Source organism: Colius striatus, chromosome 15, assembly GCF_028858725.1.
Source record: "Colius striatus isolate bColStr4 chromosome 15, bColStr4.1.hap1, whole genome shotgun sequence".
Taxonomy (NCBI): Eukaryota; Metazoa; Chordata; class Aves; order Coliiformes; family Coliidae; genus Colius; species Colius striatus.
The window spans coordinates 18,967,484-19,111,662 of NC_084773.1; the positions used below are offsets into that span (position 1 = coordinate 18,967,484).

The window sequence follows — 144,179 nt, forward strand, 5'->3', positions numbered from 1 at the left end:
AGCAGAAGGGCTGAACTCATGCCTCTGTGCCAGGGACCAGGACTATTAGCCTGATTCCCTCCTGGAGACAATGTGTATGTGTGATTTACAGAGGTCTTGCACAGGTGTTTGTGTGGTTGTTTACCAGGTCAGCTGCCAGTGACAGTGTTAACACATGGATGTAAAGGCAAAAAGGAACCACTGTGACCACCACTTTGCTCGAAGCCTCCTCAGGACTCTCCTGCAAACACGAAGTAAAACTTGTCTGAGCTTTGTTCTGCCTCTCCTTGTTTAGAAGGGCTGATCAATCAGCCAAAGTCTAATGAAGTTGGGATGTTTCAGGCCCTCAGCACTGGACACTGTGGTTGCTTGAAGGCAGGTAATTAATGGTGCTTTATTTTTCACATTTCCAAGGCAACACCAAGCCCCAAGATGCTGTTTTCCAGCACAGCAGCAGAAGCTTTTGGCTGCTGCAGAAGAGTTCCCCTCAGTCTCGCACGATGCTGCTGTAAAGGTACCAGAGCCATATTTGCTGTCATTAGAGTCGATTTACATCCTATATCCAACAAGTAATGCCAATCAAATGCGGCTGATGAAATGATCTGCTCTCGCTGCTGAAGAACTCAATTCAATCAGCCGAGAGCTCTGCTGTTCAAACAGATAATTAGTGTTGTGACAAGTGTAACTTTAAATGTCTCAGTTTGGTGGCAATGTTAGGAAGTGTGACAAAAATGAAATTATTTGCCTGCTGTAGCCATGGCCCTCCTTGGATTGCTAATGAGAGATGTTTCTTGTTAAACACTTGTCCTTTTTGATAGACTCCTTTACGGGGCCTCAGCTGGGAAAGCGATTTGCTATTTGTATCATAAGGGTGTGGAGGAGAGGGCTTTGCCTTATTTCCCCTGACTTGCTGCTTTTTATTTCGTTAGCTGATGTAACAGGTCACTGCTTGTGTTCCAGTGTAAAACACAATGATGCCCTACAATGAACTCCCCAGGGACAGCAGTCCTGGCAAAGGCCTGTCCTGCCTCTCGATATTCCTTCTGATTTGAGCTGCAGGGGGAGAGGTTTTAGATGCTCAAATCTCAGGGGGCAGTTTGCAGCACCTTGCCTGGAGGTGACCAAAAAAAAAATCAATCTGCTCTTCTATTTAGGGCTGCAGAGCTGTGAGTTCAGAGTGGCTAAAAATAAATGGCTAAGTGCTGTCTGAAGAGGCTGCCTCGGTGTGCTGCAGCTGCAGGGGTGTGGGGAGACCACAAGCCCCAGGGCCCAGAGCAGGAGCATGCTGCCTGCCTCACCAGGCTGCCACAGCTGCCATGCATGGAGGCATTGCTGTGTTTGTGTGTTTATCCATGGACAGAGGGTTTGGGAGCTGCTTTTAGCTCCCACCTTTGACCAAGGGCATGCAAACCCCCACCTTGTGCTGCCACAGGGTTCCACTCCTGTCCCCTTGGCTGGCAGTGTAGGGAGGGAAGTGACTCTGTGTCCCTTCTGCTCTTGCAGTTGGGTCACTGTGCATCCCCAGGAGTGGGGGATTTGGGAGGCTGGAGGCAGCCAGAGTCACTCCCGTTGCTCTTTCCCAAAGGCCCATGCTGGGATGTCCCCCTGTGATAGGCGTTGCTGACTTCAAGTTATCATGAGCTGAATTAACCAACATCTTGCAGTTGCATCCTTTCCACTGGCTCCTAAGGGGACACTTTGGATTCTTCCTTTTTCAGCATTTGCCAATGCCTTGATGTTATCCCACCCAAAGGGAATTAATCATCGAGATGCAATGAAGAGCACAGTGCAGAGAGCAGGCATGGTCCAGACCTCACAGGACTAATTATGCTCCTAAAAAGGTAAGAAAATACTCTTAGGTACTTTGGGAAGAAAGTGTCTCACACAGGGTTACTGACATGTCTCCTATAGTTGGGCATTTGAAAAAAAACAATGAGAGACTTTCAAAGCTACTTCTTGACCTCAGAAAGTTCAACAAGGAGCTCAAGAAAAATGTAATACCAAATCAGTTCATCAAGTTTTCTTGACTCTTAGAGATGGAATAAAACCAAAGAAATGGTGCACATGAAAGTCTGGTAAAATTCTAATGCTCAAACACTCTCATGCACAAACTGAAATGTCTCAAAACAGAGTTCGAAAGCAAAGCAAACGAAGAGCATGGTAGGAATGACAAGAAGTGCCATCACAGACTCTGCAGCGTGGCAGCTGAAGCTGATGAAGAGGACCAATGAAATGAAAGGTGAGTGTCTGTTTATCAAACATCAGACTGTTGAGGAGGGGAATTCTTTGATGCACCTATGAGAGGCAGGACAGAGGAGTGGTGGTACACAGGCACTGTCAGCAGGAGGAAAACACTCAAAATTGTTGACAAGGGAGAGGTGTTTTAGACTGCTGTGTTTGTGGGCAGTGTACTTCTGCACAGACACCCACATGTGCTCTGAGGATATACCCTAGAGATAGCCATATTCCTCTGGCAAAGATGTGACAGCTTCTACACTGGCTACAGAGGGCTGGAGGGGGGTGCAGAGCAGATCCCTGTGCTGGAGCGATGGGAGGATGGGCCTGCTGCTCTGTCGGAGGGCCAGGGGGGGAGTCTGTCTGCTTCTCCTCTCCCTGCAGCTACTCTGCTGTGGTAGGGATCATCCCACTGATGCTGACAAGGTGTCAGCATCCCTGGCTAGCCTTGGAAAAGGCTTCTAAGACAAAGGCGAGGCATTAGTAGCCCTTGTGAGAAACAGCTTCCCCGTGCACAGGGTGCAGGCAGCCCCTGCTTGCTGAAATCGGTGTTCAGCTTGGAAAAAGACAACTGTCTGTCAGCCTTTCTGACAGGTTGTACATCCTGCTTCCTGGGGAGAGCCGAGCTGCACACACCAGGGAGGCACCTGGGAGCTGGGAGAAGCCTTCACAGAAAAGCTCTTTCCTAGGGGAAGGTAAAGCTGAGCGCCAGATGCAGTTCAGTGATGTACCATCTCCCCCCATCATGTTGTAGCTTGCACTCCTGTATCAGATGTAAAGAAAAGCAGTGGTATTTTATCCAGCAGGCTTGATAAAACCACAGTATCGTGCATTCAGTTATATCTCTGCTAAACAGGCCCTTTCTTGGTGCTTTTCAAGGAGTCCAAAGCATTAGCATAAAACAATCGGCGGGGTTGTTTCTCCTAAGAGAGCAAGTGCCTGTTTACAAAGTCATTTTATTTTCACAATATTCCATTGTTATTTATTTCAGACAGAAAGCTGTCAGACTAATGCACTCCCTCATGCAGGACAGCTTGCTTTATTGCCTGTTATTAAGACATAACATATATAACCTGACAGGCACTGCCCACGTCTGCATTCCACCAGTGAAAGGCAAATTAAGTAGAAAATGGAGCTCTCCAGTATTTCTTAGGGCTAAAGTGATATTAGTTTTTTAACTCATTTTGTATTCATAGAGGATCCTGGAAACATATCCTACACAGTAAACTGTCCAAAGAAAAAGGTCTTAAACCAGCTACCTCAGAGAAATTCAGACTTTAGAAGCACGGGAGGAGCCAAGTCCCCTGGATAAGCAGTTCTCAGGAAATGCCCACGTTGGGCAGGTGGCACAAGAAACCCCTCAGAAAGCACATATTGGGGAAACAACTGTGCAGGGTGAGAAAGGTTAAACCCACACCTAAAATAACCCATCAAACAGCCCTGACCCTCCAACTCCCCAACCTCAGCACTCTGTCACTGCCAGTACTGGCTTCCAGCATCTGCAAGAGACAGATGCGGTTGCAAAGGGATTTTTTTTAAGGTGTATCAGATTCCTTTTCCTTTGGTGAATGTATCCAGGACTCTGGTGTCCTCTCTCCTTTTCACAACCCCAGTGAAGGTTTGTGTTCACTAACAGTTTCCTTGGAAGGGGTTGGTCAAAGGCAGGTTGGACAGGGCTCTGTCTGAGCACCCTGGTCTAGTGGCAGGGGATTGGAAACAGATGGTCCTTGAGGTTCCTTCCAACACAAACCATTCTGTGGTTCGCTATGGTGAGGAAAAAGGCTTGGCTCCTCACTCCAGGGGTCGGCCTTCCCTGTGCCCTGCTGCTCCTAGCTTTGGGCTTCACTCTCTGGTAGCCTTCAGCATTACTGAGCAGCTTAGAGGAAGACAGTTACCTTGTTGACTTGAGGTATTGAAAGGAACACAGTTTAGTGTTTTCCTGAAAGCTATGGCTCAAGCCTCCTGTTCTTTCTTACTGCATTTCAAATCATAGGAATTGCCAAGTGATAATGTTGTGGTTTGTAATGGCTGGTTTTGGTGCCCCCACAGCTCCAGTCCCACAACTGTTATGCACAGTTTTCATTAGCATTGATTTATTTTCTTCCTTTTCTCCCCAGGTCTGGACTGCTCATCTTGGTCAATCCCAGAAGCTGCTCTGGAACAAGAGACAGGCTGGATCAGCAGCCTCTCACCTGACTCCCCTCCTGGCTCTTCATCTTATCCTCCAATTGCCCCATGACAGCTGCTTTTTTTTTTCCAGCTCTCCATGGAGAGCTCTCAAGCCAGTTTTGTTACTACAACTAAGCAAATAGTTCAAAGGAAGAGGAAGGCAGGTGCCCACCTACAAGCAGCTGGAAGGGAAAGCCCGATTTCCTCCAGCAGAATGCCGTCAGTCTCGCCTCTCGTGTGTGTGTGCAGCTGTGGGCATGCTGGGGCCTCTGTCAACCCTCACTGCAGGATCTGGATCAGCTCCCCGTTTGGTAAGTGGAAACCATCCTTTACAAGCTTAAAACTGATCCTTCTGGTTTGATTGTGTTCCTGATGAGAAGGTTTTAGTCCAAGAAAGTCTCAGGCTTTGTGTGAAGCTGCAGGATGCAGGGAATGGGCAATGTGCAGGGCAAGCAGGTCCTGCCCTTCACTGCTGGAGAGTGACATACTGAAGAAGTCAGTATAAAGAATGAACTTTTCTTCAATATAATTACATTTTTTTTTACCATAAAATTACAGAGGAGAGCAAATAGCCTCATTGGACAGATGGGAAAGGAAGCTAGAGAAGGGGAGGTGGCTTCTTGTCCACCATGAGAGAGCTCAGTAGCTCGAGCACAGCATTGGGTCTCTGGCCCTGCCCCTGGTGTGTCCAACCCCTTGGGGCAAGATTGGGGATGTATTTCAGCCCTTATTCTTCCTCCCTCTCCTGCCCTGCAGGCTGGGATTTTTAGTCTTTGCTGCTGCAAGGGAAACCACCCCTGGCAAGAAGTGCCAGTCAGCAGAAATACCATGAAGATGCAGTAAACGTAACTTTTAGATCCAGTAAACCCCCACGTGTGCAAATCTGTGGTAGGAACAAGCAATAACACTTTGAAATGCTCCAGTATCCCTCAATGTAATAAATATTTTATTAGATTAATAGAAAAGAATGCATACAGATAACCATAGGATACACACACAACTGGAAGTGTAAGGATAAATTTCAAACTTTTCAATATGAAACAAGGTCCTTGGTACATATCTCATGGAGATAGAGAACTAGAAATTAAACAATACAGTGTTACTGCATGAAAATGGCCACACAGGAACGTGGACTAGAGTTTTGTGAAACAAGAATAGAAAGGGGTCACCCTTTGTTGCATGAAACATAACTACATACTCACTAGTAACCCCTGCTTGTCCATCTCCCACCCACCCCCCGTTTGCAAGTACCTGAAAACATCACTGGTTAGCCACATGGAGAAGCAACTAGCCATTTATAGCTATGTATGTACAGTATATACACATCTTGCTCACCTCGACAGTTAGCACACATTTTCATCTGGATCTGATACTAATAAGGTCGTTTCCTAGTTGAATACATATCAAGGGTGTTTTTTTCCCTACAGTGCTACTGTAATTTCGTTAATCCTGGTTCCCTCCTTTTATAGTTCTGTGTGTTGTGATGATGATAATTTGAGCTATAAGAAAAACCTCCAAAGTCTTTAAAAGGTTATGCTTCATGTCACATCACCACTCCATCTACTGTGCATGGCAGCAGCTCTAAGAAGTGTCTAAAAGGCCATTTTGACTAAATTCACAACCATGGAAGTCGAATGTACCAGGCTTAATGAATCTTTAACATATTGCTATGAAACAAAGCCTTGATTTCTGTGTAACAGCAAGCCTGAAGTGTCTTTGTGTCATTTGTTACTACAACCTGGGGTATTGCCATGAACTTATCAGAATCATATGGCAGTGATGGGATGCACTGGGTGCCAGAGCAGGTGAATCGGTTAAAGAGCAGCAGGAAGGAGAGCTGTAACACTGACTGAAGGATGAGTGTACAGTGCAGTGTGGTAGAGTGAGCAAGAGAATTTAGGGCTGCATATCTGGAAGCACCACATCAGGATGTGAGGGTGGGAGTTAGTCTCTTTTTGTAAGGCCGTGGCGCAACAACAATGCTCGCACCTGAGCACTCGTGTGTGTCTGTTAGTGAAACACACTGACAGGAGTTCAGAGAAGGGCAATAAAAACAGTCCTGAAGGTGGGAGAGTTTGGTTATGGTTAAAGAACCTGGGTAAGTAACAGAAGGTGGAGGATATAAAGAAATTCACTTCAGAATCTGCAGCTGGAGAGAAAGGCTGGGTGTTTGTGAAGGTGCATCAGCAGTAACCTAGAACCTGCTTTGAAACGTGGCTGTGGAATGATTTCTAAGAGTAGTAGTGGAAACCCTGACTCTTGGACACCCCAAGGTGCAAAGCTACCATCCAGATTGGGACTTTGTCTTCAGCTTTGTTTTCTTGCCAGGTTTAGAGTAACTTCTATAAAGGGTAGTAAGAAACTGATCCAAAGATACCGAATTGTGAGTGTGTCCTAAGAACGGCCCCTTGGGAAGCCACATGTCTGGCTTCACCTTTTGGATGACAAATGATGTCACTGTAACAACGCAGAACACACCCCAAAACAATTCAGTGTCACTGCAAAAAGAGAGTTTCTCACTGAGCTAAGGTCCTCCTGGTCACTCTGCTCACAGTGCCATTGCTCTCCCTCTTCTCTTGCTTTGTATCTGAAGGATGTAACATGTAAACTCCTTTGGTTCAAGTATTAAGGCATTTCAGATTCCTTTTGAAAGGATTTACTAAACTTTACATGATATTTTTACTTCAACCTACAGTGAAATATAAAGAATTTAAAAACATGTCAGGGTAGAAGAAAAACATGCATTAACCACTGCAGTTGTTGTTAGAAAAGCACTCTTCTGTAGTAACCCATTCTTCTTGTTTTCCCCAGCAAACGAAAATGGATCATCACAACACTGAGTTCAGAGTCAAGGCAAATATTGTTGGTAAGAAGCTGGACACACTGAAGATATTCCAGACTGATGCACCAGAACCTCTTGCATCCATGCCTGTGACAAATGAAAAAGGGCAGGATTAAATGAAGGCATCATCATCCACCGTGCTGAGGTATTTCTCTTCCTAGATGCTAAGCAAAAATTACTGTAAGTTGTTGTTTCTGACAAGCAAAGAAAATGTACAGAAATGCAGTAAATATCTTAGAGCTCCAGAAACACCTTGCAGAGGGCTGAAACTGTACAGGTGGTCGCTACTGTCAGGAGAGTGAGAACCAAAGGAAAAGTTGAAAAAGCTAACGTTGGTACTACCAATTTACAGGGTAATTTACCAGCTCAAGAGATTCGAGTTTGTCATGCATAAAGGCATGAAGGCTGTTAATCACTTTTCTTTTTATTACCTTATTACCCTATGATGTACAAGCATTAATTATCTTTCTTCTCCCTATCAATAAGGGCTCAGCTCCTGCACAGCTGTGACTGAGGCTGGGCGTGGACTGCACAGTTAGGAATAAAACAGGAAGGCAGAGATGGGTGGCACGAAGGAGGGTCTGGTGTCAGCTCAGGCCCCTACACAAGCACAGGAGAGGAATCCCAGTTTCACTTACTGGCCAGCCTGGGAATGAGGATCTGCTCGCTGCTGGTGCCGTCGCCGCCGTCGCTGGTGGCCCTGACCTCGATGAGATAATCCTCGTGCAGCCGCAGCTCCAGTTCTGCGCTCGTCCTGGCCGTGGTCAGCACGTTCACCGTGCTCTGACTGCTGGTCCTGTACAAAACCTGCAGTGCAGGCAGAGCTGTTGTGGGTCAGTCCTTCCCTGAGGACCTGCCCTACAGCTTCGGGGTTCCTTAGAAACAAGGTTTTAGGCTTTAAAAAGACAGTAGGAGAGAGGAGATCTGATTTTGGTTAGTATTAGAGGGCACCAAGACATTTAAAGGAAGAAGGTAGCTCAGATTTAGCTCTTTTATTCCAGCTTTAATCTAAAATGGCACAGTGTATAACACTAACAAATGAATAATATATCCTGTTGAGTGTCTTAATGCATTGGTTCTATCAATTCTCCCACCATTTCCAATCTGTCATCATCTAGATCAGCTTCTTATTGCCAACATGTAGTTTGGGAAGGAGAGAACTAACTCAACATTCCAGACCATGCAGGAAGATGTCCTGCAAGCGCTGAGTGGTTATTCTGTCATGAACCAGAACTGCATGGGGTGTCCTGTGTTTTACAGAACAGGAGCTGCATCAGCGTCACAGCCCACTGCTGCGCAGAGCCAGGCAAAAATCAGCAGTCACAGCTCCTCCAAAATAATGGCAATAGGGGTGAAGCAGAAAAATCCTGAAGCAAAGGCAGTGTCCTGGCACACGGGCTGCTGCCCTGGAGACGCTGCCCTGCTGCCAACATGCTCTGAGGGACGGCGACCGCCCACGGCTGCTCGGGCATCTGCCGTGGCGTCGGTTGGCTCCTCTCTTCCTGGCAAGCCAGCTTTTATTAACCACACTGCCCTTGCCTTCTGGATAAAACCAGCTCACTAAGAGCTTGACTTAAGTACAATCAACCAGCTTCATCAAAATTCAGCTTATCCTTGTGTAACCTGAAATTGGTGTGAGAGACGTTGTGCAGTTTGAAACTCTACAGGGTAGGCTTTTAGGTCAGCTGCTGTCTCCAATTCGGTGGCTTATCCAAGCTATAAACATGAATTTCTTGCCAGTACAACTCAGAACACAGGACAGTCAGACCCTCAGCCTGAATCTTTTATGTAGGGATATATATCATGTGGGATCCAGTCATAGGCAGCTCATCAGGAACATCCTCAGCTATTCTTTTAACTGCTTTCACACTGCTGTGATGATCAGATTTAGAGCAGATGTGTAACTTCTTATCAAGACAATGAGCATGTCCCATGGGAGGTAAGAAGCAAAATGGACCTGGCCAGCAATGGAAACTAAACCCCATTGGCTAAATCTTGGAATATTTAGTTTCTTTCAAAATGTTCTACATTTGGGTAAGTGTTGTACATTTCTAGGAAGTGTTCTACAAGCTCTAACACCCAAGTGTTATGTGCGTGGGTAAGTGGGATGCCAAGAGCTGTCAGCAATGCCTGCAGCTCCTGCTTTTGTGTGCGTGAGGAAGCACTTACTGTCCCACTGATGGTAAAAGGACCACAGCTCTGAGACACTGCTAGAAGAGGATTTAAAATCTCTAAAAAGGAGACTTCTGAAATGGTGTAGATGTGCAGTGTGCACCCTCAGAAACTAAAAGAAAAAGCAAGCTGTGGGTTGCTTTCAGAGACCGTTCTGGTCTGTTTCCACTTACCTTGTACCCAGTCACCTCAGACTCGTTCTCCATAGCTCTTACTTCTTCCCAGCTGAGGATGACTCTGGAGTCGGTGACGTTCCACACAACATTTCCAGGTGGTTGACTGGGTGCTTTAAATAAAGAATGAGAGCATAACTTTAATTGGCATCAGTGATTTGTTCTACAGTAGGAAATAATGGCTCAGGTAATGGACTGTCATCACATGTCAGGGGCAGAAGCAGCTCGAATGCTGCCTCATCGTTTGTATACTTTATGGTTCAGAGTAAGTGGGGGAAGCAGAAGGGAGGCAGAGTAGAACAGCATGTAAATGTTCTTCCTCAAGTTGTATTAACTCTTGATGGTCCTTCATTAAATACAGCCAGACAGAAGCCTAGTTCTTAGCACATAGGTGATCAATTAGAACAAACTCTAATGAAACCAATGATGGTAACAGGCAGTTTCTGGTCTTAGTCTATTGCTAAGAATAAGCAAATGCAACAGATTCCTGGTTAGACAAATTGATTCTTGGTGAATATTCAAATCTCCAACCCATGTTGATTTGCCTCAACATGTTTGTAATGTACAGATATTTGACAGATGTATCTTTGTTGTTGTTTTAACTCAAGGAGTGACTCTGAAAGGTATTCTGCACCACTGCTGGAGCTGCAGCTGGAACGAGGGTGGGCTTTGGCCAAGTCTATCTGTTGGGGTTTTTTTTTTGTTCATTAACAATCTGCAGCTGCTGTTTGCAATAGGAGTAGTGTGCTTTTGCCTGGGCACTTTCATACAGATGGAGACTGCCAAGCTTTCAGGGAAGGCAAAGGTAAGCACAAACCTCTTAAGATGCCCGAAGTTGGTTTCCCAGAAAATGGGTCATGCAGTGACACAATCAATGATTAAAATCTGCTCTAAATGTGTCAAGGAAAACAATTTACTGTTGCTGTCACCTAGTGGAGGCAACTGCTGCTTAGGTGGACCACACTATGCCTTGATGTTGCAGGGTCTAATATTAAACACCAACAGTGGTTTTAAACACTCCTATGCACGTGCTTGTGGGGTTTCTGTCTCTTTTTATTCTCCCTCTTTGATTTTTAAACTCATTCCCACAGGTAGCTCCCTCCCTTCTTTCCATGAGAAGTCAGATCAAAACCCATCTGATTCTACTTCTTAGACACAAAAATGCAAGAAGGAGACTTTAAAGGACTATTCTGAAGTCAAACAACCACTCACAGGTAATTTTGGTTTTGTTATTTGCCTTGTTCTCTATACTAAATTGGATTTAACCTGATGCACTAATAGCCACAGTTTGCAAATGTAAGAGGAAGTTTTTACTCCTGAAAATGATTACAGCATAGCTGAAGAGTTTTCATAAGGAGATACTGGAGCTGAATTTCAAAACAAGTCACCCTTTTAAATCCACAGCAACATATTAATATGACATCTCAAAAAAAGAGTAACTATATCTAAAAACTGCAAGCCTTTGTGTGTCACTTGACTTATGCAATTGATCCAGAAGGCTCCAGTTAGCCTCAGATGCCAAAACAGTAATAGTCAGTGTTCAGAACTCCAGAGCTGCAGTAACAGGGCAGATGCTGAACCATCACATCACATACCCCCATGCACAGTAACACTTATTTATTTTGGGCTACAAACAGGAATATTTCAAGTAGAAAAGCAAAGATACTTTAATGGCCCAAGAGTGAATTTTCAATCTTGAACTATACAGGCAAATCCCAGAATCTTAAGGGTTGGAAGGGACCTTGAGAGATCATCCAGTCCAACCCCAATGCACTTTGTCTTCCTTGACTCAGCTAATAGTTACTAAGAAGCATCTTGTAGTCATGTGGGTGAATGTAAATGCAATGTGCACAGCAGCCCTTCCCAGGGAAAAACACATCAATCATAAATATTCAAGTTAAGGTAGAAATTGGGATTGATGGCAAAAAAACCCCCACACATTTGAAAGAAAAATAAGTTTCTACTGCAGCACAGAGACAGAGAATTATTTGTCTTAGTCAATTCAACTACTCATTAGCAAAATCCTTCAGATTGACATGATACTGTACTGCAATGTCTTTGCTCCCCTTAGTCACCAGCAAGATCCATGCACAGACTGCTACTCATTTTTCTTCTCAAGCACTCCAGACAGCAGCAATCTCAACTAAGGGCCCGGTCCAGATCCTGTGCAACTCTGCAGGATCAGGAGCTTGTCCAGTTCTCCTTCACACATCCCAAGTCACTAAAGAAGGCCTGAAACATCCCTGAGCTGACTGGGCTGGCACAGCTGGTAGCGAGCAGCCAGTAGCCACGCAAGCCATTCGTTACAGAAAATGAGTCAGCGTGTGTCAGGTACCGGCTACGGGCAGCAGGTTACATCCCATCAGCCACTTCATGCTATAACCCTGCATGGAATATATTTAAACTCTAGTCAATCTGTCCATCTGAGCTGGTTTAGTCCTCAGTGACAATGACACTCGTTTCTGCTTACCCTGATCTCTGATAAACTAACTTATTTCATAACATTCACGCAGCATCTGCTTGCGGTGGAAGGATGTTAATGAATGTTCCAAGGCACCTGACCCTTCAGCCAGCTTTAATTGCACCTTCTTGTGAGTCTGACAGAAATCCTTCCAGACTGATGACCCTGATTCTGTCGTTATTACAATGCAAGTGCACACTAAAAATATTTCCATTGGCAGAAAAATTAGCGCAGCCTTTGACAATCTGTTCTCCAGCTTAATTTCTCCTTTTAATAGTAAAGTGGCCTCTTGTGCAATTTGTTCAAGGGGAAACAATGGATGTGAAGGATTGTTTTGCATGAATTGTACGAGGATCACTGCATTTCAAAAGCCATGCCCTAGAGAACTTATAAATATGTTATAAAACCGTGAAAAATTCAACAAGTCTGGGGCTTTTTCTCTTCCAAGTAACATAATCTTTTCTTTTAAAATTCTTCCAGTCACTAGAAGAATAATAAAGGTTCTGGGCAAAAATTATGCATCTTACTTCAGCTCCATTGGCACAGCTGAGTTTTACTTACTCATCCTGCTAAAGCAGAGAAAACACAAGCTCTGTGCCTGGTGTAATTGTGTAACTCCTGGAGCCTGTGTGCAAACGTCGGTCACTTACACATGCTGTGCTTCTCGGTAACACGCCTCTTCTTCATTCCCCTGCCAGTGCTAACACACCATTCCATCTCTCCCCACTTTAAATTCAAGATACTTACGTGTCTTTTTTGTGGTAGCATTTACTGTGGCACTGAAGGGACCTGCTCCAGCGCTGTTATAAGCACGGACAGCTGTGTAGTATGCTAAGTTGCTCTTCAAACCTGTTATTCTTATTGATGTCTCATTCCCTGCAGCTTTCACTCTGTTTGAAGATTCCTCTTTTCCACCATTATTCCAGTACCTAACCTGGGAGACACAAAACAAAGGCAATTTCAAATCTTGCACAGAATGGACCGTTCCCCCACACCATGGCATGTGACTCCTTTAGGTCCCTTTTCCTTCTCTTCAGCTGAAAAAGCCAAAATATATTGAAGTTTCAAAACTGTGGTGACTACTATCTAAAAAGAAAATAATCTTCTCCATCTGCTTTTCATGCTGGCTGCTCTTTGTAGTGTGACTGGAGGAAAAAGGAAACTGAAATATTAGATCTTGCTCGACTTAAAACAAATACAAGAGGGAAAGCAGTGCTTCATTTGAAGGTAAACACTTTCCAAACTCAGAAAACTGCACCTTAGGAAACAGCTTCTTTGGAAATAAATGGAGTTCTGAAAAAAATATGTCCGTTTGGAAACCCCCTTGGACACATGCCCATCAGCTGGGGAAGCCAAACACATTCCTTCTGTGTTTTCAAAGACACTTAGAAGAAAATATCCTTCCTCTGGGTGCAGGAAGAAAGCAAGGCACGTGGTAAGCTTTTGTCAGGTCATGCTGCTGTCCTGCAGCCTGTGTGACTTTTCTGGCTTGTGGCCCTTTTACCCTTGGGTGTAGTTTTAAAGGAGCTCACCTCGTAACCCAGTAACCTTCCACTGCTCATCTTCCAGGGAATGGCTGTCCAGGAGACCTCGATGGCAGAGGAGGACAGGCTGGTGGCAGACACGCTGGAGGGGGCCACGCTGGGCTCTGCATTCGGAAAGCAACACGTGAGAGATGACAGCAGCTCTGTTGACTGCAAACACACACCCATCTGCAAAGTCACCTCCCTTCCATTAACTGCTGCCATACTCCCTGATGAAACATCTCCCATTAACTATCTGGAGGTACCCCAATCGATCCGGAGGTGCCTCAGCCATGTACCTTCTTCAGCCGAAAAGACCGTGGTCACTGAACTGAATGGCCCTTCCCCTTTGTTGTTGTAGACACCAACTTTGACTTCATAGGGCGAGAAGGGCAAAATGCTTTCATTCCTGAAGACATATCTTGGCGTGTCAGGAGAGGTGACCACAGTCTGTATCCATGTTGTGGTGCCAAAGGGGCGGAAAGCAACGACATAGCCAAATCCTTCTCCGTTTTGCAGCTCTTCAGGGATGGGCTGTGAGAAAAGCAACAGGTGACAGAAGTCTGGAATGTCATACACAGCCACTGGGCACGTTTCCCAGGGAGAAAACACAGGCAGACTAACATACATGATTGTAACCAAGTTCTGGTACTGCACTTAGGAACATCTCATCAGCAAATTAACTCTGGTACAGCACAGCACAACATACCCCTTTGAACCTATTGTAAGGTTTGCATTTCATGAAGACAACAACTTTGTGGTGTATCCCTTGTTTCCATTAAGTGTACTGTTTTAAGCCAGTAAATGCATTTTTTTTTCCATTTCATAATCCATACTTCATAAACAATTAATAAAGTGCTTGGGCAACTTGTCTATAATCTGATCCTCCCATATGAGTCCAGTGCCTCATATGAGCAGATAACGACACCAAGCAGTCAATGTTAGTGACAGAATGTTAACATTTGTCAGCTCATTAAAAAGGGGACACATAAGCTGGAGCAGTACCTGATTGTATTGGCTAGCACATGCATCCAGAGTTAATGGCAGAAAGCAGGAACTGCAAATTTGCTCTGAAAAGCATAATTTAACTCTTTTGCTGAACCTTTGAGTAATGCCCCTTCCACTTCCCCCACCCTCCTGCCCCCTGTTTAGCATTAACATTTGAGAACAGAAGCAATCTCAGACAGACAGACTGCATTTCCCACTGGTTGCCATCTAGCACAGTCAGCACATGAAAGCAAAGGGGGAAGGCAAACGTGCATAGCTCACATGACAGAATGTTACCCAGCACATATACATCCTAGATGAGAAGCTGCTGCAGTCAGGGAAATTCATCTTTTAAGAAGAGTTTGAATGAAAACAATCATTCTCTGAAGAAAACTGCTTGCCAGAAAACTTACATCCCATGTTATGACCAGTTCAGACCTGCTGCCTCCTCCCCCACTGACTTCAGATGGGGGAATTTCGGGAACTGTGGAAAGGAAATGTACAGCTGTCTACACCAAGCAGAGACAAGAGACATCACAGACCATCAGCCAACACAGCTGTGTCACACAAACCAAGGTCAATGCCCCTGAGGCACAGAGGGCAGTCCTGAACAGCCCCTCCCTTGCCCTGTCCTGCTGCCTTCCAGCGCTGAGGCAAGGCTGAACACCTCCTGAGTGCCTGCAGAACCTCACCAGCTCCAGGCTGAACCTGCTAACCCCAGTGAACTTCTAGTTATTTGCAGACATGCTTTGTTTTTTTACTGGGCCATTGCCCCAGTACACCTGCAGAGATTAACCCTCTGTCCAAGTAAACTCCTGGGGCTGTAATCATGTGCATTGCATGCAAAGGGACACTGAGCCAACCTTAGAGATGAAAAACCCCCATCAAAAGAACCTCTTTCCGTCCATTAATACCCTCAGGCTCTGCAACACTGCCTGAACCACTAAATACAGTTTAAAAGTATTCAGCTGTTCTCCTCCTGTGATATTCAGTAATGTGACACACACTGTCCCACAGCAAAGCAGGAAAACCACCACCAAACAACCCAGTTCCAGGCTTTGATATTCAACAGCAATTCCAAGCTGAGGACAGGAATGCTCCTTTTGTGTTAATAGTCAAGATTCTTGAATTAAAAACAAGTAGAAGAACCCACTAACCTGCCTCTTCAGTTCTTACTTTTTCTGAGGGTAAACTAGGTTCTCCACCTCCTATTTTGTTACTGGCCACTACACGAAATTCATATTCAACCCAGGGATTTAAATCCACTACTGTGGTTGTGAGTGTTTTTCCATCAATCACATCTGGAACTATGAAAAACAAAAAAGGAAACTTAAGAACATGGGTGTCCCTGGTCAAAAGCATTCCAACAGAGACTGGAACGGGAATTGTGTTTTACCTGTTGTGACTCGCTGCCAGCCAACTGAAAAGGGTGTCCTTGCTTGTATGGTGTAAGTGGTTACTGGGCTGTGATTATCTGTGCCTTCTTGCCAGGAGATCTGAGCAGTGGTATCAGTTATTTCATCCACTTTCACATGTTCGGGAGGCCCAGGTGAGCCTAGAGTCAGATTGAAAAATAGGCAGTGTTTTGTAAAGCTGGTACCCTGGAAATCACTAACAGAGCAGCATGGATTCCCCTTTTAGCAGCACTGTGGGAGGAAGAAAACAGTTCAGCTTGGAATAACACCACTTACAATTATCGGTTTACGTTTACTACAACTAGCTCTGCTAATCCAAGTCTGAAATACTCTGACCTGCACCACAGATGGCAAGAGTGTGGTCTTTCTCAAGAACCTTTGTTCAGCATGATCCCTCTGTCTTTCCAATGTCCTCTAACTTTAGTCCTCAATGCCCTCTTCTAATCCACTAATACATCTCAGTTTATCTACAGCTGTTTTACCATGCCATACACTGGAGTAGTTTTTCAACACATCATCTGATCAGCACCCTGAGCAGCAATTGAGGCAGGCAAGCTTTCTGCTGCCCTCGGGGAAATCCTGATTCTGGGCATCCTGGCAAAAATGCTGGGGTTTGTCTCACCTGCAATAGCAAAGGGGCTTGACGTTACTTTACATCAACAGTTAGAAAATATCTGACATATTTTAAAATATATTGTGGAGGTGCTGATCACATAATGTGCTTTTCTAGATCATAGAGTCACAGAATGGTAGGGTTGGAAGGGACCTTTAGAGATTATCTAGTCCAACACCCCTGCTAAAGCAGGTTCCACCTAGGTCAGGTCACACAGGAATGCATCCAGTTGGGTTTTTAAGACCTCCAGAGGAGGAGCTGGGCAGCCTGGGCCAGGGGAATAGCTTTTTCTTATGTTTAAATGGAACATTTTGTGTTCCAGCTTCTTTCCATTACCCCTTGTTCTGTCACTAGATACAACAGCAAAAAGTGCTGCCCCAGCCTCTTGACATTTAGATATTTGTAACTATTAATGAGATCCCCCCTGTCACCTCTTCTCCAGACTAAACAGTCCCAGGTCCTGCAGCCTTTCCTCATAAGGAAGATGCTACAGTCCCCTGATCATCTTGGTGTCCCTGCACCGGCCTCTCTCCAGCACTTCCCTGTCCCTCTTGAACTGGGGAGCCCAGAACTGGACACAGGATTTCAATGAGGCCTCACCAGGGCAGAGTAGAGGGGGAGCAGAACCTCCTTCGACCTGCTGCCCACACTCTTCTTGATGCATCCCAAAATGCCATTGGCCTTATCGGCCACTTTTCTCTTGCAATAAATGCATCTGTATCATCAGCAAAGAAAGCTCCAGTTCTGGCTTAACTGTCAGCATTCCAGCTCTGAGTGAAAAGCACTAAGCCTGTGTTAAGTGCTTCAAACTCCAGTGTGTCCCTAGGACACAGCCTCTCCTAGGCTCAGGCAGCAGTTGCCCATTTCACAGGAAGGATTCTGGAGTCACCAACCCCAAGTGAGCAACTCACGCCTTGCTCACAGCTACCAGTAGCGAGTTCCCTCCCATCAGTGACTAAGGACTATCAGTGAGAAAAGATGTGAAAGTCAATATCCTCCAGTTCTTAATTTCTCTGGGAAAAATGAGGTTTCATCCAAAAACTGAGCTACAATTCCTCCTAAGTGCAAGGCAGAATGACATCATCCAGGTCACAGCCATTCATCACGGAATTCGAGTCATAAATTGCTTTTGTAATCTGCAACATCAGTTGTTTGTGTCATCTACAATAGCAAGAAGTTAGAAAATATGATTCATGGTAATTGAAACTGCAATTACCTCGTACGATGAGGTCGGCTGCAGACGCCACACTATCCACTTCTGTCTTCACCATGCAGACGTATTTGCCGCTGTGTTTCAGCTGGATGTTTCTGATCATTAAATCTCCTGATGCACTCTGTCCAAATACAACAAAGTTCTTATTAACGTTAATGTACTACCTTGTAACTTCATATGAAGATTGTATTTGCAAATGGAAAAGAAATCAACCAAAAACATTGAAAGATGACGGGAAGGCACTGCCACACTGTCACTGTGTTCCCAAGAAGCACGAGGTCATGTCCCTCTCCTGTGGCAGAGGTGAGTGACAACACAGTCAGCTCACACTGGGAACACGCTCCCTGGCTGCTCTTGGGGACCAGAAAGAAAGGCAAGGCCCTGGGACCAAAGAGCTGGCTCAAAGCCTGAAGAGAAGGAGGTGGTTTCTACGGTCACGACCCCTTTGGACTTGTAGACACAGTTTCTAAATCTAGTGATCACAGATTTTTAAGAGTTTAAATGTGTAAATGACAAAGCTGAATTGGCTCCATTCTACAGGTTGCTGTGAGCACACCTGCATTTCAAGGTTGTACATTTCAGGCTGGATTCCCCATTTGACAAGTCCAAGCTCTACTCTTTGTTCCCCCTGCTTGGCTGGCAGTGGATATTTAGGACACGGCCAGTGACAGTGATACATCCTCTACTTATTGTAGCAAACTAAACTTAAAACATCTCAACAAAGGGGACTGTCAGAGTAATTTTACTTGAGATAAACACCACCAAGATATTAATACTGCATTGGAAGTATTTGTGGGTATTTTGGGAAAGCATCCTGGAAGGATGAAAGGGGAAACAGAGAAGCTGTAGCAGCAAAAGTTACAATGCAGACGGCACTCTGCAGTCCATCAGCAGCATCCCCATGCCTGCCCTGACAGCCTGAGTCTCTGTCAGTGTGGACAAGTCCAGGTGACAGAGAGATGCCCCTTCCTTTGTCCATGCTACACACAATACAAATGAAGAGTAGTCCATGTAGGAACAGCTCCCAGAACTGCTTTTGCTTCTCCTGCCTGTGTAACCATCTGAGCCACGGCTGGGCTCGATGAGCAGGTGACACCCCCAACAGTTCAGAGGCAATCTGTTCAAAAGTTTGGAATCTGCCTGGTTTGCCATACTCTTTGTATAAATCATCTGTCTTACAACAACAAAAAAGAGCAGTAAGACAGTGTCACATCCTATATTTTTCTAACCATCTGGAAGACCAGGTGGTGGTCCCATAACGTTCCCACTAACTACTCCATGTCAGAGACCTCAGGCGGGTGTGACAGGGACTTCCCAGACTCCACTACACAGAAATCTGTCCATTGAGAAATTATTTTCCTCTTGCCATGCTTATGATTAAGAAAGCTGAAGCTATTTTCACACAGATATTTTCATTTACCAAACACACACTGCAGCTACTGAAAGGCTTCGAACCTCTTAATGCTGATTTACTTGCCACAACCCAAACCTATCTCCACTGACCTTTGTGAGCCACAAAGCCCATAAAATATTTCTGTGGATATCTTGGTAATCTAGGAAGCATTCTACTGAGGAGCTTCAATCACTCTTTACACAAATAAGTTCCAAAAAAATCCCCTAATTCTGTCTCTGATGACACATTTCCAAGTAAAATGTCCTAGATCAGAGTTCTGAGTTAGCCAATAGTCACACTGCATTTTCTCATTGAGAGTTTTTTGTGAAACATTACTTTTTTTTGATGGGTTTTTTTCCCTCAGAGGAAGAAAAAAAAGGCACCTAAATCAAGGCTTTGATTTGGAACTCTGCCTGTGTCTGTTTGAGGGAAAAGGTGGCATTTTCAGGAAGAAAAAACACTGCATTTTCCAATCAGCCTGTGAAGCCTTAATTAAGCCAGTAAAACTGTGAGGTTCAGGTTTTGCTGTGTTTGTAACCTTTCCTTTCTAGTATTACTGTTTGTATATACAACCAGAGTACAGCTGGGGGGAAATACTGCTAACTAAATAAAGCCCATGCAGCAGCAGTGGAAGGTAACGGGCTATGAAACGGGAGCGTCCCCGTTACAACGTGACAGATGGTCAGCTTGGAATCCTCCAAACATCCCTGCAAAAATGTATGAGAGAGATGAACATCTCGTGGCTCCTACAAGGGAATCTCATCATCTCCACATGCACTTACAGTTAATCAATTGCAAACTGCAGAACAGTCTGTGTGTTTGGTGCCTACTGATTGAATCTTTCCAGGTTTTACAGGCAAAAAGGAAAAAGTGAGGTGCTGCAATGCCACAGTTTCACAGGCAGTGATGTGTAAGCCACAGCTATTCCTCTAGAGTACATCTGGCATGTATATGTGAAAGGAAACTTTATGAGGGCTTGCACTGGCCAGTTTCAGCTGCTTGCTTAGTTACCACATGGCCACAGGTCTCATTGTAAAAAAGACCTTTTGCTGTAATTGATTTAATTCATTTGGTACATCCTTCATCTGTCTTGATGCTTTGGTGTTCATGTATTGATGTTGAATTCTAATACCACTAATGGCACCACACCCCCTGCCCCCAGCACAGCCTCTGTGTAGGAAATACTTAATGATATATGGCTTCTTCTAGGGATGCTCAGGGCAGAATGGTGAGGGACACACGGGGATGTGAGTGCAGAAAAAGGAAGGAAGGATGGGACCTGATGTAAGTGGAGCTGCTTCTGCAGGGGAGTTGGACTGGATGGTTTCTAAAGGTCCCTTCCAAACCCTACCATTCTATGATTCTGTGTTCTTGTTCAGCTTCAGGCTGAAGCTCACAATGTCTCCACCAAGATCCTGAATCTGTCACTGCTGTGTTTCATGAGGCCAGATGCAGAAACAGAGGTAGGAATGTACAATACTTCAGGTCTACAATACCAGGCATCTGAACAGTGAGTAGCAAGCTAACTCAGTGGGTTATTTTCCTCCATCACACAGGAAAGCTCTGCAGGCCCAAGAGAAGAAACATCCTATTCTTACCATGCTGAAAACAAGAAAAGAAAGTAAGCCCATCTGTGCTGCATAAGGCAAAGGAAGAGAAAGTGTTTGCAACTTACCCCTCCAACCTTCTCGAAATGAGAAGCATCCTTCTTGAAATCGGTGAGCGTTCCATTGAAGTACCAGGTGAAGCTGATGTCCAGTATGGGATCGTGCTGAACCTGGCAGGGCAGGACAACGCTTTCTCCAACAGTGACATCCATGTTGGAAGGTGCCAAAGTAATCCTTGTTGGTTCTGTGGAGAGCAGAAGTATCAGTTATCGGCCTCCTGCACCGCTGAGCTTTGCTTGCTGCTAATGTTCTACCACGTTCTTCAAATCTGATTAATGACAGTCACTTCAAGTGCTGCAGCTGAGCTGTGAGTGCTGCTGCCAGCCCCTCTTGTTGGAGCTTTGTATCCTTGCACACTTACCAGCGGGAGCTACTCAACATTGAAAGGGTGAATTTTAACCTGCTGGGTACAGGCCAAAACACTTCACAGAGTTAATGCACCACAAGCCCCAGCAACGACAAGGCCATTCAAGAGTGCGTGTGGCTCTGCAACAGCACTCGTGTGTTGGAGCACGAAGCTGTAAGAGCAGCCACTCAGAAGATCAAGAGATGGGAGAAGGAGCTAATAAAACCTGGAAACTAGAGCAAACCCACACAGCATAGAATGCATTGGAGATTTGGGTCCATATGTCACACAGAACATAAATAGTGTCATGAAGAACAACTGCTTATCATTCCAGAATCACATGGATGGAGAAACATTTCAAGTACTGCAAATGCTGTAAAAATATAATGTAAATCTAGAAACCTTTTGTATCTAAAAGGACACATATGAATCATTCAGGAGCACAGACTCCAAATGGGAAGTTGTTAACTCACTGCACAAAATAACTGTGTTTGGATCTATGAGACACATTGGGTGTGTCATGCAATAGGTTATTACATCTGAGAAAATCTTTCAGATACTCCAATCTCTAAACCAGAATGGTACAAGAAAATCAGACCACTTCATAGACCACTGGTCCTTTTAATCCACTTAGGCACCAGCTAGCAATGGATGACTGAAAAGAAGGGTTAAGAACCCTTTTAACAACAATTATGCATATGATTTGCTTCTGAAAGACTTTATATTTTAGTGCCACGAAGTCCCTGAATGCTCCTGCAGCTGGAGTTTCCACCACATCCTTGCCTCTAAGCAAAGAGTATTTAGTTCCTTAGGGCTAAGTAGATTTTGGATGGGCACGTAAAATTACCTCAAATGTGTTTTTGATTGCCATTGTCTTAACAAATTAAAAAAACCTCCCAAAATTAAAACCATAACTGCACTATTTAGGTAAGTGAGAGAAAAGAGGAAAGGGTTCAGAACTCCCTCACACCTGAGGAACATCTCTGTCCAACAAAGTTCCTCAGTCTTTTTCCTCCCTAGTAATATACATACACTTTATCTTTACATATTGGTAAGTATGTCACTTCTCACACTCTTTACTTTCTTCCAAGTTACTTTTTCCATAAGCAAACTGAGGCTGAGTCACTCCACAGCCCCCACAGGCTCCCATCAGCTCACCCACCTGTAACGATTAAGTTCGTTGAGCCACTGGCTGTTCCAAACTGGTTTGTTGCCAGGCACGTGTAGCTTCCAGCATCAGCTTTGGTCACATTGGCTATTCTCAGCCCTCCATCCTTTAATAATGTGATTCTACAAAATTAGGAAGAGATTGTAAAAGCTGCAGCCCTTGTTAGCAGACAAAATGCCCTCACACTGACACCGCTACCACAGCTCTGCCAGACGGCATCAACGACCAACCCGATGCTGACAGGTTTGTGGCCATACACCGACATTAGACAACAAACCTGAACTCATCCAACCATTCTGGACACCAGTAGAACCAATGTTTAGGGTATGTATGTGTTCATATCTATATGTGTGTGTGTGTGTGTGACAGGAAAATCTTGTTATCTCCCTCTCTTTGAGCCGCACCAATTGAAACTAGAATGATTTTCTGGTGTATGATGTGTGCACCTCGTGCAGTCTTGCATGGTACCTTTGAGACAACTGCAGATCATTGTTATGGTGATGACAAGGGGATTTTTCATAAACAATCTCTATTTTGCACTTTTCAGTCTCCACAGATAAAAGCTAACACTGACTGCACCCAAGGCAGCAGCTCATTTGCACAAGTGACTCTCCAGGGTAGGACTCAGCCCATGTCTATAAATGCAATGCCTCGGTTTATCACCTCCCCTGAGCAGGACTGATGTGCAGACATGGCAGGGGTTGGCTCTGCAGAAAGGCTTGAAGGAAAGAACATTCCTTCATCTCACACACACAAATGAATTAAGTTGGTAAATAAGGGCAGCAGAATGCAACTCTGGAGCTTGATCGGTTCAGTGGTCCTGTCCTTCACCTCCAATCACAGACTGTGGCAGTGGGAGTCTGTCATGGCTCTGTGGTTATACTGCTCCTCTCCCCTAACAGCAAGTTCACCTAATCCTCAAGGCTAGGTAGAGACTGCATTGTAGATGCGTGAAAGCAGGAGCCTGGACTGCTACAGATGCACGGATACAGCTCTGTCCAATGAAAAGTACTCTAGAAATAAGCACCACTTTTGGTTTTCTTCATTATTCCCAACTGCATTTTACCTTTTCTCAAATAAAGCTGTTGCAACACTCAGTGCTGCAGCCAAAGACATTTCCCTTGGGCAAAGGTGATACACTAATGAAATGAACAGATACAAATTGCAAGTGATAACAAGTAACCTTGTTAGAATGACAGACAAAATCATCTCATGTGGGGGAGAAAAGAGTTATAAACAGACAGTTTAATCATTACATCTGAAGGTAACCACCTTTCAGTCTTCCAAAGCGTGCTGAGGTCCCTAAGCCAACGTTTGGGGCATATTCATACTTGTGTTTGTAAGCTGAGGCTTATTAAACTTGCTTTTAGAAAAGTCTAAGTACTATTTGGCTGCACTTTATATTACACCAACCATTTATAATTAATTAAACCTTACAACATGGTTTATAGGAATTTTCAATGTGTCAAAGCCGTGATTAATACATTTTATAGGTGTAATTAGAATGACATCAATGAAAGGTGTTAAAATATATTGATTGTGGTTGCAAGCAAGCTATGGGGCTTTCTAGCTCCCTATATATCCTGCAAGGGTTTGTACTCCATCACCTACACTTTGAAGCAGTTTCCAGTAGGGAAAAAAAAAGCCAAAGCCAAATAAAAACCCAACAGTGACAAAGCCTGAGATCAAACACAGGAAAAAACAGAATTAGGGTATAAACCACAAAATGTCTATTGTTTAATTAAAATGAATCACATTTAGAGTGCTCTGAGCTATGTGCAAGTCTACCTTGCCTAAAATCATTCAAAACCAAGATATAACTAAGAATCAAGGCTTTTTCTTCCTGAATTAAAACAAACCACAACCACCAACAAATCAAGTCTAGACAAAAATACTGCCAAAATAAAATCCTTACTGCTAAACTAAAGAGAGAAGCGTTTTACTTTATCAATTAGGGAGCAGTAAATGCAGCACAGTCTATGAAACTAAACCCAGAAACAGCCCTACCCCTTCTGCTGAAACATTAGACAAACTGAAGCTTTTAGTGTACCTAAAATTATTAGATATTCACACTCTGTGATAAACCAAACGTGGTGTGGGCTGGCCTGCTGCCAGGCAGTGAGCTGGATCGCTAACACAGACAAATAACACGTCCTCAGCTGTTCACTGTATCTACAGGAGTTTTTCCAATACTTTTTGCTGAAGGCCAGCAATTTTCAAAGCTGATTACATTCTCAACAACCTGCACGCTTTTGATGCACTGGCAAATGGGAGGAACTTTTAGTCATGTGAAAGAGAAATAACTGGTGGGACGGTGCTTTGGCACATACCTGTTTGCACAAGAAGGCATGGAACTGGGGTCTGTCTGGTCATCAGATCAAAACATCACTGACAAAATCATCATCTCTTGCTAACTCTTGAGCAAAACTGTGGGAAATTGTTCTTAGAAAAGATTCTTCTTTTCAATTTTTCAAAGGGATGACATAAAAAAGCTCAACTAAACAAACCTACAGCAGCGAAATGTCTCAGCCCATGCCCATGGCTTTTTGACTGAGGTCAGCAGAACAGGGGTGGGGATTAACCAACCTCAGGGTGCCCGACTTGAAAGGCCCATGTTGGTAAACAAGAATCTTTCCGTCTACCCAAACTAAGTGCATGTTTTTAGCATTACTGATCTCCTGGACAGCTGGGGGACTTCAGTGGGGTGGCAGTCTCCCATCAATTCTGCCCAGTCTGTCAAGTTTAATACAGAACATTATCCTTTGTTATCTTAGTCAGACTTGCCCGTGGAGAAATCCAGCTGTGAAATTAGCACATGGACTTCTCATGCTGGTAAACTGTTACAGACTGCACCACATTTTCATATACTGAAGTAAACATGTAGGACTAGAGGGAACGCAGTGCTCCAGGACACCAAGATCCATCAGCTTCAGTATCTGTAGGTAAGAGTATTCAAGTTGTTCTGCATTCCCTGTCCCCACACCTACATGCTTACAGAACTGAGACAGGATCATCTAGACGTTTACACAGTATTGCCTTACTCACCAAAAGCCTCTTCAATTAAATTGATGGTGCAGTGCATCTGCACACACAACTAAGGGCCAGAACGCGCCTCGGGGTCCTAAACCACAAGGTTGATGTCACTGATGAACCTGTATGTGACTGTGTATGAATGTAAATTTGTCCATTCTCCTGTGCCAATGCTTTATTATTAGAACTGGCTTAATCAGAGTTAACTAATCACTGCCTTTTTGTCAGATTAGTCAGCAGAAAAGCCAACTCTTTTAGTTCCTTATTGATATGATGATAAACACAAACATATCGCCTTCCAGTTCGTAACACTTCAGTACAAAGTGGGAAAGTGGCTCAAAACTGCCTTTTTATATAGCAAACTTCAACTAAATTAAACCAGATTAATTAACAAGAAAGTCAGCCACAAAAAAAAAGGTCCCATTGAAGTACTGGTAAGTCAGTGCATTGCTTTGCACATCACAGTGCTTCAAACTGCAACGCCACATTACATAGAAAACTTCATTGAAACCATAGAGAAGATCAACCCAGGAACTGATAGTGCCAAGACTCATGCAACACCCTAGCAGCAATTATTTCCTCTCGTTCCTTTCCCCCTTCCATCACTTCACAGCTAAAGATGCTGAAACTGGAGATTTGAGAATTACCCTGGAATGCCTTTTGGTGAAGTTAAAAGTTTGCAGCATCTTTTTGACTTTTTATAGTCTCAGTTAAACGCAGAAACACCCAGAAATAAGGTGGATTTGTTGACACGTAAAACACCACTCCACACGATCTCAAAATCCCTTGTATTTGTGTTTCCAGTCAGGTTATTTGAGCTAGGAGCACTGGACCCATTACAGCCAACATGCAGCAACCCTCTAATACTATTTACCAATTAAAAATCATATACATACATAGAAAGAAAGCATTAAAGGGCTTGTAGAAGGTGCAGAACATATAAGGTGCAGCATATTTTGGCATGTCTTCTGTTTTTGCTGAGTTTAACTAGTATCGAGGGTACTCAACCTTGGTTAAACATCTAATCCTGTTTTGGAGAATGAAAGAAAAATAAAAGCACATCCACGTGGAGGTTCTCAGGACAGCTTTTCAACACGGAAGGAGGCATGTGGAGCTCCAGCCCCTGCTCTCTGCCTGGAGACACTGGGAGCTACGGCCTTCTACCAGTAGGAGCTGCTCCAGATCAGTTTGGAATAAACAAAATGTAGTTGTGAGTTAACAACTTGAGAGAAAATTTTTGAATGCCTTGTAATATGGGATGGTTGGCAAGGAACAGCCTGAGTAAGCACAAGCTGCTTCCACGGGGCGAAAAATTACCTGTCCCAGGTGATCAGATCCCCTCAATATCTGATCTGGCAGTCACTGGTCATGAGAGAATTCTTGCTAATTCTTCATTCTTATGTTCATCACCTCACCTCAAATCATTAATTTCAAAGGTCTAAAACTGTGTTCTTGTAGGAACTATGTCTTTCTCCAATACCCAGTTAACTTAATTTGTGTTTTCTGCCTTTCCTTCTGCACATTCTGCAGGGCCCGCTGTGCTTTCACTTGTCTGTGCTGCTCTGCTCTTTGTGTCTAGCTCTCTTTATTCAAGATATTCTAAAAAAAACCACCCAAACCCACATATTTTTCAAAACTAACAAGAAGCAAGATTGTGTTCTTCAATGTTGAGTGATTTCTCAGTCCAAAGCTCACGAATCCATTTTGAATTACATTTTCTCCCCTCCACAAGACATATATTCAAGCTCATTTAATTAAAATTTACCGAGTCATTATCCAATCTTCTACATACTGAAAACGCAGCACCATTTAAAAATAAATTAGGAACACAGCAACAGTGCCCTCAGAATGAAAATCTTTCAGGCTTTACTACAGTAACGTGGTCAGTATCTCCAGCAAAACCTAAGTCCTACTCTGATAAAATACTACTAATAAATTGGAATAACAGAGTATTTGTGCTTCATTTGTATTATTCAACTGTGAGTTTCCTTAAAACATACGAATTCTACCTGTGCTACAGCATCTTATGTGACATTTTTCCTTTTGCTGCTGACATAAAGGACTGGTTCCACCCTCCTGTTAAGCCAGGTTTGGTCTCTAAGCCTTCCTTGAAAGTCTTCTCCGTTCAGGTACAGCTCAGGCGCATGGTGTATCCATACCACAGTGCTGGAGGAATGTGCCACCATGTGCTCAGAGAGCATTACAGGTGTATTTTAAGGGGCTGGACTAGATGATCTCTAAAGGTCCCTTCCAAACCCTATCGTTCTACCATTTTATTCTATTCATTTTCATATACATTTACATGAAAAACAAAACATCACACTGCCCCATTCCCTAATAATGCTGAGTAACTCCCTTATGCCACAAGCAAACCCACCAAAACCAACAAGAAGATGGTTTTAACTACTCAAGGGCAAGTGAATTTGGGAAACTGCATGAGTTCATCCCCACGGCATGTAGTGCAAGAGCTTTGCCTTGCAGGAACTGATTCATGGAGACGAAAGAACTTGCTGCACTCCTTGGAAACCGATTCCACATCTTCCACGTTACAACTTCAACTGTAAGGGAGTGGAACATCACTCTCCACTCACACTCAAGCCCTGTGTCTCTCCTAATGAGCACTGTCAGCTTCATCCTGCCATAGACCCCAGCTCGTTCTGCCTCTCCTACCTCAGCTGGGTGAAGTGGACACAGACCCCTGTGGCAGCATTACCCCTTTTGGGAAGTCACTCCTCCCTTTTTCTGCAATTAAAAAGACCCCCCCCCCCCCCCCAACAGACTTCTCCCTTAGGAATGCAGTTACTGGTTGAAAAATGTTCTGCTAATTGGAAACACTTTCTGGAATTGCAAGAATTGTAGAACTGCAAGAAATTCATGAATTGCCATTATTCAGAGCAGACAGTAATGAACTCCAGTGCTTTCTGCAAAGAACCACACTTCTGCTTTTCTCTGAAGGCAAGTGTACTTCATTTAGATTAATTCAGGATTATTGGCTGGTTCTTATGTTTCCTCTGCAAGCCATTTACACTGTGCCATCAAATATATAGTAGGAGACTCTTTGGGCTGTATTTTGGAAATACCTGCTGTCTGCAGAACTAAAAGTCAGAGTTTATGTTCCTAAATCTATGCAGGCAGCATCACGTGTGCTCAGTGCGTTTGCAGAAACTAAACTTGACCTTCTTTAGCCAGCTACCGTCACCACCAATGAGACTGGTGGGAGTATTGCTTTCAAGGGCAATTAAAAGCAACTGTGAAGACCAGACCTGATGTCCAGACAGACAGAAAGCTCAGGAGGCAAGAAACCAGTCATGACTGAAACACTCTTATCCAGGATGTGTGTGGAGCTTTGCAAGGCTCAGGCATGCCTTACCTGAGCTCTGACTTACCACGAACTGAACCTACACAGGTTGGTTGCAGGCTGATGACAGGCATCTCCAACAAGAGACAGGTTCTGGGAAGGACACTGTTCTCCCCACCTCCCTTTTTAAGGAAATGGTAAAGGGACAAACCCCAGGAATATTCCTAATTGGAGAAATCAAGTGCTATGAAAATGATGATCAGAGGTTTCACACAGGAAGAACAACTAAGTACTGTTATTTTGAGTGACATTTTGCTTGCCTGATTACAGGCACACAGCCAGCTCCCGAGTCTGTGGCACCATGTCAAGCTCTGCCATGACAGATACCCAGTCTTCTGCCAAATTGCCACATTTGACAACACTTAACATTTGAACACATGAAAACTATTGTGGGTCTCTGTGAAGAGAGCCAGAGCTGCATAGTTCAAGGTGACAGCAAGTGACCAAACCTTTTGGGTACAAGGACAGAGCTCTAGCCTATAATGGAGAGAATAATGGTCTCAACTGCAGCCTCTAAAGTTTTGACTTATCTGGTAGCATCTTCTGTGCTTATAAATTTCAAATCAAAACTCATGGTGTGGCATTTTACAGGAACAGGACTAGAAGAGAGTCACTATGTTGAGAAACAGCTTCTCAATGATAAGCTAAGCCTAACACAAAACCCGAGAGAAGCAGGGGTACATTCATAAAATCACAACATGCTGCCACAGCAATCCCCTCTCAAAATCCAAGTGTTCAGTTTCTTCAGTCTCATGTCTGGACATTTGGAGACCTCAGTGTCCCTGAATTGTGCTGCTAAGTACTGAGTGACACCAGCGTGTTGCAAGAGGAATGCTCACAGTCGTCCTGTCCTCCCAGGTAAATCCTCTGCCTTCCTGCAGCTGTTGCTGTGACTATGATCCATATCCAACTCAGATACTCCAGCAACAGGCTGCAGAAAGGCTGAACTCAGGGCAGACCCAGCTCCCAAAGAATTCTGCTCCTCTGAGTTGTTACAGATGGTACTGAGTGCTGAAGTGCTGCAGGTACCGTCCTAAGTACCAAACTGCTCAGTTTCATGTTAAGTCACATATGTAGCTATCTTAATCATACCTTTCATTCAAAGGTTTTTATTCCTGTCTCACTTCACTACTTGAAACCCCAGTCTGTGGAAATACAGCAATGTAAACCAGAAAGCTTGAAAAGACAGTAATGCCCAATGTTAGAGAGATGCAAAGCAAAGGGTTGCTCCAGAGCGCAGAGACAACACTTCTGCAGAGTTTGACTATACAATTTAATCAGTAGACTTGTGCAATTTTAGTTTATGACTAATTCAATAATGCTTTGATAGTTATTGCTGTAAAAAACCCATTTACACGTTGTTGGAAGTCAATAGCTGAGGATGTAGGTGAATCACACACCATCCACGGAGAAATACCAGCACCAAAACACATTCACCACCACATAAACACTAAAGAAATGGCAACATGCATATTGTTGGTGGGTAAAGTTCAGGGTTGCTTGAAAAGAACCTGAAAGTGTATTTTCATTTTCCTCTCCTGTTTTCATTGGAACAGCACGCACACAAAATTAAGCATATGTATGAACAAGCACGTTCCCAACGAGCACACATCTCATTTTCTTTCATACACCTCTTAGATCTTCCTGGAGTCACACAATCTCAATCTTTTCAATGGCTGAACTCAAGAGAGCTCCATTAGTCACACTTGGAAATATTTTCATCACCCCTCCATCAATTTAGCACCACTGCATATTTCTGTCAGATGACCAGCACTTGAGACAGTATCCAAGGGAATTAATTTTTGTAACAGCAAAAGCAAATGTTAGAAGCTATTTTCTGTCTGTCCCCCCCTGTTCCTTAGCCAGCAGGGTGTATGGAGCAGAGGCTTTCACCCACCTCAGCACAGTGATGCTTCTATCGCTTTCCTAAGTGTTCCCAGTTAATTTACAACACTTGCATACATACAGGTGGTTTTACTGGTTGCTTCCCAAAGCATATTACACATTTGCCAATATTGATTTTCATCTGTCACCATTCAGCTCGAGTGTTTGGGGCTGTGAGGTCCACCCTGCAATCACCAGGAACACCTTGCAGAGCTCTTTCTATACTGCATGTCTGGGAATGTCACCTACAATTTTGAGTCGTCTTTGCAACAAATTTTTCCCCATATAAACAAGCACAGTACCAGAACAGAAGTGAAAATATTAGCATGGTGAGAGTGCTATTCCAGACCTACTAATTAGTAACTTTTGCCAAATGGATTTTATTTATTGTGTTTTAATCTCCCTTTTTTATCCTCTCTCAGCCACATTCTCACCACAGCTGTAACAAGCCTCATCTGCCTCCTTGCCAGCATTTTCAGAGTAATTTGTTAAAGGCTTTAAACACTGCTTTATAAGCTTTGTACTTCCAGTTTTCTATCAGTACCTGGTTCTCTCTAAATCAGGCCAAACTCAACATTAAACTGAAAATGAAATCTGCCCCTCGACCTTAAAGACAGCAATATGTGTGTGCTCTCAGATACAGTAACAATTAAAACCACACAACTAAAACCCAACCAACCAGCTTCCCAGCTAGACAGCCTCAGAGAGACTTCACAACTGCTTGGACCTGCAGCTGACACTATTGCATAAAAAGCCACAAACAACCTTTTTGTAAGATTAAAACAAATAAACCAATGTAACTCGATACCTTTCATTCTCACGTAGCTGCTCACCTCCCTTCTTCCAGGAGCATTTAGCCTTAGGGGAAGCTTTGGGTTTGCATTCAAAATCAACTGTGCTGCCTATTTGAACCTGGATCAGTTTCTTCATTGGATTCTTGGAAAAATCTGGAGCAGAAGCTAAAATAGAAGGGATAGTAACAATGAAATAAGGCACCTTTAATTATATTAATGATACTACTGTTTAGCACTTACATGACACTTCTCAGCTTCCAAACATAATTAAAAACGTTAAGTAGTTAACTCAACCAGAACTTCTACTGGGTAATTATGCTTTTCTCCTCCTTAGGCTGGTACAGAAGTGAAGGCCTAAGCTGTGCAGAATGAAGCATGCACAGAAGATCACACTGATTTATCTGAGCTGGTGCTCACAGAACCCAATGAGCTCTGTGCACATGTCTAACTTTGCACTTTGTCAAAGTCCAGCGAGGGCACTTGACACCAACAGTCTTGTTAAAATCTAAGGAACTGGTTGGCTTCTAGCTTTGTGTGAGAATGCAGGTCATAACAGGTACGTTAGATGACACAAAATCACTCAAGCAGATCATTCTGAGTGGGTATAGCTTGCATTAACCAACGGGTAAGAAAAGGCACATGGCTTCTACCTATACTAACACTGAACTTTGAAAGGCAGCAGTTTAGGAGACCAAGGCTGAGAGAGCAGTATGCCAATTGACTCTAACCTCCACAACAGAAAGGAAACAACTCACATCCCCAAAACACACTGCTCTTCCAGGCTGAGCTCTGAAATCAGCCTGTGCCGAGGTAGAAATCGCACAAGCCCATGAGTGCATCAGACGGTCACAAGTTCTGTGTCTCCATCCAACAAATGCTTGTCTCCACTGTAACTCAGCACAAGCCCTTTGAACGACTGAATGACAATCCCTTGTCCCCTCCATCAAGAAAGGCTGCAGCCAAGAGCAGCCTATTGCTTTTCGAAGTCCCATCCCCGCTGGGAGCACTGGGGCCGTGGCACAGGGCAGTGCAGCTGACTGATGCACAGAGCCAGCGCTACCTCCCACCACAGGAGCGGCTTGAGTCTTTGGGCCCAAGTCCAAGCCTCAATCTCTGCTCTTCCCCTCATGAATAATTTATGTATGCTCTGTTTTAAAGCAATGAATGACTGGACTGCAAACTGTCTGGAAGCAGATGAGTCGGCTCCTTGCCACTGCAGATAAAGAAGATATTAGTTGGACAAAACTGTTTATTTCAATGACAGCACCTGTGTGAGTCAAACTGGAGAACATGACCAGGTGGGATATGAGTCAGGTGGAGGGTGTGTGAGGTTTGTGTTTCAGTGAAAAAGGAAAATCTTACCTACAACCCTGAGCTCTGCACTCGAATAGATGACACCATGCTTATTTTCAGCTATGCATTGGTATCTGCCCGAATCTGTCAGATTTAGATTTGATATTGTAAGTGCACCATTCTCAATTTGGATCCTTCCCTGAATATTAAGAAAAACATCTTTATTGATGACATATTTCCTGTGAAAAATTTAAAATAAGCAAGAAAGATAAATAGGACAGTATAAATACAATCAATGGGGCAAATATAACAGACTGCTTCTAAACTGAATGACGTGACTGCATCACGGTATGGCAACAGTGATCAAACGTAGATATTTGGCAACACAGTGTATAAAATCGATTCTTCAGACTTGCTGAGTTTCACAGAGGCTTTGCAATCTCAAATACCCTCATATTTCTCCAGAAACACGGACAAAATCATACCAAGCTTCACATGACAGATCAGAGTATCCAAACTATACAGATGGCACTGGCATTTTGTACTATTTAGAGATTTCACACATGCCATTAGCTAATGAGCTCTCTGTAATACTATGCAGAAAAAAATCCAACAGTATTAAACAGAAGATGCTTATTTAAGTGCCTTACAGCTGACAAAGCTACTGGAGTACAGGGATCTTCTCACTTTGCTTGTTTTTGGAAACCTATAGGAATTACCATAAGAGGTGACTAATCTGAGGACAGAGCGGCAGAAACCCTTGAGAAAAGGAACCAGTGACAAACACAAGAGGAAAGGAGCATCTCCTTTGGGGAAAATCAGAGAAACTGTAATGGATAAACTTACTATTTGCTCAAAACCATTCTTCTGATTTTCCTTTGATCTGGACATGGTTTACCAGGCTGAATGAATGGTATTCACTCTGCCTGCTCCCAAGGGCACGTACTTACAGCTGGCCTCATTGCAGAGGGACTGTGGCTGTCTAAGGGCAGTCAGGACAGCCCAGCTCAGCTCCTTCCTTGACAGATCCCCTCCCAATTTACTGCAAGGTTCTCAGCCAGTTAGATAAAAGACAAAACCAACCCAAAGAGAAACAAGCCTGAGCCTCCATATGTTGATCCTCTAGCATCCCAAGCTGCTTCCTTCAACAGGTTAGTTTATGGGGAAGGGGAGCTAACTGAACAACCCCAGTAGATTTGTGTGGAGGAAACCCAGCATGAAGAAGGATTATTGCAGTCAAGAAGCTGAAGCCAACAGATCACTACATGCAGGAACTCCTCTTCTGACATCTCCTCAGCACCTGTTTTCAAAGGCAGTCCAATAGTTTACAGTCCTTAACTACTTCCAGAGCGAGTCACGCTTATGCCCTGACCCCATGGCAAAAGGCTGGACACCAATATTCACAAGTGGAGAAATGGGAAGGCTGAATGAGAGAAGATATTTTTGTACTTACTGAGGTAAAAAAGTACATTGCCTCGGTGACTTCGTGTGACATGGTAACAATGCTCTTAAATCACCGAGATGAGATTTTCTACTCCCTCATTTAACCTGTCCACAAAACACTACCATTCCTTTTAGTGAGCATATCACTGTAACACTCCAAATGGTAAGAAATGTTTTTCAGTGCTTAGGTCATTTTTCATAGCCCTCCAGTGAATTCACTTGAGCAGTCGCTCCAACTGCGAGTGCCAACATTGAGTGTGATGCATTGGCCAAGGGCAAAATGCCTTCCTGTGATGAGCTACTGCCCATGGTTTAATTTGCTGATAACCCAAACTGGGCAGCTTTCTCAATGAAGCAGTGGGATTTAAAATAAATCTGGGTATTGGATGCTTTTCTGCATTTCTAATCTGAGAGACCAGGTATCTCACCTTCTAAGCACAACCTCTTTTCCCTGTCACCAAATTACTTTTCATCAATTAACTTTAACAATTACATTGAAGCTAATACCTATCTTACATTGCTGTTGATACTTCATTCTTTGCATCAAGGAATGATTATTGTGTCAATTTTTAGGATTTTTCTCTTTTTTTTTTGTTTTAGGAAGTTTGAAAGGTTTCTTATTACTTCTAAAGAAACAGCAACTCTAACAAAACCTTTTAAATTCTCTCTCATTTATGGTTCTGAATGTGTAGCTTCAATTAAACTTCCTTCTCCAGTCTTTCCATACATCTTTCTACAGTCCTATCAGTGATTTAAAGTCTGCTTTTAGCCAGGATATTTTTGTACAAAATAATTTGTCTTTATGTTTCTGGTATTGCAACTTTTGAAGTTCCCATCTGGATGCTCTTGACAAGTGTATGAAAAGCAGGGTCAGGTATTTCTCTTGACTAATGGCATGGACTTTTGCAAATGCTTATATGAAATATTGTGAATTTTACACAGCATCAAGTTTTGAAACAGAATATCACCTCTATTGATAGTTGGTCTCCATTCTTCAGCCACCTATAGGAGGGTTTGGGCTTCCCACTGGCTCTGCAATCCCAGTATAAGCTGTCCTCTACAGCAACTTCAGTATCTTTTATCGTCTGGATCCAGTGAGGTTTTGCTGCAAATGAAAATACACATCAGTGAGAAAGACCTTAAAAAGTTACTGTTCCACAGGAGAATCACAGGGTTAATCTGCATGGCACTCAGTTTTCTGTGTGTACTGGGTTTGTACCACAAGAGATTCTCCCTGGTTTTGCTTCCAGTGACCTAATGAAAGAAATGGTTCACTTTTCCTTTTGTACATTTTTATTACAAGCAGTAAACCAAAAGAAAATTGAGAACTACAGATCACTGTGAAGCCAATATTAAACCCACTAATGATTAAACACCACAATGTTGAATGGGAGGTAAATGTAAGATAAAGAAATTAGTGCTGATACTGGAATTAAATAATTGATGCAGCTAAATCATCAAATTAAAACTGAAGAGAATCCTTTAAGTCCTAAAAAAAATTTAATGATATGTCAGCCTTAGTTCTAAATGCCATTTAAATTGTTTTCTAATGCTAGTCAGTACTCAACCGGATGAATACATGGATATATGAGACTGTTTTTGAAAGCATTAGTCTAGGCACAGCATTTGGATGATGCAAACCAGAATATGGCCTGAAGAAAGTCTGGGAAAATCACTGATTTTTGAACAAGGTTTGGATGCATTAACACCATACATCTTTCAGAATTACCTAACATACAATTCAAAGATAAGAGTTTAAAACATCTGATACAAAGGGTAAAACAGAAGAAAAAGCTCACTGGGCAAATAAACATCACTGCTTGAAAGACAACAGTTTATTCCTTTAGTGCTGTTTCCCCCAGCAGCACAATGCTGATTTATAGCTAATTCACGTGAATTTTCTTTGAATGTAATCAATTTACTAGGAAAGTTTATAATGTCAATATATGCTATTTCTCCAAGAGACAATAAATTCTGGACATTACACATGGAGAAAACAGATGACAAGTATGATGGAACTTGGTTGCAAATACATAGCTAAGGGCAAAAGGATTTTCTAGAGTCAATTTACCTTAAAGATTTTCCCAAAATTGGTTAATTAGGAAAATCTCCTCATGCTCTCATACCAAAACAAGTGTATGTGTGTGTGTGTGTGTGTGTGTGTGGGAAGTCCCTGGTGACAGGGAAAAACATTAATCGATGAGTTTTAGAAGTCAGAAGGTCTGATTAATTCCTGCTGAACTTCTTACTCCAATGGAGTTACATCAGCCATGAATTCAGACCTGGGAAGTGGCTATGGCCACAGGACAGTCTGCAGCACAGCTGGGAGACAAACCTGTTCCCCTGTCCCAGGCCAGCAGACAAACATTGGAATGAGGGTTGGTATTAATTTAATTTAAAAAGTAATTGTTTCCTAGCATACATATTGTTTTCTCCCTCATGTATGCTGCAGTGCAGCAACGAGACCTCAACCTGATCATGTACAGCACCATGCTTTTGTAATAACAAGCATTCATACTGTATATGATTTATGGATACATATTTAGGATTAACTTCACACAGAACTTCCTGAAAGATATTCATTGAGATATTAACTTAGGAGCTTTTGGAATTCAACCAGTATCTGCTGTCAGTGAAATCCTCTGTTGCTTGTTTTCCACATCCCTCACATCCCATGGGGATTAATGCCTTTCACTGCTCTGGGAGATGATGATTTTTTTATACTGTTTATCAAGCTCTGCTCTAAAAGACAGAACAACATGATCTTTGTCATACAAATGTATTATCTTACTGACAATGATTATGGTTAAATTGTTAAAGTTAACATTACAACACTGGCGTTCAAGGAAGAGCCATTCCTTTAACTCACACTGTCCTTTGGTGTGTTTGCCCCACTTGTCAGGGGGATGAAAGCTCAGGACTCGTGTTAGCATGCTTCCTGCACTTTGCATACCTGAATATTTATGCAACAAGCAAGAGTGTTTGAATTATTGATGGATCCATACACGTGCAATATTTCACATCTGCTGCCTACCTCCACTTGAAAGTAGGTTAAATGCAGCATATCTTCCAGTCCAAGGTCCTGGATTCAATTCCATCAGTAAGAAAATCATTGTCTCCACCACAAATTTTCCCTTTAGGACAGTCTCCATAGGAAGGTTTCCCAAATTGATATTGTAAACTGAGTCTTTTTGGAAAGTTTGGGAACAAGACAACCACTCAAACCAGAAACAAACAGAAGAGAGCTTCCTGAGCCACAGTGTGAGAAATCCCTATGGTGCTTATTCATTTGCAAGAGAGTGTTGATGTACATCTTAGTGATTTTTCTTGATGAAGGAATTCAGCAGAAAGAAAAACACTCTTTTCAATCCACCTTGTCTCAAAATCTTTTAAAGGGCTGAATTCTATGCTGAAGAATTAGAAACTCTTTGAGAAAGAGCAATTCAGCTAACCAGCTTGGAATTGAAAAGGTAACTCAACAGGGGCAATTCTGGCTGAGATATACTCTCCTGAATCTTGGCCAAGGTAAAGATCATCCATGTTGCAACAGCTGAGAAAAGTGCAGACAGAAGGTCATCTATCTATCTACCCTTTGAAAATATAAGTATGACTTTCCAAGACCAGCCCTTCCCTCAGCTCTGCCTGACTGTACCTAAATGATTCTCAATATACAGCTTTGTTCCTCCTGAGGTCTAGTCACTGTTAGGCAAATGTTACCTGCTTAGAACATCTGGTTCCTGAAGAAAGATCAATGACTCGGTAACAAAGCCTCATTCTCTCATGGAGCTACTGCATTGGCTTGGTGTGTATCTTAGATCTCCCTGAGAAGACACCATTCCTGCCTCAAGCAAGGAACACGCAAGGAGGCCACATATTTTCATTGAGATTAAAAAAAGATGATGTCCTACAAGGTGAGAGGCTGGAAGTTAATTCTAACAGAGTTTGTAGCACACAGAGACTGTACCAGGACTGGGTATTGTGTGATAATATTCAGAATTCTTAGGAACTTGCTGTGCAATCTTCATGAAAGATTCATAGAAAGTTCCCTTAGGACAAAATAATTGTAGGTAACTGATTTTCTGAAGAAGGTTAGCCGTCAGCCTCATGGTCAGTCACTTGGAAAAGAACCAGCTTGTATTTTGCTTCAGTTGCTTTTACCTAAAATGCTCCTTGCAATACTCATCATCCCACAGGCAAGAAGTGATACAAACGTGTATCTTCCTAAAATTTATCCCAGACAAGATGACAAGACTCTGTCATGGTTTTTTTTGGTGGCTATGACTGCCCTTTTCTTCCAGCTAATTAGGCCAGGCAGGTCTTTCTGAAGAAAACCGCAAGGCATCCCTGTAGGCCATAAGGCAAGAAAGAACCTTGTTCTTTTTAGACTTTTAAGAAATCCTTTGCCATGACAGTTCTGGGGGTTGATGTGAATAAAAACCAACTGCAATACATGACTGCAGTGAAGCACTTGGAAGCAATGGCTGAAGAAGTGGACAGACTTCAGAAGCTGTGCTAAGATCTGATGTGTAAATCACTTGTGGGGTACCCTGCATGATGCATGTCAACACGTATTTTTATATGTGATTTCTGTCAGAGTAGGAGACTCCAATAAAAATCTCCTTTAAATTCTTTAAGCCATAACAATGGCAGGAAGGAAAGGCAGAGCTTCAGGCTCACGACGTTTTCTAGGCACTGAGCTCTCCCAGAGAGTACTGAGATCTGCTGTACCTCTGCTTGGAGGCAGAAGACTATGGGAAGCTTTTCCAGAGCAGCCCCTAATCAGGGCTCACACTTAAGATGCAGCCTGCTTATACACATATCTTTACTTTGAAACTTACAGTATGAAAGCTGGGCTGGAAATCTCTTTTGCAAATACCTTTGGACAGCTCAGCAGTTGGGCAATAAATCAGAGTCAAAAGGAACTTTACATAGTTCAAGAGAAAGCAGTTGTGAAGCATACTGGGGAAAAAGAAAAACCCACCACAAAATGTAACCTTCATTTTTCTAGGGAGACTCCAATGTTATGAAAGGACCCAGAATAACTGGTTTAGGGTATCTGTTTTAATTATTGACTTCAACTATGGGCTGAGAGTTGTATTTAAAACCCACAACAAAGTAAAAAAAGACCCATTTTATTTTCATGAAGAGAATTACATATATGCACAGAATTGCCAAACCAAACATATTTTTTGAGTATTCTTGATAAAATGACTACAGCCATGATAAAAGCTGAGCCTACGTTCAAGCACTTTGTGGCTTCAAGACTATAATTCATTACTGGAAGAAGAGACAGGAGAGCACAGAAAACATAAGGGGTTTGGTATTTTTTTTTAACTAAACAATTTATGCACTGAAAACCTCAATTTTCAGATTTCAGATTTTATAGTTTCACCTAATAAAACAAATCTGAAGAAGAGTGTTTTGCTTCATAGCAGAGCAATGAAATGTTTCAAGCTTTTGTTTAGGACTAGCTTTATGTTCCACTTACAAAGAACCTTTAAAAGCTATAAAGAAAAGAAAACCTGTTTTTCAGTCAAATGCAAAAAACGTTGTCCCTTTTTCTTTCCCCTTCTCCCCTGAAGACTTCCTTTTCACATTATTTCATTATGACAGCTTGGAAAATGTTAACCCCAATTCATCTTTTTTTAAGTCAGAAGTGTGCTTTCTTTTGCTGAGGAGAGGAAAATCAATATTGTCTCTGTTGAAATAATAAGGCATTTCTCCATTTGTAATGCTTTTCTTTTCCTATGTATGATTAGCAGCCTCATCTTACCCTTCCACGAACAGTGTTCTTAACAGCAGCCAACATCCACCAACATTACCACACAGATCTCAGAGTCCTGAGTATACTGCATTAGTTTCCCCCATATCCTCATTTGCATTGAGGACAACTTCCTTAAATATTGACATTCTCTTGGAGGACTGAGTGGCATATGGTTAGAATTCTTTACCAGACAGATTTCTGAGCTTTGCTATCAGGCACAGTGGCAAGCCATCGGGAGATATTATCTTCAATTACAGAACATAATTAATCTACAAACAGAATTAAAAGGCCTCCAAATTATCAAAAAGCGTTCAAATGAACCTATCCTGAATACAGACTTGTTGGTATTCCATCTGCAACAAGAAAGCAAGTAACAAAATAAGAAAGATTACTTCAATCTACTTAATTCTGCAGAATGGGTTTCATTAAGCAGAACAATGCAAATGAAACACTCGGGAGCACCATTAACGCCACTGCAGGTCTCATTATTGTTTTTAGGAGAAACATCCATATCGGGGATGACTCTAACATGGGCAGACGTTTATATTGGAATATGAACTGTATCTGAGGGCTCAAATCCCTTTCTGGCTTGATAATGAAAATGTTCACGCTGATTTACTTGTCACAAACTGCAACTCGCTTCCTACTGATTAGTGACATCCTCTGTCAGCTCCATGTCCTTTAAAGAGCAAAACAAACCTTGGGAAGCAGGTCTAAAATCTACAAGATTGCCCACTGTTGTAGTAACATTACAAGAAATAATGACCAAATCTAGTCTATTTTGTATGTTGCTCAGAGTCCCCCATCCAACCTGACCTTGAACATTTCCAGTGATGGGGCACTCATCCACTGTAACTATTCATGGGGAAGTTGAGGGTGGGGGGGGAAGTCTCTTTTCTCTCCTCCTTAGAAAATCTGTTCTGCCTTGAAATAAAATCTTCATGGAATGAAATTTACATTGCAGCACTCCACGTTCCAGGAAATAGTAGCTTCCCATGTAGAAAAGGGAGAGAACACTTGCTCCAAGTTGCACAGTAGCTATACTCTTACAGCTTTAAAAGATCTTTGCTCAAATATTCCTATGTGGGGAAAAGCATTCCAAAGCACAGCCTGAAACACACTTTAATTTGCCATTTACCTAAAGAAAATTATATTTGCTGAGACGCAGAGTTAACAAAAATTGTCAATTACCACTTTGTTGCAAACGACTACAGCTTTAAAACACCACCAATGTGCTTCACCGATATTCATTTCACTCTATAGCCTTAAATGCACAAGAGACTCTGTCTGTTTCCAGCTATTAGATTTCATATTATTTCATTTCCTATGCTGGATTCTATTCTCTCATTTATTTACTCATTTTAAAATAAAACTGGCCATCTTGAAAGCAAAGGACTGACAATATCCATCAGTAATCCGTTCCTAAAGCATGATAGAATTTGTATTTCCTGTAAATGTGAGGCCTAAACGATCTCCCAAAATAGATCCAATTGACTGAAAATCTAAGGTTTCACTAACAGACCAATAGAGTCTTTCCACCACAGAAAAATAAGCACAAGCACTTTGTACACTAATCTTAGCAACCTTTTTGAACCTGTTAGGCGAAAACCTGGGGCAGAAGTTCTCATCTCTGCAAGTCATTAAGGTGCCATGGGTTTTTAAACACAAATGCTTGGTGGTATTGCAGAAGTTATAAAACCACGAGTATCCTAGAGAGGTTTGTATTTCATGAGGAAAGAATGGTGGGAGAGAAGAAGAAAGTAAGTTTCCTACCATAGTAAGTGAGGCGTCCTCTTGCAATGTTTTTTCCTCTGGAGTTTTCAGTAATACATTCATACAGTCCCGCATCCTCCTGCTGGAAATTAGGTATTTCAATCATGCCATTGGATTTCTTCAGCTTTATTTTACTTGGAAATGGCAAACCATCAGTTCTTCTCCAGTTAATCTGAGGCACAGGGCTAAAAAGAAAGCAGTGGGCTTTTAAACACCTTTGGTTACAGTACTTGTCAAAATTAGAAACTTCAGCGTACAATAAAAGTCAGAAGTGACTAAAAGCTTGTGGTAAGAGTGGCAGTCACACTGTGTGTGATGGATGCTCAGACACTGTAGCAACTGATTTGCAGGTACTGTTCTGTTTCTTATCATAGAATGCTACAATTTGTGGTAACAAGTTTCTCAGGAAGATCTGGGTGAATGTCCAGTGATCATAAAATGTCTTGAAAATCAGCACTGGCTTCCCCTGAAGATGGGTGAGATCTCCAGGTGACTTCCATGGAAGGAGAATCAAGGCAAGCCTTTTGAAATGCCCATCCTACAAGAGCCACTCATGATTTAAAAACTTTTCACTCATCCAGCAGGGAACCAAAGCAATAGCAAGTTGTGTAATTCTTGCACTTAGAATTACATACACTTGACAAAACTGCCTGAAAATAAACCACAAAATGGTAAGCATATACATCTATGGAAACATAAATCCACTCTCAGGTCGTTTGTGAAAGAGAAAAGATATTAATTGTGTGTGAAATATCAAGCAGAAGAATAATGCATTTTAACCTGTACTTTAGCTATAAAGGAAGAGCGATATTATGAAAGCGTTGTGTACATTTAACAGTAAAATTCAGACAAACTTCTCACTGACTTCAACATTTCCTTCCACACAGAGACAGCAGAGCTAGGCCAAAGGACATCTGCAGACCTGCACTGATCTTATTCGAGACAATTTAAAATTAAATGTAAATTCATATGTGGACAATATACATTTTCAGTCTAAACAGAAGTTGACTCCAAGGCTCCTTGTCCTTATTCCACAGCAATATCGGTGACGATCAAAACAGGGCCTTTAGAAAACACCACAAAAATGACTGCCAGAACTCCACATCTCTTGTGCAGATGAACCCTAATGTGCTTCAATTTTCAGCATAAGCAATGTCAAAAACTTACTTTCCTAGAGCAAAGCATTCAAGCTTCACAGTGGAGCCTTTAGCTGCAGGGAGTGTCTCAGGAAACTGAACTTCTATTTTGGGTTCGTATTCTCCCATCACACCTATAAGAGACAATTGAAAGAGGTCATTTTTAAAGCCTTTTTTCTCTCTTTAGCATTGCATCATGTTAAATTCAAAGCCAAGTTTATTTCTCTTGCACTCTGTTTATACAGAGAAGCTCCAAGCACCTGCCAGTGAAACTGCTGTCAGACTTAGGAGATGAAGAGAAGCAAACAACACAACATAGTTTTATCTTCTTATAAAGCAATCAATACTCTGAGAGTGCGTGAAAGGTTATACTGTAAAGGCAAAAGTGTTGCCTGACTAGCTGTGCAGAAGGGAAGCCATACCATCTGTGCGCAGCACCAGTGGGGTTGGTGAGCCCAGAACCTGGCTGTTGGTGACAGTGCTGGTGACAACACAGGTGTAGTTTCCAACGTCCGACGGCTCGACTTTGGCTATGTAGAGGTGACCCGTCTCCTGAGACACAAACCGCCGACTGTCCTCTTGTACAAATGACGGATATTCATTGAAGATCCAAGCAAATGACAGCTCTAGTTGGCAATAAACGAGAAGTAAAGAGGTTTGGGAGAGGTTTTCAGGTTTTTTTCTTCAAAAGTCAGTTTATTTTACTACAGTATTTTACCATCTTGTATTATGTATTGTATTGTAATTGTATTGTATTGTAATGATATTTTATTATGCAAAAAACAAGGTCAGAGAGTCAATGATTGAGGAAAAAACAGATTTAAAAGCACCATAAACTACCAAATCCAAAAGTATGCAGAACAAACTACTTCTTCACCAAAGCCATATCTCCTCCAGCAAAGGGAAAAGGTGAAAGGAGATGGGAGTGTTTTACACAAGGATAACTTTTTACCTCCTCTTTCCTTTTTTAAGACTTAATACGTGCAGAAATAGGAGCAGACAGCAAAACCAAAACCAAGCTTTGATTCAATGGAGATGTTATTCATTCATTTCAACTGTACTAGATACTAGGTAGATAGAAATGGCACAGGAGTATGCAAGTGAAAGGAATGACAAAAGAAGTGTAAGTTCCCAGTAAGGCTCCCCACACAGCCAGACTGTTTTTTTCAATTAAAACATCCATAAAAATTCCCTCTGTATGACATATCAAAGTAGCTCCCTCTACCATTCACTACAGTCATTTGAAAGGAAAGCCATACTTCAAAATATGAACTAAGAGATTTGGCAAAAACTGCACCAGAATTTGTTTTTTTCCTGACCACTCCTCTGAGCTCGGTGTGTCCAATTTTAATTGGCAAAAGTCCCTTCCTGTGAGATGCCACATGCTTGGCTCATTGGTATCCTACAGAATGAAAGGAACTGAATTTTTAATGGTTTTCAAGGCAAGAAGTAGTTTTTCACCCAAGTGTTGCTCAGCTGAAAGTTTATAAAAAGATCACAGCTTCTACAAGTGCTAATTAGAGGCAATTATAGCTTGACTGACCTGCCCTCCTGTTACAATACCTTGTAGCGCTTGCACTGCCCCTAAAAAATGCACATCCCTCCTTTCTGCACAGGCTTAATTTGAAAGTGCACAAATTGGGATTCAGTCATGAAATGGTTAGCAAGCATTTGCATAACCCTGACTGTTCAGCACACACATGCAACCGGGAAAGCACTAAGGCAACAGGACAATTTAACACAAGGTAACATTGTACAGACGAAAAAACTCTCCATCAATTAAATTATCACAGCATTTACAGACTGGCTAATGCAGAAAGGGCAGCAAATGAAATAGCTTGTCATAATTGCATTTAATTTGCTTCTATCAATATTTAATCTCCTTCCATTAATAGAACTTTGTTGGACTGGTGTGTGTGAACAATCAGGAGTCTCAGGACTTTTCTCACGAGTTAAACTTTTGTCACATTTGAAAACATTCATTGTTGAGAATGGCCATCTGCCCTTATGGAACTGCAGCACATCTCCTCAGGTGAAATGAGTTTTCATGCAAAGTTCCCTCCTCCGTAGCATGAGAGGTGCAATTAATTTATGGTAAGGAAAGCAAACAAGGATTTGCCAACAACACACACAGTAGTTTGTGCAGTGGGAAGTAAAACCCTGAAGATCAAGCCTGACTTCAGCAAGACTTTTGAGGTATGCCACAAGAATCTCACAGACAAGCCAAAAAACACTCACACAACTGACAAAACAGTGTACAGCTGTCCCATCTTACAGCACAAATACTAACATGGAAGTGTCAAGGGTTTGCTGTTAAAGGGAGAGGACTCATTGAGTGAGCACTGTGCAGCACAGAGGTGGCCTCTGCATGGTTCTAGCACGATTCAGCATCTATCAGCTGCTCAAATCGGGGGGAAAAAAAGAACACATACAACTAAAGAGGCTGAATAGAACAATGACCTCTTTAAAAACAAACATTGCATAATCTTCCCAAATGAGAAAGACCAAAATATAAAGCATAATTATTCGGTTTCTACAGAGTAGCTGGATAATGACAATAATCACAAGGCTGAGGGAGAGGAGAGGCTCAAAACAAAGTTAGGTATCAACTCAGGAACTGTAAGGAAAAACAGAAATTTAAGCTTTCATTTACACATCACAGTCAGACATGAACAAGAATCAAAAGTGTGGGAAGCCAGACTTTATTGGCTCTGGTATTTGTTGAGCTACTTGTTTTTCCTTTGCTCAAAATGTTTTGGTTTGTTTTGGGTTTTTAGAATAAAATAACACACAAAAAGACATTATTTGCAACATTCAAAGGGGATGGACAGATCTGGATACGCAGCAGGAAAATATGCAGCTTGATTTCTGTCCTATTAGACTGGGTTAAGTCAAGAGTCAACTCAGTGAAATCAGTCATTATGATTATGAAAGCCACACAAAGTAAATTCCAGTTTAATTGGATCCTTCGACAGCCTATGAATAAGCTCTCCTTGAAACCTAATTTCCAATTCAACACATATTTTCATTGACTCTCCTAAAAAAGGAGGAGGGTGTTTCTTTACCAGTGCCCCACAGCCAAAATCTCATTTTATATTTATTGTACTTCACAAAATTGTGTTTGCATTCAAAAAAAAAAAATCATATTAAGCAACTTGTTGTGTGATTTATTGTGTTTACACCATTTGCCTGTTGCTGATCCTAGGGCACCTCAAGGGACATAAACTCACTCCCTTTCTGTCAATTACAAGTTTTCAGTTGATTTTCTGTTATAAATGGAAGTAATATGTCTCTCCTGGGCTTCCTTGGAGATCCAAGCCTTTGCATTTTTTTCCTTATTTGATGACCATACATGGATAAGGTATTGAAAACTAAAGTTATTATTCAATTTTTATTTGTTTATTACATCTTGGTTGGCTGCTTCTCTTTATTTTGCATTATTTGATTGTTATTTACCATGCAGTCTACAAGCTGCCACGCATTTGGCATGCTCATACTGTTCCGGGCTCTTTGTACACCTAAGTGTTCAATTAAAAAAGGCTTATAAAATTGCCTGTCATTTTTAAACTTTAATTATCACACAATTCAACAATTGAATCAGCACAGCCTTTGAGGTCTCTACCATGGTAGTCTGCTGCTATCTACGAGCCTTAAAAACACATCTTCACATCCTGCGGAAGAAACGTCCTTCTGAGAAGATTGCTTTTAATTATACTAAACATTTCCTCTAAGAGGGGCTGCAACACATCAGTGGGAGACCATTGAATGCAACCAGGGCAATTTTATTTCTTGTAAATAGAATTCAAGACATAACAGTAGCTGTGGATATCCAGAACTATAAATGAATCCAGGAAGTCAGCAAAGCAGAAGTTTCTGGGGGAAGGCATACAAATCTGTGACTGAAAAGAACCACAATTCCTATATTTTCTCCACTAAATGCAAGAATTCTGAAGGTTATCTCATGCATCTTTTGTTCTAGACCTTGACTCCTATATACTTAATATGTATCCACTAGCCCCATAATTCACACCTGAGATTACTAAAATAGCCAAAAGTAAATGATGTGAACAATGTTGCTCTGAAACAGATTTAAACCTATGTTAAAAGGGAGTGGACTTCCATCAGTGAAGCTGATCTTTCCATTAAATAAAACCCTAAAAAGAAATGAAAACACTTGATTTTGAATGTATGAGATGACTGAATGATAGTTATGGGGTTTATGTTTTATTTTTAAAGAAGCTTCATGCCAATCCTTGATACCCAAATCTATGTTGTTTCATACAGCTCTCCAATTCGGTTTCTACAGTATCCTGTGACAGAGATACAAGAGGAGGCTGAAACACCCTGGAATACTTTCTGTTTTCAGCTGGCATTCTGCCTAACCTGCAGGATGGTATATGGCTTTTAAAAAACTGTTTGCAAGAAAGTAATCAGACAAAATTTTTAAATGACAGACACTGCAATTAAAAACATGGAAATCTGTAACAACCAGCTATTTTGAATTATCTACCTTAGAAAAGTAACACTGATTTTAAAAGGATAATGACAGATTCCATAATTAAGGAAGAAATCAATTAAGTTCAGCATTTGGCCCAGTTTCAGCTCAAACTGTGATGAAGTGACAGAAAAATGGAGAAAAGCCTCTTGCTTTGTGGATGAGCATCACTCAGGAAGAAGTAAGCTCTTGTGGCACAGCCATGAAGCACTTAGGGATGGTTCTGTAGGACAGTCACACACACAAATGTCAGTTTGCCAGGGTATCTGAGGACAGCTCTGTGTATCTGTCTGCACAGGAAGCCCTAGAAAAGTGCAAACCAATTACTTAAAAAGTAGGAAATTAATCTTTGTGAGGCAAAAGTGCATTAAACTCACAAAGAATGCTCTTAACCTAGACGTGAAGCTGTCTTCAGTTCACTACAGCCTAATCCTTAGAGGATTATACTGCTATGGGTTTAGGCCACCGGACTTGTAGAGCTGAGTGGCCCAGGGACTATAATGCATTTTATCTCACATTCACTGCCTTCAATCTTCTCATTAACTACTTTTCCTTCCTTACTTGGGCAGACTCCAGCTACTTTATTCCACTTAGCTTACCGCCTTGAGTTACCTACCCTCCCTTGGCAAGCCAGCACAAACACCTGCAAAGTCTAGTCTTGGTGTCTGGACTTCAGTCCCAAAGAAGAGGTAATGCTTTCTCTCTGCCATAAAATACATCACATTCTTATCTCTTTTTTTTTTTTTTTGGCAAGCATTAAAGGTTGTTTTATAAATAGAAACCTGATATAGTGTAGGTGTAAGACAAGATCAGTGTGCTGCAATGTGGGATCTCTTAACTGGGTATTCTAATGGCTTAGGTGCCACTGTCAAAATGGTATCATTTCAACCATGAAAAACTCATTAGAATTTTATTGGACATAAATTGGACACCCTTTCAGGATGTTAACGTGGATTTGTGAGTACACTAAAAGCTCAGAATCTGAGAAATCATCTACAGTATGTGCTGGGAAAACCAAAACAAAACTCAGACCGTGTATTTCCAAAGGGGATCCCAAGTTGTTTGCATGCAAGTAGTTACACCACTAATAAAGCAAAAGCCTTTAACTACAGCCATGCTAAGAGCACAGTCATCTATAAACTGAGGGAGGGTAGTTTATTTTTTGTTAATGTTTTCTATATGATAACAACAACAAACCTCTAGAACAGGGCTTGATTGGGCTTGGGACAAGTAAGGTGAGACTGAGTATTTGGTTCAAAACAGTTTTAAAACTTTCCCAACTTGGGGAAGAAGTTTGGAGATCAATAAATGCTTCCCCCAAAGTCTTTTGACTGAAGATATTTTTGTTTATAGAAAAAAATGTGAACTGCATGGTGAGAATCTGAATCCAGCTACCAAAAAGTGAGGAACTTGGCTCAAGAACCCAATTTTACTCCAATGTGTGATAGAAAGGTCCTGATTTGAAACTAATGCATACCATTAATCTTTTTGGCATAAAAGGTGAATTATGTTTCAGATAAAATACAAAAGATCAATTTTCAGCATACTGTGCAGGTAATTAGGCATACAAATTCTGTGTACAGAATAACATAAAACAATGAGCAGCGTGAGAGATCTATGTAATATCTTGCCCTTTCAATCTACACATGTAATGAGAATATTGAAATGTTTTAGGTGAAATGGCAAGGTTCCCACTTCAGGCTGACATCTAATTTTCATTTTTTAAATAGAAAATGGTAAGAGTCCAGTCATTTTCTGATTTTGAAATGAGCTAGTGTGATGTAAAAAAGATGCAGTTCCTTAAATCTAGCTGCACAGCCTGTTTTTTTCCCTCTGTTGTGTGTCCTCCCCACACTACAACCATAGAACTGGCTGAGTCTGTTACCTTCACATAGCTGCGAGGTAAAGAGCCCACTGCATACTTTCTCTATCCTCAACAAGGGAAGTAGTGGAGACACTATGCCTGGAGACACTTAAAAGCTGTGGCACTGAAAGACATGGTTGAGTGGTGAATGTGGCAGTGCCGAGCTAATGGCAGGACTCTAGGATCCTAAAGCTCTCTTCCAAGCTGAACAACTCTGTGATTTATAGGTTTTTCTAAGCCTTTTAAAGCAGCATCAAAAGCAAAGCACACCACTGTGATTAAAATGTAAACACGTCTCATCTTGTTCTTGGGAAACACAGATGTTTGAGAGCCGCAGTGTTATTTCTTTATTAATGCCACAAAACCCCTCATGGTAAGTACATTTCCAAGCAGCACATCCACTGGAAAAGCAGCTCAGCAATATGGCCTTGCTTGCTGTCTGTCTTCTCTCTCCCCCCCCACACATCAGATTTGACCATTAGCCAGCGTTAAGTTCCAAACAGAACACGACCCTGTAATACAAAAGCGCTCCCTAACTGGCAGGTTAAATGTTCCTCGGTGCTCTGAAAGAAATCCAGATGCTAATGGAAAGTCTAACAAAAAATGCTCCTCTGTGTTTGGGTTCCAAGTGCTGAATAAAAACCCAATTTCACTTCCCCTGTAGCTGTGCGGGATGATGGATTAGCTTCTCCTTATCACATTTCTGAACTAATTGTTTCAGACTCGCTGTGTCATTCAAAGTGTACAGGCTCTGATCAAATTGTTTGTACTCTGGCTGTATACAAGAAAAGTAAGAAACTGCTTTAGGAAGCAATATTTAAATACATACCCATTAGCTATAACCCATTTCAAATGACAAATTGTTCTTTTAATCACCTCCCCAGAATTTTCCATGTAATTGCTCAGAGCATTCTAACAACTCTGCTGTGCTTTTTCAATAGTTGACAGTATTTTAAACTGCTTCCTGCCTATAATAATTTTGAGGATAAAAAGATGATAAGTTTAGTTTATTGCTCAACTAAAACAACATGTGATTTCTTCTGAATGTTAAGTATTAGGGAAATAGACTACAGTAAACTAATGGAAGCACCCAAGAGTAAATTTTCAAAGGGATGTACTGATGTTTATAGGTGGAAGCAGGAACTGGTGACAAATTTCATTTGGGTAGCCTTGTGCTCATTTAGGAGAGGGTACTTGGTAAATCCCCTGGGAAAAATAAAACCTTCTTCCAGTACAATTACTAAGAGTGTAATGATCAGCCATGACTCTGTGCAGGGACTGCAGCCATCTCCCTCCTGCCTCATACTCATCAATTATTGTCTTTCCAAAGAAAACTTCAAGTATTTTAGTAAAGAAAAGACAGTAAGAGAGCTGGAGGAGAAAATTCCTGCACTAACATTTTAGGGATAAAAATAATCATGGGAGAGGGGCAAAGCCAGTTATTTTCCCCAATTTTCTTCTCTTTTTCCCAAGGCATACCTCAGATACCTGGGACTTACTAAGTGAAATGGCTCAACATCTGAACTTTTTTCATACAACTTGGTTACTTCTAATCTACCCCTCTCTCTCTCTCTTTCCATCCAGCCCTTCTTCTAGCAAATAACCCTACCAAGAAGAGGCATTAAAAGACTCTTATCCCACGCTGCTGCCTGCTTTGGTTTGTTCAGGTTCAGGAAAGAGGGCTCATGAGAGCAGGTATCAGCAATAAAGCACACATCCCACAGTCTTCTGGAGTGCCCACACACACTTTGCTGATAAAACTTACAGTGTTATTCCCACAGAACTCTGCTCTACTCTTGGCTCTCTCCCACAACTGCCTACCTTAGATATGCTACTACTATATGCACTCAACTCTTAGCAAGTCTTTTGTGAAAAGCAAATGTACTGAAGCAAGCAAGGAGCTATGCAAAAATCCTTCTCAGGCTGTTGGTGAAATTGTACTCCCTACTGCACAAACCAAGTTCTGACATGCTCTCTCATCCCACCAATGAAAAGAATAATCCAGCTTTAAAATATCAAGATTTAAAAAGATGGGTTTGGTTTCTCATTTCTACACTTGGGAATGCTACTTTAACAAATGTAAATACATGTATGAATGATTGAAGGCTTAGTAGCTTTCCTTAGAAATAAAACTTAAGAATATTTATGAGAGCCAATACTACCAATCATAGATGTTTCCAGACTTCAGGCACTACTGGCTATCTGGCTATGAAGCCATCCTTCAGAGTCTAAACACATCTCAAACTAACACTTTTAAAAGGATCAGAAGAGCAAATATCTATATATTCATATGTTTAGTATGAAACAGAGTTAACAAAGGGTTCTGCAGGAATCTGGAGCGATGCTGGGCTTGTCCAGTTTGCCCTTTCCCAAACTGGAATCATGTGTCTTTTGCTAGACGTTTCTTAGGCCTGTTATACATCTTCACACTAGCTTAAAACCATGTAAAGTAGCTGCAGATGTTGCACAAATATCTAAGCAAGGATATACTAATTTTAGTCTCATTTACTTCAGTCCAGATCACAGGTTTGTCAAAAGAAAAAGTGCTTTAGAAAGACTGCATTTGATTAAGCACAGAGAGAGTGTCTCTGCAGCATTGGTTTGTTCCTGGTGGTGAAAATAATGCTCTGACAGATAGAAATCACTGTAAAAATCCAGCTGTGAACATGTATTATTGTCCCTCACATGGACAAATAAGTGTGTCTCGGGTACCATTTGATTTCAAACTGTCAGCTGAAATTTGTGCAGATGATGATGATGACACCAGCAGGGCTACTGTAAAATATATTTAAAATAAAAACACCATTTCTCTTTGACAGATTGAGAACGGCTCCAGAACACTGTGGAACCATTTTTAAGGCCATTGCTTTTACAATATTCAACAACCTATTCTCCTTAGAATGCATTGCTGTGCAAAGACCTCATAATGTGCCTACTGCAAGTATGATTTATTGCTCATGTCAATTTGAGTGTCATCCACAATCTGCAACAAAAGCAAGAAGCAGAGGTGCCAAAACAGGATGCTTTCCACCTCCTGAAAATATACACCGATGGCCAGTAGCAAAGAAACTGTATTCTGGAGTTCTCAGTTTGGTTTTGCTTTGTTTTAAGCATATGAACTATTTCCAAATCCAAATAAGCAATTAATTTATAGTTCCCTAAAAAAAAAGTGCATGCTGATACTCAGGAATTGCAGAAGAGGAATAATCAAAGCATCAAAATACTTCTGGCATATGAGATACTTGCCATGCCATGTTGTTTATGAAGGAGGGTCTTGCTGGAACTTGCAGGTCTCCAAATGGAAATACAAGAGACAAGAGCAAAAATTTGCAAGTCTAAAAGCTAATTTGCAGCAGACAGGACATTATTCACTGAATGATTTGTCATACCAAGCAGTGATCAATAACATTTGGATCTGTTTTTCCATGATCTAATATCATTTCAAATCCACCTATCATAACTTTTAACATAATAAGCCATAAGCTAGATTGATTCCTATCCTTCAAATATTGTCTCATTTATTGATTAATTCTACATTTATTAAGGCATGATAGTAAGAGGGAGGACATTCTTGCTGCTTTATAGATATAGAAATATCCTTGCCATATTTAATGAAATAGGAGTAAATGTCACACAAGGCTAATCATGAACATGAGACAAGACAAATTTCCTTGCAATTTCCAACTCAGCATCACAGTGTTTTTGTAATTTACTCAAGTTCTTACGGGTTATGGTCACATTCTACATAGTAATTAGATAATAGGGAGCATATCCCCCAACAAAATAACTACTGCCTAGTTTTTTGAGGCAAGTTCCTTGAAAAGCCTGATTAACCATCAAGTAAATCCTTATTTCTACCATTAAAAACAAAGTCATCTTTTCCTGTGTGTACCATAGCCCTGAAACCATCACAGACAAGAGAATTATGTCTCATTGCTTTCTCCTCTCCCAAAGAACAGAACATATCTCAAATTAGTAACACTTTCTGGAATCTCAAATCTAAGTCAGATTAGTAAGACATGCTGTACCAAACAAATGTGAGTTATCTAGCAACTAGATAATAGCTGAAGAAACACTACCTGATAATCATGACACACACAGAGTAGTAACAGTAGGTAAAACCCTAAAGGAACTTGCAGGTTTGCTTTACTCATGGCTTTGTCACACCTTAGATACTGACTTTGGAACAAAATCAATAGAGAAAAACCATTTTTAGATCTCCATATGTCTAGTCTTTCTCATTCTTGGCAGAACAGAAATAAATTAGCATCACATGAATGTTTTTTAGCCAGCTGTATATTAAATGTGTCTGACATTAGGTTTTGGATGTTGGGACATTTGTTATATCAACAGTCCTTTCAAACCAATGGCACAACAGTAACATTGCAGAATGTCAAAATAGCTGAAGAGCATTCAGTAGAATTTAATGGTTCTAACAACTGGGAAAGACAGCAGGTTATCTACATAAATCAATTTTAGATGTCATTTCATCTTTTGAGTATGTGGGCAAGATGATTTACTGGTTTGTAGAAAAAAACCAGGATATTTCAACAGGTTCCCTGTAACAGCATTAAAATGATATACAGAAGTAAGGTCATGCAGAACCAATGACAGATGATTATCTTAATGACCCCAAAATCCCTGCTCAATTATAATACAACTTACAGTACTTAACATCACAACCAGCCCAATCTGTAAGTTATTTGGAGAGAAGTCTTCACACACAAAGCCAGTTGTTTATTGGATCTCCTGTTCAGAAAACCTCAAATACAACTGCTAAAGAACAAGAATGTCAAACTGCACTGGCTCTAATGAAAATACTAGAGTAGTTTATGATACAGCCCATGTTTAATGACAGACATACAAAACTGATCTGTGCACCCTCAACTGGAAATACCAAGCATCATCCTCCTCTCCCTGTATACCAAGACATCACAGAAGCTAAAATACAAGCCCAGTTTATGACATGTTGTCCATACCCTGATGGAATCAGAACTGCAAACTTCAAAAGGACAAGAGTACCAGTTAACTGCATGAATGTTTTGAAAGGGGATATTCATATTACTTATGTAAATATCTGTGGCTACAATAAGCAAAGAAAAAATTATGTCAAATTGTACAAGGGAAGTGATTTCCTTCTTCTATATTATAAACTGGTCTGTCTTTGGGCATCTCCATTGGTTTCTATTTTAACTGTAATGCTGTCTATAAAAGAGTAAGCACAATTTAATCTCTTCTTGAAGATTCCTTATAGAGAATGTAAGAAATCAGTGCAATTAAGATAGAATGAATTTTGAAACTGCATGACATGGCAGAACATAAAAGGAAAATATTTCACAGGCTAAAAGGGATAGGAAAACACAGTATTTGAGAAGGCTTTCAGAATGAGTATTTTCTGACGTTCTTTGACAGCTCAGTACAGAGTCAGAGAAAAAAAAAAATCAGGTCACCAATCTGGAAAGGGCTGAAACAGCCTTCAGGCCAGGCCACCTGTTCCTAAACCATCTCTGCTATTCCTAACAAACTCCTTCTGCTTAATGGAAGGGTATTTTAGCTAAGACTGTCCTGCATCCTACCATACTAGATTTAGAGGCACTGTATGCTTGCTGTCACCATGCTATAGGACAGATGAGAAAGGATTTGTTTCACCTTGCCCAATATTTCCTGAAAATTTTAATAGTTAATCCTCCAACTCTCAGGCAAACCCAAGGATTGTAAATCGTTCTGGTACCAATTCCATATGATAGTTCAGGAAGTCCTCAGCTCTTTTGTTTTTGCATGAAAAACACAATTAGTGGTGGTGTGGGCTGTCAGTCATATCCCATCTGCTGACTGCAAGCGAGTTTCTCACCTCTTCCATGTGTTCATTTGAACCAGCACCCTTAGCAATACGAGCACGTTCTGCGTCATCGCCTCTTTAACACCTCAAACATAGCAAAAGTCAGGCAGACTTGTAAGTCACTTTGGTGATCCCCTCTGGTTGTACACCCATGCAAGGGATGTGAATGTAAGAACGGCTGGGGTAAATTCAGACTTTGGATTGCATATAGAAGCTAAATGTAATCATTCTAATTCTTATAGATAAGCTGGGGGAATGACCCATTTTCTCAACAGCTGAAAAGATAAAGCTGTTGTCAGGCTATAAAGATGATTTAAGAGTACATATCAGTTTAGAGACAGAGAAATTCTGCAAGCTCAGACAGTTGTAAAATTGCCACTTTATGGCTGTGTCTGCTTGGACTCTCGTCAAATTTAGGAAGTCACTATACCTGTATTTATTTATATTTTAGCTTGTACTACCCTGTGTTTGCAGTCAAATCTAACGTTTAACATCACAGCCCTTCAATAATGAAACTTTGTATCAACTAAAAGCAAACAAACTAGTTACTTTCAAACATTACTTTGCTCAGCAGCAATCAAAGGCTGAAGATGCAGAATGAAAGACATAATATACCTGCATCTTTGGATCCATGAAGAATTCATACATCCAGTTCTCTCACTCCTCCCAAGACAGTGTTTTATGCCAGCATTGTTACATTGCACTGTCAAACGTTTTGATTGCAAAGAAACAGGCAGATACTAGCATAAAGACAACCATCTACTCTTTGCAATTGTCTAGCCATAGAGAAACCCAGATTCCTCGAGGCTCAGTAACTGTGAAATTAGGTAGAATTTAACTCCTGAAGATACTCAATTAATTACTGGAAACATCATAAAAGTGAGACATACTAAGTGCACAGAGATTATTGGGAGCTAGAAAGGCATTTCAAGATAAACATAAATCCTCCTTAAGTACTCCTCCCCAGCTTGGTTTTGTTTTTCCTATTGACTTCAGAAACCAGGTTCCATCTTTGCTTGCTCTCTGCATTTCCAGGGAGCTACTCCACTTTACAGTCAGTCAGCTGTGGTTGAAGCGTGAAGCCTGGCAGGTCCCTTACCTCCCGCCCGAGGGGGTTGTCCGCAGAGCAGCACGACTCCCTGCCCCTCTCGAACCGACACCGCGCTCCTCATTTTCATCCTGGAGTTTTCAAGATCTGTTTTTGAAAGAAACATGAGCTGGATATTAGGAAACAGAAAACCAAACATACAGGAGTTTTGAGTTCTCAAACTCTGATGTCAAATCTCTTAAGATCAGGCAACTACATTCAGGGATTTCAGTGAATCAGTTGCAGAAGAATCCGCTGTTCAACACGAGGGAGGGTGACAGAATTAGGACTGAAGTGAACTAATTTACAAGAACATAATTAAACAGATCTTATGGCTAATTTTGTTCTTTTGCTAGGCCACTCTAATGTTGATAACCAAGAAGAAGTCATCAGCATAACTTAAAAATAGGTCTTTCAGCCACCGACTCTTCCAAAATGATGAAAATAGCATCAAGATTCTACTGAACTACTCTAACCAACTGTAAAATAATGCTAATAACACAACTACTCAGGAAACGGAGAGACACCTTTTCAAACATAAAAGAACCCCCTCGACCATCTCCCTGTGGTAGAATCCCTTGTCACATCGCTGAGCTCTGGTGAAGCACTTTGCACCTCAGTGTATTGACCCAGTACTATGCCTGGCTTCAGGTCTTCTGTGATCTTCTTAAGCTGTGTAAGAGTGGAAACAAATGCTACTAAGCAGATAAAAATGCAAAACTGCAGAGCAGCAGCATTTTATCATAAATTTAAATTAACTTTCCCTCTAACTGGTGACTCAAAATCCAAAAAGGTTTGGCCTCATTACATCCCTGAGTTAAGCTGGATAAAACATTCAATGTGAGCTAAGATCACGGTACTACACTAAGAAAGATCTTTCCATGAATAAACCATGCATTTTTCCATAATAGAAATCAGATAGAAGACAGTTTAAAGAAAAAATTGTTTATAACCTTGCAAAGGATACTAACACACAGCCTTTAAAATAATGCTGCCTCTATAACCAAGTATAACAGTAGTGAGTTGACTAAGAGTAGCTATTTCCCAAAATGTACTATTTTTTAATACTGAAAAGCAACAGCTGCTACAGACAAAATACTGAACAAGAGTGATCAGAATTTCAATGCTCCACTTAAAAAAACCTCACAAAAACAACAATAAACCCCAAATCAAACCACATTTAAAACTGCAGTAAGATACTGTTGTATTATTCTTAGGAGAGTTTCTTAGGAAGGCTGTTTTCACCTTTCCAACTGAACTTCTCAGCAGGTACAACTCAAGGCCTACATTTTAATGCACAGAACAAGTTTGGATCCTCCTGCTGGACATGTGGATGTCACATACAACCCCACAGCCAAATCCATTTCACTGGAAGATCAAAACAGTGTGTCCTGAAATACATTTCAGGACTTGTAACCATCTTTCTCTTCTCTGCAGAACAACATAGATTCATTAGCTGTCCCAACACAATTCTGAGTCATGAAAGGCAGAATCAAGAGCTGACAGCAACCCAGAGACCACATGGTATTCCACATGAGGATGAAAACCACTCTCCAATTAGGATTTTAAAATTTACCACAAAAAAGAATCTATTTTACATATAAAATGAACTTAAAATTCTGCCCTTGCATCACAATCACCACAAGTCAAAGATCTTATGTAACACACAATTTGTGTAGTAACATGGAATAGTGTACCACTGCTTTCAAAGCATGTATGCTCAATTAGTGGAAATACAGACCTTTAGAAACTGAGCTGTGAACACCTGGAAAAGGGACATGCTGAGGCACTAAAGGCACAACCTCCTTATCCCACAGGTCTGCAGTGGGGACCCACTGCAGCTCTGCGGTTCGATCGCTTGCAACGTCGTACTGCAGAAGTTATTAATCACTGATTGCAGATGTAGACTGCTGTCACCAGGGAACAGCTTTTTGGGAAACAAGCAGTAACATACAATCTATCAGAAAATTAATATGAGCCATACTACAGTGAAAGAATAAGTTTTCACTAATTAGCAGGAAGCTCTCCATCCTACCTTTTAGAGGGCTTTAAGTACCAGACTCATCACACAGCTGTAGAAATAGCATCACTTAGTTCCTTTATAGATTTGTGTGTTCTCTTTACACATTGCCTGGCATCACTTGGAAAAATAAGTAGTAATTACCACACAAACTAGTGGTGAAGTTCTCTATTAATGTGATACAATGAAGCCAAAACCACTGTCCTTAGCAAGAGCTCCCTGCTTACCCACAAGCTTCTAATCGCCAGTCTGGTTTTCAGGCACCTCTGTAGCATATTCAAAATATTGAAGGTGAAAGCCAGTCCTGGTTCAGTAGAATATCAGGACAGATTTGGTTTGGAAGTCTTTGTTTGGGATTTTTTTTATAAAGCCAGTATCCCAATAGTGATAACAAGGGAGAAGTGCTGTATTTTCTAACAAAACTTGCTATTCCATGAAATCGTTGTGAAGGAACATTAAGTTCTCAGAAAGCTGACAGGGTAAATAAAATACTGTAAAAGGTGGGCAAATAATAGAAAATAGCGTTTACTCTTACAGATCGATTTGTATCTCTGAAATCAGAGGCTCTTATCCTGCTCAAATGTCTTAATAGATAAAATATAACTGGAAACAAAGAATGAAGATAAGAACAGGACAGGAGATGGTTTTGAGAAGCAATGAGTCAGAACAGAGTTTGCTTTTCAGTGCCCCATGGGATGACAATATTCCATTGTGTTGTTTCAAAGAAAGGGCAGAATCATATGAAATATTTCTGCATTTTATCTCTTGATCTGTGGCTTGTCTTATCAGCTTAAGACTTCATCTACTTTTTCAAACTGGTCATCGAAATCGTGCTTTAATCAGTTTCTTTCTTACAGCTTACTTGGAAATGACCAACTTTATTGCTTAACTCTACCAGGTCACATCTCTCATATTGAATATAATAACAATGCTAAAATATTTTGGTAAAAATGTTACAAAAACCTGACTACACAAGAAAACAACATATTCAACTCAATCTCAATCTAGAACTGTGTCATTTGCAAATTAAATGCTTTTACTGCCTGTTTAATTTGCTATATAGAAGAAAGTTTAAAAATTGTCAACTGAGAGGCTTTTCTGGCTCCTGAAAACAGCATTTTCTGCTCCCTTCCCATCCTAATACACATATTCGCCTCATTGCTTTAGTACCAAGTACATAAAGTTATATCAACTGAAATACACATGCCATGGCAATAAAATGGAGCAGGAAAATGAAATTCAGGTTTATTGAAAAGTCTTTTACTCTGCTTGAAAAGGAGAACAATGAAATGTGTGCTTGCACATACAAAAAGCAAGGATATGAAAAGTGCATATTCCATTGGGCTCTCTCTTCCCATTTAATAAGGTAAATTTTAAGTCTCAAGCCTGTTGCTAAGAAAGATTTAAAAGTATGGAGTAAAGGGAGCGTGATTTCCACTGTCTCTGCCCTAGAATGACCGTTTCTGCAACTGGAACAGAAGCATATAAACGTTCATGTGATACCCATAGTTGAGACATGGATTTGTGAACTCATGGCAGATGAAATGCTGCATTAAGCACCTGTAGAAGATAAAACAGGCCTTGTTCTCACCTGATGTCAACATGTGAATATTAGAAACCTTTCTTCCTCTGCACAACGTGTGCCTGTTGACTGTGTTTGTGTCAAGGTCGCTGCCAAGCACCCTTTAAAATGCTTCTGGTTTATGTAATCTTGCATAATCAAGAAAAGTAAGCTAAGAAATCATACAAGATCAGACCAAATGCTAGGGCTATACTTTGAACAGACACAGAACACCATCTTACGAAAAATGCAGAGAGTTTTCAGTGACAAAGCTGCTCCAGACACACAACTCCTTGCTTGTGGCAGCACAGAGCTGTATCACGTTGTGCCAAGAAATCTCTGGGATGTTTCACTCCATATCACATGTATCTGGACATCAAATCTTTACAAGACTAGTAGAAGCTGACAGAAATTATACCAATTATTGATTTTTAAGGTAACATACAGGACACATTCCCTCCCTGGAGAGCAACAAGATTCAGTAGGTTTCCAGCTCCGAGCTCAGCAACACTCAAGCATCTTATTACATTTACTTCAATTGGTATTTATTGTCAACACACATTTATTAGCAATTCTACCATGTTTTGATAACTGCAGAACAAGGGTTCATGCTCTACAAACATAATTGTCCCTTAAGAGCCACAAAAATATTTATTCTGTTACTTCATTAGACTCATTGTTATTCAACACAGAAGAACTTGTTAAATATACTTTATGTATAATTCTGTACTGGTAGGATGTTCAAGTACCTAAATGAGTCAGGCAACCAAATCTTAACTGCTTTCTTGAATAGGTAATTCTGAAGTGGGGATTTTGTTCGATGTCAGCACATAATGAAGTACTAATTCACAACCCACTTGCCCTGGTGAAAGTCACATTATTAAAAAGAAATGAAATACCAGTCTCTCAGCTCTTACAAAAAAATGTAACAGCCTCAGCATGTTGTAATAGGTATGTTGGTAATGACAACTTCAGGAGAAAAACGAATGAGGGAAACTTGTTTATTTAAAAACACAACAAAAAAGCCTCTTCGCCATCACTTAAGTCACCTACATGCTTAACCAAACCTTCCCCATCACTCTATACCCCAATATCAGCTGTACCAAGGCATTGCTGTGGCCATGAATTTCTACAGTTTAGACATACCATTAACTGAGTGTACACTTGGCATAGTTCCACATTTCTTAAAAACACTTGTATCTACTCAACAGAATAGTTGGATACATGCCCCCTTAACTCACACACACTGCCTGCAGATGTGGAAAAAAGGCATAATGGAGCAAGTGAGGTTTTCACCTGCTTTCCCTGGGTTTCAGATCAAGCCCAAGAGAATCATCCTGGGGTGGAAGGGATGGATGAGATTGAAAGTTATCTCTGTAATCATCAATTATTGTTGGAGGTAAGAGGAGAAAAATCTTAACAGTGCAAAAGTAAACATTACTCAAAGCACTCAAAGAATTGGAGTGATTTGTCACTCGAGAAGGGATTCACTGGCTGCTGGGGAACCGACTCCACAGTTTCAGTTTTGTCAGGTTGATGTTACAAAGAAATCATAAAATCTCACGCCAACTTCTACAAAATCTCTTCAGGCTATGCCACAGTGCTGAACTCTCATTTTGTAGTATGACATTTATCTGTACAAAGGTAACAGTACAGCGAGTGACACACACACACGAGTTATTTTTAAAAGCTCATTTCAGTAAGAGCAGCACTGGCTCTGTGAGTCTCCTCCTGCAGCCCAGGAGCAGTGGCATTGCTCCTCCAGGTTAGGGCCCAGCCTTGCTGCCTACAGCCACCAATGCCCTGGCTACTTCATGCCCTCAAGGCTCCAGGACAGGGCAAGCAGAAATGGCTTCTTACCCTCAAGGCACTTTCTATTCAATCCAAAGCACTACACTTCAACAACTTTGAGCCTAAGTTTAAAACACTGCTCCTGTCTCTGCTCACAGTACATTAGTCTCATTCAGCAAAGCTCAGATGAGTGTGGTTCCTGCAGCCATAGACATATTGCTAATAAGATGCAGTAAATTCCTACACAGAGCAAGGTGAAGGAAGAGACCCTGTAAGTAGTTTCTATTACATGAGAAGCAAAAGATCTAAGGGGCAAGTCATGCAAGGGTTAACAGGCTCTGGAGACAGCTGCACTGAACAGCACCAACAACTCAAAAGGCTTTTACACTCTTCACCCCTGCTTGGGGTCATTTGGTTTGCAGTAGAAAATGGAACAGCGAAAAGTTAAACTAATTAGACCAATTAAACAAGAATCATTTAGAACTCATAAAACAAAACCTGTGTTATCTAAACACCAATAGGAAAAGCTGAAAAGAAGTAGGCAAGGATTTATCAGAGTGCAGTGAACATGGAGATGCCAACGTGAAAGGAGGAAGAAGAGTCTGCAGGAAAGGGGAAGAGAGAGAGACAGAGAAAGATGTTTTTGTGGGCTACGTGGAACTGAAGGAACTGACCAGAAACAGCAGAGAAAAAGCAGTAAAGGAACATGAACAGCAGAAAGTTGAGTCAAGATCTGATGAGCAGGGAATATTTCTTTTTCCCAACACTTTTCATTAGTCAAAATGCACTGAAAGAACTGGGAAAAGAAAATATGTTACAAAGGGAAATGCATGTTTTGAAAGAAAAACATTCTCTAATAGGTGTTTCCAAAAATATGCCTTCCATAAATTCATATTATCTGGAAATTACCACTCAAGGCAAACACAGCACTGAAAGCAATTCAAGCAATTTGAGAACTATCTCAGGAGGGAAGAATGTTTGCTCAAGGAAATTATCCTACAGCTGAGTTCTCAGATGCAGCACAGATTTTGTCCCCCTAACATTTTCCTGAAACAAACCCTAAGAAATAACCTGACAGACAAAGCACCTCCATCATTAAGTGCTTGTGACCACAAAACAGGTTTAGTGTTGGAGAACACTAGGCTATTTGTGTTTTAATAAACAGATAGCTAAATGCTTGGTCTGATCAAAGCCTAATTACCTGACGGTTTATTTATTGAATAAGCGGCAATGTTTCCAACAAATCAATCAATGAAAACCATCCCACAACAGCTCATTTCTGAAGCACTGGGAACATGATGATGGCAACAAGATGGTTTTTTCTACCACTGACTTCAAACCTTTACCTTTCCAAAGATACCTTCCTTAAAGGAATGGACAGATTCTCCCACAGATATTCCAGAAAGTAGCTGAGTTGTCACCAGAAAGTATTGCGACGATACAGGTAACCAAAATCTGTCATCTTTCCCATCTCACTTGGTATGGAGCACCTGGCAAAATGCCCCACTGCTTTGATTAAGGCCATGTGGACTGTAACAGATGTAACAATGACAAATAACAGATATAACAGATGAGTAAGTGTCCTATCAACAGATGTCTTACCCCAGCTGCTGCTTCGCATGTGAAAACACACTAACTTGTTTGTCAGCATAAAAACCCAATATCCACAGACCTTCAAAATATTTGTCATTCTCATCTCAAAATAGGGATCCTACCTGGATTAAGTGAAATAATACAAAATGCAAACACAAAAAATGCCTGTAACTACAAGACAGCTAATTAAAACATGACCCCTGGAAAGAGCTGTACCAACTCTATAGAGCTGCTGCAGCTCTGCAGTGAGCCTCTGGGTCTCACAGTCTGGGGATCACCTCTAAGGATCTGTCTCTCCAAAGCTCTGCAACCCTGAGACTGGGTTTCTTGCTGTTCCTGAGTTAGCTTTAGCAGCTTATGCCTGTACCATCCATGAGCCTCAATACCAATTTGCCTAGAAAGGCACAAACCTTAACCCATGACCCACCCTGCTAAAATCACCTGTGCCATATGCTTTTCCAGAATCAGCTGGGTTTTATCTCTCCCTTCAGCTGCTCTTCACTATTTTTAACTTGACACATTACAGATATTGAAGAGCTAACACTAATGGATTTTTATTTTAAGCACTATTCAGTATACTGTTTCTCAACCTAAAACCAGATGTGTTTGTCAGGTACATTACATTCTCTTTAAGTACAAGAGAACTTAGAGAAGATGGCTATTTCTACAGAAGATTTCAGTAACCTTCCTGAAGCAAGGCATAAAGGGGCTAGAATACAAGCACAGAAATTGATAGTGTATCAAGAACAATGTTTACAGAGGAATTCAGAGGAAATTAAAACTTGGTTTTATTGTTGGAGTTACTGGTAGATGAAAAACAGAGGTAGAAACAAAAGTACTATCTTCTCAGGGTAGCACATTTGCCTGGCTCCTGTGGAAGAACAGGTATTGTATTAACCATTCACACCACAACTTTAAGGAAGAGGTAAGTGAATTTTCACATCTGACAAATAGAACTCAGACTTGGTAGCCTGAATATAATAGCATATGCTACTGACATTAATTGCCTCTGGGATGTTCAAGCCTAATGCTTCTGAAACAGGGATCTAACACTATTCCTTTGGTGTGCTACTACGACTGTAGCAGTATCTAGCTGAGTACAAAGATGTTTCCACAGCATAAAACAGATTCCAGCAAATTGCTGCAAACATTTATGACTATAAGTCTCTTAGGTTACTAGCTAGGATCAGCCTACATTAACAGGCTCAGGAGAATGGGACAGATAAGAAAAATCATCTATTTCTATCCAGGCACCATACAGCAACTGTAACATTGTAGTTTAATGGATGTTCAGGAGCACATCAAAGAAAACCAGAATGTATTTTGTTCACCTCCTTTACAGGGGCCAAAAGTGGCTAATGCAGATGGCCTGCAGTTACTTTCTTACAGACTTCTGGGAACAGGGATGCAATGCCATGGTATCATCTGCAGCTGACAAGCAAAACTAGTATCTTCTACTACAGAAAAGTCAGGGAAAAAAAATAGAAGAAAAAAAAAAAGTATAAACTGAAAAACTGGCAGATTCCCATGAACTGAAAAATGAAACAACAGAACCTGATCTCTGCATAATGCCTGTCTCCTAGTCTAAGCAGCAGAAGCATTTCTTGAATGTTGAAGATGAAAGACAAATCACAAAGTTTTCCCATGAAGCCATATCTCCAACCTGTGCACAAGTTCTTAAAATTATTCAAGAGCTAATCCAGTATTCCTGTGCAAACATATTACTCTGTAGCCTCCAATAAAACTAAACCAACACACTCAAGTTGCAATGATTTAGACTAAGAAAATTACCAGGATTAGCATCTCCCACGAAAAAAACCCCAAACTGTAAGATATCAGCACCAAGGGCTGGGATGGGAGTGTGCATTGCTCCCTGTTGGCTGGGGACATGCTGCAGCTGGGAAAGTTACAGGGACATTTGGTATCAGGAGAGAAGGCACTAGGGCACAGACACACATCCCATGAAGCAGTCACCTGGACTGAAACCACCAGCCGTGGTCTCTCATGGAGTCCAGGATGCTTTGGCTTGAGAGACAGCTCCTACATGTTTCAGGCACTCCTCACACACATTTGTGCTTGGCTTCTATGCCCAATAGCTTCCTTCCTCTTCAGCTCTTGCCTCTCCTCCACTTCCAGCTGCCTCAACTCTTTCCAACGCTGAGGCCCAGCACACTCCTCAACTTCACTTAAAAGCCCTTTATCCTCAGTCTCTTCTCTCTTAATTATCATCACAATCAAATTCCTCTATCTCCTCTCTCATTTTAATCCAGAGGAATTGCACAGTTTTTGCTACCAGGGTCTGAACTCAGGAGAGACATCTCAACAGGAATGTCAGACTCCATTAGGTGAGCATTACAGAGAAGCATCAACAAACAGCATGCATGGGGAGCTATTAACAGTTTAGGCATGCTCTTGGTAAGCATTCAAGTGAAAGGGAACACCTAGAAAGGGATTTTCTTGTCTATACCTAAGTTTCAAGGAGGAGATGCTGTGGTAAAGCTGGAAAGCTTCAGGGAGCAGAATTTATCAAACAGTCTCTTTCACAGCAAAGTGTCAATTCCACCCAGAACAGCCTAAAGGCCATCTCAAGGTTACCTAGTCTCATTTTGGAGCTGCTCAGCACAGACAGTTGATGATTTGTACCAAGTTTCCTGCTATTAGAGCAGCCAGCTTCTTGTCTTATCCTCTGGAAACCTCTCCTATCCTCAAGTGCTGCTGAGTTTATTTAATTAGTTTGGGTTTGAATGTGGAAGGTGTCAAATTATTTTGTACCTATGGCAAGTTGCAGCAGGCACTGAGTGCACAGCAGCTCTTGCTGAATACTGACTTGGTTCTCCTGGTAAGACCTTTAAGGAATCTTGATGAGAAGTTGCAACTTGCAGCTGCTCCAACACACGCAATAAGACAGGCTGCAGCAGTTCTACTTATCTATGCTGAAACGTGTTTTCACTGTAAGCAACTTTTAGACTTGTACCTTCCCCATCAACAGAATTGCAGCAGCCAAAAGAGCACTTAAGAGGGACAGCAGCAAGTCACTGCATACTGCTTAAAGGTTTAATACAAAGGTTACAGAGTAAAACTGTATTGTGATATCCAGGAGATCATCTTAGATAATCTTAACAGTTCCTTCTGATATTTAATCTTCGAAAGACATGAATAACCTATGGCATAGCTTATTTTCTCAAATCTGAAGTACCACAAACATTATCTTCTATCCTACCGAAGAACCACTCTGCTCCCAACAGCTACACAAACAGGCTAATCAGCCTGACAGGAGTTGTCAGATAAAGTCTGCAATTAAGACAAAATTTCATTTGCTCTGTCACACATCTACTTCTGCCCCTCACATCTTCTATAATATTAGAATGGTCTTTTCACTACATGTGCCAGAGCTTCGGTCTGGTTACAAAACCTCTCTTCCAATATTAATCATTGCTGTGACCCAGATGTAATACAGACATTTCAAAACAAGCAGTATAACCCCCATGCAGATAACAGATTCCCTGTTTTAGTTTATCAAAGCAGGAATAATAATCGTTGGGCTATTAACCAAAGGAGTGAGTAGATGATAAAATTGCATTTAGTCTTGCTCAGAATGAATTGGTATCTGATACTGTGTCATCTGGAGGATGAGCAAGAGACTCTTGCAAGCATGACTTGAAATAAATTAAATGCATTACACAAAAATCTGTGTGAAGAATTAATCCTAACTTGATCTACCTAGACACCTTACATAGCAATAACTCAATGAAATTCTGAGTGTGTGGCACACAAGTACCACTGCGTGGTTAAGTGTCTTGCTTTCAACACAGTGTAACAGCCCTTCTTCAGAGTAGACCAACATCATCATCTCACAGACACTAGGATGGGAGAAATCGATTTTATCCTTGCTATGGAGTCAGTAAATACTGGACTCCAGAAGCATGTTTAGGTCCCACAGTTTAGATACAAAGCTCAGACTGGATGCTCTAGATCATTTTTCAGTAAAAAAAAAAAAAATGAAACAAAAAAGGTTCCTAAAATAAACAAGATCATAAACTCCACTGAAGCCTCTCAGAAAAGCTAGGTGAAAGAAAAATACAGGATAAGATAGAACTGGCTTAAAGAGATGCTATAGCTTCTTTACAGAAGTTATATAGAAATATGGGAGCATATATAAGAGTGGCATATGTTATAAAGAGCTGAAGTTAAAAATACTAAGGAGAAAAATGGTAGATCTGAACATTCCAAAAATTCTCATTTTATTTCATATTCCTGTCATAAGAAAAATGTATTAAGAAATCAGAGGATCAAAAAATAACTGAATGCAGAGGAGCTTGAACAATTAAGGAAATGGAAACCCTAACTTAATATCAGAGTATTAACAATCAAACCCACTTATTTGGTACTTGAGGAGCCAGTGAGGAAGCCTACTGCAAACAAGAGCTCAAAGAGCAGATGAGAAGCTGTGGCAGTGTAGAACTGGTCTTTAAACCAAGAAGACCAATAAATCACTGAGTGATTTGATTGTTTAACTTCATTACTGGTTGAAACAGCAGTACATACAGTAGAAACAATCAATATAAAAGCACTAGGAAAATACAAATCATTAGACCTTACAATGACTGTAAGTTCATAAAGAGAAACTGCACTCAATGACATGACAACTGCTGCCTCACACGCTGGGGTTTTGAATAGATGTCCCCAGACATCAGTTTCAGCACATCATCTACAAGCTCTCATTCTCTCCATCAGCTGTGAAAGATCACAAGTCTAACCATGCTGTCTGCAAAGCATCAACATAATGCAAACATTAACATGAAGTGTGTGTGGGGGGTGTATTTGTTTTTTGAAATGACAGCACTTGTCAATGATAAATGTCTATGAACAAAACATTGATTAACTTCAGGCTTAAAGTATCCCCTTAAATTCTTGCTATGTAAAATGTGGTTTAGCTGATTTTGGGTAAAGAGGTTTTGACTTGCTTATTTCCATGGTATTAGAAAGAAAACCTGCATATCCATTGAGTAAAAAAGCTACAAAAAAATAGAAGTGCTAAGGAAACAAATGAAGGCATTTCAATCTCAAGTGGGAAACAGGGCTTCCACCTAACTGGTGAGTGCTTCATCCCCTAAAAGCTAGCGCAAACAGATTACCCAGAGCACTTTCTTCTTTGCTCTTCTTGCACAGCAAGGGAGCGAAAAAGAAAATGCAAGGATCATTTGAGCACATTAACCTCCTTGGAAGAGAAGGGAACAGAGACAAGATCTTTAGAAAGCTGCATTCTGTCTGCCTCTGCAGTAATGGCATTACACTTGAATGAAAGCAAAATTACATGGAAGACTGTTAGTTTACTGAAGGGTCAAAGAGATGACAGCTGTGGCAGGCAGTGGTAAACCTTTAATATACCATGATGTACCAATGTGCACATCCTTCAGTGGGTGCATAAATGTGGCTGAACAAGGAATTACACCTGAGCAAGTAACTCAGCATAGATTAATAAATTCAGCATCAGACCATTCAACAGAAGCTGTGGGAGTGGAGAAATACAACTACCCAGAAATACCTCTCTGTTCTTCTGCTACTCCATTTTTATTAGAAGAACCACAAAGCCCAGTGGCATTGAAGACAGTTTAATAGATTGAGACATGTAAATAAGGAGAAAATCCCCAAAACACAGTGGGACCTCAAATTTTTGTTGGTACCTAAGCAGAATCATTAAATGACAGATGTTCTCCGTGCAGACTGATCTCCAGCCTAAGCTAAATTGCTCCATGTAGGGTGATGTAATGCTCAAAAGTATATTAACTACAATTTAATAAAAAGCCATCAGCTGAAAAAATACTGTTTCATAAAAGAGAAAGAAGATCTCTCACTGCAAAGGGCTGAGAGGTAATAAGAACGAAAAAACAGGTACTGCATCTCCTCTTGTAAGCAGCAAGAATTTCCTTGGTTATTAAATGAGACTCCCCACAACTCAACCTGGGCTGTTTCAACACTCACTACCAGATTCTACTGGAAAGACTTACATAAATACATTACTGATATAAAGACAGAAGTAATGCAGTGTAATAGGAGCAGCTCTGCAAATGCCACCACTTTGGTACCATGATACCTCTTTGCTTAGCAAGGAGCTATGCCAAACAGCAGGAAGCAAAGCAGGCAGGTTGGCAGCAAATCAGAGCCCTGAAAAAGTACACTTAAAGAAAGAAGCTCCACAATGAAGACATTTAAACACTTATTCTCAATTCCTCCTAAATATGACATTCATTGTGTTGCAGCCATGGGTTACTTACAGTTAACATGTACTATATATTTAGATATTCATTGACTATTAATGTAACTCAGTACATCACAAGACAGTCACAATTGTTATATGCCTTTTAGCAACACTTTTTTTCTATTTCAGAACTTGTTGCTGTAAAATAGTAATTTCAAGTGTTTAACTATTTTTTCAGTTTGAATATCCAATATTTTCATAAGCCATGAAGAGCAAAGTATAACACAAATATCAGATGGATCAGTTAGTAGAAACCTATTTCTTAAGTTTGATTCTGGAAGTTGTAAAACTACACTTCAAAGATCAAAGCATTGAATTCCTACTGAACATGCCTACCAGCCTCAATGGGCTTTAGACCATGCCCTTAATGTGGTATCAATATCATGTAGATGTCTTTAAGTATTCTCTTAATATTATCTGTACTGTGTTAAAAGGGCTAATAAAGCAAGTACTTCAGTTCTTTCCCTAGCAATAACAGGCTTTGATTTTTCAGTGAATACAAGCTCTGTTTTCCCAAGTAAGACATATTCCAGAGACTTATGAACTGTCCTGAAGTGTAAAAAATCCTAAGGAAAGTTACCACTGCAAGAATTCAAATGAAAACAGTTTTTGTTTACACCTTTACCAGGGGATGGGGAGGCTCAGGAAGAGACACAATTTTAGTCCTTTGTAAAAATTCTTCCACCTGCAGATGTGATGGTAGCACTTCAAAAGGTTCCTATTAAAAGATTTCAGAATGGAGGTCTAAAGTCTAAATATCTAAAAATATAACAGATAATATTCATTTAATCCTTAGGTATATTCTGTGATTGAAAGTAAACTTAGAGGTTTTAGAAGTTCTAAAAGCCACAAACAACCTCCCATCCCCAAAAACCTTCCCCAGCAAAACCCTACCACAACCATAACACCACCTTACAATGCAAGAACTAGACACTACAGGTACTAACTTTCAGCAAACAAAATATTGCCCTCCAAAGAATACTTAAGTTAGCAAAATCTATGTTTAAGTCAAAAATAATTATTACCAAAGTCTAGATGTTATTACAGAAGAGAACAAGAGGGATTATGAGGATGAAACATGAACAGGGTAATAAACAATCCATTCTTCACCCACTGACAATAGGCTTTGAACACACAGAGAAGGGTTGGTAGCTAACAGCAGGACTCTAGCAGTAAGTAAAAAAAGGTGGTGGACAACCAAAAGCAGGTGAACAACAAGATGCACACAAAAGTGCAGTTGCAGAAGAACCTTAGTGTCAGAATGAACATCATAGTAGCTTGGTTGCATATCTTGCAAAAAGCAAGATATGGCTATCAGGATTGAGGTAGCAGACAGTTAAAGTAACTCCATTGCAGCCATGGAAGAGAAATTTTGCTTCAGATCAATTTACATAACTAGCTTCCATTGCACTTGAGTTCAGGCACTTATTACATTAAGCAAGTCCAATCAAGTGAAATATTTAATATGGGAAAAAGACTGAGAGAGATGAAACCACAGCTGCTTTTTTAGACCCCATTTAATGCCTTAATATGACAAACAGCTAACAGAGGATGCAAACCCTTTTGTACAAGCTGGTTTTATGCTCTGACCTTGAATCCTTTGCATCCCAGGCAGGAAGCCAAGACCTGCACCAGGTCAGCATGTTTCCAGTTGGGGCTATGGACTGATGGGTTGGGCACAAAGGCAGAGGTCAACACAGCACTCGGCTAAAACACTGCTTATACCTAACTTTGTCTTAAGAGATGGCAAGTTACAAGGAGCAAAATCATGGCAAGCTGACTTATCTTCACTGATTTTTGCCCAGGCAATCTACTGAAACAGCATGAAAATTTGTCTTCACAAAAAAACTACACTTAAAAAAAGAGATGTAACTATATATTAAAAAAAAAACCACCCCCAAACAGCTTCTTTTTACTATCTCCAAAATATTTTCTCCCTTCTTTCCTAGCTAGAAAGTTTCTGCTCTCTCCCTTCACCATACCCCCTCTTTCCCAGCTATTCATGTGCAAGCTTTGAAAGACAGTAAGAGACAAGCAGATTTACATCAAAAAAAAGAGATAAGGTTGCTATGGGAATAAGAAGACAAAAACTGTTACTTAATCCAACATAAAAAGGATGAGAACTAGAAAGAACTCAAATGGAATTGAAACTGTCACCCCAACTGATAAGGTTATGATCTGCAACAACTGCTTTTTCTCCCTCATTTGTTCTATGCTTTTATGTAACTCCATTTTCTCTTTGGATACTATTTACAGGATATAATCATTCAAGTTAAGATTTTAAAAAGCCTTTTGAAAAAGAACCAGAAGTAATATTTTCCAATATGTTGCTTACTGCTGTCACTCAAACTATTGGAAAAGCTGAAATATGCTCAGTCTACATCAGTGCTTTGGATGTAGATCTGCAATTTGAGGTTAATCTTTAGATTATGTATATAAAATATCTTTTAATAGGTTCAGCCCTATAGTTTTGTTTCTTTGAACTCCAGTCTATGGTCTGCTATAAAGTCTTCCATAAGCTAGTACGTAAATTCAGATTTAGCTTTTTTCATGGCTTCAAAGGCAATTCTTATAAATCCTAAGGGCAGAAAGAACTGTCACATCACCCACTCTCCCCAAAAAGTCAAAGCACCATTAATGCCAGCAGTTTATCTCAAAAAACACCATCTCTTATCAGAGTTTGCAGGAATCGCTTCCTAGTCAGCACAAAGCATCACAGGAAGGAATGAATCTGTCTCCTTTTTAAGCTCTTGGTACAGGATAAACGTTCCCTCGCATTTAGAGAAACGCAGGGAAAATGTATTTCCTTCCATTACACATCCCCATAGCTGCTTTGACTCATTAAATACCATGCCTTATGATCTCACTACACAGAGAACCTTAAAAAAAGACAAATGGGCTGAAACTTTGAGAGACCCAATTCTTAACATCTAGAGCAACATAAAGACTAGAAAGCAATCTGGAATGAACTACTAAACATTTCTTAAACATACAGCAGAGCTTTAGAAGACTAGTTCTTACCTGCACTTCAGCTACATAAAGGTCTCCTAAAAATGCCCAAAGAGGGTATTTGCAGCATCTTTAAGCTGCCATTATGAGATTTATGTTGAGGCACATTCAGTATGAATCAAATCCCACATCTAATATAAAGGCTGGTGGTGTCACAATTTGCCTGTTAACTTCATTATCATAAAATGTGCCATTCAGTTGTTTACCAATAGTAATATCTTTATCTGCCATCTCTGAAGGATGAGAGAATCCTTAACCAAATCTAACATTGAACTATTTTGAGGTTTTCTATATTGCTTTCAGAGTTACAAACAGCTGTACAAGGAACCAGGATGAAATAATTTGACTATGCAAATGAAGCTGGTTTTAATTCACATTTAAAACATTCTGACCTTCTCATTGCACAACCACTGTCAAATTCCCACAAAAACTATGTTTTTCTTTACAGTCCTTTGCCTCTTGCTTCAGAGCACCCTGAGATGCACTGAATTATTTTGCAAAGTACATGGCTGGTGTGCAGGGCATGACTTGCTGCTCTCGAGGGACAAGGTGGCATTTGAAGCCTTTCCAATACTGAAGTGGCAGCACAGGAGTTGCAAAGTTTTCTGCTTGTTGAAAATGAACTCTTCACACACTCCATTATCTCTGCTAAATAAAAGTGATGCTAATCCAGCAATTCCTCAAACTTGGTACTTAGCAAAATGCCACTTATGAGATGGGAAGAAACCTCAATGTGTATTTAGTATAGTGCAATAAGTCTCAATGTTAAGACTTTTCACATAGACCCTTGGGACTGCACAAAGTCTGGCAAGTGTCACTATGCTTTTTCCTGGCCATCTAAATTGAAACGTAACTCATCAGCACAAGGTCAGAGCCACAGCAATCCACATGACAATTCAAATCCACATCCATCTCCTTATAACCCACAGCCCTGTGCCCTTTGTGTTAGGCTATTGCAAGTTACCCTACTTACACTACAAGGAAACATCTAGTGGGGCTCAGTATGTTGAGTCCCGTACTGTGTACCACTGCATCAAGTTGCTCTAAACCTCTCCTCTTCCATCAAGGCTTTATGTTCCTCTCAGTTGAATTACAATACTACAAATACTTGTAGAGGCTGGCTTGAAGTGATTTCTGTGTTCAAACGTTTCTCCACCAAATTCTCAGTTCCAGAACATCTGACCCTCCACCGTGCACAAATAAAACAAACACACTCACCTACATAACCACGTTTTTTCTCTTTCAAGAGAGCAAGCAGCCCTTATCTAGAAAAATGTCTGCTTTCCTGCCAAAAGGCATGGAGTTGAAAAGCTTTTAACTACTAAAAAGCATCCTAAAAGTCAACAAGGAAAACTATTTGTTTCATCCAAGAAGGAAAAAAACCCCCCTGCACACTATGTTAGCTATAATTTAATATTCTGTTTATAGTTATGGAAATTTGGCTCATTTTAGCATCAATAAGTTCTGATTGCACTAATCAGGCAAGAATATAAATGAGTTACTTGCTTAGGTTCTCAAACATGTATAGTCATACAGTTGGGTTTAAGGCTTTTGCTTCATAACAATGTTATTTTTGAAAATCCAGTGTGAAAATTGGGTCCTGATCCCTGACAAAAAGTGATCCCTGAAATCTCATCATTGACGTGTACATTGTGTATTGGAAAAGTTAAAGGCTAATAATATCCCATTTGTTATTAAACAAGAACCTAAAAGGTTTTAGTTATGGCAGAAAATAAAGATTTTGCCCAAGAGGCTAGCAGCAGTGCATTTAAGATGACCAGAAATTGAAAGTCTAAAGCATCATCTTGAACATGGTCATTAAAAAAAACCAAAACAAAGTCAGAACAATTTCTTCTAGAAACCTTTTTAAAATAAAGAAACACGTTTTCTCAGGTTGGATTTTTTCTTAAACATCTGCCAAATCACTCAGCTTCAGATTCCAACCACGTTGTACCTCCTCTGTTTTTCAACTGTCATTCACAGCCACTTTAAATAATCTATTTTTTTTCCCCCTGCAGAATTCTGATACAAGTTATGTTCTGCACAGCAAACTTTTCCTCAAGTCCTGTTCCCTTGTGTTCTCTCTCTAATGTCTTTTACCTTTTTGCTTGCAGAATAAAGAGAGCTTCCCCTTGCTTGCCTTAGTATAGCATTTACCTTCTATAGCATCTCAGCTGCAGATCTCTAGCCTTCATAAAGTGATGACCTCAAAGAAACAAGCACCACTGGATTCTTTTGTAGATAAGAAATAGAAGATTAAAGGAAGTATCCAAAGCCCCAGGAATAATCACACCAGATGAGATTACCCATCCACCTTGGTCATCGATTCCTCGGCAATAACCAGTAACATAGTTCAGAAGGTACCTCAATCAATAGAGATGGCCAAACAGCAAGCCTGAGATGCCTCTGTCTAGTTTGCTATCAAAAGGCAGAAGAAACAATAGGATGTCTATTCAGGTAATGAGCAAAAGCTTTATCTTTATTTCATTACACAAGCCACTAGAAGACAGGCTAAACAGCCAAACCCTAAACTTTTATCTCTTCAGTAGGTACAGTCTAGCAAGTACAGAATGAGTTTAATGGCTGCTGCTGGAGAATAGGAAAGAAGAGGTAAACTGGTGCTTTAAGACAGAAGCAGCTTATAGAGAGCAGACAACAGCCTCACCTAGAGGCAGCTCCTAGTGTGCCCTCGTATTGCCTCAGCATCGCATGGGAAGCAGGGGCTGGCTGATGCTGGGGTAGAACACATCCTGCAACAACTTCCAAGACCTCACTTCTGAAATACTGCCAATATTGGACCACTTCAACTCAAAGTGCATCTGTGGATAAGCTCCTGTCCTATCCTCATGACATGGCAGGCATGGTAAGGTAAAGTTATATAACTTCCAAAAGCTACTTTCTCTGAGGTATCTGGACAAGGAGGCTGAAGTCATACAACAAAGTAGCAGCCATGTACTACATATCAGTAAATGATCTATTACCAAGAAACTCAGCAAGCAGAAGTGCTATGGCACTGGGAGTTACCACCACTCTTATTAAATAAATATTTAGGCTGTGGATTTAAGTGTTCTGTTAGAGGGTACTGTTCAGTGCACCCAAACTCCATAACCACCTACAAAAAACAAGTGGAATTACTTGCCATATTGTATTGCACTTTAAACTGCACTAAGCAGAAGAACTGTATAAGTAGAGATGTATGGCTTTCACTCAGTAATATCTGCAGTAACAGCATTTTATTGCAGGATAAGCACTTGAGAATTTCTTCTTGGTAATTTATGTCAAAAACTGGAATTGCCACTAGCCAAAATTTCTGCCTTCAAATGTCAAAGTCTGCAATAAGTTTAATTAATGAAGATAAAGACAGCATTTGTCTTCTTGAAATGAAGCATTAATTTGTCTGGAGGTGAGGATTTAGCTTTAATGTTAGGCAGCATCTGCAGCAAGAAGTAACTGTGTTTCAAAAGAAGGTATTCTTCAGCTTGGATAGCAAAGCAGAAACTGAGAAGACTTCAGAGTTTTTTAGTCTCTCTTCAAAAAGAGTTTTATCAGCATTTTCCACACACAGAAAATGAGATATTTTAACTGGTCAGGGTATGCCCACCACAGAAATTCAGACTCCTGAAATCCACTGAACTTGGAGAAAGTCCATTAATTCAATGATAGCCTTTTTACTGGCGTGGACTACCTCCAGGTTTAGCTAACAATAAAGACCGAAGATCTTGATGAAGGAGATTACATTTAACCCTTCAATTCCAAATGAATGGATTGGCATCACTCTCCATTGCTGCCCATCTTCATATTGCTATTTTGATAATGAACGAAAATAACTCTCAAAGTGAACATATTCCATGAGAAGAGTGAAAACAGTGCCAGAACACAAGTGTACAGACTACAACTACAGTTGTACTCAAAGCAAGAGCTGCAGCAGGCAGCAAAGGCAAGACTTACATTGGTGAAACTGTGTCTCCAGGAAGATATCACTATCTATCAGTTTAAAAGACAAAAGATGCCTGCATAAGGGCAGACTTCTTGCCTCCCAAAGCTTACATACCAGACTACCTACCTTATCCTTTTTCACAATAGAGGAGTAGTTAAGCTTGATGGTACGTTGGATTTAAGTGCACAGAAATATCTTGAGTGTTTTTTCAGATTTACAGTAGCAATTCTGTTTGCTGATATCAGACAACTTACAGAAAAACAGAACCCAAAGATTGGTTCCTCATTTTAAACTAATTCAATAAGTAAACAAAATTTTCTATTAGGGTAATGAAACTTGTTAGCAATATACAAGCAACCCAAGCTAAACAACTGACAGCCACTATTGGCACAGATGCATTTTAACATTATTACTATACATGCATAATATACAAAGGAGATATTACTATTAATATGCAAAACCATTATGTATTAAGATACAGACTGGCTCTGTCTGAATGCTGTAACTCTTAATGAAAACTGAACTTTAACAAGAGCAGTGTCACAGCAGTAAGTGATGATAGCTATTTATTTCTCTCTCCTGCAAATGGATTCTAAGCCATACAGAAAATCCTCACTGAAGACTAAATCAAAGTTATTGCGAGTTTTTAAGGCTATATCTGTTTTGCACAGGGAAAGGTATTGTTGGCATTCTGCCCATGTCCAAGAAGCCTACACTAAAAATTACACATTTATGACTGCAAATATACTCCTCCACAAGATTAGTTTTAATGCAAGCATTCACCAGAAGCACATCAGTTCTCATCTACATTAAATCAACATGCTGATGTTTAGTACACCACTTGTTTTCAAGAAATACTGAAGCCAGAGAAAAGGCACTAATGCCTTCAAAAATGTTTAGTCACAAAGAAACGGCCCCTCAAAACATAAGTGCATGGCAAGAGAAAGGTAACAGATGCACCTATAGGATATCAGATGAGACTGAGCTTTTAAACACACAGACTGCACATATAAATGCAACGTAGCAAGGAGCGAAACCACATTCATTACTGGTCAGATCCTAGAGTAGCACTCAAAAACCCCACTTCCCAGGCTGACAGGAGAATGTGCACTACTGCATCTGTAAACCCAGCACAGGAGCAAGGTACTGGCTTTCCAGATCAGCTGGCCAGTACAAATTTGACAAAAATTCATGCCTGTCTCCAATACTAGATGGATGCTAGAACAATGCCAGATTCTAGCTTGGATGCCAGATGGAACAAGCAGGTATATTTTTCACTCATCCTATTGATCTTACAGGATCTCAATATTTGGGATTCAGGACAAGTGCAATGATATTAAGAAGTGATACCACACTGCATTGTTCTCAGTAGGACTATTTTCCTTTTGGCCTCCCCAAGTCAATAAGGAACAGAAGATGTGGGGTCAAAAAAAAGGAAGCTGGCTGAGATCCTTTGCACATACCCTAACAAAGCATTCCCAAAGCACTATTCCAGGTGTGAGAAGCCAAAGTTCTCCTCTGAAGAGGATATTTCTGCTTTCCTCATGATTTAATAGCAGCAATAAATCTTTAAGAACACGGAAGGTTTGTTTCCATGCTCCTTGGAAAAGAAGTATCATGCTTTCCAATTTCATAAGTCTCCTAAGCATAATATTAATAAAGAGGAAAAGATGAGCCTGAGGGTTTAGCATTTTTTCTATATTAGACTAAGAAAATACTGAACATGAAAACAATGAAAACATCTGAACTGACATGAAAATAAATATAATGTGATCTACTTTTAAACTCAAATGGACTATTAAATACAGAATTAGAATGAAAACCTCCCCTACCTTGGCAAATTTCAGAGTAGAGACACAGAATAAGAATCAAGTTTCAATCTTGAAATAGCTTCTGTACGTCAAAATAGTTTTTAGTTGAGTTTTTTGTGGTTGTTGCTTTTTTTTATGCCAAGATTTGTAATGACTAGAGGAAAAAGCTTATAGTAATTTTTCATTTAGATAATGTGTAGGCAAGATAGTGGTAGGACATACTGTTTGTGGTGACAATGAGTTAGAAGCTTAGCAGAGAAGAAAGTCAGTCCAAGCAGATTCTACAGATCTCATCCTGGACATATGATTTCAAATGTGCCCTTTCATCTCCCGAAGAACAAAAGTTTTACGCATTTACACACAACATTTTTTGTTTCATTTCTTTGAACTTTCTCTTTACTCGATGCTTTCTTACCTCTTCAAAAGTTGTTTTTCCTCTTAACTCTCAGGAGAAACTTAAAGATACCTTTGCAGGGAGAACAAAGCAGTCAGGTTTAGCAGTATAAAATAGCGGAAAACAGGAGACAATTACGAGAAAGCAAAAGAAACTAATGCCCATGCTGACAGCAGTGCTGCCTGTGAAAGGCTGGGTGTGCAAACACGCAGCACTTGTGCTGGCTGAGGCAATGATCACTCAGCACAGAGCTTATTCCTCCTGTCCAGTTGAGCAGCTCAATAGACTACAGGGGAAAAGTTAAGTCAGAATTAGCAAAAGTGCTAAGAAAAGTCAGCTGTCACACAGACTGCAGAGAACAGTTTAGATGCTTCTGTAACAATGATTTACCCTTAACTCTCTTAGATGTTATTAGATTTATGTGCCCCACGTTCAACAGCTGCTGCAATGGCACTGCATCAGTAGCACACTTGTCCTGCATTCTAGAAACACAGGAACTGCTTATCCAGTTTACCACAAGAGTAAGTGAAATCGGTTGGGTCACTCAGAGTAAGAAAAGGAATAGATCTGGAATCAATTGATGGCTTAGTTCTGCACTTTTAACTGTTGTGTTGTTTGGATATTTTATTCATTTTCCTCTTTGAAGTGGCTCTTCAGAGTAATTTAAAACATAATGCTACTGAAGTATGTGTTTTGAAATTCCTTTCTTAACAAGGTATACATTTTGAATTTCCATATATATATTTGTTGCTAAGTAATCACCTTTTTGCTCCCCAAGGTAAATGGACAAAAAGACTGCAGAATCATTAGTCATAGAGATATCAGCATACATCAATAAACAAAAGCTCAAGGGCCTTGTTTTTTTCCTCATTAGATACTCTCACATGCCTAACTTCGATAAACTATGTAGATACACACTGAATAAATGAAAAGCAATTCAATATAGGGCATTGCAATAGGGAACTAGTTTGAAATACATTATCTATAAGGACAGAGAATGTCAAGGTTTATAAGGCAAGATGAGCAGCGTCTCCATTTCTGTAGCTATGATGCTATTTCATAACATTGAACTGCAGATAGGTCTTACAAGAACTACCTTTTTGCTTATAAGCAGAGCATAACAAAAATTGCTGTTTATGAAGTCAGATTACTTGCTGATCTTAACAACAGGTTACAAGTAATACTGTCTACACTGTTTTACATTTACAGTGTGCTTATACTCAAATCCATCTGGAAATAAATTCAACTACAGGATTCCCAAGTGGATCCTAGAATCACACTGTTCCAAAGGTTCACTAAGAGCATTCAAGGTCATTTCAGCATTAAATACACGCTAAGCAGAAGATCTGCATGTCAGGATTGACACCTTTCAGGGAGTTTCATTTGAGATGGGTTAAGCAGCTGGAAATGCTCAATTCAGGCTGTTCAGCAAATTACATCTGGCTCAAACTCTTGTCTCTCCAACTGCTGACTGTAATGCCATGCAACAACCTCAACAGCAGCAATATAACAATGTTAACCCAGAGATGTGTATATATATATATATATATCTCAATTACAGGTGCATCCAAACAGTCCTGCTCCAAACAATCATCTCCCCACAGCTACTAAACTAACACTTGGGACATCACTCAACTGTAAGTAGATGAGCCAAGAAGATGCAAGGGGGGCTAGCAAGATGAACACAAAGAGAGGAAAGCCTGACAAGACCAGAATAATTTGCCTTTCAAAATAGTGGCAACATTTTTAGCCATTACTACAGTGGTCATTGGAAATGAAGCATTTTGCTAGTAATTAGCTGAACAACAAACATTTCTGTATTAGCAAACTCAAAGATAGTCAATGCCAATTCTAACATTGAAAACACTGAACTTGGTTTGTTTGCAGCTACTATTATCCCTTTCATACTGTGGCTCTTTCTGCAGTTGTATTTGCATCACACTAGACATTTATGACTAGATTTTTTTCCAGGAATTCATTTAGTACACTTGATGTTAATACAGTTTAACATAAGAAATCTTCCCATTCATCCTGCATCCTTAAGGCTACCCTTCTTCACAGGCAGCAAAACAAAAACTTGCTTTCATCTAAGTTGCTTTTAAATATAACCCAGAAGAAGTGAGGTGACATGAAAAAAAAAGTTAAGAAAGATTAAAGGATAAAAAAGTCCTTCACTAGATGGGTGAAAAAATCCTCCATCCTTGTAGAAGCAGGCTATGTACATCACATAAATCACTACAAAGGTCAAATCGATGTAAGCAAAGCTTTGAGGGTGTCACACCAACAGTTCTGTAGATGTTGCAGCTCACACTTCAAATACTTGTTCACAACTGTCCAACTGGGGATGTTTCCAGCTTACCCCACATTACTGTTTGTAACACTTCAGCAGTGCCTGGGAGACAAGAACCACCCTGTCCTACTTAAGAGTTAAACCTTCCCTCTGGGGTCTGTCTGGATGTTACCTTACCTATTACCTCAGGTTTCTTCCATTTAAGAGAGCTGCATTTAAACTCAATAGATCAAACAGAAGATTTGCACACTTTGCAATTTAAAAAGATACAAATTCAATAGAAGGAAAGTGAGTGTCATTTTTCAAAAGAACATTTTGTTGTATGTTATCTCCATGCTGGGGGTAATAGTCTTTCCCTCTTATACCACTTGTATCTCCAGTACTTATTGCAGCTCAAAGGATAGCTACTAAATTGTATGTGTAACTAAGAACTACAGCAAGATAAAGTTCTCTTCCTTACCTTACATCAACAGAAACATACAGAAATTATTTTTAACAGTTAAAATCCAAGTCTTCTTTTTTAGCACCAACCACCATGAACATACTGAAATCTGTGATTCATTCTACTACAAACAACATGCAGAATGCCAATCACCAATAGAAGTGATCCAGTTAAGTACTGCAATGTATATATAATAAAAAAAGACATCCAACAAAACCAGCAAACCAAACAGCAGTCCTGAAGGAAAAATAATGTCTATGTTTAAGTCACTTGTGATTTTCTTTTTTATAGGAAACATTTGGATTTGATAGTAACATTGGCACCTTTCACTCCACACATTACTTTAACAACATGGCTTCCCTTTTGTTAAAGTTTTTGACTAAGTCAAAAGCAAATCCTGGCATTCTAAGTCTTCATATAAAGCTGAAATCTGTATACTTCACCTACAGTTACATTTCTGTGCACCTCATGCAGGAACTCAATCCTCCTGAGGGCAGCCAGGACACAATCAGTTCCAGGAGGAAGGGGGATGAGAGTAGAGGCTGGCACTGCACATGGTGTAGTATCAGCACGTAATCACAGCTGGGTGACTGCATGGGTCAGACACAGCATCAAGGTCTGGGTCAGACACAGCATCAAGGTCTCTCTCCTCCTACCCCTGTGCTAGAGTTGTTGCAAAGAAAACACATCTACTCCTGACAGACCCAGGATAGCAACCATTTGATTCACTTTTCAGTTAAAACACATGTGAATACATACTACTCTGCTTCCCCAAATAATAGTGACCATTCTCAAGAGCATACACATAGGTAATTTGGACTATCAGCTATTCCTGCTCTCTGTAACCCTAGCAATGCCAACATGCACGGAAAACATCTAGAGCCACCCCCTGAGGACAGACTAGGGGCTTCTCTGCCCCTCACACAAACCTTGGCATTACTAGGGATACTCAAGAAGAACAAATGCTGAATGAAGAGATGATCCAGGAAAGTGAGGGACTTGTGCTGCTATGAGCATTGACCTTGACAAGGTAAAGAAAAATGAGTCTGAAGAGCTAACATGTCAAGAGAAGAAAACCATGTCCCAAACACGGATAATTCCCTGGGTTACTGTCCGGTGGAGTAGGAATAGTGATCCTCTGAATTGTTGAATTGGTGCCATGACAATATAACACTATGCCTCATGAATAAACCCATTCTAAAGTAAACAGTTTTGACAAAAGCTGAAGCAATCATCCCCAGTTACAGCTAGAAATTAACATTTCCAGTTAAAGAAAAGCACATACTGCAGCTATTAAATCAGCATACCTGCTATGCATGCATTACTAATAACATCCTTAATGTATTCTGATTGCTTTGAAAGCATAGCTCTTCGTAGTCACTTTGAAAAAGGTTATTTTACTTCATTCCCTGTTACTATCTTGTATTATATAAGATAGGTATTGCATGCTTGGTTTCTAGACTCTAGGTATCACTAGCATTTCAAAGCCTCCATGCTTCTAGTCCTCAAGAGCAATTCAAATCTGGAATATGGAGACTTATTCAAAGCTCTAAACTGCAAGTTAGAGATTATTAAAATTATTACCTCCAAGGCAGCCAACAAATGATACCAGGAGCAGCTGCTTCCACAGCAGCAGCATCTTCAGTCACCTAAATTCACTAACTGTGGTTCAGTCTCAGGTGAACTGTGGTGTTTAGTCTTCCAGGTTGCAAGGTTTAATCTGTTAAAAGAACAAACAAAATTGAATCTCTTGAGGATGATCCCTAAGAACTCAATAAATAAACCTCTTAATAAATACAAAGTTGACAGACCCTCTTCTTTCCTGTGACTTAACTCTCAACAGAAGGGTACATCCAAGTATCACATTCAGGGATGTATATGAGGTGTTAAAATGTGCATAATTCAGCAGCAGCAGGGCTGACAAGTCAGTTGATTTTTTTTTAGTTCCTGCTTCTCAGCAATCTCCAGAACTCATTTATTTGTAAGAAACAGCAGTTTTCAAGGAAGAGGTGCAGTCATATACAAAGTAGTTTAGCACGTTTGTTACAAGCAGCAGCTTGCCTTGCACTCATCCTGTATAAACTGTGTTAGCAACAATCTGAACATGTGCAATAACTGATTTGCTTAAAGCCATGTCTAATCCATTACTTGTTTTCCATGCTAGATCTGTACTCAATATGCATAACAGCATTGTAGAAGTCTGAAAAGGAAGATCTAGCTACTGAAAAACACAGCAGTGAGCACATTGCTCTCAAGTCCATCAGGTGTAGTGACACGCTATGAATTAATCTGCTAGCTTCCATTTCTCCCTTTGTTACTGGCTAAATGATAAACTGTTTGCCAAGACCTACTAGCCCAGGTATCACACTGTTTCACTATTTTTTTCCCCCCCTAAAAAAGGTTCACTGTAAATCTCTGGAAGCTTTATGACAACTGTGGCTTTTGTATTTTGTGTGTGTCACTTCCACAGCATCTTCTTTCTTCAGAGGAAGGGTATCTGGGCAAAAATCTGTGGTTCTGCAGTACACAGACCAGACCAAATGGTTCCTTCTAAAACTAAGTCTTTGGATCAATGCACAGAAGTATTGAAGTCAAGAAAACAACCATTACTTCTGAGAAACCAAATCTGAGATGCCTGAACTTGATTTTTCCACGTGAACTGTATTTCACATTACAGTTGAAAGTTTCTAATACTTCTGTAAATCAGGTGCCTACATTTCAAGCTCAACAACTCAGGAAAAAATGAGATCACATACTCCAATACATCCCCAGCCCATGACTCACTAGGAGAGTTTCAGCTCCTTAGAAAAACATTGCATGACCCTTTGCCACAAGAAACATATTGTTTCACATCCTGCAAGCCCAGCTCATGCAGTCAGCTTCTGCAGCAAGGCACAGATGCAGACAGCAGCATCTTCTCCTCTGATCTGTCAGACCAATTGCTTCTGAATTTTTGAATGTATTTCTAACCCAGAAAAGTAGCAACCCAAAAATCTGCCTGTCAATTAATAGGTAATAATCACTTACAGCTGGTGAAAGAAGAAAGCTTACTGCAATTCTCAAGTACCTAAAAATGGGACTAGGAGGGAATATCCACCACCACCCCCCACAGCTCTCTGGGTCAGACACTTTGAGCAACACCACACTTGGTGCTCACTCTCCACCACCAAGCCATGTTTCCAAGGGCCATCTGCAAAGCCTTCTCCTAATAAAGGTTATCTAGGGGCAGCCATGGACAACCAGACACCCATCCAGGACATGGCCTCAGCTGCACCATTTGAGACCTGGCTGCTCCTGCAGCCATAAGAAGCTACAGCTGCACCATGCCACACCAGCCTGGCACAAGAGCATCTCAGGACAAACCCTAGTTTTGGGCTGCAATGCTAAATCCTGCCTAAGCATCACCATCCTAGCCCATGGAAACTAATGATTTTATAGCTGCAATCTTTTCCCTGAGCACTGAGGATAGCCAGAAGGGCAGGAAGGGAGGAGGAGGAGGAGGAGGAGTAGGAATATTAAAGTAGGTCACTATATATGTCAGCTTTCTTGCAGTCTTACAAGAATGGAAAAAGCCACCCAAAAGCCTATGGAAAAGCCAAATTAATTTTATATTGCTCTAAGTGCTCTGGGCAAAACAGAATGATAGATCCATTTCAGGTCAGAAAAAAAGAACTTTGTAGAAACTAAGAAAAAAAATGGAGAGTTCTATATGTGGATATAAAACCATAAAAGCACATCTCAGCCTTTGCCTGCATTGTATTTTAATAAGTTAAGGTAGTTACCAGCTAGGTAACCTGAGACTTCAGTTACTTTAAATACTTAATTCGCTCTGTTCTGTAAGATGTTGCTAACCTAGGATCTGTTCCTGAATACTCAACATTTCCTTCTTAAAACATGACAGTAGTGTTCACATTCATAGTTAAGACAGATAAACATATCCTTACACCAAACAACAGGTTAGATCTTCACAAAGGAATATGCAAATTCATACACACACTGATTTAACACCAACCAGACAATGAAACATAGAATTCTTGAAGTTTTTCCTCAATTCTTTGTTGATCAACAGCCTTCCCATTAAAGAAGCTAAACTAAGTCCTCTCCTGCTGAGGATGCTGCTAACAGGCACACGAAAGACTGGAAAGCAGGAGGCCCACCATGGGCTCCACTTGGCACTGAGGCTGCCTCTGACAAGTCAGAAGATGGTTTTAGGCTGTTTATGGACTCTCAGTAAATATTTGCTACTGGAGTAAGCCTGTTGCTTTGAAATCACTCCAAAGTCAAGTATCGAGTACCACCGCAACTCTGCTTGCCAGTAACTTTGTTTTTAAGAGGTTCTTGTATTCATCTAAAAATTAGATCTCCGGAAGAGACAAAAAATGCACCATATTAGAAAGGTCACAGCAAGTTACTCCTCATAATATGTACTCCAATTATCTAGCACACGTAAATCATAGGAAGAGTACAAAACAATGTCTCAGGCTCTTGCCATTTGACTGTAACGTTTCAAATAGGTTACATCTTACAAATGGAGAGAAATGTAATATTAATAGCATAGAATAGTTTCACTTCCCTTTCCTTTTGCAGAAGCAAAATGGTAGATCCACACCATCATTTAAGTGCTTTTGGAAATAAATGGGACTTAAAGTTATCCTCACTGAAATTCAGGACATTGTATGTATAGGCCAGAGACACTAAGGACAAGTTGCACTTGCTGTAGTTGGAAAAGGTCAAGCAACAGAAAGTAATGCTTATAGAATATGTAAAAGGAAACACAGGCATATTTTTTAAAGGAAGAATGCTTCTTAGTATCAGGAGAAGCCAAAGATACTTCAAAACAGTAAATAAAGCAAACCTGTAAGTAGTGCTAACACAGCAGGAAAAGCACATTTCTTCACTATATATTCCTTTGACTTTCAGAGAGAAGTTCTCATGAGTTCCTCTGAGAGGTGTGTTGAAGGCAACCGTAACAAGAAAAAACACACCAGCCAAACAAATTACATAGGATGAAAGTACACATGTACTAAAAAACTCAACTTGATCTTTTTCCTTCAAAATTAGCTTTATAAAACCTATGCACTTTCAGATTAAGTAGTATAGCAAGTGATGGACAATAAAGTCTGAAAGAAAGTTTGAGAAGGGTTCAGGAGTCAGTAATTTCATTCAGTGACCTTAATTTTCACTACCCTGTGTCAAGTGTAAAAAGTAGTAGCTCCCCAAAGGTAGAATTCTTATTTCTATATACAGGAATGGAACTTGTCAGATCTGGCTGACAAGTTCAAGTTAAAGTTTAAGTATGAGCTGGAGGAATTTGTAGCCTCAATGAGTCTGAATTAATCAGGAACTCCTGGAACTCAGGAGAGCCACAGAGACCTACAACTTAAGTTTTCTTTATTGATCACAACCTTCAAAACAGAAAAGAAACTGATGAACTGACACTAGAGGTCAGCATATCTTTGCCAAGGGAAAGAATTATCAGACTCTCACCTTGATGAATTATGAGATTAATATTCTAGTTAATGATAAAGTCATCTCCACAAGGCATCATGAAAAGCAGATGCACTGATTAGTGTGGAATAACCATCTGCAGCTTCAAGTAGCCCACTTGTTATTTTTTTGGAGGGGAATATCTAATTCTCATTTCCCTCAAAATGAAATTACTAGCTGTGAAAAATTACTGTTATCTTCCACATCATTGAATCAAGGCTCTGCCTCTTGCAGTCTCTAAGACTGAAAGGAATCAGTGCCATGATGAAAATATTCTAGCTTCGGATGGTATCTACACACTTACTTTACCATGCTCTGTAAAAAAGCAAGGTAAAATTGTAGGCTTTGGAAACTCTTCCTCAAATACACCAAAACCACTACACAAGTACTATGTCTGCACGTAGCCTATTATGCTACTATTGGGGAATGAAGAGCTCTTCTCTAGACTTTGCTTTGAAGCCAGGATGCCTCAAGTTTACTCAGATCTGTCTCAGTTGAGATGAACTCAACTATTAAGTGCTAAAGGCGTATCTATGGAATATCAACTCAAGGGCAGACCTGCCAATGTCAGAGCTCACCACTTTGTTTTTCATTTTTTATAAAATCAAGTCTATATCTGGTTTTTGTTCCATTGGCACAGACATGCTGCCAGATCAACACGAGAACTCAGAGGGGATTTCTATCACTCAAAGGAAATGGTTAATTTGACTCTGACATCATCCATCAAGCAAATCTAGAGATTAAGATATCCAGGTAATTTAATGTTAGAGATTGGAAGGGCTTTAAAAGAGCTAAATGCACAGGAAATATTGAGTATTACAGAGTCAATACTGGCAGCATATTCCTGAAAGAAATGTAAAATGCATCTAATGCTCCTGAAAGACTGTAAATAAGAATTGACTGGTGAAAAGCTGAAGAAGAATGACAAAGAACAGAGTTAAAAAACCCACTAGGCAATACTATGCCTTGTTCCAAAGAAAAGTTAAAAATGTTGCTCCAAGGAAAACTGTGGTTGCTCTGATTCCCTTGGGGTCTCATTAGACCTTTGTTCCACAGCTGCCTTCCTACCCCTACAGGGACAGCAACAATAGACAAATCATCCTGATGAAGTTGGACTGTAAGCATAAAAAGGAGGAAGAAAGTTTTAGAGAAACTTCACCATTACCAGGCATTAAGTAGGATTAAACTCAGCTCCAGTGTGTCATTAGCAGAGACAAGTTAAGAGCCATTTCAAGATTTAAAAAGCTTAACAGATGAACTAGCAACTAGGAGAGTTTTATTACAGTCTTATCTCACTGCACTTACCAACTCTTTTGGCCGTGGTTCCCCCATTTCATCTGTCTAGTGATCCTTTGACCTTCACCTAAGTCTTTCTGGTACACAGCTACACAGGTGGTTCTCAGCTTCACAGAGCATATTCCTAGCCCCACAGTTTAGTCACTCCTTCCATGGCACAAAACCCATTCACAGTAATTGAACACCTACTCTCCCTGTATATTAATCTTTCTACAACCAGCATCACAGACCATTTTTGCTTCATATCTCTTACTCTTTGCAATGTCACAACCTTGTCTGAATACACCAACAGGCTTTACTGAACCTGGTATCTACAGTTCTTCCATTTAAGGGCTGGAAACACTAAAGAAAGCTTTAACTCAGCTCAGCCTTTTACCATAGGGAGTTATTCCATGTCAACAAAGACAGTGAAGTTGCAAAAAGGAAATAATTAAGGAACAACATTTATCATCCAGTCCTTAGTAATCCTACTTCATTAAGACCACCACCTTTCACAAGCTATCACCAATTTGAGTGGCTCTTTAAATCTAGCCAGAGGTCTTTACTTTGCACCATCTGCAGACATAGCCCACCTCAATCAATTGTGAGACACCATGGGAACACTTCACAGGAAAACCAGCATTGCATTTTCCCCTAAGTTAACAGGGGAATCAGAATCTTTCAACTCTTTCCATTCAATCAATTGTTGAATACAGTTTGGAAGTACTGAGTCTTTTAAGCAATAGTAACTCCACACTCAACATACACTTCTGAACAGAGTGAGTCCAGTTTGATGATTTTTTTTTTTTAATGACAGCAATTAAACACAAGTCACACACTTCTTGCTGTTGGTACAGTGAAGGCATTACACTGATGGGCTAGGTTAGTTTTTCAAATTCAAGTCTATTTATTAAAACCAAATTATATTGCTTTTTTCTAGATTACTTCACCAAACACCCACATATTGGTAAATATGAACACTGATAAGACTTTTTTCACAATAAGGTAAGTTTTCACAGAAGCTCATTCCTGAGATTTTAAAACTCATCTTGATACTACTTGCTTTTTCTCTCCAGCCAGACAGGGCTTATCATTAACCAATTCATCAGAAAACAAAGATACTTCACATTTTCTTTCCATGATATTGTGAAAAGTTTGAATTAAAGAAACCATTACTATTAAAACCAACTGAGATCTCTACTCACAAAAGAAACAGAGCTAAGACACCTGCTATGAAAATATTAACTGTACAGGTATGAGCCAAGACATTTGATTTCAAATGGCAGGAATAAGGTCCTAATAACAGATGCAAAGTGCAGATTCTGTCCCTGCTGCTGAGGGATGGCTCTAGAGCCCTAAAGAGCAGACTTGTAGGTTTGCTGCAGTATTCATCTGCATATAGACTTTGTGTGCCCTACTTAGCATCAAGCTTACTTCCAGTTCCCAAGTAAAAATTTCTTATCTGCTACCTAAATCATACTTCCAAATCATACAGGAGGAAAAGGTGTTTATATAGTGTACCAAAGCTTTCAGGCTGCAACTTCTTGGTAAAAATTCTTTATCTATGGTAAACAGGAATCCTGTGTACTTTGCACAAAACAGTCTAATTCCCTGCAAGTGTTAATATATATTCATATTTACCAGTCATTGCCGGAGGCTAACTTCTGTCAGGTTAAACACCTTCATTTATTACCATTATACAGATATATCTGTCTATATTTCAGATCATTAAATGTCTTCCCATCTCATGCCACACAACATCAGTTCAACAGGCTCTCCAAACCCACTGTGATTAACATACTGTTAAAACTGCAAAGCACTCTTGACAGCACCTGAGCTCTGTCCATTCATTCTTCCAATAACAGTATTTCAACTAACCCCAAAAAGCCCCCTTTCCCCCACAATCCCTCAGAAAAATGAGGTATTCTTCACAAATGAAGTATTTCCTCTGTTATTTTCAGGCCCCTTTTGCCACAATTTGTATGCTTGAGGCTTTCCCCCTGTAACTTACAACTTTCAAACACCCTTTTGATAATGCACATAAGTCAGCACCTTCAACCAGGCATTCCATGACAGATACTTCGAGGTCAGAAATTTGTTGAACTCAGATGACAAGATGTCACACGTCACAATAATCTAAGGCTCTAGATTTATGATAAATCAAAACTATCAGAAAAAAACCCCAAAGTTGCATGAACTGTGCCCTGTGCTATGTAGTGGGGTAAAAGGGAGAGACCTGACTACCTGATTTCTACTTCTATAACTCAATTGACTACTGTATCTGCACTTGCAGTATCAGGTCTCCACAGCTGCCAGAGCTGTTGACTATCAGCATAGCAAACCTTGAGACAGCAAGGGACATTGTTGATGAGACAACTGGCTTCTCAGAAGAGGATCAATCCTTAGCAGTTAGAGTTACTTCCATTAGCCATTCCCCACTCCTGTTTAAGGAACTTCTGCACTAATATCTGGATGATGGTCTCTGGTGAGGTACAAACAATACAGTATTGATTTCAAAACACCTTGAGTTCCATCTCTGACAGATGGCAACTTCAAAAGCTTCTCTTATCCTGCATGACTGCCCAAATATAATACATCACTTGCCACTGCATATATAATTTCACTTAGATATTCCTTGGCCAGAATAAAGTTGACCCACACATCTGACCCTGTCGCAGCCAGCATTAACATCCAACTCCCAGAGAGCATGGCCTTACCCAGCCAGGGAGCCCCACAAACGCTGATCAGGGACCACTGACCTGCTCTGACCATTACCTACTGCAATGTCTGTACTTCCCTCTTCATCAAAAATTTAAAGAGTGATGAATTTTCAGTGATCCCTACTGCCCACAGTAATGCCACCTAGTTCAAATAGCTTTTAAACAGAAAATGTCATTCTCCCTCATTTATCCCATACAGATGTGCAGTGTCTCCATAAAATCAGAGTATAGGACAAGTAAGACTTTTGAGCTGGGCTTCAAATCCTGGAAACTGAAATTCAAGTAGTTCTATTGATCTGAATTGAGGGATGTAGGGAACAAAGAAGAGCCACAGACAAGTCCTTGCAAAGACCAAACAGATAAATGAACACAAACCTCAACCATTTCCTAAACTCTCTCCCAACAAAGAAATATTTAGGAAATGAAACAACAAAACAAAAACCTAACCACAGACCAAGTACTAAACAGGAACATCACCAATCCACATAAGTGTTGGCAACATATTATTCAGCCAGGGTGCTCCAACTCAAAAGTATACAAAACTCACAAATACTGCCAACACCAGATTACACAAATTTACAAACACCAGGTCCCTGTGTTTACGTACTCCCGAGAAAGAAGTTACTTATTTACAGCATTCTCTATAACAAATACTGCTGCTCTTAGTCCCCAAAATACTTACCAAAATGGACACTTGAGGCTTTCCAGTCTCACTGCAGAAAAGCATTGAGAAATTTGACATTTCTATCCTTTTAAACTTTCCTTGAACTGAGAATTTATGCTGTGAGCAAAATCATTCCATGTCTAGTAACTTGAAAGCTGACAAATTTAACACTTCAGGCTTGAAAAAACTTCCGTGTTGGTTCAACAGTAAAAGGTCTTGCTAGCTGTGTATATGTATACACACATATTAACAGCTATAGATAAAAGCATATACATAGTAATCTAATAATGTATGCTGAACAGACAATTGCAAATAAAATCCTTTCCTTCTCAGTCTCTTTTTCCTCCTTCCACAAATGTCATTAATGCTTAAGTACCTACAAGAAAACATATTCAATTTTAATGGCATTATTGCCACATGCATAACAGTACAGGCAAGAAACGCTTCATGTGTGATCAGCTCTTTAGTTACCTAAAACATCCAACCAAAACTTAAAACATGACCTGTGCATTGCACTACTCAGGCATTTTCTAGAAAAAAGCCACACCGTTATGTTTCCAGTGGAAAAGGAGATTTAAAAAATCCCTAACAGAGTTGAGGATGAGTGTCTAAATGCCTGGGCTCCACCAGCACCTCTCCCATCTGAATGTCACCAGGGGTCTTGTGGCTTCCCACAAAGGATTGGACTCCACTTTGCTTTTAAACTGAAAAAGTCTCCAAAACTTCATATATTGAAGTCTTTAATAATACATTGTAATGCATTGTAATTCTTGGGTCAATTTACCCAGAGCAAGAAAGGACAGTGTTTCCCACATTATGTTTCAGATGCCTGATGACCAGGTTTTCTGCATTGTTTCTGTGGAGGGGTTGTGTTGCTCGGTTTTTTTAATCCCTAAGTCAGCTTTTTGTGTAACTTAGCAGGAAGACAGTAGAAAGGATAATACATCAGATTCCCCTAAAATATCCTCTTACATGACTAATAGTGTCCTTTGGCACACTCATGTACACTTACACACAGGTGAGAATTTTATATTTACTATTAAATTACACATTTGTTTGGACTAGATGATCTCTAAAGGTCCCTTCCAACTCCTATCATGCTACAACTCTATATTAACAAGAGAAACACCATAGACCAAACTGAGAAAATTAGTGCAGACTTGTTGGTAAGACACATTGCATCACTGCTCATATGGAGCAAAGTTTATCTTCTTCCCAGAAGCCTCCCAAGCAGGTTTCCTTTTTCCCCCCCACTATGAGCAGAAGCAAGCCAAGATGAGGTGATGACCTTTAGGCAAGCTCATCCAAGATTGACTCCACAGGCTTCTTTTCTGCCTCATGGCCAGATAAGCACAGGATCGTGAACACAGAATTCTTTGTTGTTTCTTCTTCAGCTATTAGACACTTCATGTTTTTGCCACAGGAAAATGGCACAAATGCTCCAGGCATATAGGTGAAAAACAGGTAAAATATGTGAAAGTCATTTTCTGTGCCATTTTACCAGCATTTTCTTATTTTTTTGAAATACCTATATCCTAGGAATGGAGGAGATAGATAAAAGAATTCACCAAGGAACTGAGCTTCAGGAGATATGGCCACAGATACCCTTAATCTACCTTATTTGTGATTATCTCACTCAAACTCACATGCAAGAAAATAATCCCCTGCAGCACAGAGCACTGATGTGAAAGGACAGAAAAGCTCAAAGTCACAGATGAATGGTTATAGCTGAACCCATTTCCGTACTTTTTCCCCTTCTACTTAGTACTTGAGACCAAGGCAGCTTCATCTGCATTGATGTCTATAAAATTTCACTTTAGAAGTTATCCAGCCCAGGAGGTTTTCCTCTTCTGAATAGGAATAAAACACACAAATATTTTTATGCAAAGTTTTTTCAAGCTATGAGATGCTCCCTGAAAGTGTGAATACTGCACTTCAGTCAGATCTCAAACTAGTAGCAGAGATACTAACCCCAAAGTCAGACAATAACAGAAAAGACATACTTAAACTGAATGAACAGGTAGAGTAATACCCATTGGAGAATATGATAAATTCATTACAGATGTTCAGTTGATTAGTAGGGCTGATTAGCTTGCAGATGACAGTGCACCCTCACAGAATCAAGCCATTTTATGGTTACTATTAAGATCCCAGAATATGGTGAGGGTATTTAATTGTAATTTTAATAGAACACTTCCCTACCTAGAGCAAGAGGAAATGGCCTCAAGCTGCACACCCAGGGGAGGTTGACTCGAGATTTAGACTGGGAAAAACTTTTTCCCTGAGAGGGTTGTGCCCTGTGCCAGGCTGCCCAGGGAGGTGGGGGAGTCCTCAGCCCTGGAGCTATTGCAAAGCGATGGAGTTGAGATGCTGAGGGCCATGGTCAGTGGTGGGCTTAGCACTACGAGGTGAGGACTTGGACTCAATCTTAAAGGTCTTATCCAACCAAAACGATTCTATGATTACTGCAAAAAAATCAATTCCAGCATTAGATAGATGCTTGCTTCATTAACTCACCACTGGAAGAAGCCATTATCCAGACCCCTATGTTGGAAAGTAAAGGGGAAGGAGAAAACATGATGAACAATGAACTCGCAGTAGGTAGTATCAGTTCACCGTTATTTGGAGATTACTATTGTGTATCCTTTGTTACTCATGTCTCCAGGCAGCCTCATTTTAAGTCTGTAATCTGAATACTAGAGATTAGTTTTCAACTGAGTTTTCTTCCATTGATACTGAAAATGGAATGTTAGGGTCTATGCAAAGACTACTACTGTAACCACTCATCTATGACCACAAAAACAGTGAAGAAAGCACTGAACTCATAAACCAAACAACTGTGAAACAATTCTTTTATCCCTGCCTCGTAACAAGGCTCCACTTTCAAGTTGATATCTTGGCAAAAAAAACAGTGTTTAAGTTACTTAGCAAGACCTCTTTAAATATCAGTACAAGGTTAGATGTGATAAAGACTACATTGGCTTTGCTGGTTAAATTTGACATCTCAGAGATACAAAACAAAACAAAACTGGAAGGAGCAGAAAGCTACACTGAGATAACACTCAATGGCAATGAACCTAAGAATATCTAAAGCACTAAAAACTGCACCAAAAAAATCCCCAATTTCTTGACTTAGGAACTAAACTCAAATGAAGATATCTGTCTGACAAAGGTTCAAAAAGCATCAAGGTTAATTGGTCTGTAAAGTATTAAGAGTACCTTGACACAAAATAGGAAAGCAAACCTCCAGAAGATTCATACAAGGAGAGTATGTGGAGTTTGCACCAGGGAGGGGGATGCAGAAACAATCCCAAATCCAGGCTGAGGAGGTTTAAAAGCCTTTATGAAGAGTTACATTAGAGACCTGCCATATCATTTCAAACTGCCACTGCATTTGTGTTTTCCCGTGCTACACAGAAGGAGCAAAGGTTCCTGGATTGTCCTACTAACACTTGTTCTGCACCTTCCAAAGACCCAGGAGAGTATCCCTTTGCTCTTTTCAAGCATTCCTACAGAAATCAAGATCTTGAGCATTACATTTCTCTGGAGTCACCCTTATCGAAAGGAAAGATCCTCTGTGAAGAACAGTTACACAGGTATCTCATCACATATTAGACAGGTTCTTACTCTTTCTTGCAGGGAGAAGTTATTCTCAGTTCAATATGAAATTTGAATTGTCAGATCTATAAGATAAGGCTGCAATTACTGAAATACTTGGGACACTGTATTCTTCATTGTATAGGAGAGGGAAGGTAAAAATTGGAGCTTATGATGAAATAGTCTTAAAGAACAAGCTATGCCTGGCCTGAAGTGGTATCATTAGAGCAAGAACACACAGTATAAAGTCATCTACAAAAATAACTTGTACAAGAGTATCTGAAGCTGTGCCTACAATGTGTATGTTTTAAGTAATAAAAAACAATTTTAATTCCAAAAAGGCTTTTTTTGCAGTCTTTTTTGACTAGTAAAGCCTTTAAAATTCGCCTGACCAGACACAGTGAATCCAGGAAACAGCAGTTTTCAAAGTCTAAAGTTAAAGGGAGTTTTCAAGACTTTTTACATTTCTCTAGTATTAATTGTATCTATGTGTATTTGACATAGTGGAGAGGTAGAATACCATAATAGAACTCTGTCATTTGATGATAAAGCCTTGCTGGGATTTTGTTGCTAGGAGTACCAGCATCTTTTAGTTAGAAAAGCCTAAGGTACGTAAAATGTATCCCAGAGAAACAAAGAAGGATTTTATTTTTTGGAAGTCTTACACACAATGCAGGGAAAGCTTGTGGAATTTAACAGAATAATACATCACTCAGGACTCAAGAGGATTTGCACAGGAACCAGATAAACAGCACAAATAACAAGCGTGCCCAGAATTATAGATGCCTGTATTTTGGAAGTAAACAGGGGTTGGAGCCAAGGCTGCAGGACATGGCTTGTAGCTGCCAGAGGCAGAGGTGGGGGTCCATCTCCACAGAGCAACAGCTGTAGAGACAGATCCCATCAGGCTTGGTGCACCCTCCTCAAGGTAACTGGGGTTAGCTGTTTGCTCCAAACATCCACACGATTACTTCACATAACTTGGAGCCTTTGATAGTAAGGGATAAAAATGTGGTTATGTCTGAGAAAAAAAGAACTCATGCTACTTCTTTTCACATGTACCATGTAGCTAGTTCCAATTGCTATGTAGTATTACTTTCCAGGAATTATAGGGATCAATTAATCCAAGCATGATATGTTCACTAGCACCTTACTTAGGTTTATTCCCCAGACTAATGTACTTTAAATTCTTCTGAAAATACGGTAGAAATGCTGTTTCTTCTCTCCCTGCTGCAGGGAATCAAGGGCTGGGAGAAGCTTCCCTTTGTTACAGGATTGTAAAGGGTCATAAGGATAAAGAAGATTATTTTCTTCTGCTTATTTTGCTAAGATACCTGCAGAGGAAAAATGTGACTTTCCCCTTCCAGATGATGTTGTATGCATCAACTACAGATTCCCAGCCTGGTTCTTTCATGAAGGTGACTGTAGAGTGTTATCTGCTGGTAAGAGAGCATCCTTGGACACAAAAGAGAAAGTCCATCTATGTTATTAGCAATTTGTATGTTTAAGGCTTACATGTAATCCTTTTCACGCTAGTGTAAAAAGCTTCAGGGAGCAGCTGGAAGCATCCACCACAACAGTATTTGAGGCTCCCAGAAAGGCAGCAGATACCTGATGAGGAATTAAAGGGATCAAGCAACTCAGACCAGAACTCATGCCCACTCTGCATTAAGCAATCAAGTATCTCAGAAAGAAAGCAGACTGGAGAATACTTCAGGTTATCTCACCAAACCTTACTACTGCTTTCTATCAGTTTCACACATTCCCCTGATGTTTAGTGGGGTTTTTTTTTAACCCACAACTATGTGAAAGGTCTGAGAGCTTTTTGTTCTTTAAGGGTAACATACAAGCGTGAACAGCTAAATATGCAAGTTACCAAAATCCATAACATTTGGATGTTCAGATGCTAGGGAAAGAGAGGATTGCATGTCAAAATAGCTCAACAGCAGGAAGCATGAGGTGGTGAAGCTTTGCAACTTGCTTAAGCTGCTTAGCTTTTGATAAGGAGCTTATACAACTTAGACTCTGAAGTACATTCAGCAAGTGATATCAAACCAGTTTTCAAGTTAAGTTGCACTCAGGGCAGATGCCTCAAGTACCATCATTCTGCCCTCTTACCAAGGAAAGGAGCAAAAAACAACCCCAAGACTCCCCCAGACCACCTGTCCATCAAAATCTAGGTACAGTTTCGAGAATATAAGTGCCATGCTTTTCTTCCTTGATGGTTCCTTTGCCTGACATGGGACACTGCAAAATACGGCAAGCTTCTGAGCTCTGGCAGGACAAGCAACAAATTGTGAAGTCATTTCTATGTGAAGCCTGACTATGAAGAAGCTGCTTTGCAGTCAATCTGGAAATCCTGGTAGAAGTATATTCTAGTCAGAAAAAAGACAAATGGTCAGATTTTTCATCTGAAAAACAACCCCAATCAACCCACAATGTTCAAGTGAATGACAAATACTCTCGGGAGAGTATAAGGACAAGGTCAAAACCTTGAAGTCTTACAACAGTCTTCAGTTGCATCAAAGCTGGGACTTCAATGAATAGTGAACATGAGAGATGTTATGTTTCTCTCAGAAGTTGAAGAAAACATAGAAAAAGATAAGAAGAGTCCATGATCCTTTTCTGGTCCCTAGTGCCTTATGGAGAGACATCAAAAGCCAACACCCTGACTTCCAGAGGAAGCACAACAGCAGTGTCAAACACCAGCTCAGGGCACAGCACCCACCACACCAGACACACAGGGGACAGTTCTCAGAGATTGAGACCACTCATCTCTCCAACTAGGAGCTCCCGAGGGCTGTGCTTTTGAAGAGGATAGTGTGTTTCTTGATGAAGATTCACTTAGTTCAGCTGTTTGGTAAGACAGATCTGCAGAATGGCTTTCTAGTCTATGAGTGCACCTGTATATGGATTTTGGTGTGTAAACCATGGTTACATGCAAGGAACAAAATGCCAAGCAAAACAAATGATTTTTTGTTACTCTCCAAAGGAGAAGAGGGGAGGGAAGCCCTGCTTGTTCTTCATGTTAGTCAAAGAGCAGCATAATTAGACATGTCACATCTTGCTTGTATTTTAAGTTAAGGAAAAAGTAGATTGAACTATAACTTTCACAGCATTAGAAACATAGCACTTTACCACAGCCACACAGATGTTTATTTTCTATAGCCATACAACAGCAAAGGTAGTCAGTTCAAGATCCAAAATTCAGTAGTTCTGACAATTATAGTGAGAAACTGATAAAACTGCAAGATCTATATGAAGATTAAGCTAAACATGTAAAAGGAGAATTACCACGCCCATGCAACCACTTCAGCAGTTGTATTTGATTCCACAAATCATATCTTAGTTCTCTGTAAGGCCTCATCTTCTTTCAACTATAATTTGCAGACCTGGAAATATGTGAGACAAGTAACAAGAGGAACAGCACGATGTGAGAAAGCAGCCCCCCAAAAAATGGGGGGAGAAGAGGAAAATAACTCCTGTTCACACTAATTAAAGCTACTTCTGGGGGAAAAAGCTAACCCTTGCTTAGTCAAGAGTAGAAAACAGACAAGTAAACATTCAAAAATGGGAGATGTGTTACACATGAGCAGCTGCTGCCCTTCATCTTGTCAAGAAGAACATGCCATTTAAGTGTACTTCCATTGCAGTTGGGCAAGGATGGCAACAGAGCTCATCAGGGCTGCATACTGTGCTGCTGGGCTCAACAGCTTCAGCACTGGGCTAGGTATAGGTGCAGGCAAACTGTCACCCAGTCCTCATGGAAGGAAAGACGTTCTCATCGTGACTTTAGACAGCCACTTCCCGCTGCTTTTAACATGGGGACATTTGGTCAAGTAAACACACATCTCCATCATCTTTTGGTATGAATGTTGAGTTCTTTAGTATACAAAAATGGAGAGCTCCTTCTCCATCCTTAGGAAAGAACAGATACCCTGTCTGGGTAGCTAGACATGTCTGGTCAGAGAATAAGATGCTCTGAGGAAACAAAGAATCTGCAATAAAGTGCTGCAGTGAGCCCTGTTCAGCCTACAGATAACATTTACAAGCCCTATACAGCCAATCTGCACGTTGCCAACAGTTCTGCATATTTCAGTGCTCAGTGTTTAAAGGGATTCTGAGTATCTAGTTTATCATATTTGCTCATTTGCATCATCTTTTAAGCATTTATTTCATTCATAAACACAGCAACACATATTTCTTCCCATTTCCATTCACTGGTACTCACTCTCCCACTCCAGTAGCTACACTGAACTTCATATTCAGAATCTCATTCTAAGGAATAGCAAGTACTACCCCAATCAGACTCTGAATTTAGAGCAGCAGGCAGTCATCCTCTCCATTCACATACATCTACCTGAAGAGTTGGACTGGAATGCTTCGCAAATTGTCTCCCTGAAGATCCCAAAACATCTGACTCACCACCTTTAGCTTTTAGCATTTTCCAAATATATAAACTAAAAAGATGTTGTCCACAGAAGAAAATGCAAGGAATGACACAGTCACACAGGTAACACCTTGCATGAGTTTTAGCAAAGCTTCCATAAAATTTTACCTTTTATCTATCAGTTAATCCCTACATTAGTTATGGAGGCAAGCATTTCTTCTTGTGAATGGAACAACAAACATGTTAAAATACAGACTCCTGCTTTGATTTTTATCTTAGCTGTCCATTCCCTTTCCTCTGCTCTAAGCTGATCAATTTACTGCTAAAAGCCTTCAATGGGATTTCCACTGAACTATCCAGCTGTATTGCTTAGCACTGATTTAAACTAGAATATATAGTGTCCAGTTCATAAGATAGAGATATAGGAAAGTCTGTTCTGAAAAAGAGTATTTGATATTAATATATTTGATGTTGATATTCACCTACTGGCTTGATCTGCAATCTTGGGAAAAGCTTCAACTCCCTTTATCTTGTGGCTTCAGCTTCACTGGAGTTACATGAAAGCACTTAGAAACCCTGAATTAATTACACCTGCTCCTCTTTACAAGCCATTTGTGTAACAGATGATTCAATTCACATATTTACATGCCGCCTCATACAGAAGAAAGCAAAGTTAAAAAATCTATCCTTCCTGCCCAGACTACTCAAAGCAGATACCCATTTTCATACATTTATCTGCACAGTCAAAAAACACACTTGATGTATTCAGTCAACACAAACAAAAACTAGGACAGATGGAAAGAGTTGGAGCTGGCACTAGTGTACAACAAATGCCGACTCATGTGCAAAAACATTAGTTTTCCTAAAAAGCCAGATGCAGACCTGAATGGTCCTGAAGCTCAAAACTAGAACATTGAACTAGGACTTTCAAAGGTGTCAAGGGTATTGTTTTAACTTCAATCAATGTTTAAATAGATCCCCTTGTGACATAGCACAAATGTTTTAAATGCAAATGTTTTCAATTGCCTTTTAATAACTAAGGCAATACATTCTCAAATCCCAAGGTTAGGAGGAAACAAATGATATCATTAGCAGTTCCACTGTATGGACCAATGAAGTGAAACCTAAATTCAGTACAGATCAACGTGACAGAAATTGTTAGCACTTAATAAGTTCACATATGTTTCAAGGACAAGTATTTATAATAACGTGCCCTTGTAACTCAGAATGAGAATAGTGGCCTAGCAATTATTCAGGCATATTCTCTGTTATAAAAGAGCAAAAGGCCGATTCCTGCCTAAACTCATCTCTGCTCCCTCCCTCCAGTTTCAATTCCACACAAACAGATTTAAGTACAAGGCTTAAAATGAAGCATCTAACCAGCACGATGAATTGGCAACAGTCTGTTTTTACATCGTTCTGGATGTTCTGGGCAAAGAACTGTAATGAAGGGCAGCCTTCACTAGAACAGCCTCCCTTCTGTGACCATGCCCTCAGGACAGGGAATGAAATGCCCCAGCTGTTCCTTCTAATGCAGTTTTGGTTTCCCTGCAGCTACCATCTCCTTGAGTAGTCAAGGTGACCAAGTTTTAGAGGCAATGAGACAAAGGGACTTAACAGCCAAAGTATTGTCAGAACAAAGTCCAGCTCCACCACCTCAAACACTAATAGTTAAAACAGTACTGATCTCTTTAATTAAGCTATTTTAAGAAAGCCCTGTTTTCTGCTAGGTTAGCAACAACAAGAAATTGTACATTGGGATTTCATTGCTCTATAGCAAGAGAGAAATTCTCCTTCTACAGCACTGAAAACCTGCCCCACCTGAAGTGAACTTTCCTCCTGGCATCACTGCTAAGCATCTACTTCATGGCTCAAAATAGATGACAGCTTGGAGAAACCCTTCTCACCAGCTAACCATCAGCATCCAAATAGAAGCATATGGTCAAGGAAACAACAGCTGCCAACAGGAATCAGGGAAGGTCCTTAACACAGTGCTTTCCCATAACTGTGGAAATGCTAGAAAAATCCACCTTCAAACCTGCAGTATTTCAATAATATGTAATAGTTACCTATATAACCATTATACTACACTACTCATCCATTACATTTATAAATCCTGCTGGTTTAAAATTGTGTATTGATTGTAGCAATTATTTAGAATTATTAAAACCCACCTTCTGGTCTGTCTTATTGCAATGAACAGTATAATTTCCTGCAACTAAATATTTAAACTGCAGACAGAAAACTCAACAGAACAACCTGAAAGAGAAATGTGTTTCTCCTGAACGCTTTCAAAGGTCTGAGTTAATGTTCACCACTGTTTTCCACAGCATTTGGATGTTCAGAATTGAAACACTAAAAGGTAAGACTATAATGGCTTTGCTACTTAATAATGGAAGTGAAGACTCACAGTGCACATGGGATAGCCTCTGTGCTAACAGCTCTTCACCACTGTGCTAAGTTTCTTGAATTCCTTTGTTTTTAGAAAGTGCCAACAAACATTTTACTGTTATTACTTAATTGTCCAGCAGCATGTTCAGAGAGCACAATGTGGAGGTGGTACTGGTGTGAAGCAGTGACCTAGCAGAAATGATATCAACCTATACTCTGCTTTATAAGTTACTTCAGTAAAACATACATGCACATACAGCTTTTTCTTTTTGTTGTCACACAACCATTACTACACTTGGCTGAGATGTTAAATAACCCAGGATGCTGAAGAGAGCTTTCCTCCCACTCAAACCTCAGCTTTGCATGCACAATGACCTCCACACTTGTAGAAGCAAGCACCAAAAACATTCACCACGGTAAATGATATTTTAGTCGTGAGTTTTTGATGTAAATAACCACACAATCCTGCACATGTATGTTCCACCAACACACAGTCCCCTCACTCAGGAAAGTGTTAGCATCCTGCACCTCTCAGATCAGGATTACCAAGGCTTACTACCTGCTTCAGCATCTAATAAACATCAAGTTTACTCTAATGTTCATCCTCCCTCAGAGAGGGCACCAACATGCTGTTGGGCAGTACCAAAAAAGATCCTGTTTTCATGAGTTTAGAAACAGACTATCCTTAACCAGCAGGACAGACACACCCAGGTGAGTGCAATAAGCTCTAAGAAGCCAAATGTTTTGATTGCATCCCAACAATACTCAGGAAAAACAAATGATGTTTCTGCATCAGCCACACAAGCCTGATTTCCCAGTTTCTCCAAGCTAAATATCTCCACAATAACATACCATTAAAACAGTATTTTTCATCTTGTACATTCTACTGGGAATACTAAGAGACACCAACTTCAATGCAGAGATACATGATTCTTCTGTAAATGAACTGTGAAAATCAGTATGCTTGCAAGCTAAACAAAATTTATCATTTACTGACCTGCTCTGGATTGGATTAGACAGGATTGCTCCTTATGTAGTCAAGTAGCACAAAACACTGAAAATGATTTTCCTGACCTCAGTATAAGAAAAAGGGATGCTGACCATGCTTTACATAAAGTCAGAATGTGGAAAAGCAGTTGATTTTCCCCATCAATTTGCTCCAAAGTGAAGTTTACAGCTACAAACAGCTATAATTTATTACATTTTAAATTTCATAAGAGACCTAAATAAGTTGAGTGATAATACTCTTCAGAATTGTCAAGGCCTACTGAACTGAAACACACTTGCCAAATTAAGAACAGAGCCCCATGACTTCAGCAGTGCTACAGAAATAGTATGGCTTTTTCTGAAGTGAGAAAAAACAATGGGAATAGAGAGAACTTTTTAAAACAATGCCATGGTGGCCCATTACCACTTTGATTACAGTGTAGATGGCAAAGCAATCTGCATTTAACCATACATTTCCAATGAAGCTCAAAGCAGTTTTGAAGCTACAGTAAAAGTCAAGATTTCCCATTTCTCCACTACAACTGAATGTACATCTTTCCTCAACTACACATCTCAAACCCAAAGAAACAGCATATAGGAATAGATATGAAACTTACCCATCCACAGAGCCTCTGGTGCTTCTTGCATTGTGTCCACCACACGTCCTGACTCCACAGCTACATGCTATGCAAGTGATTCACTCTACTAAGAAAATGCTATTGTTTCCTTCATTTAAACCCAATATGAACTCATTTGTAACAGCTGGACCAGTTTAAGCAATCTAGGCTTCTGCTGCAAACTAGCTGCAATCAGAAAAGTAGAGACACCTGCCCCCACCAGACCCACAGGTAGAGGTGCAGCAGCTGAGTCTTTCCTCTTCCTTTGCTGTTGGAATTGCAACATAACAGAAAGCACACAGACTCCCAGGACAGCAGAGATGTTGGTGGTGATCTTCTAAGTTAGATTGCACTTGTACAAAGATCCGTCATGCACAGTTATTAACTCCTTCTCATCATATGTTTCCCCCCCCCCAAACTGCAAATTAGAAATGTAAATAATATGCACTGTTTTACAGAGACCCTTACACTTGCCCTCTGCCCATCACAGCAGAACCAGAAGGAACAAGCCTTTAAATGAAAACCTAATTCCACTACAACTTTGCAATGTAGCTTCACCTACCTGGAACCATGTTAATCTGAAGTCATATTAGCATTGCACAGTAAGTGATCTGATGCTGAGGAAGTGTTGGGGGGGGATGGTGTGTTCATATTTGTTTCTTGGCTTGGATTGAGGTTTTTTTCTTGGTAGTGGTAGTGGTGTTATGGGGTTTGGTGTTTTTTCTGCAGTGTTTGGTATCTCAAAGTCTGTACTTGAACCAAGAAATAAAGCAGATAGCTCAGGAAAAAAAAAGACAATTCATTCAAAGCATGCTATTCATAACCATAAATGTCAACCTGACTGCTGGAATTAGTCTCTCTGACAAAAACCTGCTTATTTTCAATATTTAAAAGAAAAAAAGTCTAACCTATTGCTGTGAAAGTACCTTAGAGCATACCAGTTAGAAGAAACAGCTGTCTGAGTTTGGTGCATTGGGGTGTTAGCAGTATAACTCTCTCATGGAAAAACCCTGAGGTTTATTCTTGTATTTTCCAGCACCCAATAACTGACTGATCAATAAGAACCTCCCAGGCAAATCTAGTCATCTCTGGTTCTCTCTCTATTATCTGAAGCATCTGTTCAAAAGCCCTTTACAGCCCATGTTGCCGTGTCTCATTTTCTGCAGACCCACCACATTGGTAGCTCTGCAGTACATATCTTAAGTGCTTCATGACTTACAGTAGAACGTGACAAAGTTTCTCCTGTGTGCAATCAGGATTAACAAAACACTAAAATACATGTCCTTATTTCAAATAAAGTCCATTCTTGCTAGGGTTAAGTTTCTCCAGGAGGGCACAAGTAGACTGCAAATTAATTGCTCAAGACTGAGCACAACTCCAGTAGCTCTGACTGCTCTTTTGCTCAGCTGGAAACATAGCAACTTCACCACTTAATTACGCTTTACTTTGATCAACAGATATTTTTCAAGAGAAAAATACTTGGAAGTTACAGTTTGGGAACAAAGCCTATATCCACTATACAAAATGGAAGTATCATTGATTTTAAGGAATAACATTACTCTTTTCTACATTTAAGAAGCAGAAACTTCAAAAGTAATTGCTCTTCCAAATAAAGCCAATGCTATACACATTATGAGCTGTGTTTTAATTGATCCTCTCTCAGACCAAATTTCAACATGCATAGTTTAGCTTGACACACACACAAAAAATGACCAACTATCTGGACTATTTCAGCAGCTGCCCATCACCTTCTCTCTTCACTCAACGAAGTACAACACTGAGAATCCATAAGACTTTGAGTTCTTGGTACTTTATTCTGTATTAGCTCTTTTCTTTGCATTACACAATACATTAAATACACAACCAAACAAACCAACCCACGTATAGTAAATTTCAGCTGACCACAGTCAAAGGCTTTGGTTCTCCCATATTTTTGTTATCCAAATAGTACCTTCCTGTATAGTTTCACTTAAAGGCCATCAATTTTGATCTGTTTCTCATCTGTCTCAGTGGACAGAACAACACAGGCTTTTGAGCACTGAATCAGCACCTGTAAACAACGACAGACACCCAGCCTTTACTTAACCCTTTTTAAGGCCCATCAAAGTACCACTGCTCATTCTTCCTCTTTTTTCCTGTAATGCATTCTCCTACTCCACAGCCATAAAATGATGATATTCCAATCTACGTTGGGAAATTAAGGCTATGGACTCAATAGCCTTGCTAAACCTAAGGTGGAGACGTTAGCTAGCTCAAGAGAAGACTGTGGTTCCATCAACTTCACATTTCTGCATTCTAATGGGTTTTAATTGGGATAATCATCTACTCATTATTCCCTAGTTTGGCTGAAAGAGGCTGTCTCTCAGGGGAACTTCAGTTGTAGAGCTGCAGAACAAAAACCAAAAGCACAAAACTACCTGGGAAAGGACTTAACTGTCACTGCAGATATGTTTTGTTACAGATAGCAGCAACAGAACAACCATCTCAGAGCATGAGAATCAAGATAAGTCTGCTCCTCCATTTCCAGATACAGCTTCTGTGGCACATTCAGTTTTGAGGAACAAAAACAATAAGCTTCTAGACCTTGCCGTCTAATCCATCCTGCCACTGCTCATGTAAAGCATTAGTCTGAGCATCACAGAAGTCACTTAAGTCATCTCCCATCACCTGTAGCTTTGAGTAGTGTTCAACTTCAGTGCATGCTTGCATCTCAGGTCACTATAATCTACTTTTTTTCTGATTTCCAAATTATGAACTATGAAGTTACATATTTGACATCAGAACAAGACAGACCTAGTCACCAAAGCCAGCACAAAGAAGGATGAGAAGTGAAATACACAAAAGCTAACTTTACAGATGAGCAGACTTCCTATTTCCCTTGCATTTTCTAGTAAATCAAGATCCATCTTGTAATTATTTGTCGAATCACCCACAGTCTTCTCAGGAGGCATACTCAGCACCAGCCATAGTCGTTCCTCAACTCTAATAACCTCCCTCTCTGTAGGCTTGCTAGCTCCTCTGACATCAGCACCACACCACTGTGACTTTCATCATTCCAAATGCATGAAAAAATGTTGTTTGCAGACGGCAGTTAACTGTGTCTTCTAGTACCAAAGTAAACCCTGATAATCACTCATACAAAATCATTGCCTTATATGACTTGTAAGAATCATCCTCCACGCATACACACAAGTGGTTGGAAACATTTACTTGTGGGGGAAAACTCCAATATAAACGTAATAGAAGAGTAACATGAAAATCCAGCATCACTACATAGCTACAGTTGCTGTTTAGGAATTGAAAGAACAAGGTGTTTTGGTAGGTCTGCAACTCAGACATCTCAAAGTCTGCAAGCCCAGGGATTTAAAAGCGTGCAGCCAACCGGGTACACACATAGATTTCTGTGCAAGACCCCAGCTGAGGTCACCAGCATGGGGGCTGAGTGGCTGCCAGAGCTACGGGAGCTACGTGCAGGGCCAGAGCTTGCAGCAGCTCTGAACCCCACAGGCTTTCCTCAAAGAATCTAGTATTATTGCTTCCCTTAACATAAAAGGTACCAAGCTGCAGATTAATTAGGGAACCCCTACCCGATGTTCTATTCACTAGAGAAAAATTCCACTTGGGAAAAATCCTTTAGCAAATGCCAGTGCAAACTTGGAGAACCTCTGTCTAACAATACGGATGCAAGTGGCAGCTCCTGCTGCTTTACATATGCAGAGAACACCAACGCTTTCAGCTCGATGCCTGCAGTTGGTTCCCAGTGCAAAGCAATGCTACATGGAATACAGAGAATACTATCAAGTCTGTAGGAGTCCTGATGAGCAAGGGAAGTGGCTGTGTAGCAGGCTAGAGAACTCACAGCATCAACATGTCTTTAAGCTAGAGCTGCAACAAGTCAGCAAGCAATTTTGGTAAGAATGATACACCTTCACTAAACCATTGTCCTCATGATTTCACTCATTCATTTGGCAAATTAGTATGGAAAGTTTCTTGCATCATAAATAACTTTCTGGAATAATTCCACATGTAGTAGCAATGCACTTTGGATGCTTGAAATTTAGTTCAGCATTTCCATTACTAATTTTAATACTTTGTTCGTAACTTTCCATATACACTTAAAGATTACATCACTGTACAAACCTGTCATGAAGCTTAAGCTATTGTTCAAGTTTCTCTTGCAAAACACCACAGTCAACAGTTCAGAGAGTTTGCTTGTCCACCCTAAGATCTTGCTTTTAATTTATGTACTTGGAATAAAAACACTGACATTATTCCCTTTGTGGAAAACAAGCACTTTTGAGAACAGCACAAAAAAAATCAGTATGCTACTGACTGTGTGTGTCTGTCAATGTCATCAGTAAGGTAATCATGACTAACCAGTTAGCATCCAAGGCTACTGCTGGATCATTTCACATCAGAAGTGGACTGATCTCTGAGGCGTACAACAAAATGGTTCTTGGATTTAGGTTAATCACAGCCAGGCACCACACTTAATTGGCAACAAGGTCAGATAGCGGTACTGGGAACAGCAGCAGCTCACACCCAGTAAGGTATGAATCACAAATAAGCATTTCTTTAAAGTTCCAAAAAAGAAGGCAAATCACTAGTTAATGAATACCAGAGCAGGCTAAAGCTGTGAGAGGCTATTGCACAGAGCTACAGGGACAGACAGAGAGAAGAGGCATCAGCTATGCTGAGCCATGTCACCATCGAGTGAGATCCCATTGAAACTTCACGTCTAACTCAATCTTTTCCCCCACATCTGATAGGAAATTTCTAGGTTTGTCAGAATTCTGTCAGAAGTGAACCGTTCCCAATGACACTCAGAAAAAGTAAAGTGATTATTCAAGATGAAAAAAAACCCTTTTCAAAAAGCCTTATCTGGAGCCGTGTGGGGTTTGGTCTTTTTCCTGACAAACATACTAGCATCCCCACCGACACCAGGGAGACAGCAGAAAAACCTCATATGCTCACCTGCTTTAATTCGAGACAATTATTAGGTCTTAATTAAAAGCAAAATCAGAGAAGCAGAGCTTTAGAACTTGAGTAACTCCAGGCTCACTTAAAACAATTTTCGGGGGTGGGGGGGGAAGGACCAACCCTCAAAGACATACAAATATTCAGATTTCCAGTAGTTTTGACGCACCAGTGCTGCAGCCCAGGTCCTGCCGAGCAGACAGACCTTCGCAAGCGCTCAGCCTCACAGCCCTCGGGCGCTTTCCGACCATCAGAAAGCGGCTCTGGAACCCAGGGCTTTTCGTGGAGCGTTTGCAACCGAGGAAGAGATGCGTTAGGCGAAGGACAGTCGGGCAGCGGCTCCCCGCCGCGCGCGAAGAAGGGAGGGGTGCCTCGCTAATGCAATTAGTAGAGATCGATCAGGCGAGCGATGTGTTTGCACCGGTGCTGCAGACGCACGTACCAAGTGCCCGTACTGCACCTTACCTGAAAGTACCTTGTTTTCTGCACCGGACTGTCGATGCGCTCGGCGAGGCAGCACGTCAGCCCCCGCGATCTCCCCCGGCCCAGGCAGGGAGAGCCCTCCTGCCGCCTTTACACTAACGCCCGTCAGCCGCGCGTCCGAGGGGCTGACGTCGGCTGCCACGGCGGCCGGGAACCGCTTCCCAGGGGCGCAGCCCCGCATCTCCCCATCGCGACGACAACGTGGGCGCTCACGAAGCGGTCCCACGGGTCGCTCGTTCCTTCCTTCCCTCCTTTCCACGAGGCACAACAACCCTCGGGGCGGTAGCGTCGCGAGAGAGGGCTGCGGGGTACCCGCGGGCGGCTCGTCGGGAAGCCCCCGCCACCCTCAGCCGCCACCCCGGGGACGGCCACCGCCAGGCACCCAGCCCAACTTTGCTCCCTGAAGTTGCCTACCTCAAGCCGAACCGCTTTCTCCCGCCGTCACCGCCGAGGTTCGCCAGAGTACTTCTCCCAAAGCCGCTCACCGTAATCCCGCAGCTCCCACGGCATCCGCCGCCTCTTCTGGAGCGGCGAGCGCCGCGCGGCTGGGCGGGGCGGGGCGGGGCGGGCACGGCCGGCTCCCCCGCCCACCCGCTCCACACCGCCCAAGGGCCGGGCCCGGCCCGACCCAGCCGCTGTGCCGGGCGCGCCCCGCGGGGGCCAGCGGCAGCAGGGAAGAGAGGAGGAAGGTGGCGGGTTCCCCGAGAGGTCGGAAAGGCTCCACTGGAACTCGCCTTGTTCCCTGGGGCGGGCGGATAAGATGTGCGCCTGCACCGAGGGGCTGCCGTGTCGGGATGCCGCTTCCCTCTCTGCCTCCGCGAGGTGCGTGTTGACGAGGGAAGTTGACACATAAGACCTTAAATAAAAACTACCATCTAATTTCTGGGCTGGAAGCCCAGGAAGAGAATCGGGTTCACTTAGGTCTCTGTACAGGAGCCGGATGGAGATTTTATTGGATCTGGCTCCAGCTGATCACTGTATTATAGCTGTGTTGCTGTAATTAAAGCTGAGCAGAATTCCTATAAGTCCTTTTATTTTTTAAGCAGGTTATGTAACAAATAATATTTTATTATCTATTATCTTTCAGGATCCTGAAGTATTATAATCAAGTCCACATTAGTTGGCTTTGCTTCACTGCACAAGGAATGGGTTTGGCTTTGGGGCCATGGGGAAGATGCTGATGGCAAGAGAAGGGAAGGACTTGGTGGCTATCCTCTGCTGCACAGAGGGCTCATGCACATAGGTGGTGATACATTGCTTTTCAAGAGAAAGGACAGGAAAACAATTTGTTTCTTCAATGAGTAAGACTTAAGTCACTGCCACCTCTGTTTCCCTTTCAGTCTTTTTTTTTTTTGTGGTGAATTATTGAAATGCACTGGCTGAGAAACAGTGGCATCTCCTCTGGGGACTAGTAGAAATTCAACACAGCATCTGGTGACCCAGACTTAGTGTAAGAGCCCTCACCTGAAAAACCGCATTTGCTTTTCTATGCATGTGTGAGTCTGTAATTAAGAAGTGTCGGGCACTGAAATGTAGTTGCCTCTGTAATGACATGTGGCATTGGTCAGAGGAAGGGCTGTCAAAACATAAATTATGTCAGAAAAACAAGATAACATTTTTAATTGGCAGAGTGAGATCACATAGGACTCATAGAGATGATAGAATAACTACTATTTAATGAGTTACTGTTCCTGAGCTGAGCACTGAGATTCATGCTAATGTGGTTCAGCTCAGGTTGGGCACAAAGCAGGAGCATGCACTCAGCTTGTTACTGTAGCTCAGCTGATGTATTACAGTGTGGTAACTCCATCACATCTCTGAAAGTCTACTTTTGCCTAGAAGATAACATTCACTTTTTGTACTTGTTACACCAAGTCTTATGATAGGACTAGGGTCGAGCCTTAGTTTTACAGCAAACTCTCGCATAGGTAGGAGCACGGTGACTGTGGACACCTCTGGGGCTCATTGACTGAGCATGAACCCAGGAGCAAAGCCTTCAATGCAGATTTTGTTTCCTTGGGGTACTGCCACTCACGTATTCACTACACCCAATCCACTTGGGCTTACAAGAGCTGACAAGGTCACGGGCCTATGGCATAGTTCTCCACTTAGAAATATCAGCTTTAGCTGTGCAAGGCCAGCATGAGAAGGATAGCTTGTGCTTTTATGCTTGACTTACCACATGTTAACATTTTGCAAATGAGTTCTGCAGTTTCCCTTCCCTGATGTCCTTTGTCACCTCCATCCCAGCCCCATATTTTAACTACTTTGGCCACCTAATACATTTTTGCAGGTTCAGTTAAATCAAAGACATCAGATTCCTACCACAGGTATGCAGTTACACTATGTAGAAGAGATTTTTGTTTGTTTGTTTGTCAGAGAGGCACATTGTGAGAATGTGAGGTCAAAAAGATGACTCTAATCTTTGAGATGATAACTAAAAAGGGACAAAAAGCACTCTTTTCCTGACATTTTATAGCAACTCAGGCATGTAGGAATAGTGGGTTTGTAAGTGCTTTTCCTGCATTCATTTCAGAAAACACAGCGAACCTGCAGTATCACCATACACTTACTAAAGATAGTCAATTTGCAGCTGGCAAATTCTCCGAGGCTAGATGGCATGTTTTCACACAGCACCTGATGCTGTGGTGCCCTTCTGCCATCTGGGGCTTCTGGACCAACTGGAATATACATGTTCAATAACAACAACTTAATTGCAAGTCTCTGGCTAGTTCCAGCTTAATGATTTTTTTCATTTCCACTTGTCAGTCAAATATCACCGTTGACATGTCTCAGAAATCATATGAGAAGAAGAGGGATGATTCTACTCTCGTGTTGTCTGATTAGTTCTTCCTAAGGATTAAACTAGAAAAAAACACCCCACTTTAATTTATGAGCATGGATGTAAGCATGTGAATGAATATGATATTAAAACTTCCTAATTAAGAAACAATTTGTTTGCAAGGCTGCCATAGTTGCTGCATCTACTTTCAAGCAATATTTCTCCTGCCACATTCTTGGTTTCAGCACATGTATTGCCTATATAACTGGTTTGTGCACTGCTTTTGCCCACTGTTTGCTTTGACAAACCTTGTTTCTTTTCAAATTTTAGATGGGAATTTTACCACCAGTAGCAAGTAATTTATCCACCATACTTTCCTCAAAAAAAAAAGAGATCAATCATTGCTTGTCTTCTCTATGCTTTAGCTATCAAAGACTTTCTCTTACCACTGGCAGAAATACCAACTAACTCACCTCAAGCTTAAATTGAACTTATTTTGCAGAAGACCTCTAGGATATTGTCAGAATGGGATATAGTCAATGGGACCTGATGTACTATTAGTCTGGTCTTACCACTGACAATCACTCTGTCAGTTTCTTTGGAGGTAGATTAATCAATTAATTTAATCTGAAACAGCCACTAACCAATGGAGTATTTACAAAAACCCCAACCAGGTGATAATGTAGTTTTCTGTCTTTCCATGTGTAAGGGTTATAGCAGCCCACCTATTCCAATCCCACTTTCAGGGGATATGCTACTATGTTATGATGGCATTATGTCAAAAAGGATAGTGTTTTTACAAGTGTCCAGCAACAGTCTAGTTCAATTTCACAAGAAGTCAATGGCAACACTTCTTTTGGCATCAAAAGAGATTGATTAAATCACCAGCATCCCAATGTTTCTGTTCATTGTCTCCATGAGCACCTGCCCTTGCTAATAAATGGCGGGTGTAGCTGGTGCTTGGAGCAGCAGGAGGGAAGCACTGGGAGGGGGAGGCTAATGAGAGGCCCTGTCTGTATTAAGGAAATTAATTATGTGACTGGATTAAACTGCAGCACTGAAAGCTTCACTTTGCCCTGACACGGACTATGTGCATTAAAGGTTTATGCCACTGTAATAACCACAGCAGTGTTGTTATATGGATGCAAATGTCCTTAATGCAGGCAAGACCTCGATCAGACCACAGTGACTAATACAAAACCTATAAAAGAAAGTGAATTATGTGCAGTTGTACTGGAGAGTGTGATACAGAAAGAAAATGATAATAGGAAGGTGAAGTGCCCAGTGACTGCAAACTGATATGCAATATCTTGAAATCACAGACAGAGAAAATGAAAATTGTGAAATGATTTCACATCTATGTAGATGGAGGCATAAAGCAATCTGTGAACTATGGGAGGGAGAACAGAGTGAGAGCACGATCCTTTCAGATGTAGCCTTTCACGTGATTGAAGGCTGATCCCAACAAACTTGCAGTTTCAGTTTTGTTTTATTTTGGAGTTTTGTTTGTCTCTGATTTTGTGTATCATTGAAATATTCGTGTATTAATAGATACTCATTTTCATAGCATTCCAGTAATCTGAACATCTGCAGCTATGAGGCATTAAAATACGATTACTTCACTATATATCAAGTTATTTTTGCAGCACTTCTGCCTGATTTTGTCATATCTATTAAAATGTAATGGATTGGTTCTTATCATTACCTATTAACTGGCAACCTTGAGCTGAAGTGTTAAGCAGAAACAAGCTTACTGCCTGGAGGCCTGGCTAGCAATTCAGCAGAAGGCAAAGACATTTTATGGTTTTCCTGAAAGTCAAATGACAGGCAGTGTAACTTTCCTAATCAAATAGGATTAAATACAAAATTATACTCCCATCTCTGCCACCCTTTGTTCAACCAAATTGCAGCGTGTAACGTCCAGCAGTTTCCTAAATACAAACCATTTGCTAGATTCAAGGCTTTAATTCTACCAAAATCTCAGCTTAGTTTATTACAGAAATGAGATATTTTGTTTAGAGAGCTGTGGAGCTCTCACACAGGATGAGGGCTCTCTCAGGGGATGAGAAATGACTCCTCTTCTGGGCTCGAACTCACTTTTGAAGATGTGAACATCCAGAGGATAAATGCACTCAAAGCATGACTGTTAAGTGTTAGAAGACAGAAACCAACACAGAGGCAGCCATTGCCAGTAAAGATGTGGTCAGTAAATGTTTGACCAGCAAAGAAATACTCCTTAAAAGCACTCTGAAATGTGATCTCTGGCATTGTTAGACTAAGGTGGAGTGGAGCAAACAGCAGGATACTTCTCTTCTTAGTGTGACAGTGACTTTTTGCTCTGCACAAAAGAACTTAAAAGAATCTGTATTTTTGAAGTTATTTCTGTAATGACACAATATTTTTTTTTCCAAGTGGGATGCTGGATTTTAGTCACCTCCAAAGCTTTTATTTCTAGCTGGGAAATTCGTGGCAGGCATGGCACACAAATATTAGGAACTCTCCTCATTATATCAGCCATCAGCTAGTATTTCTTAGGCAGGCCCCTCCGTGCATCCATGGAGTAGTGCTCCAGCAATGTAGTTCTCTAGGTAGGATGTTTAAAAAATCATCTGACGTTTTAAATTTTAATGTGATGAAGAAGGTTCAAGTTTTAATATCATGCAGTTTCATTCATGAGCTAGCTCAGGCATCCCATGCATATCTGAGGGGAAAAAAAGGTAAAGTGCATTTCATTCTAAACTTTATCATCAGAATCATCCGTAGCCAGATAAAACAATGAGCGTGAATAACACTGACCTGTGAAGAAACAAAATGAAAACCAGCACACCTGAAAGATAAACAAGACAAAAAAGTAGCCCAAGAGCTTTGGTCTGGTGAAATACTTCAGCCAGTATTTATGTTTGCCTCTATGAAAACATATGCTTTAATTCCTGTCTAGGTTAAGAATACTTTCCTAAATCAAGCACTAATAATACTGAGATCTATAAATACCCTGATGGGAAAACTCTGCATCTGTAACGAATACAAATGACCCTGTGAAAATGCACTTTGAACAGAAACAATAAGAAAAACAGCATGGCAGTGACCTCCAACCAAAGTGTTATTGCATCTCAACATGAGGGCAGCTGTGGGCCCTATTGAACATACTGAAACCAAGTTCTAAAAATCTTTAGCGAATTCTAAAATAAAAAGGAAGAGTCTGAGAGCATTCGGGTTGCTAATTTTATTGACTGCCACATCCCCACTCCAAGTTGTGGGGATTGGGTTGGAAATCCTTAAGGATAGCATTTGCCATCCAACTAATACACCTCAGAATACAAAAGGAAGTCATAATCTTTAATCAGCATGCTATTCTACCTTTGTTTTCAAATTGCCAGTTGTTTTGCCTTCAATGCTTTGCAGTTTTATTAGGTTCAGATGAAAAGTTCTATAATGGTATGGAATAGTAAAAAGGGCTGCAGCTTGGACCTAAGCCATTATATTGAGGGAGAAAGTCCTGCCACTCCTGCAGGGCATGTGGGATTTTATGGCTTGAATCTAAGGGAAACATTCTTATGCCATTGGGCAAAATGCTCTCTGTAAGCAGAGAGCTACTCTCAGATACAGGGAGGCCATTCTCATAGCCCATGACTGTTTGGACTGTTCCTTCATTTTCTCATCTGGTCCCCATTTCCTGGGGTCTGCAAGGAGCTGGTAGAAGAGGATGCTCTGCTGATCCTGAGGGACTGGAGGACTGACTAGCCTGCTGCTTAAGTCAGTCACTATATTGATAAAAAGCATTTCCAGGAGGGAAGAGATACTCAGGAAGCTGTTTCTTACTGTTTTCAAGCTAACATTGGGGAAGTCATTGTAGCTCTATCTTGTAAAGACATCTGAAGACTGAGGATAAATTTGGAGATGTGGAAACTCACATTTATTAAGGATGCTATTGCTAACTCCAACTTGCCCTGCTGCTCAGGGTACACAGAGTATTCCAAGAGCAACTGCATGCACTAGGAAATCTGCTCCACATCTGCAGCACATCAACAAAAAAACGTGTGGCAAGACAAAAGGAATCCTTTTTAAATTGGGAAGGGAAAAGGTTCACAAACTCCAAAACTACTTTGAAAAGTTTTTAAGTCCCTGCTAAAGCTGTCTCTTTCCTAGTACAGGAATTACTCACTCTTCATCTGTATATTCTTATTATCCCCTCTAAGCTCACTGCAGAGCCAAGGGTCTCTGGCTCAGTTCTTGGCATCACATAGGGTGACTCAGCCAGAATATTCCTCAGGATGGTTTTGTGGGGTCTTGATACTTTTAGCTGTGTTGATCCTTTTTGTGACCTCATCACAAACAGTGATTCTATCCATGGCTGGCAGTTTCCCACATTCTTCGATAATTTTGTCGAAGTTTTTTTGACAGCAAAGGGCTGGTTGGCTGGAAGACAGTGTTTCTAACTTTGGGATTACAATAAATCAAATATTAGGTCCTCTACTCATAGCTATCTTCAAACATTTACAGATGTTGGTAAACTTTGTCCTACTGTTAATTAATTTTTCCTTTACAATTTCAGGTAAGCTATAGATCTGTTGAACTGAGGATTTTTGAAAGCCTTTCCAGAAACAAACACTATAATGAAACTACCATAAGATATGCATGAAAAGTAGAACTGTTGTTTTGTCATTTTCAAACCTGTGGTTTATGCTGAGTCCTCTCTCATTCCATTACATGGATGTCAGATGGAACAATACAATGAAAAATTATCTTGAGATTTGGTTTCCCATTCCAGAGGTGGGTTTTTTACATAAAGTTTGTATGTAATAATTGAATTAAAAAATCCAAACCTTTCAATCTGTGTTATACAAAAGCAGCTAATTCCTGGGGGTTTTTTGTTCTATTTTATGTTAAGATTGATTTTATTCTAATCATGCATTGCCATCTCTTTATCATTTGCTCCCTTACTCCTTTTGCCCAAAATATTGCTTTCTCATAGTGAACTCTACAGAAACACTCCAACGCTCTTGCAGTTCTGGAATGCAAAATCATTTCAATAGCCTTCTCTTTGCTATGAGCCATAGCCAGATAATGCAGGCAAACTCCACAAAATGTTAATTATTGGAAATAGATGCGGGGTTTTTTTTTCCTATGAATTTTTAAGTCGCTTCTATTAATGGCATGCAGTGTATGAGATGAATGTGATTTAAACAGTTGTGCCCTCTACTGGCATAAAGGGAACAATGGAAAAAAGAAAGAAATACCTTGGGTGGTTTTTTTATTGGTAGTATGCTTTAGTCACATTTGGAACATAGATTATTTTTAACATTAAATCTTCTATTAACTGCTTACAGATTTTTGTTCACTCTTTTTCACAAAAAGAACCACTGACACTGTTAAGACAGCGTGGAATGGCCTTGCCATAGATGAACATGATTTGTTAACATAGTTAAGAATAACTACATTTGTATGAGACCTAAAGAGCTACACTGTGAACTAGGGAGCATGTGAACAAAGCTGTGTGACTAAGTCCCTTACAAAGTTCATAGAAACTTTGGAGCTTTCAGTTATTTGAAAGAAAAGTCTGTAGGAGTTGATGTGAAATAAGATATAGAATTTCATATAATACAGGAGAATTAAGACCTCACCCTCTGCTGAAATGCTTCCAGGCAACCCTTCACCTTCCATTAAAAAGAAAGCTTATAATTTTCTGTCCTATCCCCCACTATGGAAGTTGTGAACTGGCACTACACTTAAATAGCAAAGAAACAAAAATATAACCTTTGTTAAGAAACTTGCACACTGCAACTTCCCAGCGTGGGCAGAATTAGTCACAAATCCTAATTGAAATGCTAATTGAAATACTAATTGACATATTTATGCCATCATATAAAATCCATTCAACACAGTGGCAATAATGTTCTTATCTAAAATAGTTGTAGCATCCATGTGGAGAACAGTGACAGTCTGAAAGTTGGCCCCACGCTTTTCTTTTAGCCTAGCAGGAACATTTCAGGTTCCTCATTTTCCACCTTTTGTAAAATGTGGTAGTGGTGGACTACAGATTAAATGCATACCAGGCTACATTGGTCAGAGAAGGAGAAAAATCATTATCTTCCAGAAAACGTAATAATCAGCAAATGAAGAGGCTGACGCACTCTTACCCCTTCCTTTGGCTCCAGTGTCCCTCTGTCGTGGAAAGGGATTTTATTTACCAGTAAAGCAAAACCATTAATCACAGAATTAAGTTATAATGTGCCCTATAACCTGCTTTATTCGTAAGTAGCTACATCTGGAAATGAGGTAGGTACAAATAGCATGGGGTGCACTTTTCAGACCACTATTTCAGACCCCAGTCCACTCTTAAGTGCTTCATTGCCAGAGAAAACTACACTATCAAAATGAGCTTGATCACAGCAACATCTCACGTCCAGCAACAGATTCACCCCATAGGACAACCTAGGAGATGACTCCTCTTGTCTCCTCAATCATATACCTGTTATGTATCTTGCGCTGTGGTGAAGCTGTATTGCATTGCCTCCAGCATCAGGCACACTCACACAATTGGTGAGGGCTGTGCTGTGACAGAGGCACTGGGTCAGCTTCGCAGAGCCCATACTCCTCAAGAGAGATCAAAACTCAATAGATGAACCTAGAAACCACTGTTGCAGTTACCTGAGCAGCCTGATGCATTGCCCCAGTGACATAGATGAGCTTCAGAGTGCCTGGGGTGACTACCTGGGACACCATGACAAGAACCTGTAACATGTCACAGCCTCTCCTAGCACGTTGTAGTCTAAGATTGGTAAAACTTGATCTCTCAACAACTTAACTCAAGTACTCAGCTATCTGCAGCTTGCTTTCTTCCTTTTTCTTTGTCTAGTTCTTGTTTTACAATTTTTTTCCTTTCTGTTGCTGCAATTTTGCCTGTTAGGAGAACTTTGCAGAAGAGAAAATAAACAGATCAGTGTTTGATGTTGTACTTTCCGTTTAGAAGTTTGTTTTCCTTTCTTCTTCCATTGCATCAATATTAACATGTTGATTCATAAGCAAAATAAATAAAGTCTATAAATACATTCTTTGTGGTTTTGAATTGGGAAACCTCAAAGTTACGGTTCCCACAGCAACTGCACAGTGTGCTCATACATTAAAGGCAGGGATATTACCACCCAAGGCAGCATTCAAATATTCATGAGGGACTTACATTATTGGCACTTGGAGGACTGTGAAAGTTTGAAATCCCAGAGCCGTGGAGCACCTCAGTTTTGTCCATGCCATTGTATCTGAAGATCCTGGGGATATTAGTTCTTCAGGGCAGAGGAGAATGCAGAAATGTTTACAGGATAATAGGGTTGTGGTGCTTTTACTGTTGAACCAACTGACCTCAAAGATATGAAGTCACCCCAGAGCTAAAGATGCTCTGGATAAAATAATTATGGTTAATTAGCTGAAATCCACAGCCAGAAGGTGTCATAACAACCAAAGCATTATGAGCAGAAATCATCATTCACAGCCCTTAAATGCTATGAATGAATTTCTCACAATGTGATTGAAGAGGAATGAAGAGCGCTCTGTACATTGTTGTTGAAGTTCATGCCATCTATTCTCTCTACCTTTTACAGTGCATGAAATGATTTCACTGAATGAAAGGATGCTTAGCTTCCTGGTTTCTGGATCTCCACCAAATAGTGGCTAATCAAGGTTTATTTTTCTAGGTCATGAATCCAGCATCTCAGCACCTAACCATCCCCAGCACTGTCAGCTGGGATCTAAGTTCACACTAATGACTGCTCCCTTATGACTGACATTCTCTTCTCTCCACCTTGCAATTTTAAGCTCAAGTTTTCCAACACTCAGTGCTGCCATCGTACACTGAGCCAGGAATTCTGGCATCTCCCTTAGCAAGTGCATTGCTGCTTGGTAATCAAATGCATACCTCCTGCTGGCTAACGAAAAAGAGTCCAGAGAGCCCAGTTCCCTGTGAGGTGCCTCGAGAGAAGAATAGTGAGTTCAGATTTAAAAATGTAACAGTCTAGATTATTTTCTTTTCCATGGTCTTTTATCACAAGTAGCAGAAATTGTAGGCATCGCATTTCAGTGGTAAAAAGAGAAGCAGCATGCCATCAAGTGACTAAATATCTTGGTACTATTTATCTCTTATAATCTAGTAATTAAAAGGAACTGGGGGATTGCAGAATTTGAAAAGAAGAGCCATTAGCATGTTTAACTACAAGCAGCTGGATATTTTGTTGAAAAAAATGGGCAAGTGGTTAAATGTCAAGATGGAAATTTAAATGCTTTTATGCATATCTAGCCCAGGTATCTACTTGAACAGGTACTGGGCTGGTTAGAGAGCAACTTCTTTGTGATTTCACTGAAAATTTAGGAAGCGAAAATGAAGACATCATCTATACACAGTATTTTAGCCAACTTAATCTTTTCACTGCTCAAATGACTTATGGATTTGGCTGCTCACTTTGTGTGGTCAACAAGTATCAATCTCTAAATCTGGACAATGTTTGGTTTTCAAATTTTATGGTAAAACAGGGAAATAAATAATTAAAGGAAATAAATACCTTCACATTGGGTTGAGAATTAAGGACGATCAATTTGTCTTGTTGCTGTAGTTTCCACCGTGAATAATGTGCAATTTAGATTTTTCCTGTAGATCAGCTGTGAAATGAAAATCTAGAAGGTTTCATAAAGCCTATGCTTTTGTCTTTGGACTTTACAGCAAAGTTTTTTATCTTCAGGTAGAATATGGAAAATGATGCTGTGAAAACCAAATAGCTACACAGAAATCACTACAAATTTGCTGTGTACACACACAAACACACTCTTTTAGCTCACAGACAGTAAGAAAGGACATACATTAACTTAGTATCTCTTTCCACATTTTTCAGGTTGATTTTTCAAATGATTAGTGTTTAGGCACCATGTGAATTTGCAGACCATCTCAACACTATTCCTGCTCTGGCAGTATTCCTCTAGAACACAGAATGGAGAGAGAATTTATGATCCAGAGGAGAGAACTATCTTGAATTGCTACCTTGAACTTGCACGTAAGAATGGGGTTTTACATTATCATCCATATCCCTTATATTTAGCATCAACGTGAGCAACGTTTTGTGAGAACACAAGAGCTCATGGTCTGTTTCTGTAGAAAATTTATCAGATGTGTTTTGTAAGAAATAAGTGGGATTAGCATAAATTTACCTTAACAACAGTAACAAAATTTGAAAGTGATTGTATCAAAGCACCATCATTTCTGTGGAGCAATTTGAGTTGTGCTGTGAAATATGCCTTTTAAAACACTTAATTTTCTCTGAAAAGCAGCAGGTACTGCCAGCCAGATCATTTTTCACAAATGTTCCAGGATTTTTTACGGATATTAATTTCTGTTTAAGCCTCTCCAAACTTTGGCAGAAAGACAAGCTTCATTTTTCTTTAACAAGTCCTTTAGTTGTGCAGATGTTGTAGCCAGATTGGCAATAAATTTTGCTGTAACAGTTAACTCAACTTAGGGAAAGATGCTGCTATTTAATATTCTGATTCTCTGTCACCTTTTGAACCTTAATTTATAGGTGATGTGCTTTATGGTTAGCATTCCACAGGAGCCTGCAAAACCTATTAGATCGTTGCATTCTCTGCCAATGGAAGTCTGATTGTTGTTCTAAATAAGTATCTTCAAAAGCATGAACACTGAACACTGTGTAAAGTAAAAAGTCCATTTTGTGTCGTGTTTCCAAATGGACACATACATTTTGATGACACCTCTCTAATTCCATCAGCCTGTCTGTGTCTCTTCTTTATTGGCCTGATTCAAAGCCTACCAAAATGAGTGGAAAATTAAAACTCTCATTGTCTTAAGTAGCTTTGAGGTAGTTTTTGAACAGTTTCTTCCCGTTGGCTCTTTATTACACTTGAGAAAAGCTGTGTTTTCCTCCAGCTTCTGTTGCGCCTTATTACCGGTATTTGGCCGAAAGATCAGGAATCTATCGTTACACTTTGATAACCTCAAGCATCTGCACTAGTAACAGCCCATGAACTGCAACAGTTCATTTTCAGTTCAGAAAAAAAGACCTGCTGACTTCTCAAAACATGTTTACTATTGCTATGAAATGGAGTGTGGCCTCTACCCTGGGCAATGTACCTATATCTCATCTCTAAAGGCAGTTTTGACTGCGCTGGGAGTGATGCTCAGGAGCTGTCTGTTTTTTCCCCTACATCCGTTCAGCAGACAGTCTGGGTCAGTGATTTTTCATCTTCTATTCCTCTAACTGTTGGGGGTCTGTGCATGACTTCTCAAAACAGTAAAGAAAACCAAACCTACTCCAAATTCATCAACATTCACCGTACAGGGCTCTGCACCCTCAGTGGGGAGTATTCAGGAGATCCACAGATCCCCAAAGCGCTACCCTGGCTGTAGCCTTCCTGCCTGCCTCTGCTGCAGTGCTTCCTCCGCTCTGGGCATCTGCTGGAGGCTAATGCACAGCTGATGAAGTTAGAATATTTAAGCTGCCAGTTTTGGCAGCTGTCTTCTGTAATTCAGACTTTGAATTTAGGGTTTCAGATATTTGACCAGCAGCGTTATAAAATGACAAGTCTTTGGTATAATTGTATCATAATACTCATGACAACTAACATTTGCAAAAAGCACATCAGAACCCTTACATCTGGAAGAGCAAGTGGCCATCAGTGTTGCAAAGCAGGCTTAGTTTAATAGCTAATTTTGCTGCAGCAGCCAGACTTACCACAATCTCAGGGAACTTTGCTTTACTTCAGCACTTTGGTAAGGACAGAATCTATCCCAAACATAGAAAAATAACAATCCTGCTGCAGACAAAGCAATCCTACTGACAGGGGATATTCACATTCCAGACCCAAGCCTTTCTGCCAGAGGAAATCCCTGTGGGATTTTCTGGTGTATGAGAGATGGAGAATGAGAACTGTGCTGGGGGCACATCATTCTGGTTACATACAGCCATGTGTTAAAATCCCAAGCTGTCCCAGACTGACTGATCCTAAGGGAGCTCTTTCTGCCTCTGATGCTTGCTTTCCAGGGGCAGGTACCTTGTTTTGCCTGTATCTTCTTCCCTGCCTTCCTCCTCCTCGGACTTGGACCTGCAGCAGCTCAAGTCAGTGCTCCCCAGCTCCTCCGCAGACAATACACTTATCATTAGATAATAGCATCTATCTACTCTGTGGTATCTATTTTTACTACACCTCTGATCCTTCCTACCAGGCTGTTGGGAATCACTGGTGACTGTATGACCTGGGACACAATGGTCAGTCGAAGTTCAACCAGCATCACTGACAGATTTTGCCTGAAAGTCATGTGGGTCCAATGTGCAGGCTATTAAAACTCTAGGAAATCTTGGGAAGAATATGGTTAAGAATGAACTCAACAGTTTATATTCTGCTGTTGCTACCAGAGTTACCAGCAAAAACTTGCTCAAGGGGAAACAGCACACACCAATAAGTGTGTAAACAAACTCACTCACAGCCCTTAGAAAGTAGGAGAAAAGGAGAGCTGTGGTCCCTAGCCAACCCTCACTTTTCTGAGGTTCAGAAAATAGCAGCTTCTTGCCTTAAACACTTGTTTGCTCTTGCAGGGATTTAGGGAAGCTTCCATGCAGATTCTGAACTGTACCCACTGTTCATCCTTAAAGTTTTAGAAAGCCCTTTTAGAAAGCCCAATGGAGAGTAAAGAAGCTGAAGGTTTCTCAGGTGGCAAAAAGCTTTCTGTTGCACTGCAGCAAAATGGTTGGCACTTGGCAGAGCTAAATGAATAAACTTTTTCATGGTGGTTTGAAGTTAGGGTTGCTATATTCTGGAGTACACAGATAATTGGAGTAGTCAGAGTTATATCTTCAGCACTGGAAATAGATGTAATAATTCTGGGCCAGAAATTATCTAAACTTAGGAGCAAGCATGAGCATATGCATATCTTCCTGAATTCTACTGAGACCTCTGGGGAATTGGATTGGGAGTTAATAAACTGTTAATTAAAATTCTCATGACAAGGGGAAAAAAATCATTAACTAGATCTATTGACAGCTTCTACAATAAGGTAAACAACAGTCCATAATCATTAACAGATCGTGCGGAAATCTGCATGTGTTTGCTTATAATAGAGCCATTGAAAAGGAATTCCAAATACAGGCAAAAAGGACATGGTTCTCATATATCACTTTCTATAGTGTTGATTTGTATTTTGATTCCTTTTGCAGTGAAGGCTGCTAAGAGTTATGGCTGTCTGAGGGTCAACAAATTTCAGAAGGAACTAGCCTCTCCAGTGGCCTGATAAAATCCCAGAACCTTGAGCTCTGAAATTCGTGACACTCATACAGAAAAGTATCATTTGCTGTGATTTATTCTGACAGTTACATTATTGGGTGCATGTTAACCAGGACAAATAGCTGCACAGGAGCTTGAAATTACACATTTAGAAACTTTTCTCTGTACAGTGTGCTGGTAACAGAGAACAGGCAATGACTTCTCACAGGGTAAGATTTCACCAGCAAACCTAAATCAATCGCTGCCTTCCCCAGCAGTAACTAAGCAGACCATACCAAACACCTCCTAGCAAACCTTTACACCAGGCTGTTCCACTGGACTCCTAAAAGCTTTAGCTACATAATACTTTTGAATGCACAGAGAGCAGAAATAGCAAATATTAAGGTGATGTCACTGTAGTCTCTTCTCTCTCCTTGCTTCATCCTTCGAGGCTAGTGTGTGATCTGGCACAACACAATACATCGCTTTGTGCTTCCTCTTGCATGAAACGTCCCTCTGTCAAGTTTGGTTTGCAGACTTGCAGCCATAAAGCAATTCCCCTCACCCAAAGAATCAGCAAGAGAGTGTGAGGTTGTTGGCACATCTTCAATACCATTGTTAACAATTATGACATGACTGTCAAACCTTATTATCAGCTTTTAGGAATCTCCATGAGATCCTCTAAGCACAGCTGTTTGTCTTTCCTCTGAAACACTGCTCTTGGAAAGCAAGAGAAAAAGGGAATGAACTTTCCCGTTTGGAGAAATCACTGAGTGCTTGGACACAGCCAGAGCTATTAGTCCACTCTACCTCCAGTTATGTTGAGGTCCCATAGCTTTGTCCCTAGCCTTGCAACAGCTTGATTTCTCTTCAGATCCCTACAAAAGATATTTTGCTAAGTGGATCTTAGAAGCAAATTAAAGAAAGATGCTGCCCCATATCCAAATTTCTAAATTGGAAAGGAGGAGGAACCTTTGGGATTTTTTTTGACCTAATCACTCTAGTGCTTTCCATCCTGTGAGCCAGTACCTACCTCCTTGCCCTCCATATCAAAGCTCCTTTCACCTCCTTTCACATTGTGAAGCACTCTCACTTTTCACACATTGGTTCCTCTCAGGTGAAAATAAACTGCAAAACGTCCCTGAAGAAGTGAACTTAATGAGCACTGTCAACAAAGAGCCATTCAGCCCATGAGATGATATTAGCCCTGCTTTGCAGTAAAATGCCCCATCTACGGATCTGCCCTACCTGTTTGTGGAGACTCAGCCCCAAGGATTGGTGCTTAGCAGGACAAAAGATAGTCCATTGTGGTGAAAGTATAAGAAAGCAAGCCATGCTTGTGTTAAATGGTGGTTTCAGAACATAAGCAAATCTATCCATTGTTGCATTAAGTCCAAAGGGAGGTTTGACAGAAGGTTTGAGGGGCTGCAATGAGGTAGCACTGCAGTTACCTGCTGAGCAGAGAGGTAAATGTCTGCAGAGGGTAGTCAGTAGATAGAGAGTGATTATCACATGTATGTGTAAGCTCTGTTTATTTGCTTTGTATCACCCCTGCTAATCTGCCACAGGAGAGGTATTCTGGAGTTTTAAGATAAGATGTTCAGCAGGCCTCAGTCTCACACCCTAATGGCATAAAAAATAATAGATATTACATTTCACATGCTGTTTCTTCAAGTCTGGAACATCCTTCTCCTGCTGGCCTTATCAAAACTCCCATCGTAATTGGCAAGTTTTCATTTCGGTGGGAATCTTAGTGGGGGGAGGTCATTGATTTCTCACAACCGATTCAATCTTTTTACATGCCTGACTGCCCTAAATCACTACAAGCAGGAAACTATTTTCAAAATTTCTCAAGAGCCCTGAGTATATTGATTGGATCTAACTTTGACTTCAGACATTAAATTCTTTCTTTTCCATTAAAAAAACAACCCCTAACCTTCTACAAGGCTGCGCTGTTTTCCTTGGCCATCTGTTCTTGTTTCATTTATTTATGCTCTTTTCAAGAGCATTCAGATTAAGCCTCTGATAGCTTGTTCAAAATTTCCTTATCATCTTTTTCACGTTTGCCAGTGAAAGCTAATTTTACTTGAATTTTCTCTCTTTGTGCTGGTTAAATCCTTTGCCCAAAACAGTTGTTGCATTTTGTGCTGAACAGCGACATGCCGCCTGCGTAGTCGTGTTTATAATTATTTCTACTAGATTCCACTATCCCCAATTAAACTGCAAGAACTTTGAAACTTGGAAGTTAGTTAATGGGGAAAAAAACCCCAACCCTTCCACTGTCAGATAAATCTTTTTGGTAATATCCTCCCTTTCCTTTATAAATATATCCTGAGAGTTAATGCAGTTAGCATGAAGATTAGTGGTAATGTTTTACCTCATTTCCCCCAATCTATTACAGTGAACAGCTCTATTAGAATTCTAGATGTGGTCCATCATGTTAAGAACCTTCAGTTTGGATTTGAAGTCGTGCAAGTGCACAGCACACAAAAGCACTTCTGGAGACTGCAGAAATGTTCCAGAGTCAGAAGCCTTACAGGCTAAAAGCTACATAGTTTGAAAACACAGCTGAACTGTATGAAGCATACCTGGAGTACACAGAATCATTTACAATGGAGGAAAATGGCAGTAAAATATAGAGGAAAGTGAATTCTTTCCTTCAAGTAGGCTAGAGAACTCAATCCTGTTGCAAAATCTTCATCACCTAGGAAGTTCAAAACTGTTCTTCAAGTCATTCTCTCAGAAGCCTTTTGGGGAGGAAAGGGAATGTCTTGTTACAAAAGATACAAGAAACAAACAGTGAAGAGAGCCTTCCATATGGAATACTGAGACTTAAGTTGGTTATAGAGATTTTTTTCCTCTTATGACCACTCTTTTCAGTGGAGCTAAGCCAAATCACAATTATCAGCTGTACATGCAATATTAAAAAGTAGATGCCTTAAAAGAGCATGATTTGATTATTTGAAACAAAAAATAGAAAGTACTGGATAGTCAAAGGCTTCTTGAAATATGAACAGTTACAAACTGGAAGATTTGTACAAAACAGATTGGAAATCTCAGGAAATACCAAACTGTTTCAACAGATAGCACTGGTAACTTTTGAGTCCTAACTGGACTGCATGGCATAAGGCAAGAGAGTTGCACGTTGCTACAGGTTGTTTCGCAAGCAGAGCTCTTCCTCCAGCAGCTTCCTTTTATTCATTGTATTTGAATTGGATGTAAAATGCAAGGGTAACATTTCTTTTACCAACAGCTAGTTAAACCTAGTCAGAGAAGACACAGGCTTTCACCTTGCCAGTACCCACACTGTGGTGCCACACTCCTCCATCTCAGCACCAATCAAGTCTCTGACATCCCTTTGCATTCCTGCGACCAGAGACCACCACAGTGGCATTAAAAACAACTGTGATATTTGAGCAGGAGAACAGTGTCATCTTTTAGATGACAACTTCTCCATGTTTAGCTTTGAGGATGTCGTTCTTTGATAGCAAAGCTTTTGTGACAGTTAATAATCAGACCTCAAAATGCAATAAAACTGTCTTGTGAATAATGCTGGGAAGTGGCCAGTTGAAATCCGAGGCAGCAATTACAGCTGTAGCAAAGCTATTCTTTCTGCTCATGGAAACAAAGGAGATTTCTCACAGTGTTTTGCTCTAACTCGGGTAGGCTATGAGCACAAACAGAAAAATAAAGCTGTCTGAGATGTGATAGCAACTTTTTAATGATGGCTATTTTAAACAACTCTGTGGAACTCAGACATTGAGCAGAAGTTCCTGAAGAGGAAGGAAGAAGCAGAACAATGATTTAGTTTTCTTCCTTTTCCTTTCATAATCACATTTTATTTTTTTACTTGGAATTAAATGCCATTTGAATGATGTGATTTCTTTGCTGCCTTTGTTTTGCTTTCTTGATTTTTCAGGTGATTTGTTTTGAGATAGGGCCATTAGGCTGTGTGGTTTCAAGAGGGAGGAAGAAAACCACCAGGGCCACAATATGGTGCAGGGACTAAGAAGACATCTTTGCCCAGTCCCCAGTGAGAAGCAGTCCTTGTGAGCCCTGCATACAGAGGGCCATAGCATTACTGCAATCTAACATTATTCTGGTAACTTGGATGCAGAAACGTAAAGCCTGTAGGAAACTGAACTTCATAAAAACATGCACTTAGGCACACAAAGTGTAATTTCCTATGAAAGTTAATCTTTTCTATTACTCTTCTTACATTTGTAAATGGAGTGCTGGTTTGAATTATGGCCCAGTACAGTACTACTTTTATGCTTCAGTAGTCATTGCTTTGGTGTATCAAGTATTTATTGTAGAATCTTGTCAACTCTCATTCATCACACATCTGCATGCAAGTCCTGCACAAAGATAGTTTGGAACCACAGTATATTGCAAGTCCACGTTTCTATTGCCTCTCTGCATTAAATTAATTCTAGAGAAATAACTAGGAGGTACTTAAGCATGCATCTGAGTCGGTGGCATTACTTACGTGCTTAACATCTAAGTACTGCTTATGCTATGGCTGAATCCTGTCATAGTCATAAAAGATTTGATACAAAGTTGAATTCTGCCTTACATACATGGTGACATTGATATTATTTTTAGGCTGGATCATCTGCATGAAAATACACCTTCCTTTTCATGCAGGGAGATTTTTATTCCATGAGTACTTGGGGAGAATCTTCAGAAGATTCCTGCTAGCTGCCAGTAACTGGTAGCAAATCGATGTAATCTGCATTACAATACTTGCATCATGACTTTGAGGAGGTACTGAACTTCTTTGGCTGCCTGTGCATCCAGAATCGCTTTACAGATAACCCTGAATGCCAGAAATGGTATCTCTGGCTTTGTTCCAATTCATTGTAAACTGAATTCAGAGGCAGGAAGAGCAGTGAGCCAGCGATATCACGACTGACCCCTTCAATTCATATTGCACAAAATGCAAAGCCCATGTTCTTGCACTGAGCTTATGGTCTAGCTACTTTGCCTTTGCAGGGAGGCAGAAAGGGTTAGGACAAAACTGCTTATCATATCCCTTAGATGCCTAAAGGCTTGCTGTCCCTGTATGAATAAGCCTACATGGTTCAATAGGAAAGCCCTCCAGTTTATCACCAGTTATTTTTTAAAGGCTCATGGTGAACTGTTCACTGTAGCAACAGAAGGCAGTACTGTCATGTTATGGACATTAATATACTCCTCAAGTCCTGGCAAAATACAGAAACGTACTTCCATGTACATTCTGTAGTTGAGATAGTCCAAATATAATATTTGCAATGTTACACAGAAAACACAGTTGTGAGGAAATTCAGTCTTTGAGTTCCCAGCAAGTTAAGTTAGCTGTGTAACTCCACAGCTAGCATGCCCTCATACTAAATTCTCCAGCACACTAGAAGGTCTCTCCTCTACAGATCTTTGTCATAAGATGGATTGTTGCATTACAGCTCACATAGCTCTTTGTTACTCAACCCCTAGACAGCCTAGCAAGTAATTTTTCCAGTTTCCCTAGCAAGTAATTTTTCCAATTTCTGCTGCTTGATGATTTACATGAGAAGAATCTCTCCCTTGAAGCAGAGTTGAGCATCACATGAATGAAGGCAGTGGAACAGCAACAGTCAGAAAGAGCGAAATGTGTGTGAGCCATTCTCTCCCCCAGAAAATTCTCTATTCTAGGAAACTTCCTTTTAAGAGCCTTACGTTTCCCATGGCAACACTTTATTGATTCTGTATAAATAGGTTATTCTTTTCTTCAAACACTTATTATCCTAATATCTCTACAGCTTTAAGAGTCAACATGTAAAAAGGAAAACCATTAGCCAAATTTGAGATAGCTTCTATGTTGGCAAAGTGCAGGGAAACATGGAATCATTCACACTTTTGAAAGTGTAGATAATTCTGCTAGTAGTTTTTGCTTAAGATTTCACGTGAGTTAATGCAGTAGGGAAATATCTTAGTGGAAGAAAACATGGTAAGGGAAATTGTCCCTGCAAAACAAAATAAACCAGCAGGTTTCTTTGGTAACTAAACTAATTTTAGCCTTTCTAGCACAGACCATGCTGCTGTTGCTTTCCTGAAGACAATGGGACAGGATAACTTTTTTTTCCTGGGCTCTTTACATATATTAAAGTGGATTTACTGAGGCTCAAAACCGATTGTGTCCTTGTGGACGAGTCAAATGCATTAAAATGTTAATTCTTTCCCATATTTTTAATCTTCTCAACGTGTTTCCTCCACATATACAGTATGAACCAAAGATAGGAAGATTTCAGAGAATATTTGCAAATTTTATTTTGGCATGTTGCATAATGCAAGTTCAAGGTAATGGGATAAATTACAGATCCCTGAAGGAATGAGAACATTGTCATTTCAGAAAGTCAACTGTTATAATTGGGCATCACAATTATTCATAATCCTGTGTGAATTAGTAACTACAATGGTTCCACTGAATAGATGAAAACTGCTGCAAAGAAAGAGACTTCTGCTTGGCATTAATTTGTCATTGCTTTTAACAAAACCACTGTGAATAAATCTGGTCCATTATTTATGAAGTTACTTACCTACCTACCCATTAATTCCTTTTAACCCCAATTTTCAAACCATTCTGTGCTCCCATCTTTTCCTCTACTGCTTACGTGGCAACCCTCTCCATACACCAAAATTATTCTTTCATGTTTAGAGTTACCATCCTTAATGGCACAGCCAGAAGGTTTCCACTTTGAGTTCTTTCTCTTAGAAACAGCAGACTAGTGCATTTTGTCCAGAAAGATAAAAATATGACTATGAATACAAGATAATGCCTGTTCCTAAAGTATTAGCCAGTTTTTATTAATCAGTGGAGTACAGAACACAGTACACTGATTCCTTTGGTTTGATTCTATATTGAGCTGCCTCAATGACACCATACAGATAGTTTCTTCAAATGTGATCTCTGAGCCTTATGTGTGAATATAAGGATGGTCAGTTCAAAACCTAAAATTCACTTACTGAGCAGCAAGCAATTTTATTTGCAAATTTACTAATTGCAACGTTCAGCCTTTTTATAGGGGCTGTGTCTTCATGATCTTAATGGTGTAGAACAGGCTGCCTTCATTAGGAAGGCATCATGCATATTTCTAGTAGGAAGGGCAAGAGGTTAAATGTCTTTCATTGGATTGTCAAGTTAAAGCTAAATCATACAGGGATGTCCTTGCCAACAGCAGAATAGGGAGGGTTACAGGTATGTGCAACTCCTGCTAAACTGGAGAATCCAAGATGCTGGCCCCTATGACTTCCAGGGCTCAGACTGATGCTGGAAGTCTAAATCCCCTATCATTCTGAAAACTGCTGCCATCCCATACCCTAAAGTGTGTTCTGTTACTTGGTAGTACTGCCACTAACTTGAGGAAATGCTTGTTAAAAGTGTTTCCTTCCAAGCTGACTCCTTTCAACATCTTTTCATATGGTAGCCCTGCCCTACCTGCTGCACCTCTATAGATTCAGTTTTGAATTTATGGGGATCAAAATGCCCTAAGCAGTTCTATTCATGTTTTATTCATGTTTTCAACCTCTTGTTTTATTTACCTGATACACTGCCTGCCAGAAGTAGTTTTTGGCAGACAGCAGATAATTCATTTTGTGGACATCTGCTCAAAATGTTTTGTAAATAATTAGAGAAGTCTGTAGGGTCTATTCAATGGGATTGAGCACTGACAATATCAAGGGATTTCTGATCCTTTACTCCTCCTCTTAATAAAATAAAGATCTTTAGAAAGTAAAATTCTATCAGTATTTAAAGTATGTTGCTACAGCAGAGCAAAAGAACTTATGTTAGGGCCTGTTGGGTTGCAGTCATCTTTTTGGTGGAAGAGGGAGTAATTCAAAGCTGTATATGAAAGAACAGCTGCTTAAAAAAAGCAGGAAAAGAGCTGACTGCTGTGTGAAGATAAGGTGCTACCTTTTAATAGAAGAACTGCTAACTTGAATTAAGAGAGGAGCACACACTTGTTCCATCAGTGTGTTTTACTTGCCAAAATAAGCAAATTAAAGTGAAGCTTTTCAAAGTATGTTTTTGCTACCTATCAGTGCAGTTTTTCCATGCTTGTTAAGATAGAGTTGTCCAGAAACACCTTGGGTTACTTAAATATTTGCACCATTTTTACCCCAATCAAAATCTATCCAGAAAATCAGTTTGCTACTGCTGGTCTTTTTCCGTTTCAATGGCCTTTGTTTTATGGAGGAGCTCAGAATAACTGTCTTACATAGTATTTTAGCCTACCTCAAAGCATTCAATCTCAGAAAAGTTTTCAGATATAACATATTGAAAACACAGGTTTTCAACAGCTGCCTGATGCTTTGATTTTTAAGATTTTTGGGCATGATTTTAGAATGCTCAGAAATAACCAAAATTAGTTATTTAAGAAGTCATTACCATTTTTTTTAATCTCCTTGGCAGATTAAATATTTCAGCTGGTCATATCTCTTTATATTTCTCTAGAGAAACAGTTTCATTAAAAAGTGGTCACAGCCTTTAAAGCTTGCAGCATGTCACCCAGCGTGCCGGGACACCAAATACCTTCTTTCCTTTACTCCTGAGCTCAGGCTCCCAACAGCATCCACCAGCCATGAGACTATTTTTGAAGACAGGTCAGGTTTTGTAAATGTTATCCCTCTTGCCAACTCAGCAAATAAAATTTACAGTTTTGCAAGTGGAAACCAATCCACTTCCAGCCTGGGGTTTATGATGGCTGTATGTGCTGCACAAACATCCCCATCGCTGTGGAAGGAAACACACACAATCATTGCCAGCCATTAACTGAGCCTACAGATGAACTTATTATATGATTGTCCCCTATATAAGGCTTTTGAATTGCCTTTTGAAGGATTTGTTCACAGCAAAAGGCAAAAATGGAGCCTGCAGATAGCAATAGCATTGTTAACTACATTTTTTAACCTTGCCGCAAAGCAATGTTCATACAATAATTCAAACCCTATTTTCCCTTCATCAGTGTATTTCTTGTCTTGCCTGAGCTCAAACAAGGTATTTTGTAGCCATTCATTTGGTCTCCTTTTTTTCTTTTCTTTTTCTTTTTAATTAATGGACCTCAGCTAAACAAAATGAAAGTTCAGGGACAATTTCACTATTTTCTTTTCTGGTGATATTTTTTCCATCCAGTTCCAGCATGTTGACAACAGGATAGAGTATATTCCAGCATAGGGCAGCTGCTCCATCAGGACCATCACAAGACATTACAGGCAACCTTGGAATAAATTTGCATTTCTATAGAAATACATCAGGGTAATTCAAGAACTAAAGAAATACAAGTAAATGCTACCCCAATCGCTTGAACAGAGACAATTGGGTCAAGTTCCTCACAATGTTTGAGCTGCTTTGCTGTACGTCCCGAGGTGCAATGCTTGTTTTGAACTCTGCTGTTGACAGCTCAGGATAAGAACTTCAGAAGTAAACAGGTTGCTAAATCTGTTATCAGCAGTTTTGTCTGAGCTGCTTCCTATTCCTTCTGTCCTTTCTGCTTTTGAATTCACTTCTTTTTTTTTAATCTTACTACATGTTTGTTTCACATCTATTTACTTGTTTATTTTTGAAACACTATAAAAAGGGGAAACAAATATCTGGCATGGAAAAGAGAGTTGACAATTTGCTCTGAATGTCACTAAATATCTTGCTTTTGCAGGTATTTCTGTGCCTGCAAATCTTCAGTATTTACACTCTTAATATTTAAGAGCCAAGATTTATTGCAGGGTAAATAGGTTTCATAGAGAAGAGAACACTGAAAATGTCATACACATTAAAATAATATATGTGTGCTTTTTGGACTACATCTCTAAATTTCTTATTGAGTGAATGGGATGCAAGGCTTGTCTTCCTCTGGTTACATCTTCTGAAATAAAGGGCAGCTTAAAACCCAGTGAATAATATCATAGAATCATACCAAAAGCTTTAAATACTACAACACTTGTATGGCTAGACATAGTCTACTTATAAAGAACTTGAATCAAAGAATATGGGCCTGGTTATCCCTGTAGCTGAAGGAGAAAGACCTCAATTGAGGATGACTCACCCACCATGAGATAAACTGCTGGAGAGACAGAGGGGGAGGCGATCAGATCTCTAGCTGGGTACACAGACTACAGACAGCATTCAGATGGGCAAAGGTAACCAGAGCCACCAGGCATGTTGGTGTGTAGCTGTGTTTATTTTCTTGATGATTATCTTCTGTTTAAAAAGGACTCCAAATGACGGCAGCACAAACAAAGTTAAGCATGCATCAAGTGGCTTGGCAGACCCAGTGGGCATTACAGGCAGGCAAGTAAAAGAAATCTGGAATAAAACACTGCTAGTAAGGATTTACCATGATGTCAGAAGAGCTTTAATTACAGCTGGCTCCAGGACTCTCTCCCTATAATCCTGCATTGGAGCTTTTCAGCAACTGTTCATCATCAATATATTCAGTGAGAAATAGATGTCATATTTTACTTTTCCCCCTTTCATGTAATTGAACTATCTGGAGCTGATGAAAGGCATTTTCTGGACTGCTTCATGGAAAGTTCAGGATAAAAGTGAAATATATATCTTCTATTTTCCCCTCCCTAACCAAGTGTTCAGGAACCTTTTTGCCAGTCTGTCTGGGACCTTTCAGCCATGCATCGCTTTTGTAGCAAAATTCACAGTCGTGTTGAGTGTATTCCCTTGGAATATTAAAATACAGAGGTGGAGACAGTCCAAAAGCAATCAAACTGATGGCATTTGGGATCTTCTGAGGTCAGTTTGTGCTAGAATAGTGAGAGCCCGAAACAGCTTTTCAATAGGAGTAATGAGAGCAATGCAATCTACCACAGCTTAGGATGGGACAGCATAATTTTATAAGCTATGGTTGCCAGCATAGCAGGGTGCAGAGTTTAGTTTTATGCAGAAAGTTCCTACCAGGACATGTTTCTAAAGGGACTTGATGGCAACAACAATTAAAAATCAATCTCAGCCTTTTCTCAGGTTGGAACTAGTAGAGATCAGGGCGATTTGCAGAGAGATGACATCCCCATTTGAGGAAGAGGGGCAGCTGCTTGTACCCACACGGGTATCAGCAGGAGCAGAGCTGGCTGGCAGCAGCCTTCATCAGGCAGTTGAGGAGCCACTTTAACTGCTGATGACACTGACACAGCCTGGACATTGCTCTTCCAGCCCCTGCAACAGAGACTGAAATGCAACTACCTGGAAGATAAACTGCAGTCGCTAAAACGCACAGATGGTTTAGTACAAGAAAGTGAAGAAGAGTCCAATCAATAACAAACTGAAAATTGACATCTGAATTTTAAATAGACAGAATGCAATTACCCAAATAGGAAATTGGCTTGGGCTCCAAGCAATTGAGGGGTTTATATCTGTATTTTGGAAGTTTTATGAGCTTACATAGACATGCCATGTAAATATCAGATACAAAATAATAGCTGTACTAAGAGAGCTGCTCAAACTGTGCTTTTGTGCAGCAATACAATGATGAAATCTCCCTGGTTTAAAACTGCAGTGCCATAGCTTAGAGACTGAAGCATTCAATGTGCTTTTTGCAGTTTAACAAAAACCCAAACGAACCCAAAACAACAAGGAAAAACCCAACCCAACAACTGAATGCACTGACAGATGACATTCACCAAAATGTGAGGTATCTAATACTGAAAAACTGATGTGTAGCAGCAGACCCTGAGTGCAGTCCTTGTTAAAGAGCAGTACACATATCTGCGAGACACAGTGTTTGTTATAAACCGAAAGCACCGTGATAAGCTGTGGTACTGTGTCATCACCTCCTGCAAAGCCTCCCACCTTTCCCCAGTGCTTGTTTGAACAGGGTCACCTGAGAAAGCTGAAGAGCAAAACATTATTGATGCAACTTAGTCCTGTCCTGCATCACTTGGTGAATGGTCACTTTTGGTACAAAGGACACCTACTGAGCCAGTGTTTTGGTTCCCATAAAAAACAACATGAAAACTGAAAAGTATTTAGGGCTCTCCTTGTACAAACCCCTAGAACCACACTGATGTGGTTCAAACATGCTTTTACATTTATTTTACATTTTAGCTCAAATAAGTATATAACACAAAGTAGCATATTTAAAGCTACATTTTGTCTTTATAGTTTCTCCTCCTTGTTTCTCCCCTCTGTAGGATTCCTGTCAGTATAACATCCTGCCAGGGCTGCATTTTAAAGTAGGAACAGCAATGTGTTGCTGTCAGGTTTTGGCTCCAACATGCAGTTGTCTGCATGGGAGGAGTTTCCTTAAGAAATAACACGATTCCCAAGCTTATCCCATAGAGTTTGAGGTATCATTCTTTATTTAGAGAAAAATGCACCAAAAAAAATTGATTTCTACTATGATCTTCCTAAGTAACTACTTTCAGTAGTGCTGTTGCCTCCCCTACCTAAAATATTAAGCCACTAGGTACATAACTGAATTTTCAGTATGCAATAGTTTCTTACTCGTTGCAGAGAACTAATCCTAATCATTTTAAGTCATCCTGCAGAGAGATCACTTACATAAGATCTGCCTCCAATGCTAATTCCAGTTCTGACACAAGCTAAGCACCATCCATTTTCTCTTCTGTCTTTTTTTCCATTGTAGCTTTTCCTTCTGTTCCCCACCAGTGTTGCTACATTGAGGCTTCCCCCCCATCTTCCTTAATGGGGTTTAAGCACAGGGGGGCTGACACATTGAAGACTTAAGATAATAACTTTGAAGGTACCCAGACAAAACTCATCAAACTCTAAACCAACTCTACTTGGTTGGTTTATTTTTCCTATTCTAAGAACATAGCCTATGTTGATACACTTGAGCCCCATTGCCCCACTGTAATTCCAGCTTATAAGGGCAATGATTTTAGTTCCACAACATGCCTTTCAAAGTAACACAGCTAAAACAAGCAAACACCCTCTCTGTTGGTGATATAAATGTATATATTTGCATTTTAGGATATAAGTTGCAAAAGAAACATGGGTTGAAATTCAGAAGTGACATTTGCTAATTCATTGTATGGTACTGAGCTGATGTGATTTGCAAGCTGTGTGTTGCTTTAGAGGTACACTTTGGCTGTTGCTGACTTCAAAGTTGGAACTTGGAAGCTGTGCCTGGGAAACCACTCCTAGTTACTAAGCAACTCTGGGGGCCAGAGTTAGTGGAAATTTCAGCAGCTTTCCTGCCTACAGAAAGGGATGCTGAAGGGTTCACCTAAATATATCTATCTATCTATATAAAGCATGTGGCATGTGTAGAGCATTGCACAACCCAGCTCACAAATCAGGTTTTTTTGGTGTTTTTATGTTATTTGTAAATTCTGTGAAGAGCTCAAAGCAAGCTAAATGTCATAAATCTTGAAAGATGCTAGTAGTGCTTATAACATATATCATGAGAGGTATTGAGTAGTGCCACTGAGTTAAGAGGCTGAAAAGAAAGGGGAAGCAGCCTGGAGCCAAAAACCAAGAATGGACTAATTGGAAGGGATGATTGGTGTTTCTTCACAAGCAGAGAGTGTTCATTGACTGTCAGTAGGTGCCCCAGTCAGATGGCATGAGCAAGGGAAAGGCAGAGGCAAGGGAACAAGGCTGAGACATGACATCTAAGGTAACCAGAGAAGCAGGACACACTAGCCTCTCAAATAGGGGTGCAGAAAGGAACCACAGATCAGGCACTCTAAACTCTTACAAGGTTCCTCTCAAAATAACCAAAGTTCAAAGGGTTCCCTTTGCTGATTAATACTTTACCAGCAGAAAGGAAATTAACCACTAAATCCTTCTGTATAAATCTTTATCTTCAAAGATTCATTTGTGTACAATGAAATAGTGGTTCCTTACCAAAGATTCAGATTAATAAGGCAGTAGTGTCAGACCTCTGCAAGTCCCAAGACTGAATCAGTCCTTGCCAATCATGACTTGAAGACCAAACAAACTAGGAAAAATAAAAGCAGAGTTGAACATCTGTGGACTGGGTAGAGATTCAAAATTTATCAGAATGGAGGCAGTGATTCCTCTTTTCAAGTATCACAAATCTAGACCTAAGCCTGGTGTGTGTCAGAACACACCATCTGTTTAATTAATACAGTTTAATTAATCAAAGTTAAATGTTCTTAACATTTTTTTTGCAGTTCTGTATCTGAATATGCATTGAATTTACAGAATAGTGTATATCCTGCAACTGGGTCTGGGAAGAATAGAGGATGATTAATGTGTTTACAGTGAACATCCAGCCACTGGAAATGCTGAACTGTAAGATATATGGGGAAATTTGCAAAAAAAGCCAAATACACTGCAGCAAATATTTAACCTACCATGGAAGGCAAGGGACAAGAAAAAGACCTAGGTATGGCAGCTGCCATCCAGGTGACCAATATCTGGACAACATCCACACATCTTATCCATGTTCCTGGAATACTCTGCTGTGAAAGGCGTGTCAACATGGAAAACCTGTTTCCCCATAGTAGGGGTGAGTAATATAACCCATAGTTGTCTTTGACTGCTAGGTAATGGTTCCCAGTTTTGAATACAAAGATTTCCTAACAGGGCCTTTGAAATATGTGCAAGGGGGAAAACCTGCATTGGATTACATCCCTCACAGATCTAGTAACATTTGGCCAACTGGCTTTAAATTCTCAATCCAATAACTGTGGTGTTTGCCTTGTACCAGTATTTAGAGCCCCCATCCTGAAGTGCCTCACAGTGTGACATTTATAATATAGATGCCTCTCCTCATTGTACCATCTCCACAACAAAGGTTTTCCAGATAACCAAAATGCTGTGGACCATTTCTGAAGTTGTCTCCAGCACTGAACTTTCATTGCTACTCAAACAAAACATCTATGCTGCAGATTATTATAGAAAAGTTCTCTTAGAATTACTAACTGTTCACAGAGTCACTAACAGTTCATACAAAATAGTTGCTATATGTATGTATGTGTTTCTAAAATCTAGTTTCTGCAAGTGGAGGTTTTGTTTCATTTCAAAAGCGTTATCTAGATTTCTACATTATGCAACACAATGCTAGATTGAGGCACAAGCTTAATCTTGTCAATTAAACCAGATGTCAATGTTTCATAGCTATCCATCTGGTAAGTGCATGGGGCTACTGAGCTGGGCTGGACATCCCTGCACTAGAAATGTACTATTTGTACAGGAGATTATGATATGAACAAGGCTTTTTTTCTTCATTGCAAGCTATGCTGAAAGACTACTCCAAGGGATAGAAATAAATTAAATAAGAGGAGGAAACAGCCATAATCATGCTAGTAATAAGCAAAAATATGAGCTGAGGTTGAAAGTCAAATTTTCAAAGAAAGCAGGTTAAAACCCTAGAGGATCACAGCAGAGAATGCCTGCATTTCTTGTTAGAAACAAATGCAGAAACCATGCACAAAGGTTCATCTGAGCAAAGGTTCATCTCAGAGATTCACAGCTCCTTGCATGAATGCACAGTCACCACCTCTGGTACTGGAGTTGGAATCTGCTAGGTGGAAGCCTTCTGGTCAAACAAAAGATTGTTCAGGACTGATCAGAAGGTGAAGAGAACAGAGAGGGGGTGAAAAAGAGAAGGGAAATAGTCTAGCTCTACATGTGTAGATGCCTCACTCATATCCTCCAAGTATTGCAGCTCATTTCTATGAGACAAAGAGCTTGCATGCTTTGTGCTGTCATGCTGCCTCTATTGGCTACTGTGATAGTGTAAGAACTTTTAAGCCTACATGATACACGAGAACAGATAATATGTCAGATTTTATAGAGTGCCACAGAAAGAGACTTTAAATAAACATTTTTTAAGTCAAGAACAGATAATGCCACTTGGGCTGTTTTTCAGGACATGATCAGCTCCCCTCCCCAGTGCCACCCTCCAGGGTAGATGTTGGAAGTGTTCCTACCAAGCAGAAACTACACAGTTGCTTCTGCTTCCTGCATCTGCTCCTTCCTACCCCACCATGAAACAGCAAAGTAGAGCTTATCTTTCTCTTACCAGAGAACTGGGAGAAAAAAAACCCCTCATATGAAACAACTGATATTTGCTTTGCTCTGTCTCTCTTTACATCTTGCGCTAAGATCAGAGTTCACTGACGCCAGAGAGAGATCTCAGTGTGATTCAACAGACAGATTTACATAGACAGTACCAGAAATATCAAAAAGAAAGGCTAATTAAAATTCTTCTCAGCTCAGCAAAAGTCATCCACCTGTGCCTCTGCAAGCCCTCTGAGCGCTATCATGGCTCAATACATTTTACCGTGGTCAAGGCAGGCAGAAAGGTGACACAAAACAAAAAAGAAAAGGCATAAGAGGTCTCAGACAAAAAAAAACCCAAAAGCAAGATATTGTACATCTTCCACCTTCCCAGCCTCTCAGATATTTCTTCTGTGGGTGCTCCCAACCAGGCCACACGCAGCACTGCCGAGCACGTTTCCTTCACACACGCTTAGGCCGGCCTTGCATTTGCACCAATTACATTAGCAGAGATTTAATCTGGTTGCAAATTGTTCCCAAGATCAATGGAGCATACACTGCAGTTAGTTATTGAAACAAGGCCAAAACTACCACAAAAAACTGCAACCCAAACCCAAGAGAATCCAAGTGCCGCAGTCAGACTCACAGGTTCAGAATGGGCTCCACGCTTTGCTGGACACGTGAACTTACTCAGATGCTTCTGTGACCACTGCTTCAAAGGCAGAGAAGGTAGAACAGGCTCTTTTTCTCAAGGACTTGCACGCCAAGGAGCTGAAGGATGTGTTTTTTCTACCACAGAGCTCAGCAGTGCCATCTCTCACTTTAGAAACAGCTATCTCCAGCCCTTGGTTCACATTATCTCATTGCCACCTTACAAATTGCCAGTTCTCCTTAATCCTCGGACATTAGGGCACACCTACACCAACCCCTACTGCCTGCAGCCTCTGTCCAAAGGCCCCCAAGACTCTATGGTGGGTCAAGGTTGAGGAGAGAGAGGAAGTGAGCAGCAGTGGAATAAGAAGACCAGGCTGTCAAGAGGAGAAATGACTGATGTTGCCATTTAAGATGACCTCAGAGGAGCAGCCCACTGGGATACTACTAAAAACACCAAAACTCAACAAAACCCAAAGTAAACAAACCAGAAGTGTTTGGTTCCCCAAATATAAAGCAGTGGCCAAATAGAGGTGCCTGGCAAACTGGTGGTCAGACCACTCTCTCTGCATCTCTCTTAGTACAACTGACTTCCCCCCTACACCTGGAACACCTGGTTCTTACTGCTGTTGCAGTCTACCTTTGTGTAATCATCTAGAGCAGGACCACAGCACTGGAGATAGACAGGTGAAGGTGATTAGGGAAGTCTTCTCAGAGATGAGATTGGGTTTAAATTTCCTCAGAGAAGGAAAGAAGTTGAAAATTTGAGTAACTACTGAGCTATTACTTAAGTAGAGACTCAGGAGAGGAAAGAGCAGCAGCTAGTCTTCCTGGAGCAGGACTGTGAGTGTTATTCCCCCAAAGTACGTCACACAACTGAATTTGTCTGGGCTTTTCACTTTGGGGAGACAGAGAGAAGTAAAATAAAATCAGCTTGACATGTTCTATTGTTTCTCCCCTTTGTGTTTTAGTTCACCTGATAAAGCAAATTAGTAATAAAGTCAAGCAGAAGGCAAGTATTCCCTCCACTTCCACAGGAGCAGATTCAGCTGCTCATGCAGCCCCTGCTTTGCACCTTGTACAATCATTTGCACATGTGAAAGCTGTGTTTAATAATACACCTGCCTCAGAAGGGCAGCATTTTGTACGTACTGAGCACAGGAACAAATGACAACCTGCTGCTCAGGGCAGTGAGGTATTCGCTTCTCCATCTGTTTTTCTCTGTGTGTGAAGAGGCTAATTCAGAATACCCCTGACATGGTCACACAGATCACTTGGCTGACTACATGTCAGAGACGATTAGTGAAAAAGGGAAGAAGACTTTCCTTTGGGGACTCTGAAGGCAAGTAGAGGACAGGCATTAGCTGAACAGTGTGAGTTTGTTCTGTATCTGAGGCTCAGCTCAGCTTCCTTACCCATGAAGTTATAAAAAATAGAGCTTTGAATTTTGTTGGGGTTGATGATTCATTCCTAAATGCTTCAGTGATTTATGACCCTAAGACTGAGCAAAAATTAATTAAATGATTGCTTTGTCTTCCAGCTCAAACTCTGTCCTGACTCACAGGGAAGAAAAAGGTTTTGGTTAGGATGCAGATCTGGGACTAGAGAGATCTTTTTCTTCATCTGTTCCATCATAAACTTACCATGTACCTTTAGAAAGCTGGTTTTTTGCTTACATCTCCAATGTTATTCTGGTAGCTAGTTTAGATTAAGAAGCTCACTAGTCTCTGAGAAAGGTAGAAACTTCTTCACTGAGGTATGGTGAGAATGAATATATGGGATTTTGACTGGCTCAGCTATCAGAGTAACAAGTTGATCAATAGCTAGACCAGATTCAAGCTATCTCTTGATGGATGGCATGAAGGGATATACCAACAGAGTTCAGCACAAGCATAATGAAGCTTTTTCACAGCAGGAACTCACAGCTATTATCACCTCACTACTTCACTGGTTCATCAGTTGATTCATCAGGTGTGGGGAGGAAGAGGAAAAAACAGGTGGGTTTTTTTCTGTTTCAAGCTGATATTCTGATTAAATAACTAATTTGATTGTAATTAAGTTGCTGAGATTGTGTGCACAGCATTCCCAACTGCTTTTCACAGTGCTAGATCACAATGCTGAAGGATTGGAGCAGGTCTCCAGAAGCAGACTGTGGATCCTGGGAATTGCAGGGCATGTGTTCCTGCTTATTCCATGAGGTTTGGGCAAGCTGAACTAGAAAACTCTAGGAGCTACTGGTAGCTGGACTCTGAAGAGAACAAGACAATTTTACCTTACTCAAGCTGAGCAGGTTGTTTAAGGGCAAGATTCCTTGCTCTCTTCTTAGTAGAGATGGTGATGCTACTAGTGTTTGCTTTTCTTTCTTACTGTTCATTTCCACTGTGCTAGAAAATGGAAAACCATTCAACATGGGCAGTTGCAGGGATGGATTCAGACAAATTTACCAAGGAAGCATGAGACAATAATGTTCAGCATGATAAGTAGCAGAAGGAAATGGCCATTTTGACTTTGACTCATTGTAATTGTCAGCAGTTTGGTATCTTAAATTGCAAAAGTTCACATTAGAAGATCTACAGCAGAACCTACAAGGCAGTGCAGAAGTGGATGCTGCTACCATCATATCCTGGGACCTACTGCTATATTTCAGACACTTGTATGCTAAGAGAAGACTGAGCTTCTTGATTTCAGCATCCTCCTATTTCACTCCAGCTACTCCTTCCCTGGGGGGGTTAATTAACTAGAGATATATTCTCACTTCCCAAAATAATATATCATTTGTTTATACATCTGTTGAAAACAGATATTGAGATGATTAAGACAGAAACCCCTTTGTCAACATGAACCTTGCTTTACAAGGCCTGTGATGCCACTTGGATGGATTTGGAAACCAACCCTGCTATTCTTTGCCAGCTTTGTTAATGTCTCTCTCAATGCTATTGCATGACTTTGGGTAATTTTCTCTCTGGTCTCTCCTCTTGATTTCTCATTTTCTCTAACCTGGGAAATCCAATAGTTAGCACTGAAAGTTACTAAAATCTATGGGCATTCACATTTGCAGAGGATTGTTGCCAACTCTGCAGAAGTTCAGGATATACACCTGTAAGTCATGGTAATTAGATTTCCATGGATGCACATGGGTCACACGAGCAGTGTATTTGCACACACATATATACATGTGAATATATGTCCTTCCAAAAGAAAGTTGACTTCAGTTTGCTAACATGTACAGTGTTTGCAGTCTCATATATTTTCCCTTAACTGTATTTTTGTAAGAACCACAGCAAGCTGTCAAGCATAACAGGCTTTATCAGGCAAAAAGTATTCACAGATGTAATTTCCTTTCAAATATGGAATCAATTGATTTCTGGGCAGTTTTTATTCCAGATTTTTCTCTTAGTGACTAACATTTAATTTCAAAAGTGGTTGTTGCTGTGCACTGACTTTGGAGACGGTTTGGTAAACTATTTAAGAGAAAGTCTACACTACTCAACTTTCTGCCTGAAATTCCTACCTAAGTAACATTTCCCATCCTAAGTCTACATAGCCTTAACAACATTGATACAATAGAAACAAATTTACAGTTGAGGCTACTATTCTTCTTCTTAACAATTTGGGAATGACACAAACCACAATGTTTAGATCAGTACTGAAAGTCCTAAGTTTTCTTTCTTTTTCACTGCTGTAGGTAATGGCAGCTATGCAAAGCATGTGCATAGCGGGGGAAAAAC

General features: G+C 40.5%; 1 protein-coding gene across 1 annotated transcript; it reads right to left on the minus strand.

The window, feature by feature from the left end:
• Nucleotides 1-7,211: 7,211 nt before the first annotated feature.
• On the minus strand, nt 7,212-108,992 carry CNTN3 (contactin 3). Its single transcript, XM_062008685.1, has 21 exons — nt 108,804-108,992; nt 108,466-108,703; nt 56,129-56,224; nt 43,254-43,457; nt 42,863-42,965; nt 41,696-41,880; nt 35,127-35,263; nt 32,785-32,914; nt 31,437-31,587; nt 22,351-22,478; nt 20,851-21,026; nt 17,786-17,903; nt 15,938-16,096; nt 15,699-15,848; nt 14,955-15,025; nt 13,854-14,088; nt 13,564-13,679; nt 12,779-12,965; nt 9,571-9,683; nt 7,864-8,032; nt 7,212-7,312 (listed from the first exon to the last, which is right to left on the minus strand). The coding sequence occupies exons 1-21, from the start codon at nt 108,990-108,992 to the stop codon at nt 7,212-7,214; spliced, it is 3,156 nt and encodes a 1,051-aa protein (XP_061864669.1).
• Between the last annotated feature and the right edge of the window lie 35,187 nt (nt 108,993-144,179).

Coding starts and splice junctions, on each gene's coding strand:
- CNTN3 (XM_062008685.1), bottom strand. CDS start 108,992: ATGCGGGGCTGCGCCCCTGGGAAGCGGTTCCCGGCCGCCGTGGCAGCC. Junction 13,680..13,853: donor GGTCTTTTCGGCTGAAGAAG/GTACATGGCTGA, acceptor TTCCGAATGCAG/AGCCCAGCGTGGCCCCCTCC. Junction 8,033..9,570: donor CTGAGGTGACTGGGTACAAG/GTAAGTGGAAAC, acceptor CCTGCACTGCAG/GTTTTGTACAGGACCAGCAG.